The sequence below is a fragment of the Hemicordylus capensis genome, chromosome 2 (genome assembly GCF_027244095.1).
Source record: "Hemicordylus capensis ecotype Gifberg chromosome 2, rHemCap1.1.pri, whole genome shotgun sequence".
Taxonomy (NCBI): Eukaryota; Metazoa; Chordata; class Lepidosauria; order Squamata; family Cordylidae; genus Hemicordylus; species Hemicordylus capensis.
The window spans coordinates 230,089,135-230,200,591 of NC_069658.1; the positions used below are offsets into that span (position 1 = coordinate 230,089,135).

Sequence of the window (111,457 nt, forward strand, 5' to 3'; positions counted from 1 at the left end):
GACTGGTCACTGACCGTAATAAATTATTACTAGATCTACATTTCTGTATTTTTACTGAATGTGTTTTGCTTATATGACCTAGTTGTAAAACTCACTTAGATTCCCCCCCTTGAAAAAAGCGGGGGTGGGGGGATTAAAATAAGTGATGTGAGCCCTCCCACTGGCACGAGATGACATCACAACTGATCTGCACAGCATCTGACACATAGACAGTAATGTAGCTGCAAATTCAGAAGTGCAGGCTCCCTCCATGGCAGCCCCCACTGGCCACACTCACTAGTGGAGTCACTAGTCAGAAAAGCCAAGAAATACTGGCGCTCCGTCCCTGCATGAGCCCTCCAGAGCGCACTTATTTCCCTTCCTCTCCCTCAAGGGAAATAAATGCACCCAGCCAGCAAACGTTGGCTGGGAATGAACTCCAGTGGGCTCAGGTGGCCTTTCAGAGACTCTCGGTGGGGTTCTTTGAATCCATCCATTCAGTGGTGGCTCTGCCCTGGCAGGTCCCCAGCTGGCAAAGGAAGCACTGACTGGGAGGGAAAGAGGGGCCATGCTAGGCACTCCCAGCCAGCGACCACTTCACCCACCAGCTGGGTGTAGGAAGAGGGTGAGGGGGTGCACTGGGGAAAAGTGAGGGGCACCATGATGGCACCCTCAATCCCAGTGGCCCAGGGACATCTGTCCCCCCTTGTGCAATGGTGGCTACATCACTACCTTAGAACTGTGCATCATGTTGGCCACCGATTTGTATTAAGTACAGGTGAAACTCGGAAAATTAGAATATCGTGCAAAAGTCCATTAATTTCAGTAATGCAAATTAAAAGGTGAAACTGATATATGAGACAGACGCATTACATGCAAAGCGAGATAAGTCAAGCCTTAATTTGTTATAATTGTGATGATCATGGCGTACAGCTCATGAAAAACCCAAATCCACAATCTCAGAAAATTAGAATATTACATGGAACCAAGAAGACAAGGACTGAAGAATAGAACAATATTGGACCTCTGAAAAGTATACAGTGTACTGTGCTTGATTGGCCAGCAAACATGCCTGACCTGACCCCATAGAGAATCTATGGGGCATTGCCAAGAGAAGGATGAGAGACATGAGACCAAACAATGCAGAAGAGCTGAAGGCCGCTAATGAAGCATCCTGGTCTTCCATAATACCTCATCAGTGCCACAGGCTGATAGCATCCATGCCACGCCGCATTGAGGCAGTAATTGCTGCAAAAGGGGCCCAAACCAAGTACTGAATACATATGCATGCTTATACTTTTCAGAGGTCCGATATTGTTCTATTCTACAATCCTTGTCGTCTTGGTTCCATGTAATATTCTAATTTTCTGGGATTGTGGATTTGGGGTTTTCATGAGCTGTATGCCATGATCATCACAATTATAACAAATTAAGGCTTGACTTATCTCGCTTTGCATGTAATGCGTCTGTCTCATATATCAGTTTCACCTTTTAATTTGCATTACTGAAATTAATGGACTTTTGCACGATATTCTAATTTTCCGAGTTTCCCCTGTACATGCTGCAGAGTACTGGCATATGACTCCCTAGAAAACTTATTGTGTGGGGTCAGAACTCTAGAGACGATTTTGATCTCCCTGTTCAGGATGGGGTCACACTTCCCCAAAAGGAACAGGTTCACAGTTTGGGAGTATTTCTGCATTCACACCTCTCCCTGGTTTCTCAGGTTGAGGCGGTAGCCAGGGGTGCTTTTGGTCAGCTTCGGCTGATACGCCAGCTGCGTCTGTTTCTTGAGATGAACCAACTCAAAACAGTGGTACATATGTTGGTAACTTCCAGACTTGACTTCTGTAATGAGCTCTACGTGGGGCTGCCTTTGTACGTAGTCTGGAAGCTTCAGTTGTTTCAGAATGTGGCAGCCAGGTTGGTCTCTGGGTCATCTCGGAGAGACCATGTTACTCCTTTACTGATGGAGTTACACTGGCTGCCAATAGGTTCCCGGACAAAATACAAAAGCCCTAAACGGCTTAGGCCCTGGGTATTTAAGAGAGCGTCTTCTTTGCTAGGTGCCCCACTGCCCATTGAGGTCACTTGAGGAGGTCCGTCTCCAGTTGCCGCCAACTCATTTGGTGGCTACACAGAGACAGGACTTCTCAGCTGCTGCCCCAAGATTGTGGAATGTGCTCCCTACTAAGATACGAGCCGCCCCATCTCTGGCAATTTTAAAGAAACTTCTGAAAACACATCTCTTCAACCCAGTTTTCTCAACTTTTTAAAACTTGTTTTTAAATTGTTTTGGCTATTTAATTGGTGTTTTTTAATGTTTTAATTGTTAATTATTATTTTATGCAGTTTTATAATTTTCTGTTTTAATTGTTAATTGATTTTAATGGTGTTTTAATATAAACTGCCCTGAGCCTTTTGAAAGGGCAGTATAAATTTTTTAATAATAAATAAATAAATAAATAAAAACCAATTTGGAAACAACAATAATAAAGGAAATTTTTAAAAAACCTAATTATTATATTGGGGGGGGAATATAGACCAATAATGGGAAAAGAGAAGACTTTTGCAGATGCCATGGACAGCCAGGGAAACAAACTAACGGATCATGGAACAAATCAATCCAGAATTTTCACTCGAGGCACAAATGACCAGGCCAAACTATTCGGACAAATTATGCGAAGATCTAACTCCCTTGAGAAATTCATAATGCTGAGGAAAGTGGAAGGAAAGACAAGAAGAGGACGACCAGCAGCAAGGTGGATGGACTCCATTACGACAGCAATGAATGCACCACTGAGAGAACTAAAAGGCCAAGCTGAAGACAGATCATCCTGGAGAGAATCTATCCATGTGGTCGCTAAGAGTCGACACTGACTTGATGGCACTTAATCAATCAATCAAATCAATCAATCAATGGGAAAGGGGAGTAATAGGAAATAGGAATAGGAAACATAAGAAAATGAACATTAAATATACAGAGTGCTTAAGTTCCATATTTTATTACAGACAAAATAAGTTCAATAACGATGGCTCTGTGATCTTCTAGGTTTGCCCTTTAAGATGCTGCACATCCTGTTAGGACCCTTATTCCTTGTAGCATTAAGAATAGTGTGGATATTGTTCAGATCTTTCTTTCTCGACAGGATCAAACTTGGAAATCCCAAGAGCTGTTCATAAAATCAGATGTAAGTTCGTCTCTCAATCATCTTGTAATAAAAGCAAGTCTGAATCTATCGCATCCATTTTGGCTGAGAATAGACACTCTCTGTTAGAGCCAAGAATGGAAGCAGCTCTCTGCTTCGCCTCCCTCTCTGCCTTTCCTTCCTTCTCCATTCTTCTCCTTCCTTCTGTTGGTTTCCTGTTCCTCTATTTCTCTCTCTGTGTGTCTCTGTCAGAGTGAGCAGCAGCCTCCTAATGCCACCAACCTCTCCTTTATTCGACTTTTTGTCCGGGCTCCCTGGCTACAATTACACAACCATTTTTTTAGAAGAGGCGGGGGGTGGGTGCACTTTGGAATCAATAACAACTCCATAGCTGGCACATTTGTGGGACTTTCCTACTTGAATCAGATGTTATTTCCCAGGGAAAAAAGAGGAAGGCACATGTTTTTACATGAACATCTGTGAGGGTGTCTGCCTATGCCCCATCCCCGAAGGGGAATATCTTAAAGCACTCACATGGAGTCTCCCATTCAAATGCAAACCAGGGCAGAGCCTGCTTAGCAAAGGGGACAATCCATGCTTGCTACTAACAAGCAGAAGGTTGCTGGTTCGAATCCCCCTGGTACTATATTGGGCAGCAGTGATATAGGAAGATGCTGAAATGCATCATCTCACATTGCGCGGGAGGAGGCAATGGTCAACCCCTCCTGTATTCTACCAAAAGAAAACCACACGGGCTCTGTTGACACCAGGAGTCGAAATCGACTTGACGGTGCACTTTACCTTTTACCACAAGACCAGCTCTCCACTCCCATCAGCCGCAAGTCATGGAGGTATAACTTTGGTTCCTAGGAACAAAGGAACATAGGAAACTGCCATATACTGAGTCTATCTAGCTCAGTATTGTCTTCACAGCCTGGCAGCAGCTTCTCCAAGGTTGCAGGCAGGAATCTCTCTCAGCCCTCTCTTGGAAAAGTCAGGGAGGGAACTTGAAACCTTCTGCTCTTCCCAGAGCGGCTGCTCCATCCCCTGAGGGGAATATCTTGCAGTGCTCACACATCGTCTCCCATTCAGATGCAACCAGGGCAGATTCCCTGCTTACCTATGGGGACAAGTCATGCTTGCTACCACAAGACCAGCTCTCCTCTCTCCTGCCAGTTCTTCCACTCAAGAAGAACAGCAGAGCAGCAATCCCAAGGAAATCTGCACTTCTTGAAAGAGCACGTGCCTTTACAAACATATATTTACAAACATATAGGTCATGAGGCACTGGTGAAGCTAAGTGAGCCCAGTGAAATCTGACTCTGGGGGGTGGAGATCAGAGAGTGCTGGGGGGCGAATGCCAGCGCCTGCTCGCAGCAGATTTACATGCTCCATCCTGCCACCTGTGCCTTGGAACAGAAGAACGGCAGATTACCAATTTCACAACTGGCTGAAATTTAGCCACCATCACAGGAAACCATGGCAGGAGCTCTTCGAAATCAAAGAGGACTCAAGAGATGGGTAGCAGAGAAGCACCAAAGGAAAGAGCAGTCGCTGGAGCTGGGAGAGGCAGTCAAGCTAGAGAGCAAGGTAAAAGTGTGGGATCCAGGGTGAGGGAGGGGGATCTGGGCCTGTGAACCATCAAACTCCTGCCCTAGTCCCAAGAGAAAGTCATGTGCCACTGCTGTGTGGTGGTGCACAACTGGAGTCCGATCCCCACAGCCTCCAGGCTAAGGTGTGACACCAGGTATTTCCAAATGGAGGGAATGTTAATGCTGAGCAATGAATTGCTCGCACGCAAAGTCATCCATCAATGTCTACACCTACCTGTTCTTGCACTAGTTCATCTTACTGTTTTCGGTTCACAGTCGGGCTGGAGCATTGGGGGAGCTGGAGCTGGTCTGGAGCTGCAGGTTCCTGCCTGCAACCCTGGAGACAGTCTGTGTGTAGACCAGGACTGCTCAACTTTGGCCCTCCAGCTGTTTTTGGACTACAGCTCCCACAATCCCCAGCCACAGCAGTCAGTAGAAAGAGGTTATGGGAACTGTAGGCCAACATCTGCAAGAGGGCCAAAGTTGAGCAGCCCTGGTGTAGACGACGACTGTCTTGAGCTAGATGTATAAATGGTATGAGTCTGACTCCGTATATGGCAGCTTCCTATGATCCTAGTGATGGGCAACCTAGACCGACCGAGGTTGCAGATCATGGAAGCGCCTGTTACGGCCCATTGCCAGGAATGGGCTAGGTTGCCAACTTTTGGTGCCAAACTGCCCCTTCGTTATACTCCATCACCCTATTTCCCCCCCTCTTACATAAACCATTTTTAAATAACTGAATGTTCCTTGCACTTAGGACTTATGGGGGGGGTACAGATAAGTCGCCCCCTTTTTCGGGGGCTCCCCCTCAAATACCTTGATCCTAAACCATTTAGGTAAAGCCATCCGCCCAATTCCACTCCGTTTCCGGAAATGGTTCTTTGTAATGATCCAGGTTAACCAGTTCAGCCAACAAACGTCCCCGTTTTACCCCCTTTCCTTCCCGCCCCTGACGCTAGGGCGGAGGAGGCGGCGGAGAGAATGTGCTTTGGGGTTCGGTCCCGAAATCCTCTTCCGAAGTATCCGGTTCTGCCCAACGACTGCCCGACTGCCCGTTCCCCATCGAGAGACGATTTCCCTCTCGGCCAGTTCCAGGGCAGCTGCTGGAGGCGTCTCCTCGCCTCGTTCCCAGCAGCAGAAGCAGCAGGAAGAAGATCGCGGCGCCCAGCCTGCCCTGGAGCTGCCGAAACGGGCTCCTGATGCATCTTGGGAATGTCCGCCTCTTGCCCCTCTGGGCAGCTGCCCTCCTGCTGCTGGGCGGCTGCTCTGGTGAGTATCCCCGGAGGAGGGCTCCGAACTGCTGGCCGCGCGGGGAGGGAGATGCCTCTGGTTGTTGCTCTGGGCATCTCTGCCCTTCTGCCGATCGCTACCTGGGGGGCTGCTTGGGGGGGGAGCAGTCCTTGGCGAAGCTCCCCGCCCGCTCCAAGTGGGCTCCTCCGTGATGGGGAGGGGGAGAGATTTGCAATCTCCTCTGGGGCAGCAATGTGGAAACGGGGATCGAAGTGGGAGAGGAGATTCATGCTGCCCGGAACCTGACCTGGGCTCTGGTTGCCAGCTACATTCCGTGTATGGGGGCTGGGATGAAAGAGTGATGAAAGTGGGTTAGAAACATTTGCACGTCTGCTCCTGCCAGTTCCGTGGCAACTGAAGATGGTGTATTTTACACTGAATGACATTTTGGTTTTTGCACAAATAGAGAGGGTGGAAAGAATTTTTTTAAACTTATTATATTTATTCATTCATTCATTCATTCATTCATTTATTACAATTATATACTGCTCTTCCTCCAAGGAGCTCGTGGTTATTTTCATCCTCACAACAACCCTGTGAGTTAGGTTATATCCCGCACTTCCTCCAAGGAGGTCAGAGCAGTGTACATAGTTATTTTTATCCTCACAACAACTCTGTGAGGTAGGTTAGGCTGAGAGATACATGACTGGCCAAGAGTCACCCAATGAGTTTCATGGCTGAATGGGGATTTGAACTCGGGTCTTCCTGGTCCTAGTCCAACACTTTAACCACTCCAGACACAACATGTGCAGTTCTTAAAAAACTGCTGTTCTTAAAAATAATAAAATAATAGAATTAGTAATCACCACCAGCTAATTACAAAAAGCAATTTTACTGGGAACAGCCTATATTTTGCGACGATACCTATAATAATAACAATATTGATAATAAAATTCAGCCATCCCAGGTCCTTGGGAAGGACTCGATGTCTGGATAAAACAAACCAGTCAATAACACCTGCCTGTGTAAACTAATAATAATAATAATAATAATAATTATTATTATTATTATTTATTTAATAATAATAATAATTAAATAATAACATTTAATAATAATAATTATTACATTATTATTAAACCAAACATCTAAAACATCCAGTAAAATCAACCATCTGCTGTACATGGACGATCTGAAGTTGTATGGAAAGTCCCAGTCAGAAATCGAATCACTGCTAAACACTGTCCGTATATTCAGTAGCGATATAGCAATGGAGTTTGGACTAGACAAGTGTGCTGCATTAATAATGAACAGAGGGAAAATAAGAAAAACAGAAGGAATAGAACTGCCCAATGGAAGCAAGATCAAGAACCTGGAAGAGCAAGAACCTTACAAATACTTGGGCATTCTCCAGGCTGATAACATCGCACACACTGAAGTTAAAAGAAAAATGGGAAGTGAATACATCAGGAGAGTCAGAAAAATCCTCAAGTCCAAACTCAATGGCGGGAACATTATACAAGCCATAAACACCTGGGCTATACCTGTTATTAGATACACTGCAGGAATAATAGACTGGACCCAGGCAGAGCTAGAGACGCTAGATTGTAAGAACAGGAAAATAATGACCATCAATCATGCTCTGCACCCCTGCAGTGATGTAGATAGGCTCTACCTCCCTCGCAGCTCAGGTGGAAGAGGAATGCTGCAAGTCCATCAAACAGTAGAGGAGGAGAAAAGAGGCCTTGAAGAATATATAAGGGACAGTGAAGAAGATGCACTTCAAATGGTCAAGAACGCGAAACTATTCAACACCAATGAAACAAAACAGGCCTACAAGAAAGAACAAGTCAAGAACCGAGCAGAAAAATGAAGAAATAAGCCCCTGCATGGTCAATATTTGCACAATATAAGTGGAAAATCAGACATCACCAAGACCTGGCAATGGCTTAAGAATGGCAACTTGAAGAAAGAAACAGAGGGTTTAATACTGGCTGCACAAGAACAGGCACTAAGAACAAATGCAATAAGAGCAAAAGTAGAAAAATCCACAACAAACAGCAAGTGCCGCCTTTGTAAAGAAGCAGATGAAACAGTGGACCACCTGATCAGCTGTTGTAAGAAGATCGCACAGACTGACTACAAACAAAGGCATGACAAGGTAGCAGGGATGATACACTGGAACATCTGCAAAAAATACAAGCTACCTGTAGCCAAGAATTGGTGGGACCATAAAATTGAAAAAGTTGAAGAAAATGAAGATGTAAAAATATTATGGGACTTCCGAGTACAAACAGACAAACATCTGCCACACAATACACCAGATATCACTGTAGTTGAGAAGAAAGAAAAACAAGTCAAAATAATCGACATAGCAATACCAGGGGATAGCAGAATAGAAGAAAAAGAGATAGAAAAAATCACCAAATACAAAGATCTACAAATTGAAATTGAAAGGCTGTGGCAGAAGAAGACCAAAATAATCCCAGTGGTAATTGGCACCCTGGGTGCAGTTCCAAAAGACCTTGAAGAGCACCTCAACACCATAGGGGCCACAGAAATCTCCATCAGCCAATTTTAAAAAAAAGCAGCTTTAGTGGGAACATCCTATATTCTGCGACGATATATAACCATTGACAATAAAATTCAGCCATCCCAGGTCCTTGGGAAGGACTCGATGTCTGGATAAAACAAACCAGTCAATAACACCTGTCTGACTGTGTAAACAAGAAATAATAAAAAATAATTCATGGCCTGAAATTCATGACCTGAATTTCTGAACTGCATTATTATTTATTTATTATTATTTATTTATTTACACCGTCAGACTGGTGTTATTGATTGGTTTGTTTTATCCAGGCATCAAGTCCTTCTCAGGTTGGGAAGGACTTGATGTCTGGATAAAACAAACCAGTCAATAACACCTGTCTAAATAAATAAATAAAAATAAATAATTAATAATGCAGTTCAGAAATTCAGGCCATGAGAAAGTTGCATTTTAGATGACATAAAAAGTGACTGATGACAATCAGTCACACACCAGTCACAGTCACACACAATCAGTCACAGTCACACACCTCCCTGGTATCTCAGGTTGAGGCAGTGGCCAGAAGTGCTTTCTATCCGCTTCAGCTGATACACCAGCTGCATCCGTTTCTTGAGATGAACAACCTTAGAACGGTGGTACATCTGCTGGTCACCTCCAGACTTGACTTCTGCAATGCGCTCTACGTGTAGCTGCCTTTGTACGTCGTCCGGAAACTGCATTTGGTCCAGAATGCAGCAGCCAGGTTGGTCTCTGGGTCATCTCGCAGAGAGACCACATTACTCCTGTGTTGAAAGTACTACACTGGCTAAGTTTCCGGGCAAAATACAAAGTGCTGGTTATTACCTATAAAGCCCTAGATGGCTTCGGCCCTGGGTATTTAAGAGAACGTCTTCTTCATTATGAGCCCCATTGCCCATTGAGATCATCTGGAGAGGTTCGTCTCCAGTTGCTACTGGTTGCAGGGGCGTAACTATAATAGGGCAAGGGGAGACAGTTGTCTGGGGGCCCACTGCCTTGAGGGGGCCCCCAAAGGCAAGTCACATGACTGACTCCCCCAGCCACGCACCTGCCCAGGCTTCCTTCAGTTGTATTCATCCTCCAAAATTGATGTGAGTGTTAAGACCTGGAGCTACCAGAACAGCATGTCTTTCTCTAGGACCATTACATGACTTGCATCGTCCACAATTTACAAAACCTTTAAAAAATTAATTTAGGATGATGTTCTATTGTGGCACATAGTTTATATATATTTAAAAAAATACTATGCTTTTTCTTACCACTATTCAGCCTCATTTAAGATTTCTTTACTTCATGTGCTGAGCTTCAGTGAGGGGGGCCCCATTTTAAAATCTTGTCTCTGGGCCCACTCCAACCTTGCTACGCCCCTGACTGGTTGCCATCTGGTGGCCACACAGGGACGGGCCTTCTCTGTTGCTGCCCCAAGACTGTGGAATGCGTTCCCTACTGAAATACAAGCCTCCCCATCTCTGACAACTTTTAAAAAGCACTTGAAGACTTACCTCTTCACCCAAGCTTTTAAATCTGACTCTGGTTTTAAATTGTTTTCAGGTTATGATTTCCTGTGTTTTAACCTGTTTTAAGTCGCTGTAAACCACCCAGAGATGAAAGGTTGGGGCGGTGTACAAATCTGACAGATAGATAGAAAAGAAAAGTGGAGTAAGTAGTAGCCCACACTCCTCTAGAATCCAGACCCTGGCCAAAGGTCTCCATTTCTCCTCCCCCTGACAAAGGCACTCCTGGCAGACCCCTGCCATCAAATTCCCAGCTCTGAGGGTTTTCTCCCACTCGATGTCATGGGATGTGACTCTATAGCAGGGGTCCACAACTCAAATGCCTTGGTGGGCCGGAAACAACCATGGTTTGGTGTGCGGGGGCCAAGGTTAATTTCAGCACATTAATTATTAAAGGTAAAGCATGCCATCGAGTCAGGGTCAACTCCTGGCGACCACAGAGCCCTGTGGTTGTCTTTGGTAGAATACAGGAGGGGTTTACCATTGCCTCCTCCCGTGCAGTATGAGGTGATGCCTTCCTATCTTCCTGCTGCCCGATATAGGTACCAGCAGGGATTCGAACCAGCAACCTCATGCTTGCTAGACGAGTCATTTCTCGTTGCGCCATAGGAGGGGTTCGCCATTGCCTCCTCCCATGCAATGTGAGATGATGCCTTTCAGCATCTTCCTATATCGCTGCTGCCCATATAGGTGTTTCCCATAGTCTGGGAAACATTCCAGTTAACTTAATTATTTTAAATATTAATGAAAGGCAGAAGGTTGGCATCAGGGGTAGGAGTGAGGGGAAAGAGGGAAGGTGTTAGTAGTAGATTCCAGCCCAGGGGTGGGGGATATTAGGTCTCAAGTGGCCAACCGCATTGAACCACTGCTGTTGATCAGCATAACAGACCAAGAGCTCTTCATAGCTCTTGCTGTGGCTACAGGACTGAGGCCAGCAAAGAGGTCCCCGTGGGCCAGGTCTGGCACCCGGGCCTTATGTTGTGCAGGCCTGCTCTATAGGTAACAAAATATATGCGCACACATGAGGAAGTGTTAGGGCATTGCCCACTAAAGACACTCACACACCTGTGTGAAGTTGTGGGTTTTCCTTTCAAAAAGCCCTGCAATCCATTTCTGACTTAGTCTCTTGGCTAGTTTTGATTCCCAACTGGACTCTTCCTGTGCCTATAGATGTAACACTTGCTCACGACACTGACACTGAGCAGATGACACTTTCCCCACCACCCTCATGCAATACTAGGACAGATTACTGCCTGTCTGGCAAATATGAAAGGCACTGGAGTCCTGCCAGAAAGAAAGTTGGCAGCCTTTCTTCATCCCCAGGTCTGTGTCGTGGCCATAGGTTGCTTTCACACCTAATCTATCTATCTATCTATCTATCTATCTATCTATCTATCTATCTATCTATCTATCTGATTTGTATACCACCCCAAACTTTCATCTCTGGGTGGTTAACAATAAAGTTAAAAGCACACACAAAACTTAAAACAATTTAAACAATTTCAAAGTCAAAAACAGATTGAAACCTAAAAAATTAAAAAGCTGAAAAGGCTTGGCTGAAGAGGTGGGTTTTCAAGGGTTTTTTAAAAAGTGTCAGAGATGGGGAGGATCGTATTTTGGTAGGGAGCACATTGCCACATTCCACAATCTCAGGGCAGCAACTGAGAAGGCCCGTCCCCGTGTGGCCACCAGCCGAGCTGGTGGCAACTGGAGACAGACCTCTCCAGACGAACTCAATGGGCAGTGGGCTCATAATGAAGAAGACGTTCTCTTAAATACCCAGGGCCCAAGCTGTTTAGACTTGTGATTAGGAGGGCCTTTGCATTCTTGTCGTTAGCCAGAAGCAGAATTGAAGGGGAAGAACCACATAGCACTTTCATGGAATGTTCCTCGGATTATCCAGCAATGCCTGTCTATTAGATTGTGAGCCCTTTGGGGACAGGGATCCATCTTATTTATTTATTATCTCTCTGTGTAAACCGCCCTGAGCCATTTTTGGAAGGGCGGTATAGAAATTGAATAAATAAATACTACTACTACTACTACTACTACTAATAATAATAATAATAATAATATGTGAGCAAGATTCTTCTACATCGCTTATTCCCACATCCTAATCGACAAGGTCCCGATCTGCAAAGTCACAATCCAGCATTAATGGAAAGTACCTTGTTTGTAGCTCCAGACCATGTGGCTGTTTCCCATTAATTGTGGTTGGGGACTAGTGATGAATTGCCCCTTGAACTGCCCCTCTGAATTGCTTCAGTGTCAGATTTGGTTCCCACAGTGGGAGAAGGGAATGCTTTGGTTATTGGTTCCATTCAATTATTGCGTACATTCATTTTATATCAAAATAGTGCTGTTTCATTATTTACAAACAAATAAGTAAAGCCTCCCTGTCCTTGTCTTCCTTCCGAGAGAGGAGAGCTGGTCTTGTGGTAGCAAGCATGACTTGTCCCCATAGGTAAGCAGGGAATCTGCCCTGGTTACATCTGAATGGGAGACTAGAAGTGTGAGCACTGCAAGATATTCCCCTCAGGGGATGGAGCCGCTTTGGGAAGAGCATCTAGGTTCCAAGTTCCCTCCCTGGCTTCTCCAGGATAGGGCTGAGAGAGATACCTGCCTGCAACCTTGGAGAAGCCGCTGCCAGTCTGTGAAGACAATACTGAGCTGGATAGACCAATGGTCTGACTCTGTATATGGCAGTTTCCTATGTTCCTAAGGAGAAGCTGGCAAAGAGAAAATCGAGGTTCAGACTGGTTAAACGGTTCACAAGTTAGCCCACTTGCACCTTAGAACTTTACACTTCTGCCATCTTGAATCGGGGTGGATGAGATCATCACAAACGATGCCATTGAGGTGTCCCCATGTGTCACTCACTGCAGCTGTACCCAACTCAAATGCCCTGCTGGGCCGGAACCAACCATGACTGGGTGTGTGTGGGGGGGGGGGCTGTGGTCAACTATGCTCAGAGACATACATTTGGGGCAGTATCCACATGTGATAAATAAATAATAAATGAAATAAATTTCTAGCACATTAATTATTACATTCAAATTATTATTTAAAATGTTTCAAAAACATTTAATTTTTAATTAATTAAATTAAATTAAATTAAAAATTAAATAATTAAATAAAAAACAGTAAATAATTAAATTAAAACATTTAATTAAAACAGTTTTAATTACTTGTCAACTCTGCCCCCCTTTAAGGGATCCAAAGTTTTTATACAAGGATATTGGTCAGAAAATAGGCCTTATCCCTGCCAATTCAGTGGGGACACCTAGAATGCATGGCAGCCCCAAATAAATGCTCTCTCCTCTCCTCTCCCTAAATTGCTGTTGCTTTAAGGTTGCAATCCTGGGCATGCTTACTAGGAAGCAAGCCTCATTGGGTACACCATGGGATGTTTCCTGAGTAAACATGCAGACTGGATGGCACGGTAAGACAGTTTCCAGCTCCTGTGATACTGCCAGTATCATGTGGGCCAGTAGAAAAGTCCCTGCGGGCTGGATCTGGCTCCTGGGCTTTTTGCTGTGCAGGGCTGCTCTACCCGCTCCACTGGGACACTGGTCAAAAGGGCTGCCCACTATCCCGTCCCCCTCCACGCAATCTGGCAGATGGGTCTTTGTAGAAAGGGAAGGGACAGAGATGGAGGAAATAGGGAGTGAAGATGCTCAGCTCTGTCCCTCCCCATTCAGTGACAGAGGAGGCTAAGGACCTGAAGGGGGAAGTCCTAGCTTGGAACCTGCCCTTTCTCCTGCTTCTTCCAAACAAGCTTAGAGGTGGTGGCAAGCAGCCGGACAATTAGGGCTCGTGTCTCCTGGGCCGAATGCTCATAATGTGGCTGATGAAGGGAAAGAGGATGCTGGGTCATCTGGGTCTTGGCAACTCAGATCTGGAGCGGCAGAGAAGTGTAACTCTAGCCAGAAAAGGAGGAACTTGGATGAGTTACAAACCTAAACCACAATCATCACTTGTCATCATTTGTGAAACCCCAGTGGAAGGAACGTGATTCACTTCCCCAATATGTCTGTCTATCTAAGACAGCAACATCCTGCCTAGGGCTTCTGTTGACTAGGAGGCTGTCCCGTATCCTTCCAGGCATGACACAACTTGGGAAGCTCAAGGGAAGGGCTTTGTTTTTACTCCACAACTAGCAAAGGCCAAGTCCTTGGGAGGAGCTGCTCCTAATTCTTGGAATAGCAGGGAGAGGAGCAGCACCCAGTAGCCTGCCTGTCTCAACTTGCCCCAACATGCAAGATGGAAGAGAGCTGATCTTGTGGTAGTATGCAGGAATTGTCCCCTTTGCTAAGCAGGGTCCTCCCTGGTTTGCATTTGAATGGGAGACTGCACATGAACACGAAGGTGTTCCCCTTGGGAATGGGGCCCTTCTAGGAAGAACGTCTGCAGGCTTGCATGCAGGAGGTTCCATGTTCCCTCTCTGGCAGCATCTCCAAGATAGGGCCGAGAGAGACTCCTGCCCGCAACCTTGGAGAAGCCGCTGCCAGTCTGTGAAGACAATACTGAGCTTGATAGACCAATGGTCGGACTTGGTATAAGGAAGCTTCCTATGTTCTTATGCCCAAACTGTGAAAGGGCAGGCAGAATAGATGAGGAAGGGGTGAGATGGGGCAGAGGAATATGAATGTCAAGCTCTTCTTTTGGCTGCTCCCGTGTCTTCGTGTTCGAACAAGGAGCCACATTCAGCCCAGCTGAGAAAGGAGAACTCTCCCATTTCCCAGCATGAACAAATGGTCAAAGACCCTTCTGCTGCGGTCTGCCAGCAGCAGACACAAAGCAATGGGTGGGAAGGTCTCTAAATCATTGGCTTGGCTTCCATAATTTTTGCACATGGCTTGCTATGTGTGCATCAGGATTTGGGATTTGAGATACCATAGAACTCTTGGATAGAGCTGAATGGAAGTGTCTGTAGATGCTTCTCTGGAATGCTGGAGCCAAGGACATTCTTTCTGCCTTCCTGCAGCGGGGAGGAAGATCATGGACGACAGTGGGAGACAAAATGGCCAATGCAGATCAATGCAAGCAAGTGAGAAGTGATGCATATGGGGGCAGAAAACCCCAGCGTGACATATACACTGATGGGGTTTGAACTGTCAGTGACTGGCCAGGAGAGAGAGCTTGGGGTCATGGTGGACAGCTTATTGAAACAGCAGCTGTGAAAAAGATAAATTCCATGCTAGGGATCATTAGGCAGGGGCTTGGAAATAAGAATGCTAATATTCTTATGCCCGTATACGCATCTATGGTGCAGCATTATTGGAGTACTGGTGCACATTTGGAGTACTGCATACAGTTCTGGTCACCGTATCTTAAGAAGGATATTGTAGAACAGGAAAAGGTGCAGAAGAGGGCAACCAAGATGATCAGGGGTCTAGAGCACCTTCCTTATGAGGCAAGGCTACAGCATCTGGGGCTTTTTAGTTTGGAAAAGAGGCAACTATGGGAAGATGCATCGTGCATCGATAGAGGTATATAAATTATGCATGGAGCAGAGAGAGTGGAGAGATAGAAATTTCTCTCTCTCACACACAACACTAGAACCAGGGATCATCCAATGAAACTGAAGGTTCAGAAATTTAGGCCCAGCAAAAGGAAGTACTTTTCCACATAGTGCATAGTTAATCTATGGAATTCTATGCCACAAGATGTAGTGACAGCCACTAGCCTGAATGGCTTTAAAAGGGGCTTAGACAAATTCATGGAGGACAGATCTATCAGTGGCTACTTGTCTGGTGTCTATGGGCCACCTCAAGCCTCAGAGGCACAATGCATCTGAATAGCAGTTGCAGGGGAGCAACAGCCAGTGATAATAAGGCATGCCTTTGCTTCTCGCCTTGGGCTTCCCAGAGGCATCTGGTTGGCCACTGTGTGAAACAGGATGCTGGACTAGATGGGCCGTGGGCCTGATCCAGCTGGGCTGCTCTTATGTTCATGGTAAGCAAATGGATGCACCTAGATCACTTTGAGGGCCCTGGACAGAAAAGGCCCTAACTCTGCCCATCTCTCTCCCCTTTCAGGTACCTCCTCACACTCTGTGAAGGTTCATATTGCAGTGTGGGATTCTGCTGAAGGGCTACCCCAGTTCATGGGTCTGGGGTACTTCAATGACCAGCTCTTCATTCGCCGTGAGCAGAAGATGAGGCAGTTTGTCCAGGATGATCCTGAGTACTGGCGCTTGTACACCCAGCATTCATCTGGTCTAGAGGAGATGTTGAGCCAACACGTGGCAATGGTCCAAAAATATGGCAACCAGAGTGAAGGTGAGTGGGAGTGGCATTGGTGAGTGAGTGGATGGTGGAACATTAAAAGTGGGATGGGCATTGTGAATGGAGAGTGGGAAGGGAATTGTTTCTCCTATTTTCCTCTCTCCAAGTCTATCAACTAATCCACATAGGGCAACATGTGTTTTGAATAAAATCGATGCTGTGGACCAGAGAGAATGCTGGCCTATCTCTAAGGGGACAGTTTTCTAAGTACAGTCTGGGAGTGTATGATATGGGGTATCCCAAAGCTGAATGTAGGATCTATCAGCATGCAAATGTCAGTTCCATATTTAAGGTGTGAATGTGAAACCGACTTCTCTTCTCTTTTAGGTTTTCTCACTTGGCAGGGAATATGTGGCTGTGAGCTGAGGGAGGACGGTCAGAAAGTGGGGAATACCTGGTTGGGCTACAATGGGAGGAACTTCATCAGCTTCGACAAGGGCACCCTCTCCTGGACTGTAGCAGCCAATGCCACCGCCAAGAAGGACCGATTTTACTAAGGAGAATATGAATCAGTTTACAGAAAGATATTCAAACAGGAATTATAATGTTAATTTGATGCAAAGCGATGAAAAGTTCATTTATTTGGATTCTGGTTTGTCTGTGCATATTTTGAATAATCTGGCTTTCTATACTGAACTGTCTGATATTCCTGAAGAGACTGTTTATTTGGGCAATAATACTACAATTAAAGCCAAGAAGAAAGGAGGAGGAATTTTGTATTGCAAATTGCTGGGTGGATCTGTTAAAACATTTTTTCTTAAAGATGTTTTGTATATCCCTGACCTCTCAAGCTCCTTGATTTCAATATCCAAGCTAGAGAAACAAGGCTGTGAACTGTATATTAAAAAATGGACAATGTGTTGTTACCCAGAATGGAGAAGTTTGCCTTGTAGGCTCTAAATCCAAAGGTCTTTATTGTGTGGAGGAGCAATCTACAGACAGAGAAAGACCAGCCCAGTCCAAACCTGAGGCATACCAAATAAAGTGAACCTTGCTAAGTCATGGCTGCATGAAAACTGCTTGCAACTGTGGCATAGACGGCTGGGACACAGGAGTTTTGAGTCAATCCAGAACATGAAGGAAAAGGGATTAGCTAATGGCATTGATTTTGTACCATGTGACATTGTAACTAACTGTGTTTGTTGTCTTGAGTCCAAAGCAGTTAACAAGCCATTTCCTAAGCAGAGTGAAAGGAAGACCGGAAGACCCCTGGAGCTGATCCACAGCGATATATCTGGACCACTACCAGCAACCATAGGTAATCAAAAATATTTTCTAACTATAACAGATGATTTCTCACAATACACATGTGTATTTCTACTAAAGGAAAAATCAGAGATGCTCGAGAAATTGAAAGAATATGTGGTGATGGCAAGCAACAAATTTGGCTGGAAGCCAAAGATCCTACGCACAGACAATGGAGGAGAATATATGTCCAATGCCACACAGCAGTTCCTGAGAGAACATGGAATCATGCATCAAACCACGGCAGCTTCCAACGCATCACAGAATGAAGTGTCAAAGAATAGAAGTCTACTGGACATGGTAAGATGCATGCTTGCTGACGCACACCTCCCACAGAAATTCTGGGGAGAAGGCATCATGACTGCTACATACATACAAAACAGAATGCACACAAAGCCTATAGGAACAACACCATATGAACTTTGGCATGGTCATAAGCCATCCATGACGCACCTGCGTGTCTTTGGAAGCATGGCTTACTCATACATCCCAAAGGAAAAAAGGACTAAGTTAGAGGCTAGGGCCACAAAAGGGATTTTTGTAGGCTACTCAGCCCAGTCCAAAGGCTACAGAATTCTGGATCCTGACACCAACAGGATAACCATAAACAGAGCGGTGTATTTTGATGAGAATGAAAGAGCTACACCTTCAGAGGGGGCCTACACCAAAGCAAGCAACCAGACCAAGCACCCTGATGACTGGATTATGCTTCCTGATCTCAGAGTAATTGAGGAGGAGGAGGAGGAGACAGCAGATCCAGATCCAACCACAGTTGACACAGAGACCCCCAGCGATCCACCAGATGCACCTGAGGTAATGGAAGGGACCACAGAGGGTGAGGTGAGGCGATCAACGTGCTCAAACAGAGGTGTTCCAGCTCCGAGACTGTCCTACCTCACAAGAACGGCGGAACAACAAGAACCTTCATCATGGGAGGAAATATCCTAGCTACCACAACCAGAAGATTATGATGAAACCTTTGCACCAGTGGTTAAACATACCACAGTAAGGACTCTGTTAAGTACTGCTGCTAGCAAAGGAATGCATGTTGAACACCTAGACATGAAAACTGCATTCTTGCATGGTGAACTGGAAGAGAACATTTACATGCAACAACCACCAGGTTTCTTAGAGAAAGGCAAAGAGGACTATGTATGCAAACTGCAAAAGAGCATTTACGGTTTAAAACAGGCTGCCAGAGCATCCTATGTAATAAAACCCTTGGTGTCTGCGTCCGTGTCTTTTTCGGTTGTTCTGCACATGCGTGGTGCGTGTGCGCAGAACACGCCGAGGGAGACATGGACGCAGGCACTGGCCGCCATGTTGGTGCTGGCGGCGGTGTGGAGGCCGGCGGCGAAGGGCCCGGCCCAGCCGCGGAGGCTGGCGGCGGCGCGAAGGCCAATGGCGAAAGGCCTGGCCCGGCCGTGGAGGCCGGCGACGGCGAGGAGGCCGGCGGCGAAAGGCCCGGCACGGCTGCGGAGGCCAGCGGTGGTGTGGAGGCTGGCGGCAAAAGGCCCGGCCTGACCGCGGAGGCCGGCGGCGGCACGGAGGCCGGCGGCGAAGAGCCTGGCCCGGCCGCGGAGAGCAGCGGGGAAGGGCGCCGACGGAGGCCGGCAACGAAGGGCCCGGCTGCAGAGGCAAAGTGGAGTCCAGCGGAAAAGGGCCCGGCCGTGGAGGCCAGCGGCGGCCCAGCCAGAGACTGGGCAGGGGGGATAGAGGTGGTGGCAGGCCCGGCCCGTCCACGGAGGCCACAGGCGGCAGCGGCCAGCCCGGCCCAGAAAGGGGAGGCCAGCGGTGGTGGGGGCCCTGGCCCGGTCAGGGAGGTCGGCGGCGGCACAGAGGCTGGCGGCGGGGGGAGGGGGAATGGTGGCGGTGGGGCCCGGAGCGCATGACTCTTCTGGGCAGGGGGGAGGAGGAAGGGCAAGGAGGAGTGGGGCAGGGGGAGGGGGAAGGGTGAGAGGGGGGAGGGGAAGGGCAAGAGGGACTGGGGCAGGGGGAGGGGGGAGGGAAGGGCAAGTGGGAGTGGGGAGGGCAGGAGGGACTGGGGCAGGAGGCTGACAGGGAGGGGAGGGTGAGAGAGAGGGCTGGGAGGGGGAAGGAGGGCAAGAGAGTGGGGAGGGAGGGAGGGGAAGAGAGGCAAGAGTGTGGGGCAGAAGGGAGAGTGGGGCAGGAGAGAGAACGGAACAGCCAGCCCCAAAGAACGAGCCCATTAATATAACGGGCTAAAGAGGAGTGGGGCAGGGGGAGGGGGAGGGGCCAGATAGAGTGGGACAGGGGGAGGGGCAAGAGGGAGTGGGGCTGGGGGAGGGGCAAGAGGGAGTGGGGGAAGGGCAAGGGCAAGAGGGAGTGGGGGAGGGGAAAGGGCAAGAGGGAGTGGGTCAGGGGGGAGGGGGAAAGGCAAGAGGGAGTGGGGCAGGGGGGAGGAGGAAGGGCAAGAGGGAGTGGGGTGGGGGAGGGAGAAGGGCAAGAGAGAGTGGGGCAGGGAGGAGGGGTAAGGGCAAGAGGGAGTAGGGCAGGGGGAGGGCGAGAGGGGGAGGGGGAAGGGCAAGAGGGAGTGGGGCAGGGGGAGGGGGAAGGGAAGGGGAAGAGGGAGTGGGGCGGTGGGAGGGCAGGAGGGACTGGGGCAGGACGCTGACAGGGAGGGGAGGGTGAGAGAGAGGGGTGGGAGGGGAGGGAGGGCAAAAGGGAGTGGGGTGGGAGGGAGGGGAAGAGAGGCAAGAGTGTGGGGCAGAAGGGAGGGAGGGAGAGTGGGGCAGTACTCTCGGAAAAGGGCCCCCACTCTCGGCCAGAGGAGGCGGTGGGCCCGGCCGGGTGGAGGAGGACGCGGTGTGGCTGAGGCGGCGGCGGCGGAGCCGCGGCCTCGGCCAGAGGAGGCGGAGTTAACTGGCCCCAAAGGTTTACTAGCGCCCGTTAATTTAACGGGCTTAAAGTTACTAGTGGAACATAAAACTAAATGATATGCTGCTTCAAGCAAACTTCAAAAGAAGCAACGCGGATCCCTGTCTATACACGAGATGCATAGATGGCAAGTGGACTTACATTTTGGCGTATGTTGATGATTTGATTCTTGCCTATGAAAATCCAGATGACAGCAAGGAAATAATGCATCATCTGAACAGAGATGTGGAAGTCAAGCAACTTGGCAACATTGCACACTACTTGGGCATTCAAGTACAAAGAGAGAAAGATGGAAGTTTCCTCATCAACCAAGAACAGAACATTAAAGACTTGATAAACCTGCTCAGACTGGAAAATGCGAATCCTACACCAACTCCAATGGAAGTGAACTACATAAAGCAAGAAGATCAAACTGAGCCACTATCTGACAACCATAGATATCGTGAAGCATTAGGTAAGCTTTTATACATTAGTACACTCACTAGGCCAGATATTAGTACAGCAGTTGGCTTACTTTGTAGAAAGACTGCATCACCAACAGTCAAGGACTGGAATGCGATTAAGAGACTTGTTAGGTACCAAAAAGGTACTGCACACTTTAAGCTCAAGCTACCAGCTAATAGTCAACCAAAACTAGAAGCATACGTAGATGCAGACTGGGGCGGAGATCTAACAGAAAGGAAATCCACCAGTGGTCACATAATTTTCTATGGAGATGGAGCGATAAGCTGGTCAAGCACAAAGCAAGACATAGTAGCATCATCAACCACTGAAGTGGAATATGTATCAGCTGCACAGGGCAGTCACGAGATACAATGGCTGTGTCAACTACTGAAGGACCTAGGTACAGATGTACCACAGCCCATACCAGTGTATGAAGACAACCAAAGCTGCATTCAACTCTCCAAACAAGAAGATGTAATGAGTCGTACCAAACATATTGATGTGAAGTACCATGTAGTGAGAAGTCTGCAGAAGGATGGACTAATCAAGCTGATCTACTGCCCGACAAATGAAATGCTTGCAGACATACTCACTAAGCCACTACCAAGACCCTACTTTGAAAAGCTGAGAGAGAAAATGAATCTTGTGAGCTGAGTCACGAGACATCGAGAGGGGGTGTTGGAAGTTAAAGGACTTTGCGCTGTCTCTTTGCCTCAGACAGTGGAGGACAGACTAGTAAGTCAGAGGGCTAGAGAGTCAAGACATTGGTCATCACTTCTCCACTGCTCTGATGCTATCCCTTTGAAATGTAGATTGCTACTTTTAGGGATTAACTTCCTCTTCCTCTCTCTCTTCCCTACCTGCCCCTCTACCTTGCAACATGGCAAGCCTCTCTCCCTGCACCATATGTGCAGAGAGGATGCAGAATCCATCTGCATCCAGCTAGATAGATAGATTAGAGATCCTAACTCCTCACTTTCCTATCTAGAATGGAGTTCCTTAATAAATGCCTTTTATATTGATTTGAAACTATGAATTGGCTCCAAGTTACTTTACTCTCAGCATACACGCATGCCTAACTAAACTACCGCTGTGTTGTGCCTCTGTGCACTCTGCTATAATGAGAAAGGGATTCTCTCACCACAGAGAATTTCCAACACCCTGGACTGCAGCAGCCAATGCCACCGCTCCAGGGCTCAAGAGGAAATGGTACACTATCTCAGCCCATCCTCAGTATTACAGGGATTTCCTGGAGGAGGAATGCATTGAGTGGCTGCAGAAATACATAAAGTATGCCAAGGAATCTCTGCTGAGGAGAGGTGAGGATGACAAAAACAGGGGCAGAGACAGAAATTTATCTCCATTTGGGCCCTGCACAATCTAGACTGAAAGGCTCATCTTCCTGTTGTGGGGAATGAGCAAAGAAAGGGGTTAGAATGATGAGCTGTATCATTTCAGAACACAGATCTCAGGTCATACACCAGGTCTCCATGCACCAGGGACTATAGAAAACACTGCTGTCCTTAGCATCTTCTACGTCTATGGTCCCCAACCGAAGAGAGACAAGTCAGCATCAAAAACCATTTGCCTTCATTCAACCTCACCGGAGCACTCTAAAACTTCCTTTGGGTTGAGTGAGAATAAGGTGATGATGGGTTTACCTTCTGCAAAGGAAAATCTTGCCTCACTCACCTTTTGGAATTCTTCGAGAAAGGCGATCCAGTTGACATAGTATACCTGGACTTCCAGAAGGCTTTCAACAATGTTCCTCATCAAAGACTCTTGAGAAAACTTAGCAGTCATGGGACAAAGGGATGACCCCTGCTTCTAGTGTTATGTGTAAAAGAAATTTATCTCTATGAACTTTCTCCACACCATGCATGATTGCATGAACATGCATGAACAGCAGGGCTGTTCGTATGGGTGCAAGAAAGTGGTTACTTCCCTGTATTTAACCCATCTTGCAATTCAGCAGTGTCTGGTGAGCAGTGCTCCGGTGGGCAAGGGAGGCGAGAGGTGAGGATGGGGGAAAATAACTTTAAATGGCAGCAACTTCACCTCCACTGTTTCTTTGTATGGTCTACATGGCCATGTTGTCCCACCCAGCATCCTGAGTAGAGGCTGTGTCGCCTTGCTGCTCATTTGGCCTCCGTGCGTGCACAGAGGCCATTTGAGCAGTTAGCATGGCAGATTGGTGCCATTGTAACCCCTCAAATGGCCTCTATACATGCACAGAGGCCAACTGTGCAGTATGGATCGGGCAGCTTCCCTGCAGGATGCTGGGTCGGCCAACACAGCCATGTAGAGCGTACCGGGAACCAGTGGTGGGGATGTTCACTGCCATTTAAGGTTGTATTCTTTCCCCTCACCCCTTTCCCCTGGGGTGGTGCTCATGCCCCTCACTGCTGCAAGCTAGTATGTAAGCAACAAACCCTAATGAATCAACTCACAAGAGAATTCCTCTAGCAATACAGTGAGGCTTTGATGCTTCAAAAGAGAGAACAGGACCTGGATAACATGGGGTATCTTTGTCAATGCCACTCTCTCCATCATCCACATCTTGATCTGGGTCTTAAAGACCAAGGAAAAGTGTGCCTGCATGGAGGGTAAGTTGAAAGCAAGCACAATTTGTGACATCGCACAAGATCATTATTGATCAGATGGCACGTCCATTCAAGCATCAGCCTTAGGGGCCAATTTCTTGGCTTTGTGGAATTTGAGCCAAAATGAGATAGCCTTAACTCTGTTCTTAAACCAGCAGGTTTTCTAACATTGGATTTCCATAGTTTTTGAAAAGGAAATGTATCATTACAATGTTGGCAATCTTCTAATCCCCTCCCCAATATAACGTTTAGTGCTGAATCTAAAGAGACAAGCTGACATGATGCTCAGCATTAAGCAGCTGTAAGGCTGCAGACTTTTAAGGCAATGCTTTTAGGAATGGGCAGCAGCGCAAGCAGCACTTCTTCCGTTTTCCCCATTGTTGTGACTGGGCTGCAGGATTACTGCTCTGTAGCGCTGCACATCATGTCAGCCACTGTGAACTAGACTATACTTTATATATTTATGAATCCGCTGTCGTATATTTTGAAGGTTAGGAGATTCTTTTACAATCATCACTGTGATGTGTGAAAATCATCACTGTGCTATAGTATACTTGAGTGGCTGGGAACAGCTGGTTAAGGGCTCCTCCTTTGAGTGAGGAATCTCAGGGGTCTCAGTCATGGGGGTCCTTCAGAGGATCAAGGTCAGGGAGAGGCAGAGCTTCTGGCTCCACTCACCACAGACACCTCCTCTGAGGAACCTCTGTGTCCCAGTTGGGGTGGTGGTGGTGGTCCCTGACAACAGTGTGCGTGTGTGTCGGTGTGGGTGTGGGTGTGGGTGGGTGTTTTCCTGTGTTTTTGCTTGCATTTTGGTTTGTGAGTTGTGGATTTCCATTTTGGTGTGTGGGTGTGTGTTCTTTTTGTGGGGGTGTATATTTTTGTCTCTCTCTTTGTGCGTTTTCAAAATGGCTGGTCTAACTGCCTTTTTCATCCCCACAGTCTCCTCTCCCAGTATCTCTCCCCCCATCCCACACTTAGCTTAACACTCTTCCCTCGAAACAACTCCCCCTTCCCAGCCAGAAATTGTTTGGGCACAGCTTATTACATGTGAGGAATTCAACAATATTTGATTGATTGATTTGATTTGATTTATATACCACCCTTTCTAAAGTGGCTAAGGGTGGTTTACACTAAAATAAAAAAATACGTACCTGTACCAATTAAAACCAAAAATCATTTACAAGAAAATTAAAATCAATATAAAAACAGAATATCACTTAAAAACTAGGCTAAAAAGATGGGTCTTTAAGGCTCTCCTTAAGGCCTCCAACAGAAGCGTAGCTAGGAGAGAGGGGGCCCATGTTCATCACTCTCTCTGGTGGCCCCCAGAGTGTGGGAGATAATGAGGAAAATAGGGAGGGGTGGACCTGGAGGGCCCTCAGGAGCTGGGGGCCCTGTGTTCTTTGAACCCTTTTGCTCAATTATAGCTATGCCCCTGCCTCCAAGGAAGATAATCCTCTCAGGGATGTCGCTTGAGCTAAGGGGTTCAAAGAATCCAAGCCCCCCAGCTCCTGAAGGCCCCCCAGCTCCACTCCTCCCTATTTTCTTCATTATCTCCCTCACTCCAAGGGGCTGCTGGAGAGAGGAGCGAACACAGGCCCCCTCTCCCCTAGCTTCACCCCTGTATATCCCCTCATAGCCATGGGGAGTGCATTCTACAACCTAGGGGTGCAACTGAGAAGGCCCTATCCCAGGTTGCCAAGAGATGAACCAGTGGAACCCAAAGGTGGACCCTCCTGATGATCTCAGTGAATGGTGGGGATCTCGTAGAGAAAGGCACTCTCTCAGGTAACCCAGAGCTAAGCCATTCAGGGCTTTAAAGATAAAAACCGGCACTTTGTATTTTCCCCAGAAACTTATCGGCAGCTAAAATCCTGGAAGGAACACAATCTCTGGACTGCTACTTGTGGCATCTTGAACTTGAAGACTTGAAGGCAGTATTCCCAAATTTTCACCAGCACATTAAGTGTGCAACAAGGGGGGGGAAATATGCTTGACAAGGTGTATACGAACATTAAATGGGCATATGAGGTTAAGCCCCTGGCACACCTTGGCAGGTCAGATCATGTGTCCCTGCTTTTGACATCAGCATATACAGGTGAAACTTGGAAAATTAGAATATCGTGCAAAAGTCCATTAATTTCAGTAATGCAAATTAAAAGGTGAAACTGATAAATTAGAATATTACATGGAACCAAGAAGACAAGGATTGTAGAATAGAACAATATCGGACCTTTGAAAAGTATAAGCATGCATATGTATTCAGTACTTGGTTTGGGCCCCTTTTGCAGCAATTACTGCCTCAATGCGGCGTGGCATGGATGCTATCAGCCTGTGGCACTGATGAGGTATTATGGGCGTGTTGAGCCCACTTTTGTACACGCTTTACACATATGACTGTGTTCCCAACTACCCCAGCAATAAGATCATTAAGTTTGCAGACGACACAACTGTGATTGGTCTGATTACTGCTGGAGAAGGGGAGTCGGCCTACAGGAAGGAAGTGGAATCTATGGGGCATTGCCAAGAGAAGGATGAGAGACATGAGACCAAACAATGCAGAAGAGCTGAAGGCCGCTAATGAAGCATCCTGGTCTTCCATAATACCACTCTGTCAGCCGCTCCACTTCCTGACAGAGTGGTGTGGGGAGAATAACTTATTCCTCAATTAAAAAAAACCAAAGGAGATCATTGTGGATTTTAGGAAATGTAAATCGGATATTCAGCCACTCATTATTGAAGGGATTTATGTGGAACGGGTTTCGGTGTTCAGATTTCTGGGAATGGAGTTGAGAGATGATCTGACATGGGGAGCAAACACCAAAGATCTGGTGAAGAGAGCACAGCAGAGACTATACTTCTTGAGAATTCTCAGGAGGAATAATCTTTCAAATAATCTACTGTTGATGTTCTACCGCTGTACCATAGAGAGTGTGTTAACCTATGGAATCTATGTGTGGTTTGGGAGTTGCACAGTTAGGGAAAGAGCACTGCTGTCCAAGGTTGTTAAGACTGCGGAGAGAATAATTGGGTGTACTCTTCCCACTTTAGATCAAATTTATGCCACCAGGAGTTTTAACAAAGCAGTAGAGATAGTGCAGGATCCCACGCACCCTGGAAATGATCTCTTTCAGCTTCTGCCTTTGGGAAGGAGGTATGGGGTCATAAAGGCCAGGACTAGCCGCTTGAGAAATAGCTTCTATCCAAAAGCGGTTTTAGCTTTGCATGCAGCAAAATACAGTTTCTGATGGGGTTTTTGTTTTCAGTTTTCAGAGTTCTTTAGTGTTTCTTTTAGAGTTTTTTTAGAGTAATGGGTATATGGGGGGGGGGCATATTGGGATATATTCAGCTATTCTTTGTTAGGTCCTGTAGAGGTTGTTGTAGATTCTCTCAATCTCGTTGTTCTGTACAGGACAATGACAATAAAGATTTATCGTATCGTATCGTATCGTATCTGAGCATTTTCAGTGCTGTAAGATGCTGGGGGAGCCTATTGCATACTGTTCTTTGGACGTTTTAATTGTTTGGGATCCTGCAAATGTATGATCTCCCATGTCGGGGCTGAGGGTGGGACTGGATGCCCACATGGGTCCTCTCCCTGCTGTCAAAGTAGGCCACCCACACTGCTATCCACCGGAAAAATGCTGTATTGAAACTCATTTTTGCAGAGCCCCCAGTGGTGAAGGTGCAGTGAAGGGTGAGTGAACATGGCCTGGAAACTCTTTTCTGCTGGGCCTACGGCTTTTACCCCAGGGAGATCTGTGTGACCTGGAAAAAGGACAGGGAGTTCTTGGAGCAGGAGACTCTCTGTGGGGATGTTGTCCCCAACTCAGATGGGACCTACCACACCTGGATCAACATCAATATTGACTCCAAAGACAGGGCCCGCTACCAGTGCCACGTGGAACATGTTGGTTTCCTAGAGCCTCACCTCTTCGCCTGGAAGGGACCTGGGGAGTGACTGAGAGGGGGAAGAAAGGACTGGCTTTTTTGATATGTTGGGAGGGCAGATTCTGGAAGAAAATATTACATAATGAATAAGTGCATGGATAATATATGCTGTAACTGGGTCAATTGTGGGAGTTCTCCCTTCCAATATTTTGCTCTTTCTTTCCCATTGCAGTCTTATTGGGTGCCAATCTGGGAGGCACTTTGGTGGCTGTGATTGGGGCTGCTGCTGTCCTCCTGGTGGCTGGGATCATCTTCTGCATCAGTAAGTGGATGAATTTCCGGAGGGAGGAGATTAGAGATCATCTAATCCATCTAGATGACTAGATCATCTAGTCCATTAAAAGTAGAGCTGTACACCAGCTGAGAGTAAAGAATCCCCTAATGGTGAAACAACAATATCTAGGTTATTGACTCAGCATCCAAGCGTCATTTAGTGTTATTTAGTGCCAGGCTTAACTGTCCCCCAGATCCAAAAGTATGTACTTGGAGACTGAAGCCCCAGTGACTTCTGTAAGGCCTTCTCCATGGAAATCTTTTTCTTTCTTTCTTTCTTTCTTTCTTTCTTTCTTTCTCTCTCTCTCTCTCTCTCTCTCTCTCTCTCTCTTTCTTTCTTTCTCTTCCCTTGTTAATAAAAGCACGCCTTGAGTGGGTGAGATTGGGGAGTGCCTCTTTCCCATGACCTCCTGTTTTGGACAGTCACATGATGTCCTTGCTGTTCCCCTCCATCCTAGTAGCCTTTTTCAAAGCACTTAAAGATGCTGGAACATCAAGGAGTAAATCTCCTTTGTAGACATTCTTTTTATTGCACATACAAGGAAATAAATCCAACAAAATTCTCTTAAAAGTAAACTTTTAGACATAAAGATGTCATTATCAATGCTCGATGTTTAACCATGTTCAAACTGGCATTCTTATATAGCAAAAGCTGAAAGTCTCCCAGGCACCTGAATATGATCAAAAGCAGGGGGAGAAGAGTACTTTCCTGAGCTCAGCACTAACAAGGAGGGGATGGGGAAAGGAATAAGTTAAACAGTACACCCTTTAGAGGTCAATATATCTCAGAATATACCTCAGAAGGTAAATCTTGCCTCACAAACCTTTTGGAGCTCGCTGAGCGTGTCAACAAGTGTGTGGATCAAGGTCATCCAGTTGACACAGTATGCTTTTGACAAAGTTCCTCACCAAAGACTCCTGACGAAACTTAGCGGTCATGGAATAAGGGGACAAGTATGTTGGAAGTTAAAGGACTTTGTGCTGTCTCTTGTCTCAGACAGTGGAGGACAGACTAGTGAGTCAGAGGGCTAGAGGGTCAAGACATTGGTCACCCCTTCTCCACTGCTCTGACACTATCTCTTTGAAATGTAGATTGCTACTCTTAGGGATTAACTTCCTTCCTTTCTCTTTTCCCTACCTGCCCTTCTACCTTGCAACATGGCAAGCTCCTCTCCCTGCACCATGTGTGCAGAGAAGATGCAGAATCCATCTGCATCCAGCTAGATAGATAGATTAGAGATCCTAACTCCTCACTTTCCTATCTAGAATGGAGTTCCTTAATAAATGCCTTATATATTGATTTAAAACTATGAATTGGCTCCAAGTTACTTTACTCTCAGCATACACGAATGCCTAAGCAAATTCCGCTGTGTTGTGCCTCTGTGCACTCTGCTATAATGAGAAAGGGATTCTCTCACCACAGAGAATTTCCAGCAAAGTACATGTGTGGATTGCTAACTGGTTGAAGGACAGGAAACAGAGGGTAGGTATAAATGGAAAGTTTTCACAACTGAGGGAAGTAAGAATTGGGGTCCCCCAGGGATCTGTACCAGTGCTTTTTAATGTATTCATCAATGATCTAGAAGTAGAGGTAAGCAGTGAGGTGGCCAAATTTGCAGATGATACCAAACTCTTTCAGGTAGTGAAATCCAAAACAGATTGTGAGGAGTTCCAAAAGGCTCTCTCCAAACTGGGTGAATGGGCGACAAAGTGGCAAATGCGGTTCAATGTTGGCAAATGTAAAGTGATGCACATTGGGACAAAGAACCCCAACTTCAAGTATATGCTGATGGATCTGAGCTGTCGGTGACTGACCAGGAGAGGGATCTTGGGGTCATGGTGGACAGCGTGTTGAAAGTATCAACTCGATGTACGGCATATGTGAAAAGGGCCAATTTCATGCTAGGGATCATTAGGAAGTGGATTGAAAATAAAACCGCTAATATTATAATGCCCTTATACAAAACTATGGTGCAACCACACTTGGAGTACTACGTACAATTCTGGTCACCACATTTAAAAAAAGGACATTGTAGAACTGGAAAAGGTGCAGAAGAGGGCAACCAAGATGATCAGGGGCCTAGAGCACCTTTCTTATGAGGCAAGACTACAACACCTGGGGCTTTTTAGTTTAGGAAAAAGATGATCGAGAGGCGACGTGATAGAGGTCTATAAATTCATGCATGGTGTGGAGAAAGTGGATAGAGAGAAGTCCTCCCCCCATAACACTAGAACCAGGGTCATCCCATGAAATTGATTGCCAGGAAATCTAGGACCAACAAGTGGAAGTATTTTTTCACAACACGCATAATCAACTTGTATAATTCTCTGCCACGAGATGTGGTGACAGCCAGCAACATGGATGGCTTTAAGAGGGGTTTGGATCACTTCATGGAGAAGAGGTCTATCATTGGCTACTAGTCAGAGGGCTAAAGGCCACCTCAAAGGCAGGATGCCTCTAAGTACTCGTTGTGGAGGAGTAACAGCAGGAGAGAGGCCATGCCCTCAATTCCTGCCTGGAGGCTTCCAGCGACACCTGGTGGGCCACTGTGCGAAACAGGAGCCTGGACTAGATGGGCCTAGGGCCTGATCCAGCAGGACTGTTCTTGTGTTCTTAGAATTTCTTTAAGTTCCTCTTTGCCATAACCCCTGGTGTCAGAATATCAATGTACAATGCTTCTCTGATGCAACTAGTAGCGGAGGGAGGCTGGTGGCGGCCCAAGTCTGGCCACTGCCGCTGCCCCCTGGCCCTGCCCCCATGTCTGATTTCAGACGCCGGGGGCTGGCTAGCCCCACCCCCTGCTTCTGATATCAGACGGGGGGGCGGTATTTCGGTCTCAAGTGGGGCTGTGCCCCGTTTGGGAGCAAAATAATGCCCTCCCCGCATCTGACATCAGATGCGGGGTTGTGTGTCTGGGGCTGCGAGGTGAGGCAGATTCTTTGAACCCATTCGCTCAGTGGTGGCTTCCCCCTGGATGCAACGTTCTCTCCCCAAGATACATAAGTAGCATTGTTTGTTTTCCCTTCATTATGCTTCTCTCTCATGTGTATTGCCTAAAGTCTTTCTCTATAGATATACTTTCAGTCTGCAAGATGTTCTTTAAACCTAGCCAGCTGAGGCCTTCCGGTTTCTCCCACACAACATTCACCACAATCCGTGCAAGGAATTGTATAGACAACACCTTTCTGTTTGCAGGTGCCTTCCCTATCTTCACACACTAGGCAAGCTTTTGTTTCACACCTTTGCTCATATAGTCTCAATCTCACCAAATGTTGCCTTAAGGGCTTAGCTATTTGACAGACCACATTGGTCTTGACCCCATGCTTCATTAAAATTCTATGAGACAACAAAGAGTATTGTGGAGTCAACTCTTTGTTTGATTTTCTCCTTTGTCTCAACATGTATTATAGGACCACTACTGCCTATGTTCCCCAGAATATCGGAAACTCCTATATCGGGCAGCAGCGATATAGGAAGATGCTGAAAGGCATCATCTCACACTGCGTGGGAGGAGGCAATGGTAAACCCCTTCAGTATTCTACCACGAAAACCACATGGCTTTGTGGTGGCCAGGAATTGACACCGACTCAATGGCATGATCTTTCCTTTTACTGCCTAGAGAGCAGGAGGCTGTTGGTTTGAATCCCCACTGGTGTGTTTCCCAGAATGTGGGAAATTCCTATATCGGGCAGCAGCAATATAGGATGGTGTTGAAAGGCATCATATCATCTCATACTGTGTGGGAGAATGCAATTGTAAACCACTCCTGTATTCGACCAAGAAAACCACATGGCTCTGTGGTCGCCAGCAGTCGACACTGACTCGATGGCACAAACTTTCCTTTCCAACTGCAGACTACATTATGCGTGATTCAGATGATTGGCAGAAATGGGACAGGGGGGTATGGGGTGGAGATACTTAGGGCTTATAGTTAGAAAATGGTACAATGAATTGGTTTTGAAACATCACAGTGTAGATGAGGTGGGTTTGAGGATGATCCATGACTGTTTTTGGACAGGAAGGATGAGAAATGGCTTGCTTACTGGAATTTAGAGTTTCACAAGTGACTCTAGCAATTTGGCAGGGCTTTGTCAGCCAGATTTGTCAATGGCAGACTGGAGATGCAAGTCCCAGGTTTGTCTGCACAAACACATTGAGCAGTGTCATGTGGGCATGTCTGAACAGCCCATTCTGCGGGGCCGTCTAAGGAACCGTCCAGCAGTCTTGCAGAAGAGTGCACGTGGGCAACTACTTAACCAGTGCACCTGTACTTGCAGAGTGCTACTACATTGTTTCCAGTGTAGCTGGTAATGATGTCATCCACCCCAATCCAAGATGGCGGGCATGTGGACATTTGAGGCAAATGAGGGCTAACTTGTGGACTGTCTAACCAATTTGGACCAAATCTAGTACAGTTGGAGTGAGGGACACCTCAAAGGCATGATTTGTAATGATGTCATCTACCCTGATTCAAGATGGTGGACGCATAAACATTTCAGGCGTAATTGGGCTAACTTGTGAACCACTTAAATGATCTGAACCCAATTTATTACAGGTGTAGGGACACATGGGGACATCTCAAGATGCCGGGGTGGTGGTGATCTGGCTCCCAAATTGGACCGTGCAATTGCGTTCGGGAGTTAGAGCCAGACCAGTGCTGCCATTTAACTCCAGAACGGGGCCGCACAGCCTTGTTTGGAAGCTAAACCAGCCCCCGCTGCATCTGACCTCAGATGAGCGAGCATGTAGGGGCCACGAGGCACGGCCCCTGAAGGGCAGCGGCCCGGGTTCTTTGAACCCTGTTGCCCAGTGGTGGCTATGCCCCTAGTGTCCTCCCAAGGACTTCCTGGTGGCTGTGAGCTGCTGTTTAGTACCAGTGGCAGCCCACCATGGACCCTTTTCACCTCCGCAGAGTCCTCCATCTCTGCCATCCACTTACTGCCATCTCTTGTCCAGAGGCTTGAGGGCTTAGGCGGGGTCATGTGTTTCCTCTTTTCTGAACCCCACTTCCACAAGATTTGACACTTGTGCAAAAATCCTTGCATTGTGCTGCTCCTGGTGTGGATGGTACGGTGAGTGTGCAACATCACACTGCCTCCTTAATGTGGAGGGTGCAACAAGTTGTTATTCTTAACGTTGTTAAAAAGAGGCTGGAGGAGCATCTGCAGGTGGCGGGATGGGTAACTTCCTGGGGCAACTTTGAACTCTGACTCTCTGATTCTCTCTCTGCAGAGAAACAGCAGGGAGGCTATGAAGCAGTGACCGTCCTCCATCTTCAACACAGTGGAATGGCAGGAGATGCCAGCGGAACTCGGCAGAATGGCTAAGGAGTCTCTTTCTGAAGAGACATTGGATGGACCCTGAAGCTGCAGAAGAGCTGCTGCCTGCAACCTTGACCTGACCCCAGTTTGGGAGAGGTGGCTACAGAGGGCCAGTCTGCTCCTCCCATCCATAGAATAAATGGTTTCCTCTCTAGCAGGGGTTCTCACACTTGGGTCCCCAGATGTTGTTGGACTTCAACTCCCATAATCCCCAGCCACCACCGCTTTTGACTCCTGAGCCTAAGGATTATGGGCATTGGTCCAACAACATCTGGGAACTCGAGTATGAGAACCCCTGCTCTACAGGGTGAACAACAGCTTTAAGAGGTATGTGTATGTGTGTGTGAGAGAGGGGGGGAGTCAGCTGTCATGAGGGACAAGACCTTCTTGGTGGTGGCTCCACACCTGTGGAATGACCTGCCTGAGGAGATCTGACGGGCTCCCTCTCTTCCCACTTCTAGTAGGGCTATGACCTTTTTTTAGAAACAGACTAACAAGTAGAATGTAATTTTTTCTGCTGTTTGTAACTGCCATTTTAATGCTGTTATGTTTTAATTTTGCTAAAAAGTCCAGAATTTTTTTGGCTGTGTTTCATAATGATTTCTAACGTCTATATTTATGCTTGTGTCCTGCTTGGAGTTCATTTTACATAGAAAAGCACTGTAGAAAAGAAGTAAATGAATGAAATCCAAAGGCACTAATCTCCTCCTTTCTCTCTTTTACAAGAAGTGACAAAAATGTCAATGGAGCAATTACCCCTGCAAAAGGGTCAGTCGCCCAGGCTAAATAGGCAGAAGAACCTCTTCAAGAGGTGTCAACATGAACGCTGATTCTTAGAGGCAATTTTGTGGGGCCTCCAGATGACATTCTCCACGTCCCATCAATCCCATCACTCCGTTGCACAATCTGTGTGACAATCCACGAAACACCCATGTGTTGTTTTCATGCCACCTTTATCCTCATGTGATCACTGTGGTGATTGGCTAGTAAACACTGTCAATCAAGAGGAATTTAAACTTAGGAACCTCCTCTGGAGAGAATTCCTAGGGGAGGGGCTTTGGAATGGAGTGAAGAGGTGGCTCTAAAATCCAGTTGGAGTGAACTAACAGGTTCCGAGTCAGGGCTTGGATGAGTCAGAGATAGGGATGGTTAAGGCTAGAGAGAGGATCTCTGATAAGAGTCTCTAGAGCAGGACTGAGGGTGGGATTGGGAGGGTGGTGGGTAGTTTTGCACACCAGGTGTGACCTCTGTAGAGCGAGCTTCACTATCAAATGTCCATGGTTGGTGTGTATGGTTGATTAGACAGGGTATCTAGCCAGGAGGGTTGTATCTCAGTACAGGTGTTGAAAGTCTCCTAAAGAGTCAGCTCAGTAACTGGAAGGTAAAGCCTGTCTTGATGTACTGTACTGTGACACAATCTTATATAAGTTCCTGAATTTGAATACCAGTTTGAGATATAAGGAGGTGGTATCCAGTCTTTCCAGTTCTAAGGTGGTTTAATTTGTCTCAAAAACCATAAGGCATTTGACCCTACATTGTAGGGAATAACTAAGAAACCACTGAAGCTACTGTACAAGAGTAAAGTTCTCAGCAAGAGAAACAGAAGACGCTTTGCTCCATGTGTTGACATAGAGGGAGACTTGATCGTCATGCACGCAGGACAGGGCCTTCTCTGTTGTTGCCCCCAGCCTCTGGAATACTCTCCCAGTGGGTTCTGTTCTCTGGCATCTCTGACTGCTTTTAAAAAACAATTTAAAACTCTTTCATTTGTTCAGGCCTTTATCCCTTAGAGGTTGCCAATCTCTCTGCTTTCTGGCTGTTCTTCATTGTTTTATGGCTGCTGCGTTTTGGTGTTTTTATTTATTTGTGCTCTTAATTGATTTTAATATTTTAATGTGATTTTAATTGAATTTTATTGTATTAACTTTTGTAAATTGCCTTGGGATGAGTTTTATGAAAGGCAGCATTTGAATTGAACAATGAATGAATGAATGAAATCCCCACTCTGTCAATGCCCAAAATTCTGACATAGATCTGACCAAATAGAGAATTAATTCCAACATTTCCAGCAGAATATAACCCTATGGAAGTTGTTTGTAGCAGTAATTCTGACAGTTCCAACAATGGCACTATCAGATCTGAGTATCCTAGTATATACATATTCTTGACAACAAGTAGTTGTTGAGAAGTACTCAACAAGAAGTAGTGAACCCAATAAAAACTGACTGTGGGTGGAGATCAGGGACCACATGAAGGCGAATGCAAACCTGCAGCTGTTTGCCCGAACTGCCTTGCCACCTGCACCTTGGAACCGAAGTGTTGCAGAATGTAAATTTCACAGCAACACACTGTCAAGTTTTGATCACAGGAAACCACTGCAGGAGCTATTTGAAAATGAAAAGGATTCAAGAAAGACATGGGGAGCCTGTGATGAGCAACCAGGAAGAGATGCTGCTGGGAGAGGTTTCCAGGCTGCTTCAGCAACAGCATCTTTTTCCTCCCCAGAGAGAGCTGGGGAAAGTGAGACGTGGAGGTAGTTCTGGAATTCAACTGGGGGATGAGAGGAATCTGTGAAACAGCAACCCACGCCCCCCTCACTAATCCCAAGAGAAAGCCATATGCATTTCTCAGCGGCATTACCATATTTGTGCAGGCACATTGAAGGAACATGAGCTGCGTGCCCCCAAGGACCCCTCCCTTGTTGCTCCCAAGATCCCCCAAGATCCCCCTGCTCTGCCAACTCTGCTGTTCACCACTGTTACCATGAGGGGTCTGGTGCCAGCCTGTCTGTGTGCCCACTGCCTTGCCACCTTCTCAGTTTCCTGCTCCTGTCTGCCCTCATTTCATCACAGACTCTTGCCACACAGGCAGAGAGGAAACCAACAGCTCATCCACTCAGCCTGCAGGCAATGCAAAAGTCGGCTGCATTTTGAACTAGCTGACGTTTCCAGACTATGTACGAAGGCAGCCCTATGTAGAGTGCATTGCAGTAGTCACACCTGGAGGTTATATCAGCGGGTGCACCACTGTTTTAAGGTCATCAAGGAATGGATGGAACTTTGAATCAACTGAAGCAGATGAAAAGCACTCTTAGCCATATCCCCCATCTGGGAGACTAGGGTGAGGCCAGAATCCAAGAGCACTCCCAAATTGTGTACTTTCTGGGGGGAGTGTAACCTCATCCAAAACAGGAAGTTCTATACCATCCCTCAAGTTCTGGTCCTTCAAAATGAGTACCTCCGTCTTGTTTGGATTCAGCTTCAATTTATTCCTCATCCAGCCCATTACTGCCTTTAGGCAGACATTTAGGGAATGAAATACATTTCCTGAAATGATGCGGAGCAGAAATAGATTTGGGTGTTATCAGCATACCAACAACACTCCAGATGACCTTGCCCAGTGGTTTCATGTAGATTTTAAAAAGCATTGGTGACAAAATGGAATCCTGAGAGTCACCATACAATACTCCTGTTTTAGAGAACAGCTATCACCAAGTGCCATCATCGGGAATCTACCTGAGAGATAAGAGCAGAACCACTGCATAGCCATGCCTAAAATCTCTCAGGCGATCCAGAAGAATCCCATAGTCAGTGGTACTGCAAGCTGCTGAGAGATCCAAATAAACCAGAACAGAGCCACATTCCCTCTGTCGATTCCTTGGCAGAGGTTATCTGTCAGGCTAACCAAGGCTGTCACAGACTGATAGCCAGCTCTAAAGCCAGTTTGAAATAATCTAGATAGTCCCTTTTCTCTCATCTAGTGGTGGTAGCAATTGTCACCTGTGCTAAGCAGGGTCTGCCCTGGTTTGTATTTGAATGGGAGACTACGTGTGGGCAATGTAAGATCTTCTCCTCAGGGGATGGGGCCGCTCTGGGAAGAGCACCTGCATGCTTGCATGCAGAAGGTTCCAAGTTCCCTCCCTGGCATCTCCAAGATAGGGCTGAGAGAGATTACTGCCTGCAACCTTGGAGAAGCCGCTGCCAGACTGAGTAGAAAATATTGAGCGAGATGGACCAATGGTTGGCCTTGGTATAAGGCAGCTTCCTATGTTCTGGGGTGGGGGGAGGGGAACTTCCTATGTTCCTATCTCCCTTGTAAACCAGAGTATCTAGCCACCCCAGAGGTTTCCCCCCTCCCTGGCCAGGAGAATTCCCCGTCTTGCTAGTTCAAACTGAGGAAAAGCTTCCAGACAGGTGACCATAAAACTCGCTTTCTACAGCCCTTTCCCCTTAATTCTTCTCTCTGTCTTTTACCAGTAACAACAGGAGCTCTTGTTTCCTCTGAGACCCTCTTTTTTGTTTATTTGTACTGTCCCAAGCATTGATGGTTGGGGGGGGGGACCTACACATGTGTTCAACAACTGGAAGTGTAGAACAGTAATTCTTTACTTTCAGACCTTGTGCCCTAACTCTTCTGGCTAACCACCTAAGCTATAGAGGAGTTGGAAGTCAAGCCTTCTAGCAATCCTCCCACATCAAGATCTAGCCGTCGACTCCCTTTTCTTTCTGCATGAAGCTACCTGCAATTAAAGTAGGGTTGTGCGTTTTGTTCCCCGCTCCTGTTTTGTTTTTGGCCCGAATCTGAAACACCCCCATTTTGTTCTTTGTTCAGAATGAGCCTATCCGAAACACCCCAATTCTGTTCTTTGTTCAAAATTGCAAAATCTGAATCCAAAATGTTTTGTATTTTTTAAAAAATGGCCCCAGGGCAAAACTAGTGGGTGGGGGCGGTAGTGCCCAATGGGTGGAAGCTATCACCCAAATTTCAGAGGAATTAGGCAAAAGGCTGATTTTTGGTGAATTTTTGAAGTTTAAGAATTTTCCCATAGGAAATAATGGAGGTTTCAGCAAAAGTATAGTTTCACATTGGGCGGAAAGGGGTGGCCCAGAGCAGAGTAGAGTGGGTGGTAGTGCCCAGTGGGGGCAAGGAAGCTGCCAGAATTAGGGGCAAGGAAGCTGCCCCAAAGACATGTAAACTTCATACATTCTTTAAAAATAAACCCTTTTCCCAATTCCTTTGGAATTTGGGTGGCAGCAGGCATATATTGGGGCACTACCATCTGACACACTCTTCTGCCCCCAAAGCCTCCTTTCTGCCCTGAATCCACCCCAAATAACATCAACATCACACATCAACAACAGAGCTTTGCAAATATTTCCAAAGGCACCCCAGAAATGCAATTGATCTACACACCACAGTGTGAAACAACAACAATGAAATGCATACTGCCCCACGCACTGTGCACACTGCCCCACTGGCCAATGAGGGTAAATTTTACCCTTAAATTTCCTTAAAAGGAATAAGGAGGCAATTGCCAGCAGATCAGCCCATGCTTTGGCTGGCCAATCTGAAGACTGGGAGGTCTGGAAATTCAAACAGATGTCAAAACTCAAAATGGAGACTGAAGGAGAAAGACTTTTCGCGATTGCAAAATGGAGTTCCAAAACAGCCGAAACATCAAAATGTTTTGTATCTGAAACAGGGACTTTTTTTTTCGGCTACAAAATTTTCTGTTTTGAGCATTGGGTGTTTTGTTTTGGCTACAAAACAGCCAAAATGGCCTGTTTTAGGCACAAAATGTTTTCTATCCAAAATGAAACGCACACCCCTAAATTTAAGCCACCTGATCTACCTGAAACTCAGCTGCACTACATTACTCTAATTGGCCTATTCCCACTGCTTCTACACTATCCTTGGTTTCTATTTCCTATCGTCCCATCAATTTACCCTTTCTTTGTACTAAGATCACCCCCACCTCTCATAATGGCCAATTTAACAAGGAGACTCTCTAGGAGTCATGATTCCAGGCAAATCTATGGTTCCCATTCCTTTCAATAAATGTTCCCAAAGCAGTATACATACATATAAATAAGTAAATAAAATGGCTGCCTGTCTCCAAAGGGCTCAGAATCTAAACAAGTTAGACACCAGCAACAGCAACACTGGAAGGATGCTCTGCTGGGGATGGATAGGGCCAGTTGCTCTCCCCCGCCTAAATAAAGAGAACCACCAAATGTCTTTTTGCTCAGTGAGCAGGCAATTCTACCAAGCCAGGTTGTGCTATGGCCTGTCCACACCTTTTCCTCCTCACACTAGTTTTTCTTATTGTGTGATCAAGTGCCAATTTGGTAAAGAGGCACCTTTTAACGCGGTGATTCTCTTTATTTAGCAGGGGAAGAGTAACTGGCCCTATCTACCCCCAGCACAGTTCCTCCAGTGACTGGTGTCTATCTTATGTTTCTTTTAGATTGTGAGCCCTTTGGGGACAGGGAGCCATTTTATTTATTTATTATTTCTCTGTGTAAACCGCCCCGAGCCATTTTTGGAAGGGCGGTATAGAAATCAAATAAATAAATAAATAAATAAAATAATAATAGAAGAAAAAGAAATAGAAAAAATCACCAAATACAAAGATCTACAAATTGAAATTGAAAGGCTGTGGCAGAAAAAACCAAAATAATCCCAGTGGTAATTGGTGCCCTGGGTGCAGTTCCAAAAGACCTTGAAGAGCACCTCAACACCATAGGGGCCACAGAAATCACCATCAGCTAATTAAAAAAAAGCAGCTTTACTGGGAGCAGCCTATATTCTGCGACGATAGCTATAACAACAGCAACAACATTGACAATAAAATTCAGCCATCCCAGGTCCTTGGGAAGGACTCGATGTCTGGATTAAACAAACCAGTCAATAACACCTGTCTGTGTAAACAAGAAATAATAATAATAAAGGTAATATGAAAACACACAAGCGTTCCATGGATTGTCATACAGATTATGTAGTTGAATTATGGGATGTGGAGAGTGATGTTTCAGACTCCATCTCTAAGAATCAGTGCTCATACTGGGATAAACCACCTTATGGTAATACTTTAAGAGAATAAGACACTATAACAGCTGAAAACTGTTATAGAGAGCCAGCGTGGTGTAGTGGCTAGAGTGCTGGACTAGGTCCGGGGAGACCCGACTTCAAATCCCCATACAGCCACGATACTAGCTGGGTGACTCTGGGCCGGTCACTTCTCTCTCAGCCTAACCTACTTCACAGGGTTGTTGTGAGGAGAAACCGAAGTATGTAGTACACCGCTCTGGGCTCTTTGGAGGAAGAGCAGGATATAAAATGTAATATATAATAATAATAATAATAATAATAAATTAATTAAAAAAACCACTTTAAGATAACAAGGTGGTATAAGAACAGCCCTGCTTGATCAGGCCCAAGGCCTATCTAGTTCCGCATCCTGTTTCACAGTGGCCCACCAGATGCCTCTGAGAAGCCCACAGGTGAGGGCATGTCCTCTCTCCTGCTGTTGCTCCCCTGCAACTGGTATTTCATGGCATCTTGCCTCGGAGGCTGTAGGTGGCTCACAGCCATCAGACTAGTAGCTGCTGATAGACCTGTCCTCCATGAATTTGTCCAAGACTCTTTTAAAGCCATCCAAGCTAGAGGCCATGACCACATCCCATGACATAGAACTCCATAGATTAATTATGTGCTGTGTGAAAAAGTACTTCCTTTTGTCGGTCCTAGATTTCCTGAGCGTCAGTTTCATGGGATCACCCCTGCTTCTAGTCTTGTGAGAGACGGAGAAAAATTTCTCTCTGTCCACTCTCTCTACTCCAGACATAATTGTATACACCTCAATCATTTCTCATGTAGTTTCCTCTTTTCCAAGCTAAAGAGCCCCAGATGCTGTAGCCTTGCTTCACAAGTAAAATGCTCCTGGCTCCTTATCATCTTGGTTGCCCTCTTCTGCACCTTTTCCAGTTCTACAATGCCCTTCTTGGCATATGGTGACCAGATCTCTCTCCTGGTCAGTCACTGACAGCACAGATCCCATCAGCTTCTATGTGAAGTTGTGGTCTTTTGCCCCATTATGCATCACTTTACACTTGCTTACATTGAATTGCATTGGACATTTTGTTGCACACTTGCCCAATCCTAACAGATTCTTTGGGAGCTCCTCACAATCCGTTTTGGATTTCATTGCCCTCAATAGTTTAGTGTCATCTGCAAGTTTGGCCAATTCACCCCAACTTCTAGATCATTTATGAACAAATAAAAGAGCACTGGTCTGAGTACAGATACTTGAGAGTACCCCACTTCTTACTTCCCTCCAATTAGAGAACTGTCCATTTATTCCAACCCTCTGTTTTCTGTCCTTCCACCAGTTACCAAGCCACACATGAACCTAAGAACCTAAGAACAGCCCTGCTGGATCAGGCCCAAGGCCCATCTAGTCCAGCATCCTGTTTCGCACAGTGGCCCACCAGATGCCAATTGGGAGCCTACAGTCAGGAGCTGAGGGCATGCCCTCTCACCTGCCATTACTCCCCTGCAACTGGTACTCAGAGGCACCCTGCCCTTGAGGCAGGAGGTGGCCTACAGCCCTCTGACTAGTAGCCATTGATAGACCTCTGCTCCATGAAGTCATCCAAACCCCTCTTAAAGCCATCAGGTTGTTGGCTGTCACCACATCCTGTGGCAGAGAGTTCCACAAGTGGATCACGCGTTGTGCGAAAAAGTACTTCCGTTTGTTGGTCCTAGACCTTCTGCCAATCAATTTCATGGAGTGACCCTTGGTTCTAGTGTTGTGTGAGAGGGAAAAAAATCTCTCTCTCTCCACTTTCTCCACACCATGCATGATTTTATAGACCTCTATCATGTCTCCCCGCGGTCGTCTTTTTTCTAAACTAAAAAGCCCCAGGTGTTGTAGTCTGGCCTCATAGGAAAGGTGCTCTAGTCCCCTGATCATCTTGGTTGACCTTTTCTGTACCTTCTCCAGTTCAACAATGTCCTTTTTAAGATGTGGTGACCAGAACTGTACGCAATACTCCAAGTGTGGTCGCACCATAGTTTTGTATAAGGGCATGAAAATGTTTGCCGTTTTATTTTCAATCCCCTTCCTAATGATCCCTAGCATGGAATTTGCCTTTTTCACAGCTGCCGCACATTGAGTCGACACTTTCAACGAGCTGTCCACCACAACCCCAAGATCCCTCTCCTGGTCCGTCACCGACAGCTCGGATCCCATCAGCATATACTTGAAGTTGGGGTTTTTCGTCCCAATGTGCATCACTTTACACTTGCTAACATTGAACTGCATTTGCCATTTTGTCGCCCACTCCCCCAGGTTGGAGAGATCCTTTTGGAGCTGCTCACAATCCATTTGAGATTTCACTACCCGGAAGAGTTTGGTATCATCTGCAAATTTGGCCACCTCGCTGCTTACCCCTGCTTCTAGATAATTTATGAATACATTAAAAAACACCGGTCCCAGCACAGATCCCTGGGGGACCCCACTTCTTACTTCCCTCCATTGTGAAAACTCTGCATTTATACCTACCCTCTGTTTCCTGTCTTTCAACCAGTTAGCAATCCACGCATGTACTTGTCCCTTTATCCCATGACAGCTAAGTTTCCTCAGGAGCCTTTGATGAGGAACTTTGTCAAAAGCTTTTTGGAAGTCCAGGTAGACTATGTCAACTGGATCACCTTGATCCACACACTTGTTGACACTCTCAAAGAAGTCCAAAAGGTTGGTGAGGCAAGATTTACCTTTGCGGAAGCCATGCTGGCTCACTCCCAGCAGGGCCTGTTCTTCTAGGTGCTTTACAATTTTATCCTTGAGGATGCTTTCCATCAATTTGCCTGGAACGGATGTTAGGCTAACTGGCCTGTAATTTCCCGGATCTCCCCTGGATCCCTTTTTGAAAATTGGTGTTACATTTGCCACTCTCCAGTCCTCTGGTACAGAGCCCGATTTCAGGGATAAGTTAAATATTTTAGCAAGAAGGTCGGCAATTTCACATTTGAGTTCTTTGAGGACTCTTGGATGGATGCCATCCGGCCCTGGTGATTTGTTAGCTTTCAGTTTTTCCAGACAGTTTAGAACATCATCCCTTGTCACTTTTATCTGACTCAGCTCTCTAGCCTCCATCCCTAAAAAGCCTGGTTCAGGAACAGGTATATGCTCAGTATCCTCTGCCGTGAAGACAGATGCAAAGAACTCATTCAGTTTCTCTGCAACCTCCATAACCTCCTTAATAATCCCTTTCACTCCCTCATTGTCTGATGGCCCAACCGCCTCCCTGGCAGGTTTCCTGCTTCTGATGTACTTAAAGAAGTTTTTGTTATTCCCCTTGATACTTTTGGCAAAATGTTCCTCAAACTCTCTTTTGCCTCCCTTATTGTCACCTTGCATTTCTTTTGCCAGAGTTTGTGTTCCTTTTTGTTCTCTTTGTTTGGACAGGCCTTCCAATTTCAGAAGGAAGTCTTCTTCCCTTTTATGGCTTCCTTGACGGTACCCGTTAGCCATGCTGGCATCCTCCTGGACTTAGTGGTACCTTTCCTCCTTTTGGGTATACAATCTAACTGGGCTTCTAGTATTGTGGTTTTGAGTAAACTCCATGCACTCTGGAGCGAAGTGACTCTCCTGATTTTCCCCCTCAGCTTTTTTTTCACCATACTCCTCATTTTGGAGAAGTTTCCTCTTCTGAAATTCAAAATGTCCGTGTTAGACATCCTTTGTGATTCTCTCCCCGCATGTATGCTGAATGTGATGGCACTGTGGTCACTGTTCCCTAAAGGGTCGATGACACTGACATCACGCACCAGGTCCTGGGTGTCACTCAGAATTAGATCTAAGGTCGCCTTCTCTCTGGTTGGTTCCATGACCAACTGTTCTAGGGCACATTCATTTAGCTATCTAGAAATTTGACCTCTTTGTCCTGACTTGAATGTGAATTTACCCAGTCTATGTGTGGGTAGTTGAAATCACCCATAATTACAGCCCTGCCTCTCCTTGACGCCTCCCTGATTTCCTCCTGCAACTCCCAGTCACTGTCATCATTTTGATCCGGAGGGCGATAGCACGTCCCCAGTAGCACGTTTCCTTTCCGACCTTGTATAGTCACCCACAGGGTTTCTGTGGAGGACTCCAGTCCACTTAGGTTTTCTAGCTTATTAGATTCTATCCCTTCTTTAACATACAGTGCTACCCCTCCTCCAAGGCGCCCCTCCCTGTCCTTTCTGTAGAGTTTATACCCAGGGATAACAGTGTCCCACTGGTTCTCACTGTTCCACCATGTTTCTGTTATGCCCACTATGTCTATTTCTGCCTTAGCAACCAAGCACTCCAGCTCACCCATCTTGGTTCGGAGGCTTCTGGCATTGGCATACAAGCCCCTATACGCTGAATCTCTCCCCTGATGTATGCTACTCTTTTGACTCTTTGACCTCCTGGCACAGGCTCCCATCTGCTCTTTATGCGGTTTTGCTCCATCCCCTTCTGTTTTGTTTGCATTCTTTGCAGCCTCACACTTTAAAGGATGGCTTTTGCCAAACGGGATACTGCCCAGCTCCCATCGGCTGTCCTCTTTGCCTATGACTGCTATCCTCTTTGCCTATCCTCTTTGCCTATGACTGCTAGGTTTACTCAAGAGCCTTTGGTGGGGAACTTTGTCAAAGGATTTTTGGAAGTCCAAGTATATTATGTCAACTGGATCGCTTTTATCCACATGCTTGTTGACACTCTCCAAGAACTCCAAAAGGTTAGTGAGGCAAGACTTGCCCTGGCAGAAGCCATGCTGGTTCTCCTTCAGCAAGGCTTGTTCATCTATGCAGAGGCATTCTTACCCCCCAAACATGGGGCCACAGCCCTATGCCTCCAAGATCTGGAGACGGACCTCCTGCTGGCATCCTGCACCTTCTGTCCCATGAGGCTGAAACATAGATTGCGTCAGTAATTCTATCCGCCGGAGGAAGGGGGTGAGGCGAGCAGGCCTACCCAGCCATCCCCCGTGGGTGGGGTGGTAGTGGGAAGAGCGGGAGCGGCCGCTGGGCCTGACTGTGTGGCCCAGTGGCGCCTGAGAACTGCGAGGTGCTCCAGCACGCCTGCACAGTTGGAACAGAGCACCACAACTTCCATTTTTTGAAGAAAGTCTTCTTCCCTTTTACAGCTTCCCTGACTCTACTTGTTAGCTGTGCTAGCATCGTCCTGAACTTGGTGGTGCCTTTCCTCCTTCTTGGTACACATGCCAACTGAGCTTCCATTACTGTGGTTTTGAAGAAGTTCCATGTTTATGGAGTGATTTGGCCCTCCTGACTTTCCCTTTCAGCTTTCTTTTTACCAGTCCCCTCATTTTTGAGAAGTCTCCTTCTCAACAGCCATCAAGTATGAAAATACTTTGAGAGCCACCACTTGAAGAGATTCCTCTGTCCATTTAGCCTGGGTGACTGTCCCCTCTGCAGGAGTCATTGCTGCATTGACTTTTGTCACTTGTAGAAAGAGAAATGAGGAGTTCAGTGCCTCTGGATTCCATTCATTTCTTTATTTTATTTCTTTATTTTATCTCTTGCTTTTCTATGAAATACAAGGACACATTTAGACATTAGGAATCATAAAACACAATGAAAAAAATCAGAACATTTTAGCAAAAACAAAAAGGTTAACAGCCTGAAAATGGAAATAACAAATTGTGGGGGTGGGGGGGTGGGGGGCTAGGGGAATCTGTTAGCAGTCCTCCACTAACTGAGGCACCTTTTAAAAGTGGCAATTCTCTTTATTCAGCAAGGGGAGAGCAACTGGCCCTATCCTTCCCCAGTACAGCATCCCTCCAGTGGCTGTTGCTGGTGTCTATCTTATGTTTCTTTTTTAGATTGTGAGCCCTGTGAAGAGAGGGTGCCTTTTTATTTCTCTGTTTATATCTATGTAAACCGCTTTGGGAACTTTTGTTGAAAAACAGTATACAGTATAAATATCTGTCATATTCGCAATTACATCCCAACCTTTAGTCTGGATTTAAAAGGGGGTTAGCCACACACTCCTTTTGAAGCTGCTGTTTACCCTAGAGAGGAAAACATATATTCCACATATATTAGAGGGGAAGACTAGCTATCTCTGGCATTCTGTCCCCAAACCTGCCGGGAGGGGAGGGGAGGGGAGGGGTGAAGAATGCTGGAAACAGCTCTTTTACCCCTTCAGGGCCAATCTAATGTCTCTTCACAAAGACACCCATCAGCAGTGATGTAGTTGCATATTCAGAATACAGGTGCTCTCCATGTCAGCCCCCATAGCCACACCCACCTTGACAGTCATGCCCCATGGCCACGCCCATCCCAGTGGCCACACCCCTTACATAGATAAATGCAATAATTGGGGGGGGGGGCTTCTGTTACAAGAAGTTGAGGATCAGGTCAATTCTAGGGCATGTACTAGAATGAATGACAGGGAATGCCCACTGGAATGCACTGGTTCCTTCCCAATGGCCACGGGAATGCATGGAATAGCACGAGCAGCCCATTATTTCCCTGTAGAAAGCCCTGAATCCCTGCTGAGACCTTGGAGGGGAAAAAGTACCAGGACTGCAACCCTGCTTGCATCACTTTTGGGAATTTCAGGTCAAGAGATGGATGCGCAGATTGATGCAGCTTTTCGTCTAAACTCAGAATTTGCCACAAGAAATAAATTACCCAGGGATTGCCTGGCTCAATTCAATTCAAAATCAATCACTGAGCAGATTTTTCAAGCTCATTTTGCCAAAGCCCTCATTATTGAAACTCAGCAGGTAAAAATTTTGAAAGAAATACCATCTAGGATTTTAAGGAAACATAAGGATTACAAATTTTTGACAGATGCTTTGAATGCAAATGGAATACGTTTCAGATGGGAAATACCTGAAGGGGTCTCCTTCTTTTACAAGGGCAAGAAGAATAGGTTCACAGAACTCCTTAAAGCGCAAGAATTTTGGCAAAAATACAAAAAAAAAATAAAATCTTCAGAGCAACCATCCCCCTCAACACATAATTCTAATTAGACCAAATGGATTACAAGATAGCTTCTTGGAACATTAATGGGTTAAACACTAAAATAAAAAGAAATAAAGTGTTTCATTTTCTTAAGAAACAAAATGTGGACATTGTATGTTTACAGGAGACACATACAGGTGAAACTCGGAAAATTAGAATATCGTGCAAAAGTCCATTAATTTCAGTAATGCAAATCCACAATCTCAGAAAATTAGAATATTACATGGAACCAAGAAGACAAGGATTGAAGAATAGAACAATATCGGACCTCTGAAAAGTAGAAGCATGCATATGTATTCAGTACTTGGTTTGGGCCCCTTTTGCAGCAATTACTGCCTCAATGCGGCGTGGCATGGATGCTATCAGCCTGTGGCACTGATGAGGTGTTATGGAAGACCAGGATGCTTCATTAGTGGCCTTCAGCAATTCTGCATTGTTTGGTCTCATGTCTCTCATCCTTCTCTTGGCAATGCCAAGAGGTCCGATATTGTTCTTTTCTTCAATCCTTGTCTTCTTGGTTCCATGTAATATTCTAATTTTCTGAGATTGTGGATTTGGGGTTTTTCATGAGCTGTACGCCATGATCATCACAATTATAACAAATTAAGGCTTGACTTATCTCACTTTGCATGTAATGCGTCTGTCTCATATATCAGTTTCACCTTTTAATTTGCATTACTGAAATTAATGGACTTTTGCACGATATTCTAATTTTCCGAGTTTCACCTGTATTAGAAAACAAGACAGAAAACTTCTGGTTAATAAGGTTTTAGGACAAGAATTTGTTTCTTCTGATAAGAAAAAAAAAAGGGGGTAGTATTTTATGTCAAACAACAATTTGAACCCAAGTTGATTTTTAAAGATGAAGAAGGCAGGCTGCTAGCCTTGGAAATTTTAATTTCTGGAATTAAAATGGTGATAATTGGAATTTATGCAGCTAATGAAAAGAAAGTTGAATTTTATAATTATTTAGAACAGAAGATAGCCGAGTTATCGAATGTTAATTTGATTATTTGGGGAGATTTTAATGGTGTTGTCTCTACATCTTTGGATAGAAAAACTGATATACTGGAAAGGAACCTACAAGGCAAGCTTCCTAAAGTGTTTTTTGATTTAGCAGAACATATGGATCTTTACGATTTTTGGAGAATTAAAAATTCAAATGCAAAAGAATACACTTACTTCTCTGAAAGATATCAATCTCATTCAAGGATAGATATGGTCTGGACATCAAAATCTATTATGCCATGTATAAAAAGAATGGATACTTTGCCCAGAACTTTTTCAGATCATAACCCAATTTGTTTTACATGGAAGAAGAAAGGAATGGTTTCTTTTCACTGGAGATTGAATGAGTATTTGCTGAAAAAATCAGATGTTGTGGAGAAAGCTAAAGGACTATTTTGAGCTGAATTTAAATCAAGGAATGGACAACAAAGTCTGGGATGCAGGAAAAGTGGTTATGAGAGGTTTCTTTATACAGCAAAATGCATATTTTAGAAAGCAAAGAGGATTGGAAAAAGAGACATTATTGATGCAGATTTCTAAAAAAGAAAGAGAATTACTATGGGCCAAGGATAAGAAGATGATTACGCAAGCTATCAAAATGCTTCAACAACAACTTTCTATGCTAGTAGTAAATGAAGTTGAACGGAACTTAAAATATGTCAAGCAAAGGTCATTCGAATTTGCAAATAAACCAGGCAAGTTGCTGGCTTGGAAAATCAGAACTGTGAAAAAAAAACCTATATATCCAAAATACTTACAAAAAATGGGCTTTCTTATGATGGTAAGGAAAAAAGAGGAGAATTTTTCAGATACTATTCAGAATTATATAAGGGAAATATAGTAGAGGATACAAAAATTGAACAATTTCTTAAAAATAAAAATATCCCAAAACTTTCTAAGGAACATATAGAAATTATGAATGCTCCGATAACAATAATGGAAGTAACAGAAGCAATAAATCAGAGTAAGGCCAACAAGGCCCCAGGACCCAATGGGCTATCAGCTTTGTACTATAAATCATTTAAAGATCAAATTCTACAGCCTTTGCAATGGACTATGAACGACATTTTGCAAAGAGGGATTATGCCGGAGTCTTGGAAGTATGCCAATATTACAGTAATCCCAAAACCGGATCAAGATTTGACGCAAGTCAAAAACTACAGGCCAATCTCACTTTTGAATAATGATTATAAACTCTTCGCTGCCATTTTGGCAAAAAGAATGAAAGCTATACTAAGACTTTTTATTCATGAGGATCAAGCTGGCTTTTTGCCAAAGAGGCAATTAAGAGATAATGTGAGAACAGTTTTGAATGTATTGGAGTATTATGAAAAACACAATGATAAACAGATAGCTATGATCTTTCTGGACGCAGAGAAAGCCTTTGATAACCTTTCCTGGCAGTTCATGTGGAGGTTATTAGATGCAATGGGCGTGGGTAATAATTTTACTAGGGCTATCAAGACAATTTATTCGGAGCAATATGCTAAGATTATTGTAAATGGGGAATTATCAGACAATTGTAAAATACAAAAAGGAACTAGACAAGGATGTCCACTTTCCCCATTACTTTTTATATTAGTACTGGAAGTGCTCTGTAGAAATATTAGAGAAGATGATCAATTACAAGGCCCGAAAATTGGGAAACAAGAGTATAAACTAAGAGCCTTTGAGGACGATATTGTGTTTTTCTTAGAAAATCCGTTGGACAAGATTGGAAGACTTTTGGAAAAAATACAACAATTTGGCCAATTGGCAGGGTTTTATATAAACAAGATTAAAATGAAGGTGTTGACTAAAAATATGGATCAGAAATCTGAGGATAGATTCTTGGAAATAAGTGAGCTGAAAGTGGAGAAGAAAATTAAATATTTGTGTGTTTGGCTGACAAATAATAACTCCTTGTTGTTCTCAAATAATTATATTAAAACATGGAATACAGTAAAAACTGATTTACATAGATGGTCTGATATGAAATTATCTTTAATGGGCAGAATTTCAGTGGTGAAAATGAATCTCTTACCCAAAATGTTGTTTCTCTTCCTGACTATTCCTATAATTAATACTGCTAAGTTGGTGATTCACGAGGAGGTGTGAGCGGGAAGTCAATCTTTGTTTAATGTGATGTAAATGTTAAGATATTATTAAAATCAATAAAAATTTAAATATGAAAAAAAAAGGACTGCAACCCTGTAGCACTCCACCACCACTGCCCCTCAGCCACATCTCTGGTGCTGAAGGGTCACTTCAGAGGGAGGAGGAGGGTCTCTCATCTGATGTTGCTTTGTAGCCTCCCTGCTGCTTCTCTGCAAACACAAAATCAGAGCGTCAGAGTGGAAAGTCACCCTAAAGTCACACACACACATACCTCGTCCCTCCCTCTGCAGCAGTGAGACAGGGCTCTTTAACCCCTCCCAGGCAGACGCTGGTCCAGTCTCTTCATCGCAACGCCAGTGGAGAAAGGCCCACAGGTTTTCTGTGTAATTCTTAGAACCTTTCCTAGTATTAATTCCTAGTAGTAATTCTTAGGTCTTTCCTAGCATTAAGCCACCACCTGCTTGGCTCCAACTTGACCCCATTAGCTTCCCTCTGGAAATCACCCAAGGACCACTTAGCAGAGCATCTGAAGGCTTGAACTGGGAGGGCAGAGGTGACTCTGAGGGTACAGGAAAGTATGGGAGGAGGGCTGGTCTCATGGTGGCAAGCATGACTTGTCCCCTTAGCTAAGCAGGGTCTGCCCTGGTTAGATATGTGTGAGCAGCACTGAAAGTTCTCAGGGGATGGGGCTGCTCTGGGAAGAGCAGAAGGTTCCAAGTTCCCTTCCTGACAGCATCTGAGAGAGATTCCTGCCTGCAACCCTGGAGCAGCTTCCTTTGTTCCTAGTGCTTATCCCTGCTAAGTGGCAATTTTCTTATATTTAGATCTGAGCAAGTGTCCCTCTCCAATCCCAGTGCAGCATCCCTCCCGTAGTCATATTTCTTTTTAGATTGTGAGGACAGGGCACCATTCTATTAATTTATGTTCTATGTTCACCACTTGAACATATTTGTGGAAAAGTGGTATATAAATAGTAGTAGTAATGAAACAACAACAACAACAACAACAACAACAACAGAGAAGCTCCTGAGCATCGGATCGGGTTGAGATAAGACTAGATTCCCAGCCAAAAGACTCCAAATGTTAAAGAGGGGCAGACATGTTAGTCTGCAGCAGCAAAGACAATCAAGAGTTTTGTGGAACCCTAAAACAAAAAATACTACAATAACGCTACTTCATCCGATGCATGCTGGGTAATCCTCAATAGGCAGGAATATACATATCCTCAGTAGGCAGGAACCACCTTAAGTGGCGCATCAGGGAAATGCTTGACTAACAAGCAGAAGGTTGCCGGTTCGAAACCCACTGCTGGTATGTTTCCCAGACTATGGGAAAGACCTATATTGGGTGGCAGCGATATAGGAAGATGCTGAAAGGCATTTCCTCATACTGGGTGGGAGGGGGCAATGGTAAACCCCTCCTGTATTCTACCAAAAGAAAACCACAGGGCTCTGTGGGCACCAGGAGTCGAAATCGACTTAACAGCACACTTTACTTTACAGTAGGCAGGAATGTACCATCTATTCTATCTACTATATTAATTCTCCTGGGTGTGCCTTGGAATGTGTGTCCCAGAGCCCAGCTGATTGGCTAGGTGGCGGACCCGTCTGATTGGCTGAGGCGCACCCAGGAGGATTGGTTGCCGTGGTGGCGGCCCAGCTGTGGAGGCCAGAGGTGGCAGGCCCAGCCAGGCCGCAGAGGCAAGGCCCAGGAGGGGGGAAAGAAAGTGGCGGGGGAGGGGGCAGAAGTGGCAGTGGGGAGGAGAGGTGGCTGGGCCCGGAAGCAGAGACTGGGCAGAAGGGCGGGGGGGGGGGGGAGGTAACCTCCGGCCCCAAAGAGCGCACAGATGCTCTTTGCGGGGTCGGCTAGTCTATATTTAATTCTCTAAGGTGTGGCTAATCCTGTGTGTGACAGATCTCAGGAGGGTACGTGAGCAGAAGCACCATGGTGATTGGACAGTGGGGATTCCACATGCAGATCGGCAGGAGGAGCCTGTGATGGTTAAGGACTTTCGGAATGTAACTGTAACTGGTCGAAAGATGTTCTTGATTGTAGCGGAGAGAAACAAACAAACAAACAAAGGATAGTGGGCAGGGGTCTGCAAAGAGAGGGGTTATGAGGGAGGAAAGGGCCCCTTCAGGAGAAGGAGGCTGCCACTGTGTCAATTAGATGAGGAAACAAGATGAACAAGATCTGTTAACTCAGGAAAGGAGAGAAAGAAGGGAAACAAGAAGGGAGGGGAAGAGCAAGTGGAGGAGGGAGAAAAAGAATGGAGGTGAAGTGAGAAAGAAGGAAGGGCGAGGGATGGGCCCGAGTCTGTCAGTGGCCTGAGGGGAACGAGGAAGGACCCTGTCGACCACTGCTTCTATTGGAGCTACAGAGACCATTGGCGGAGGGAAGGAGGAAGGCAATGGATGGGCCTGGGCCTATCAGCGGCGTGAGGAGAACGAGTGGCCATGGTGGTGGCGGCAGTGAGGAAGGGCCCAGTCAACTGCTGCTGCTGCTGCTGTGAGGAAGAGCAGGACCCGGGCTCGTGTGAGGGTGGGGAGGTCTCTGGGGATAGAGGGTTGCAGCTTGGCCAGTAGGTACCACAATGCTGCAACCGCGACCAAGAGGGGTGAGGGGGATGGAAGAAGCAAGGGGATCGAGGAGGAGGAGGAGGAGGAGCAGGAGTGCGGCTCAGGTGAGGGTGGAGAGATCTCTGAGGTGAGGGGAGCTGTGGCAGGGGGTGAGGGGAATCAAGTACTAGTGCGCAGATGCTCTGCACGGGTTAAGCTAGTTAACAAACATTCCTTTTAGTTTTACATGTTGCGTTAAGGACTGTCTATGTTCACTCATGCTCTAAAATGCTAGGAAATAAGGGCCAGATCCCTAACTGAAGTGTTCCCACTAACACATGCGTGTGTATGCGCACTCAAGCATTTTTTGATGTCCACTCAGTTAATTTTAGATCCCACTCAGGTTGAATCAGGAAGGTCCCACTCTGAATACATGGGCGCACACAATCCCTTGATACTGCCGCCCAGAACAAACTCATTCCACACACAGATGGGAAAAAAATTATACAGCACGCTGCCTAACCAATGTTTTATTTAGGCTATCTGGATATAGGATGGTATTTTATGCTGTGCTTAGCTTCAGCTTCACAACTATCTTGGAGGTGGATGGTTGTCAGTGGCAGACCGGGAGACCTTAAGGCCCAGATTGGTCTGTTCACTGGAAAAGACATGAGGAGTGAATGTCCCGAAGAAGCACTCCCCAGACTCATCCAATTTTATCCACATCCATCCTTTTACTCACCATTTTACAATTATAAAAAGTAAGAAATGTATATTCAAAGGAGAAAGTCCCACTGAAGTCACTGGGACAAGTCAAAGTATGTCCATTTGGAGTTTGGGGGAAAGTTCGGCCTTAGAGTAGGAGTGTGCATGAACCGGGATTTGTGCACAGGTTTGGCGCCAAACCGGTTCAGACAAAGTCCAAACCAGTTCAGTGTCACAGGGAGGGGAGTGGTGAGTGAGAGTTTTGTTTTGTTTTTTAAAGAAAGAGAAGAGCAGGCCCTATGCAACTACCTGTTGGGGTGGCACTCATCCAAAGAACCCACACACCACGCCAGCACACACATGGCATTTGTGCATTCACCCTTGTCATTTGCGTGATCAGCAAAACCACGCTTACCATGCAAATGGCACCCACACATGCACAAATGTCATGTGAATGCTGGCACCACATACAGGTTCTTGGGACGAGCATCACCCCAGCAGAAATCTGCATGGGGTGGAAGAGGGCAGATGAGAACATGTTCTCTTTTCTTAAAGCTCGCGCTCACCCCTCCCCTCTCAGTGATGCTGACATGGTACATGAAGTTTGGTTTGTGAACATCCTTAAATCCCTCCTTACACTTCCCTCCTTACCTGAGGGCTGGACTAGATGGCCATGGGTTGAGAGTCGATAATCTGGATTTTTTCACCACTTTGATTTAGGGTGGAGAAGATGAACTTCAAGCCACTTAGTCCAGGGGCAGATGCTTAGAGGCACTATGAGATTTTATAGGTAATTACTGCCCCCCCCCCCCCCCGCACTCCAAACAGGAAGTCTGTGCTATGCAGCAGTGAGAGTTTCTACCACAGACAAGCATCTCTCCTCCCTCGGCAATTTCATCCACAGTTTCCTTACTCATGTAGAAGATGATCCCAGCCACCAGCAGGACAAGAGCAGCCACAGCCCCCAGGATGCCCCCCACAATGGGGCCCACTGGAGCTGAAATGGAAAACAAGAATACAATAATTGAAGGGAGTGCCCAAACAATGGGGGAGTGATGGGGGGGAACAGAAAAATAGAACCAAATAGTTGGAGTCCCTAAACAATCTTCTCTGTGATGAATATTATTTATCTATTTAGTCATTATTAACCATTCTGCCCCACTTTTTATCAAAGTCTGTGAGATGCCACTGCTTTTAGATGTCTGAAACTAGCAAGACCCTCGAGGTTAGCCAGTCAGACAGGAGCGAAAAAAGCTCCCAAGAGTCTCTGCAGAGCTAGAGTGAGAGGTGGGGGGGTCTCTTGGGCTAAGCCATAAAAAGAATCCCAGCTGTGATAAGCAGGGCCTGCTCTTAGTTGGCCCCCGATAGTCTCCAGTTCCCTCCCCAAGGAGGCTAGCATTGCATCGGCCTGAAAATTGGGGCTAAGGTATTGCAAGTTCAATCAGAGGGATAGGGGTTTTTCCCCCCAGCAAATGACTGTGATGAAAACATCCTTATTGATAAACCATTTGATACAATTCCTCATTATATTGGTATTATTAAGAACATAAGTACAGCCCTGCTTGGTCATGCCCAAGGCCTTTCTAGTCCCGTATTCTGTTTCCCACAGTGGCCCACCAGATCTCTCTGGGAAGCCCACAGGCAAGAGATGAAGGCATGCCCTCTCTCCTGCTGCTGTTTCCCTATTGATACTGCATCCAAGAGTATCGGGGCTGGGGGATTACTTTTAGTGAAGATCTGGCTCCTTTGAAGAAATCAGAGGCTTCAATGACAGCATTTTACATCACCACATTCCTTCCCTGATCTCATCCCATAATGCACCAGGAAGGGAAACAAGCAACCTCATGACATTGCATCCTTTTCCTGATGCATTACAGGGGGAGAAATTACCATGCCCTGTAACTATAGCAAGGAGCCATATTTCCCCCAATAAAAAGAACCAGGAAAAGCATGTTTCTTCCTTTCATGGTGTGGCAGAACCAGCGAAGGAAAGGAGGCAATGTTAAAGACTGATGCTGGAGGCACCCAATTTATTTCTTTGTTTATAGACTGGATTTTATTCAAATAATCTCAAAGTGGTTTACAATATAATTAAAACAGTTAAAACAATGCACAGTTAAAATGCAAATATTAAATATAAATAGATATTAAAAAACAGTACAACACAAAACAGAGAGCTTTGGACTTGCTTTCTTAAAGCTGTGGTGGAGACTGAGGAGCGGATGCCAGCCGCAAGAGCATCCCAAAGGCTGGGGGCAATGTCTGAGAAGAATGTCCTGCCCCACGTTCTCAACAGCCGAGCCTCCCTCACTGTTGGCATGAGGCGCAGAGTCCCCTCTGATGATCCTGTCAAGCAGGCAGAAACTCTTGGGAGCAGGCAGCCCTCTATCTAATTTCTTCAAAGCACCCAGATCTTCAGTCATGTAAGCCCTCGCCACCCCCACTCCAATGCATTAAGATGATACTGAGATAGTCTCTCAGCCTAGAGATTGCCTCCCATCCTCAGAAGCAGACACTGATAGACCTGTCCTCCATGAATTTGTCTAAGCCCCTTATAAAGCCATCAACAATAGTTTAAATATTATAGGTTGTGACACTCTTCTTGGCGTTCATCCCATCCACACGTTTCATATCCCCCACTCAATCTCTCACCAGGTTCCATCCAGGCACAGAGGGGAGGCTCTGAAAAGCCAACGTGGCAGAAATAGTGGGCCCTGTCCTTGGGGTCAATATTGATTGATTGATTGATCCAGGTACAGTAGGTGCCATCTGAGTTAGGGACAACATCCCCATGGTGGGTCTCTTGCTCCAATGACCCTCCCCCTGGGCATTTTGGAGCCCCCTCCCGGTGCTGAGGCCTGGACTTCCACTTGGAAGACCGATCCAAAGAGCACCCCTGATGATGATAATCCCTTCCTCATCTCCCAGGATCTGCCCACCCAAAGTTGCAAAAAAGCCAGTCCTTTCTTCCCCCTGCTCAGTCGCTCACCAGGTTCCTTCCAGGCGAAGAGGTGAGGCTCTGGAAAACCAACATGTTCCACCTGGCACTGGTAGTGGGCCCTGTCCTTGGGGTCAATATTGATGTCAGTCCAGGTGTGGTAGGTCCCATCTGAGTTGGGGACAACATCCCCACAGTGGGTCTCCTGCTCCAACAACTCCCCGTCTTTTTTCCAAGTTGGATGGATCTCTCTGGGGTAGAAGCCGTAAGCACGGCAGATGAGAGTCTCCAGGCCATTGGAGTCCATCTTTCGCAGCACCTTCACCACTGGGGGCTCTGCAAAAATGCAATCATGGGCAATTTCCATACATTTCATATACATTTGATGTATTGATGCATTTCAATATATCATACAGCATTTCTCCAATAGCTGTCATGATAGATGCCGTGCTCTGTGAGTAGGAAGGAACCTAAATGGTCAGCCAGTCCTACCCTCAGTCCTGACATGGGGGACCACAGACCTGCAGCAACACAGAGAAATGAAAGCCTCCGGGTTGCAGCAACCTCCATAAGCATCTTGTAACACAGAACATCCTCAGATATCCCACATCTAGCCCATAATCCTAATCTCTTCCCTTGTTCATTCTCCACAACAGGAAGATCAACTTTTCAGTCTAGATTGCACAGGGGGCAACAAGGCAGAGAAATATCTGTTCTCACCTCTCCTCCACAGAGATTCCTTGGCATACTTTAGGTATTTCTTTAGCCATTCAATGCATTCCCCTTCCAGGAAGTCCTTCCAATAAAGAGGACTGGCTCTGAAAGTGTCCCACTTCCTCTTGAACTCTGGAGCATTGGCTAATACAATCCAGGAGAGGGTGTCCTTGTCGAAGTGGATAAAGTCCCTCCCATTGTAGCCAAAACTGATATTCCCCAATTTCTGACCGTCCTCCCTCAGTTCACAGACACTTATTCCCTGCCAGGTGAGAAAACCTAAACAGGAAGAGGAGACTGAAGTTGGTTCCTCATCAACAGCCTAAACCAGCAACATGCTGATGCCCCCTAAACTGAGCTTCCGGATACCCCATATCACTCCATCCCCATGACTAGAAAACTCTTCCCTTGGAGATGCACCAGCATTCTCTCTGGAACAAAGTGTCGATTGTGTGCAGAATGCATGGTGCCCTGAACCAACACTCGGGCCAAATAACTAGCGGATTTTAAAACCCAATAAGCCTTGCCAGTCTCCAAGAGACATCCCCATTACAGGAAAATGTCAAGCCTCAAAAACAAGAAATTATGCTCTGAACAGGATAATAGATGCATATTTACCCTAAGGCCCACAAAAAGCATACATTAGATTGCACCTAAGTCATTAAAGGGAAGGTTTTCTTCAGAGGAAACTGTTGCTTCATAATAAATCGATTCCTAAAATAGCTTCCTTTCATGGAAGCTGAAATGTACAACTTTACCTAGGATATGAGGAAGCAGCACCTGTTGATATTCCGCCTGTACTTGAGCTGCCTGTCAGCCAGAACTTCAGTGGGTGCAGTTCCAAACTGCAAATGCTGGAGGAAATGCTACTTTCTGAATTTCTGCCTGTCATTGAGCTCTTATGTCTAACCACTGAATGACAGGCATGATGGAAGAAAGTAACGTTTCAGCTATAAAAATGATTGTGCTTCCACCATGCCCAGAGCTTTGTGTCTAACAGCAGAATGACAGGCAGGACCTCACTCGATGGTGTTTTCCCCAGCATTTGGAGACTGGAACAGCACCCGTTGGATTTCTGGCAGTCATGCAGCTGAAGTACAGGTAGCATATCAACAGGTGCTGCTTCCATCCTCATATGCTAGTTCAAGTGGCATCTATTGAATGTCTTCAAGTCAAGTCCTAGTCCCTCTGGCCCTTACAAGAAACTCAGCAGCCCCTGAGAGGGAGGAGGATGGTGGGGGTGGTATCAGTGGCTCTTCCAACATCCACTCACTCTCACTCTGGTTGCCATATCTCTGAACCATCACCACATGTTGCCTCAGAGTCTCATTCAGACGCGCCGTATCCCGAATGTACAAGTTCCAGTGCTCAGGATCGTCCTTCACTAACTTCTTCATCCATGGAACTACAGGCATGGGCTGTCTTATCTTCTTATCATGGTGCATGAAGATCTGGTCATCCAGGTACCCCTGACCGATGAATTGGGGTAGCCCTTCAGCAGAATCCCACATTGCAATATGAAACCTCAGAGAGTGTGACGAGGAGCCTGAAAAGGGAGAGAGATGGACAGAGGTAGGAGGCCTTGCCGTTATCACCTTGCTGTCATACAGTGCTCACGTGGGTCTCCCATTCAAATACACACCAGGGCAGATCTCACATGGGTCTCCCATTCATCTCACTTTGGATCACCCTCCTTGTTCTGCCTGTCCCCCTCCCCCTCTGTGTCTGGGCATGTTGGGGCAGCCGTCTGCTGTATCCCCCCCCTCAACCCCCCCTCCCCCGTCTCTGCTGCAATAAACTACTGTAACATGGAAGGAATGGCGAGGATTATAAAAAGGCCTCCTAAATGTTCAGGGTCTGGGAGTGGTGTACAGAAAACAAAGCGCTTCCCTTGAGCTTGCACAACTCCGCCTGGCCAGGAAGGACACGGGACAGCCTGCTAGTCTGTGCAGAAGCAGAATGGAGGCTGCAATCTTCGACCACATGACGGCAACCACATTACTTGCAGACTCAGTGGGGTTTCAGCTGGCAAAACTGGTTGCGATTAGGAAGGGAGCCAAGAGCCACCTTTTCTGGCTCTGCTGCAGCTCATCCCCAGCCTCGGCCAAGAAGTTCCCATAGGGGAGCCCCAGCATAGCCCTGGACACGTGGGGGGAGATTAGCCCGGAACTCCCCCGCAAAGCGCAGCCGCCCAGGAACGGAAGAAAAGCAAGAGAGGAGCCAGAGAGGGGCACCACACCCACCCCGTGCGGAAAACGAGTTTGCAGGATCCGGAGTCTCTTCCACAACTGGAAAGTGCGGGGAGACGCTTCTTTAGCCCACACTCCACCTCGGAGACTCACCCAAGGAGCCCCCCAGCAAGAAGAGGGCAGCTGCCCCCAGGAGCAAGCGACGGGCATCCCGAAGTGGCATCTGGCTGGAGTCTGTTGTTTCTGGGGCGCGATCTTTCAGCTGCTGTCGAGCGGGGCGTAGGACAGGGGCGACCCTGAGGTGCCTCCGGGCTGGGATTGGCTGAGAAGGGAATAACCCACCAATCAGAAAAATGCATGTGGGCAGTTGCTGGGCGGATGGAAACCAAACCTCACTGAAAATTCTCTCTGCCACCTCGCCCTTCTGCCTGGGATGCACTGACGACACAAACACAAACAACAAACAAACACACTTGAGGCGGCGGCACAGAAGGGGCCAAGAGCTGGTCTATGGGAGGAGAGCTAGTCTTGTGGTAGCAAGCAGGCATAGTCCCCAGAAGATTCAACCCCCCTCCCCCCTGGAGCTTTTCCAGACACCAGCTTTACCCCGGGTTTACTGGGAATTCAAATGTGTCCAAAGAACCCAATGCAAAAAGTGAATTTTTTAACCCCAGACATAAATATTTTACGGTGATGTTTTAACCTTTCAGTTTTAAACGGCCCAGAGATGCAAGTTTGGGTGGATAGAAATATGTTAAATAAATCAAATCAAATCAAATCAAGCTAAGTGCCAAAGGGCAATGAAAAACCCAAATCGTGTGTGGAGTGTTCCTGGGTAGCTCTCAGGGACTTCGACTTCAAGCTGGATGATGTGTGAATGCACACCCTCCTTTCCGAGCTAAAAGTCCCATCTGGAATTGCTCCAGACTAGGGCTGAGTGGGACTCCTGCCTGCAGCTTTGGAGAAGCTGCTGCCAGTCTGGGTAGACAATGCTGAGCTGGATGGACCAAGGGTCTGACTCAGTATGGCAGCTTCCTGTGTTCCATTTGTGGGTGGCAAGCTGTGTCCCATGTATTCAGCTTCTGAAACAGAATGGAGGGGCAGGTGGGGGCAAGCTACTTCGGGGGGGGGGTTCCTGCCCCCTTCTGGAGCTGCCCATGCCAAGGTAGGAAGGGAAGGGGGTACAATGGAGCACTTGGGTGAAGGGGGGGTGTATTAGTCTTGCTGCTTAGTGGGGATCGAATAACCATTTTCTGAGTGGGATCAGGTAGATGATCTCCCCTAAATGAACTCTGTCTCAGGAGGAGACTTTGCAAGGAACTTCTCCTCCTCCCCACCCTTTAATCTGCCCTCCCTATATGATGTGGGATATATACAGGGCCGGAATAAGGGCAACTGATGCCCTAAGCGCAGCCCAACAATGGTGCCCCCCTCCGCCCCCTCCATTGCTTACCTGACAAGACATTAAAACTCAAGCAAATTATTTACTTATACCTTAATATTTATTTAAATTTTAAAGTTTCCTTCTAAATTTTTTAAGGCAAAACAAAACAGTTCCACTGCCTATAATTTCATATAAATAGCTGCAACAGAACAAATGATTGAGAAAAATATTTCATCTTCAAGGTCAGACATCATAACATACGACCATCTTTTACATGAAGTTTTATCAATATTTTGTACTGCTCTTTACAGTAAACTCGCAAATCAGTGGCTTTTTACTTCAGATACATAGTTTAGTCGTTTCTTGAAACTTTAGTTGCTCACTGAGCCAAATAAAACATTTTTTTTAACAATGCAGAGTAAAGTCGAACATGGCAGATAAAAACAATTACAAAAATTTGACTAAAGTTGAGTGTGGCAGTGAAATGCAAGGTGGCAAAAGAAATGCAAGGTCACAATAAGGGAGGCAAAAAGAGAGTTTGAGGAACATTTAGCTAAAAGTATCAAGGGGGATAATAAAAACTTCTTTAAATACATCAGAAACAGGAAACCTGCCAGGGAGGCGGTTGGACCATTAGACAATGAGGGAGTGAAAGGGATTATTAAGGAGGATATGGAGGTTGCAGAGAAGCTCAATGAGTACTTTGCGTCCAACTTCACGGCAGAGGATACAGAGCATATACCTGTTCCTGAACCAGACTTTTCAGGGATGGAGGCTAAAGAACTGAGTCAGATAGAAGTGACAAGGGATGATGTTCTAAACTGTCTGGAAAATCTGAAAACTAACAAATCACCAGGGCCAGACAGACTGCATCCATTCAAGTGTCCTTAAAGAACTCAAATGTGAAATTGCTGACCTCCTTGCCAAAATATCTAACATCTTTGAAATCAGGCTCTGTACCGGACTGGAAAGTAGCAAATGTAACACTAATTTCCAAAAAGGGATCCAGGGGTGATCCAGGAAATTACAGGCTGGTTAACTTAATGTCCATTCCAGGCAAATTGATGGAAAACAACCTGAAGGAAAAAATTGTAAAGCACATAGAAGAACAGGCCCTGCTGGGGGAGAACCTGCATAGCTTCTGCAAAGGGAAATCTTGACTCACAAACCTTTTGGAGTTCGTTGAGAGTGTCAACAAGTGTGTGGATCAAGGAGATTCAGTTCTGGCCTGAATTTCTGAACTGTATTATTTATTATTGTTGTTGTTTGTTTGTTGATAAAGAACAGCAGTTTTTTTAAAGAACTGCACATTTTGTGTCTGGTGTGGTTAGAGTGTTGGACTAGGACCGGGAAGACCCGAGTTTAAATCCCCATTCAGCCATGAAACTCATTGGGTGACTCTGGGCCAGTCATGTATCTCTCAACCTAACCTACCTCACAGAATTGTTGTGAAGATAAAAATAACCATGTACACTGCTCTGACCTCCTTGGAGGAAGTGAGGGATATAAATTTAATAAAGAAAATAATGATCATTGTTGTTGTTACTCTTTCCACCCTCTCTGTTTGTGCAAAAACCAAAATATCATTCACTAGATGGAGTTGTTATTGATTCCAAAGTGCACCCACCCCCCATCTCTTCTAAAAAAATGGTTTTGTAGTGATTGTAGCTAGGGAGCCCGGGCGGAAAGTCGAATAAAGGAGAGGTTGGTGGCATTAAGAGGCTGCTGGTCACTCTGACAGAGCCAGAGAGAGAGAGAAATAGAGGAACAGGAAACCCACAGAAGGAAGGAGAAGAATGGAGAAGGAAGGAAAGGCAGAGAGGGAATCGAAGCAGAGAGCTGCTTCAATTCTTGGCTCTAACAGAGAGCTTCTATTCTCAGCCAAAATGGCTGCGATAGATTCAGACTTGCTTTTATTACACGATGATTGAGAGACGAACTTAGATCTGATTTTATGAACAGCTCTTGGGATTTCCAAGTTTGATCCTGTCGAGAAAGAAAGATCTGAACAATATCCACACTATTCTTAATGCTACAAGGAATAAGGGTCCTAACAGGATGTGCAGCGTCTTAAAGGGCAAACCTAGAAGATCACAGAGCCATCGTTATTGAACTGATTTTGTCTGTAACAAAATATGGAACTTAAGCACTCTGTATATTTAATGTTCATTTTCTTATGTTTCCTATTCCTGTTTCCTATTTCCTATTACTCCCCTTTCCCATTGATTGATTGATTGATTGATTAAGTGCCGTCAAGTCAGTGTCGACTCTTAGCGACCACATGGATAGATTCTCTCCAGGATGATCTGTCTTCAGCTTGGCCTTTTAGTTCTCTCAGTGGTGCATTCATTGCTGTCGTAATGGAGTCCATCCACCTTGCTGCTGGTCGTCCTCTTCTTCTCTTTCCTTCCACTTTCCCCAGCATTATGAATTTCTCAAGGGAGTTAGATCTTCGCATAATGTGTCTGAATAGTTTGGCCTGGTCATTTGTGCCTCGAGTGAAAATTCTGGATTGATTTGTTCCATGATCCGTTCGTTTGTTTCCCTGGCTGTCCATGGCATCTGCAAAAGTCTTCTCTTTCCCCATTATTGGTCTATATTCCCCCCCAATATAATAATTAGGTTTTTTAAAAAAAATTCCTTTATTATTGCTGTTTCCAAATTGTTTTTTATTATTTATTTATTTATTATTAAAAAATTTATACCGCCCTTTCAAAAGGCTCAGTTAAAATATTAAAAGACTCAGTTAAAATATTAAAACACCATTAAAATCAATTAACAATTAAAACAGAAAATTATAAAACTGCATAAAATAATTAACAATTAAAACATCATAAAACACCAATTAAATAGCCAAAACAATTTAAAAACAAGTTTTAAAAAGCTGAGAGAGCTGGGTTGAAGAGATGTGTTTTCAGAAGTTTCTTTAAAATTGCCAGAGATGGGGAGGCTCGTATCTTAGTAGGGAGCACATTCCACAATCTCGGGGCAGCAGCCGAGAAGGTCCGTCTCTGTGTAGCCACCAAATGAGTTGGCGGCAACTGGAGACGGACCTCCTCAAGTGACCTCAACGGCCGGTGGGGCTCATAGCGAAGAAGACGCTCTCTTAAATACCCAGGGCCTAAGCCGTTTAGGGCTTTGTAAGTTATAACTAGCAGTTCGTATTTTGTCCGGGAACCTATTGGCAGCCAGTGTAACTCCATCAGTAAAAGAGTAACATGGTCTCTCCGAGATGACCCAGAGACCAGTCTGGCTGCCGCATTCTGAACCAACGGAAGCTTCCGGACTACGTACAAAGGCAGCCCCACGTAGTGCTCATTACAAAAGTCAAGTCTGGAGGTTACTAACAAATGTACCCTGTTTTGAGGTCACTGATCTCGAGGAATGGACACAGCTGGCATATCAGCCGAAGCTGACCGAAAGCACCCCTGGCCACCGCCTCAACCTGAGAAACCAGGGAGAGGTGTGAATCCAGAAGTACTCCCAAACTGCGAACCTGTTCCTTTTGGGGAAGTGTGACCCCATATAGGACAGATAGATCAAAATCGTCTCTAGAGTTCTGACCCCACACAATAAGTTTCCTAGGGAGTCATATGCTAGTACTCTGCAGCATGTACTTAATACAAAACGGTGGCCAACATGATGCACAGTTCTAAGGTAGTGATGTAGCCACCATTGGACAAGGGGGGACAGATGTCCCTGGGCCACAGTGCACCCCCTCACCCTCTTCCTACACCCAGCTGGTGAGCGAAGTGTTCACTGGCTGAGAGTGTCTGGCACAGCCCCTCTTTCACTCCCAGTCAGTGGTTCATTTGCCAGCTGGGGACCTGCCAAGGCAGAGCCACCATTGAATGGATGGATTCAAATAACCCTGCTGTGAGTCTCTGAAAGGCCACCTGAGCCCACTGGAGTTCATTCCCAGCCAATGTTTGCTGGCTGGGTGCATTTATTTCCCTTGAGGGAGAGGAAGGGAAATAAATGCACTCTGGAGGGCTCATGCAGGGACGGAGCGCCAGTATTTCTTGGCTTTACTGACTAGTGACTCCACTAGTGAGTGTGGCCATGGGGGCTGTCATGGAGGGCGCCTGCACATCTGAATTTGCAGCTACATTACTGTCAATGTGTCAGATGCTGTGCAGATCAGTTGTGATGTCATCTCGTGCCAGTGGGAGGGCTCACATCACTTATTTTAATCCCCCCCCACTTTTTTCGAGGGGGGGAATCTAAGTGAGTTTTACAACTAGGTCAAATAAGCAAAACACATTCAGTAAAAATACAGAAATGTAGATCTAGTAATAATTTATTACGGTCAGTGACCAGTCAACATACATACCAAAATACAAATCAGCATAAAACAAAGTAAAATCAAAGCAGTGAGACGAAGTAACAAAACATCAGGTTATACAGAAATCTCAGTTACAACGAATCAATTGCTCCCGTCTCAATTTACAGGCTGCCACACAGAATCTTGCTGTTGCCACTGTAACAACTGCTTGTTGATCCGCCAGTAGATAGGAGATGTAATACTCTTCTGATTGACCAGGCCTATTTTTAAAGAATGGCTTTATCCAGATAGTACGAATGTCCCTATAATAGGCACAGTGTAAGAGAGCATGTAAGACAGACACAGTGTCACCCGAACCACATGGGGCATAACCGGTCCCTTAGCGGTATCCCCTTAAATCTGCCATCCAAAACGGCAGAAGGTAAAGCATTAAACCACACCAGCGAGAAAGCTCTCCTCTGATTTAAGGTGGTCAAGTGTGTGAGGTATGCAGCTGGCTGGAAGAAGTTTGAAAATCCACCTAAAGTACTACTGGTGATAACCAGACGTAAATCCAATTGCTTTTCCATATCCACCACACGCTGTTTAATAATTTCTTGGCAGCATCATGACCCAATGTTAATAAATATTGCAGCGAGAAGCCATATCTGCCCAAACGACTGTCAGATGCTGTGCAGATTAGTTGTGATGTCATCATCTCATGCCAGTGGGAGGGCTCACATCACTTATTTTAATTTAACCTCCCCTTGCTTTTTTGGCGGGGGGGGGGCGGGGAGTCCAAGTGGGTTTTACAACTAGGTCATAAAAGCAAAACGCATTCAGTAAAAATACAGAAATGCAGTTGATCGAAAGAATCAGAGCAATAAACTGTATACCAGTGTTTATTGACAAGGCAGAAATTAAAACCTTTCTTTGTTCCACCTTGTACTTAATTTTCACCATAATACATACAAGGAAGGAGTCAAAAGAACATCAGGAGGGAGAGAATTCTGGGCTGTGGGGGCCACTATAGAGAAGGCCCTTTTTAGGCATGCAAGAGAGTGCCACTGAACCCACTTACAAATGGGCAGGGAGGAGGTCCCACCCTGGCAGGTCACTCACCCAAGTGCAGTAACTGTGCTGGCAGGAGAGCTGGTCTTGTGGTAGCAAGTATGAATGGTCTCATTTGCTAAGCAGGGTCCACCCTGGTTGGCATTTAAATGGGAGACTAAATGTGAGCACTGTCAGATATTCCACTCATGGGATAGGGCCACTCTGGGAAGAGCATCGAGGTTCCAAGTTCCCTCCCTGGCAGCATCTCCAAGATAGAGCTGAGAGAGGTTCCTGCCTGCAACCCTGGAGAAGCTGCTGCCGGTCTGTGTGTAGACCCGGACTGCTCAACGTTGGCCCTCCAGCTGATTTTGGACTACAGCTCCCATAATCCCCAGCCACAGCAGGCAGTAGAAAGAGGTTATGGGAACTGTAGGCCAACATCTGCAAGAGGGCCAAAGTTGAGTAGCCCTGGTGTAGACGACGACTGTCTTGAGCTAGATGTATAAATGGTATGAGTCTGACTCCGTATATGGCAGCTTCCTATGATCCTAGTGATGGGCAACCTAGACCGACCGAGGTTGCAGATCATGGAAGTTCCTGTTATGGCCCATTGCCAGGAATGGGCTAGGTTGCCAACTTTTGGTGCCAAACTGCCCCTTCATTTTACTCCACCCCTTATTCCCCCCACTTACATAAACCATTTTAAAATAACTGAATGTTCCTTGCACTTAGGACTTATGGGGGGGGGGTACAGATAAGTCGCCCCCTTTTTCGGGGGCTCCCCCTCAAATACCTTGATCCTAAACCATTTAGGTAAAGCCATCCGCCCAATACCACTCCGTTTCCGGAAATGGTTCTTTGTAATGATCCAGGTTAACCAGTTCAGCCAACAAACGTCCCCGTTTTACCCCCTTTCCTTCCCGCCCCTGACGCTAGGGCGGAGGAGGCGGCGGAGAGAATGTGCTTTGGGGTTCGGTCCCGAAATCCTCTTCCGAAGTATCCGGTTCTGCCCAACGACTGCCCGACTGCCCGTTCCCCATCGAGAGACGATTTCCCTCTCGGCCAGTTCCAGGGCAGCTGCTGGAGGCGTCTCCTCGCCTCGTTCCCAGCAGCAGAAGCAGCAGGAAGAAGATCGCGGCGCCCAGCCTGCCCTGGAGCTGCCGAAACGGGCTCCTGATGCATCTTGGGAATGTCCGCCTCTTGCCCCTCTGGGCAGCTGCCCTCCTGCTGCTGGGCGGCTGCTCTGGTGAGTATCCCCGGAGGAGGGCTCCGAACTGCTGGCCGCTCGGGGAGGGAGATGCCTCTGGTTGTTGCTCTGGGCATCTCTGCCCTTCTGCCGATCGCTACCTGGGGGGCTGCTTGTGGGGGGAGCAGTCCTTGGCGAAGCTCCCCGCCCGCTCCAAGTGGGCTCCTCCGTGATGGGGAGGGGGAGAGATTTGCAATCTCCTCTGGGGCAGCAATGTGGAAACGGGGATCGAAGTGGGAGAGGAGATTCATGCTGCCCGGAACCTGACCTGGGCTCTGGTTGCCAGCTGCATTCCGCGCGTGTGTGTGAGAGAGGGAGGGGCATTAAAGAGTGATGAAAGTGGGTCAGAAACATTTGCACGGGCACTGCTCCTAAGTGCAAAGGATATCACGGAGACCTTTTTTTAAAGCTGATAAATTGGCGATGCTAATGATGCGCCTATTAACTTCCAAACAGTTCTCTCCACCAAGACCTCTTCTGTGGCAACTGAAGATGGTATATTTTACACTGAAACTGTTTTGCCTTTAACCTGTAACATCTAGTGAATGATATTTTGTTTTTTGCACAAACAGAGAGGGTGGAAAGAGTAACAACAACAACAACAACAATTATCATTAATTAATTTATTAAATTTTTATCCCGCACTTCCTCCAAGGAGGTCAGAGCAGTGTACATAGTTATTTTTATCCTCACAACAATTCTGTGAGGTAGGTTAGGCTGAGAGATACATGACTGGCCCAGAGTCACCCAATGAGTTTCATGGCTGAATGGGGATTTGAACTTGGGTCTTCCCGGTCCTAGTCCAACACTCTAACCACACCAGACACAAAATGTGCAGTTCTTTAAAAAACTGCTGTTCTTTACAAACAAACAAACAACAACAATAATAAATAATGCAGTTCAGAAATGCAGGCCATGAGAAATTTGTATTTTAGATAAAGTTGTATTTTAGCTAAAAAGTGACTGACGACAATCAGTCACACCTCTCCCTGGTATCTCAGGTTGTTGGCTAGAGATGCTTTCTATCAGCTTCACCTGATACACCCGCTGCATCCATTTCTTGATATGAACAACCTTAGAACAGTGGTACATCGGATGGTCACCTCCAGACTTGACTTCTGCAATGCGCTCTACATGCAGCTGCCTTTGTACGTAGTCCAGAAACTGCATTTGGTCCAGATTGCAGCAGCCAGGTTGGTCTCTGGGTCATCTCGCGGAGAGACCACATCACTCCTGTGTTGAAAGAACTACACTGGCTACATTTCCAGGCAAAAGACAAAGTGTTGGTTATCCTCTCTAATAAAAGCCTTGGTGTCCGTCCGTGGACGGACACCAAGGCGTGTGTTCGTGCCTCCCTGGCCTGTTCTGCGCCTGCGCGAAGCGCAGGCGCAGAACAGGGCAAGGGAGACACGCTCGCCGGCACCCGGCAGCCATCTTGGGCGGCCAGAAGCAGCCGCCCCAAAGAAGCCGGAAAACTGGCGCCGGGGTAAACTGGGCGAGGCAGCGGCTCCGCCGCTGCCTCGGCCAAAAGAGACGGAGGCCGGGGGCGGAGCGGAGGCCACTTAAATATTTTTTAAAAGGCACCCGCAGCCGACGCCGCCGACCCTCCCTCCCAGCTGACCCCCCCCATTAAGGGCCAAATCGGCCCAGCCACTTGCCTCCGCAGCTTCCGCCGCCGACCAACCGCCCGCCCACCCAGCTGCCGATACCTCCTTGCTCCCGGAACACGTCCTCCGCTTGATCCGCTGCTCGATTAACAGAAGGAGAGAGGTGCTCGCATGCAGAGCTCCACTCTCTTTAAAGTCTCTTCCCGAACTGGCGCTTTGCGTCCTTGCCGCGCAAACCGCCAGTTCGGAAAGAGACTTTAAAGAGAGTGGAGCTCTGCATGCAAGCACCTCTCTCCTTCTGTTAATCGAGCAGCGGATCAAGCGGAGGACGTGTTCCGGGAACAAGGAGGTATCGGCAGCTGGGTGGGCGGGCGGTTGGTCGGCGGCGGAAGCTGCGGAGGCAAGTGGCTGGGCCGATTTGGCCCTTAATGAGGGAGGGAGGGAGGGGGAATGGCAGCGGGGGGACAGGAGAGTCGTTACTAGGGCCCGTTGTTCAACGGGCCAAAATTAACTAGTTACCTATAAAGCCCTAAATGGCTTTGCCCTGGGTATTTAAGAGAACTGTCTTCTTCATTGTGAGCTCCATCGCCCATTGAGATAATCTGGAGAGGTTCATCTCCAGTTGCCATCTGGTGGCCACACAGGGACGGGCCTTCTCTGTTGCTGCCCCAAGACTGTGGAATGTGCTCCCTACTGAAATACAAGCCTCCCCATTTCTGACAACTTTTAAAAAGCACTTGAAGACTTACCTCTTCACCCAAGCTTTTAAATCTGACTCTGGTTTTAAATTGTTTTCAGGTTATGATTTCCTGTGTTTTAACCTGTTTTATGTCGCTGTAAACCACCCAAGAGATGAAAGGCTGGGGCGGTGTACAAATCTGACAGATAGATAGAAAAGAAAAGCGGAGTAAGTAGTAGCCCACACTCCTCTAGAATCCAGACCCTGGCCAAAGGTCTCCATTTCTCCTCCCCCTGACAAAGGCACTCCTAGCAGACCCCACTGCTACTCCCCACAGAGTCTCCCCCAATGAATCCAACATGCATCTGCAGTCAAATTCCCAGCTCTGAGGGTTTCCCCACTCAATGTCATGGAATGTGACTCTATATAGGTAACAAAATATATGTGCACACATGAGGAAGTGCTAGGGCACTGCCTACTGAAGACACTCACATATCTGTGATACACACATATAAAGAAGGGAGGGAGGATCGCAGGTCATATCATCCTCCACCGCAGATGGCTCCGAAATGTCAGAGGAGGTCGGCGACTGATAGGATGTCCGAAGGCCCTGGTTGATAGCAGGTGGCACTATTGAAGGCACATCCAGCAGATTTTCTATAAGATCAGACAGGTCAGGGATAAACGAATCCGAAGTCGGGCCAACTTCCGAAATAGTCAATGGGACGAAATCCTTGGACTCCCCCGGTGGAAGTAAGGCCGGGCCAAAAGATATAGAGGAGACAGACGCAGGGGACCCCAGGAGACTATCATCTGAAGAGCAGACTGGAAGATCAGACATTAAGTGGCACAGCCGGGCTTCTTTATGGATGGGAGAGGATCCCCTTGGGGCATTTGAGCGAGAAGAAGAATCGGTGGGCCTCTGAGAGACCCTGTTCCTACCCTCCCCAGGATTGATGAATTCTGTGAGGGGGGGCATTTTAAAATCTTGTCTCTGGGCCCACTCCAACCTTGCTACGCCCCTGTAGCAAGCATGACTTGTCCCCTTAGCTAAGCAGGGTCTGCCCTGGTTGCATATGAATGAGTGACTTGGTGTGTGAGCAGCACTGTAAGATATTCCTTTCAGGGGACGGAGCCGCTCTGGGAAGAGCATCAGAAGCTTCCAAGTTCCCTCCCCGGCAGCATCTCCTAGATAGGGCTGAGAGAGATTCCTGCCTGCAACCTTGGAGAAGCTGCTGCCAATCGGTGTAGACAATACTGAGCTAGATGGACCACTGGTCTGACTCAGTATATGGCAGCTTCCTATGTTCCTGTGTGGGGGCGAGCCGCCGGACAATGAGGGCTCGTATCTCCTGGGCCGGGTGCTCATAATATTGCTGATGAAGGGAAAGAGGATGCTGAGTCATCTGGATCTTGGCAACTCAGATCTGGAGCTGCAGATAAGTGCAACGCTAGCCAGAAAAGGAGGAACTTGGCTGAGTTACAACTCTAAACTACAATCACCACTTGTCATCATTTTGGAAACCACAGTGGAGGGACGTGATTGACTTCCCCTATACATCTGTCTATGACAGCAACATCCTGCCTAGGGCTTCCGTTGACTAGGAGGCTGTCCCGTGTCCTTGCAGGCAAGACACAACTTGGGAAGCTCAAGGGAAGCGCTTTGTTTTTACTCCACAACTAGCAAAGGCCAAGTCCTTGGGAAGAGCTGCTCCTAATTCTTGGAATAGCAGGGAGAGGAGCACCCAGCAGCCTGCCTGTCCCAACTTGCCCCAACATGCAAGATGGAAAAGAGCTGATCTTGTGGTAGCATGCAGGAATTGTCCCCTTTGCTAAGCAGGGTCCACCCTGGTTTGCATTTGAATGGGAGACTGCACATGAGTACTAAGATGTCCCCCTTAGGGAATGGTGCCCTTCGAGGAAGAACGTCTGCAGGCTTACATGCAGGAGGTTCCATGTTCCCTCTCTGGCAGCATCTCCAAGATAGGGTCGAGAGAGACTCCTGCCCGCAACCTTAAAGAAGCCACTGCCAGCCTGTGTAGACAATACTGAGCTTGATGGTCGGACTCAGGATATGGCAGCTTCCTATGTTCCTCTGCCCAGACTGTGAAGAGGGCAGGCAGAACAGAAGAGGAAGGGGAGAGACGGGGCAGAGGAATATGAACGTCAAGCTCTTCTTTTGGCTGCTCCTTTGTCTTCGTGTTTGATTCAGGAGCCAAATTCAGCCCAGCTGAGAAAGAAGAACTCTCCCATTTCCCAACATGAACAAATGGTCAAAGACCCTTCTGCTGTGGTGTGTGCCAGCAGCAGAAACAAAGCAATGGGTGGGAAGGGCTCTAAATCATAGGCTTGGCTCCCATCATTTTTGCACATGGCTTGCTATGTGCACATCAGGATCCTGGGATTTGGGATTTGAGATACAAGAACATAAGAACAGCCCTGCTGGATCAGGCCCAAGGCCCATTTAGTCCATCATCCTGTTTCGCACAGTGGCCCACCAGATGCCGCCAGAAGCCACAAGCAGGAGTTGAGGGCATGCCCTCTCTCCTGCCATTACTCCCCTGCAACTGGCACTCAGAGCCATCCTGCCTTTGAGGCTGGAGGTGACCCACAGCCTTCCGACTAGTAGCCATTGATAGACCTCTCCTCCATGAAGTTATCCAAACCCCTCTAAAAGCCATCCAGGTTGTTGGCCGTTACCACATCTTGTGGCAGAGAATTCCACAAGTGGATTATCCGTTGTGTGAAAAAGTACTTCCGTTTGTTGGTCCTAGATTTCCCAGCAATCAATTTCATGGGATGACCGCTGGTTCTAGTGTTATGGGAGAGGGAGAATAATTTCTCTCTATCCACTTTGTTCACACCATGCATGATTTTATAGACCTCTGTCATGTCTCCCCGCAGTCGTCTTTTTCCTAAACTAAAGAGCCCCAGGTGTTGTAATCTTGCCTCATAAGAAAGGTGCTCTAGGCCCCTGATAATCTTGGCTGCCCTCTTCTGCACCTTTTCCAGTTCTACAATGTCCTTTTTTAGATGTGGTGACCAGAATTGTATGCAGTGCTCCAAGTGTGGTCGCACCATAGTTTTCTATAAGGGCATTATAATATTAACCGTTTTATTTTCAATCCCCTTCCTAATGATCCCTAGCATGGAATTGGCCTTTTTCACAGCTGCCGCACATTGAGTCCACACATTCAATGAGCTGTGCACTGTGACCCCAAGATCCCTCTCCTGGTAAGTCACCGACAGCTCAGATCCCATCAGCATATACTTGAAGTTGGGGTTTTTTGTCCCAATGTGCATCACTTTACACTTGCCAACATTGAACCGCATTTGCCACTTTGTCGCCCACTCACCCAGTTTGGAGAGATCCCTTTGGAGCTCCTGACAATCAGTTTTGGATTTCACTACCTGAAAGAGTTTGGTATCATCTGCAAATTTGGCCACCTCGCTGCTTACCCCTACCTCTAGATCACTGATGAATAAACTAAAAAGAACTGGTCCCGGTACAGATCCCTGGGGGACCCCACTTCTTACTTCCCTCCATTGTGAAAACTCTCCATTTATACCGACCCTCTGTTTCCTGTCTTTCAACCAGTTAGCAATCCACACACGTACTTGTCCCCTTATCCCATGACAGCTAAGTTTCCTCAGGAGTAATTGATGAGGAACTTTGTCAAAAGCTTTTTGGAAGTCCAGGTATACTATGTCAACGGGATCATCTTGATCCACATACTTGTTGACACTCTCAAAGAAGTCCAAAAGGTTGGTGAGGCAAGATTTACCTTTGCGGAAGCCATGATGGTTCACTCCCAGCAGGGCCTGTTCTTCTAGGTGCTTTACAATTTTATTTTTGAGGATGCTTTCCATCAATTTGTCTGGAACAGATGTTAGGCTAACCAGCCTGTAATTTCCTGGATCGCCCCTGGATTCCTTTTTGAAAATCGGTGTTACATTTGCTACTCTGCAGTCCTTTAGTACAGAGCCCAATTCAGGGATAAGTTAAATATTTTAGCAAGGAGGTTGGGAATTTCACATTTGAGTTCTTGGAGGACTCTTGGATGGATGCCATCTGGTCCTGGCGATTTGCTAGTTTTCAGTTTTTCCAGACAGTTTAGAACATCATCTCTTGTCACTTCTAACTGCCTCATTCTTTAGCCTCCATCCCTAAAAAGCCTGGTGCAGGAACAGGTATATGCTCAGTATCCTCTGCCATGAAGATGGATGCAAAGAACTCATTTAGCTTCTCTGCAACCTCCATATCCTCCTTAATAATCCCTTTCACTCCCTCATTGTCGAATGGTCCAACCGCCTCCCTGGCAGCTTTCCTGTTTCTGATGTATTTAAAGAAGTTTTTGTTATTCCTCTTGATGCTTTTTGCTAAATGTTCCTCAAACTCTCTTTTTGCCTCCCTTATTGTCACCTTGCATTTCTTTTGCCAGACTTTGTGTTCCTTTCTGTTCTCTTCATTTGGACAGGCCTTCCAATTTTGGAAGGAAGTCTTCTTCCCTTTTATGGCTTCCTTGACGGTACCTGTTAGCCAGCCATGCTTGCATCCACCTGGACTTAGTGGTACCTTTCCTCCTTTTGGGTATACAATCTAACTGGGCTTCTAGTATTGTGGTTTTGAGTAAACTCCATGCACTCTGAAGCGACTTTCCTGATTTTCCCTTTCAGCTTCCTTTTCACCATACTCCTCATTTTAGAGAAGTTTCCTCTTCTGAAATTCAAAATCTCTGTGTTAGACTTCCTTGGTGATTCTCTCCCCACATGTATGCTGAATTTGATGGCACTATTGTCACTGTTCCCTAAAGGGTCAATGACATTGACATCACGCACTAGATCCTGGGTGCCACTCAGAATTAAGTGAAGCTCGCCTTCTCTCTGCTTGGTTCCAAGATCAACTGTTCTAGGGCACAGTCATTTAGCGTATCTATAAATCTGACCTCTTTGTCATGACCTGACTGTGAATTTACCCAGTCTATGTGTGGTTTATTGAAGTCACCCATGATTACAGCCCTGCCTCTCCTTGACGCCTCCCCGATTTCCTGCTGCAACTCCCAGTCACTGTCAGTGTTTTGGATAGAGCTGAAAAGAAGCGTCTGTAGATGCTTCTATGAAATGCTGGAGCCAAGGACCTTCTTTCTGCCTTCATGCAGCAGGGAGGAAGATCATGGACGACAGTGGGCGGCAAAATGGCAAATGCAGTTCAATGCAAGCAAGTGAAAAGTGATGCAAATTGTGTCAAGAAAACACAACTTGACATATACACTGATGGGGTCTGAACTGTCAGTGACTGACCAGGAGAGAGAGCTTGGGGTCATGGTAGATAGCTTATTGAAATAGCAGCTGTGGAAAAGGCAAATTCCATGCTAGGGATCATTAGGAAGGGGATTGAAAATAAGAATGCTAATATTCTTATGCCTGTATACGAATCTATGGTGCAGCATTATTGGAGAACTGGTGCACATTTGGAGTACTGCATACAGTTCTGGTCACCGTCTCTTAAGAAGGATATTGTAGAACAGGAAAAGGTGCAGAAGAGGGCAACCAAGATGATCAGGGGTCTTATGTGGCAAGGCTACAGCATCTGGGGCTTTTTAGTTTGGAAAAGAGGCAACTACGGGGTGATATGATAGAGGTATATAAAATTATGCATGGAGCAGAGAGAGTGGAGAGATAGAAATTTCTCTCTCACACACACAACACTAGAACCAGGGGTCATCCCATGAAACTGAAGGTTAAGAAATTTAGGACCAACAAAAGGAAGTACTTTTCCACACAGTGCATAGTTAATCTAAGGAATTCTGTGCCACAAGATGTGGTGACAGCCACTAGCCTGAATGGCTTTAAAAGGGGCTTAGACAAATTCATGGAGGACAGATCTATCAGTGGCTACTTGTCTGGTGTCTATGGGCTACCTCAAGCCTCAGAGGCACGATGCATCTGAATAGCAGTTGCAGGGGAGCAACAGCCAGTGATAATAAGGCATGCCCTTGCCTCTTGCCTTGAGCTTCCCAGAGGCATCTGGTGGGCCACCGTGTCAAACAGGATGCTGGACTAGATTGGCCTTGGGCCTGATCCAGCTGGGCTGCTGGATGCACCTAGGTCACTTTGGGGGCCCTTGACAGCAAAAGCCCTAACTCTGCTGCCCATCTCTCTCCCCTTTCAGGCACCTCCTCACACTCTGTGAAGGTTCATATTGCAGTGTGGGATTCTGCTGAAGAGCTACCCCAGTTCATGGGTCTGGGGTACTTGGATGACCAGCTCTTCGTTCGCCGTGAGCAGAAGATGAGGCAGTTTGTGCCTCTAGTCCTGTGGATGAAGAAGCTGGTCCAGGATGATCCTGAGTACTGGCGCTTGTACACCCAGCATACATCTGGTCTAGAGGAGATGTTGAGCCAACATGCGGCGATGGTCCAAAAATATGGCAACCAGAGTGAGGGTGAGTGGGAGGGGCATTGGTGAGTGAGTGGGATGGAGGGAGGGAACAGTAAAGGTGGGAGGGAGGTTGTGAGTGGAGAGTGGGAAGGAAATTGTTGAGTGAGTGGAGAGTGGGAGGGGCATTGTGAGTGGAGAGTAAGAGGGGAATTGTTTCTCCCATTTTCCTCGCTCCAAGTCTATCAACTTATCCACATAGGGCAACATGTGTTTTGAATAAAATCGATGCTGTGGACGAGAGAGAATGCTGGCTTATCTCTAAGGGGACAGTTTTCTAAGTACAGTCTGGGAGTGTATGATATGGGGTATCCCAAAGCTGAATGTAGGATCTGTCAGCATGCAAATGTCAGTTCCATATTTAAGGTGTGAATGTGGAACCGACTTCTCTTCTCTTTTAGGTTTTCTCACTTGGCAGGGAATATGTGGCTGTGAGCTGAGGGAGGACGGTCAGAAAGTGGGGAATATCCGCTATGGCTACAATGGGAGGAACTTCATCAGCTTCGACAAGGACACCGTCTCCTGGACTGTAGCAGCCAATGCCACCGCTCCAGGGCTCAAGAGGAAGTGGGACACTATCTCAGCCCATCCTCAGTATTACAGGGATTTCCTGGAGGAGGAATGCATTGAGTGGCTGCAGAAATACATAAAGTATGCCAAGGAATCTTTGCTGAGGATAGGTGAGGATGACAAAAACAGGGGCAGAGACAGAAATTTATCTCCATTTTGGACCCTGCACAATCTAGACGGAAAGGTTGATCTTCCTGTTGTGGTGAATGAGCAAGGAAAGGGGTTAGAATGATGAGCTGTATCGTCTCAGAACACAGATCTCAGATCATACACCAGGTCTCCATGCACCAGGGACTATAGAAAACACTGCTGCCCTTAGCATCTTCTAAGACTATGGTCCCCAGCTGAAAAGAGACAAGTCAGCATCAAAAACCATTTGCCTTCATTCAACCTCACCGGAGCACTCTAAAACTTCCTTTGGGTTGAGTCAGAATAAGGTGATGATGGGTTTACCTTCTGCAAAGATAAATCTTGCCTCACTAACCTTTTGGAGTTCTTTGAGAGTAAGGATGTGCAAACCGGTTCGAATTCCAACCAGTTTTAATTCAAACTGGGTCGGTTTGATGGTTCGAATTCGAACCGAACCAGCCATCAGGTTTGAGCTGCTGGTTCGAATTCGAACCAAAATGGGGTTGGTTTGATTCAAACTAGTTTGAACTGGTTTCAACCTCCAAATGTTGGTGCGGTGGTAGCTGGAACCCAGGGGTACCGACCACACAAACCCCAAAGCAACCGGACACTCATATGATTTTTTATGAATTTTTGAAATTTATTTTTATTTTTTCCTCATAGGGTATAATGGGACTCAAAGCAGCCCATTATTCCCTATTGTGGAGCACCCATGGTTGCCAACAGCCATCCATACCCCGAAGTAATCAGACACTCCTATGATTTTTAATGAATATTTGAAATATTTTTAATTATTTTTCTCATAGGGTACAATGGGACTTGAACTAGCCCATTATCCCCTATTATGGAGCACCTAGGGGCACAAAAATGGGGTGGTTGGTAGACACCCGGGGTGCCTACAACCCACAAAACCCCAAGGCAATCGGACACTCCTCCGATTATTGGTGAATTTTAAAAGTATTTTTGAATTCCTCATAGGGAATAATGAGGATTGCAGCAAATGTATAGCTTCACGTGGGGGGGGGAGGGGTGGCCTAGAGTGGAGTGTGGTGGGTGGTAGTTCCCAAGGGGGCAAGGAAACTACCAGACCTATTTGAAAGAAATTGGGGAAAAGGCTGGTTTTTTAGTGATTTTTGAAGTTTACGTGTCTTCAAGGTTTTCTCCATAAAGAAGCATGGAGGTGTCAGCAATGTCGGGGGGGTGGGAGGGGTGGCCCTGAGCAGAGTGTGGTGGTTGGTAGAGCCCAAGGGTGGCAAGGAAGCTACCAGAATTATTTGAAAGGAATTGGGCAAAGGGCTGGTTTTTAAGTGATTTTTGAAGTTTACGCGTCTTTAAGGTTAGCAAATGAGAGTGGATTCATGGTTTGTCATTGAAAATCTCACATGCTACCAGAGAATCTACACTCAGAAACCTCAGAAACAACAAAACCCGGCACCCCATGGGTTAGCAACCCATGGGGGTGGTTGGCGCCCTCTGTGTACTACACCACCTCTCTCTCTGGGCCACCCCACCACCCCTCAGGTGCAGTTATGGGGCTACTGAAACCTCCATTCTTCCCTATGGAGAAAAACCTTAAAGACACTTGGGGGGTGCTGGGAGCGAGTGGTGATGTAGTGTGCAGAGGGTGCCAACCACCCCCATGGGTTGCTAAAGTGTCGACAAAATGTGCGGCAGCTGTGAAAAAGCCAATTCCATGCAAGGGATCATTAGGGAGGGGATTGAAAATAAAACTGCTAATACTATAATGCCCTTATACAAAACTATGGTGCAGCCGCACTTGGAGTACTGCATACAATTCTGATCACCATACCTAAAGTAGGACATTGTAGAACTGGAAAAGGTGCAGAAGAGGGCAACCAAGCAACTTTCTTATGAGGCAAAGCTACAACATCTGGGGCTTTTAGTTTAGAAAAAAGATGCCTGTGGAGAGACATGATAGAGGTCTCTAAAATCATGCATGGTGTGGAGAGAGTAGAGAGAGATAAATTTCTCTCTCACATAACACTAGAAGCAGGGGTCATCCCAGGAAATTGATTGCCAAGAAATTTACGACCACAAAAGGAAGGAAAAGTTGTGCCGTTAAGTCAGTGTCGACTCCTAGTGACCACAGAGCCATGTGGTTTTTCTTGGTAGAATACAGGAGGGGTTTACCATTCCCATTCCCACACTGTATGAGATGATGCCTTTCAGCAACTTCCTATATCGCTGCTGCCTGATACAGGAGTTTCCCATATTCTGGGAAACACACCAGTGGGGATTCAAACCAACAGCCTCCTGCTCTCTAGGCAAGTTACTTCCCCATTAGGTGGCTCAACAAAGGGAAGTACTTTTTCACACAATGCATAATCAACATGTGGAATTCTCTGCCACAAGATGTGATGACAGCCAACAACCTGGAGATGGAGAGCTGGTCTGGAGATGGAGAGCTGGTCTTGTGGTAGCAAGCATAACTTGTCCCCATAGTTAAGCAGGGTCTGCCCTGGTTGCATATGAATGGGAGACTAGAAGTTTGAGCACTACAAGATATTCCCCTTAGGGGATGAAGCCACTCTGGGAAGAGCAGAAGGTTTCAAGTTCCCTCTCTGGCTTCTCCAAGATAAGGCTGAGAGAGATACCTGCCTGCAACCTTGGAGAAGCCACTGCCAGTCTGTGAAGACAATACTGAGCTAGATAGAGCAATGGTCTGACTCAGTATATGGCAGCTTCCTATGTTCCTAACCTGGATGGCTTTAAGAGGGAATTGGATAACTTCAAGGAAGAGAGGTCTATCAACGGCTACTAGTTGGAGGGCTATAGGTCACCTCCAGCCTCAGAGGCAGGATACCTCTGGATACCAGTTGCAGGGGAGTAACAGCAGGAGGGAGGGCATGCCCTCAGCTCTTGCCTGTGGGTTTCCCAGTGGCATCTGGTGGGCCATTGTGTGAAACAGGATGCTGGACTAGATGGGCCTTGGGCCTGATGCAGCAGGGCTGTTCTTATGGGTGCAAGAAAGGGGTTACTTCCCACTGTTTAACCCATCTTGCAATTCAGCAGTGTCTCGTGAGCACTGCTCTGGTGGGCAGGGGAGGCAAGAGGTGAGGATGTGGAAAAATAACTTTAAATGGCAGCAAATTCACCCCCATTGTTTCCTTGTATGGTTTACATGGCCATGTTGTCCCACCCAGCATCCTGTGTAGAGGTTGTGTCGCCTTGCTGCTCATTTGGCCTCTGTGCATGCACAGAGGCCATTTGAGCAGTTAGCATGGCAGATTGGTGCCATTGTAACCCCTCAAATGGCCTCTATACATGCACAGAGGCCAACTGTGCAGTGTGGATGGGGCAGCTTTCCTACAGGATGTTGGGTTGGCCAACACAGCCATGTAGAGCGTACCGGGAACCAGTGGTGGGGATGTTCACTGCCGTTTAAGGTTGTATTCTTTCCCCTCACCCCTTTCCCCTGGGGTGGTGTTCATGCCCGCCACTGCTGCAAGCTAGTATGTAAGCAAAAAACCAGCATGAGTCAACTCACAGGAGAATTCCTCTAGCAATACAGTGAGGCTTTGATGCTTCAAAAGACAGAACAGGACCTGGACAACACGGGGTATCTTTGTCAGTGCTACTCTCTCCATCCTCCCCATGTGGATCTGGGTCTTAAAGACCAAGGAAAAGTGTGCATGCATGGAGGGTAAGTTGTAAGCAAGCACAATTTGTGACATTGCACAAGATCATTATTGATCAGATGGCACGTCCATTCAAGCATCAGCCTTAGGGGCCAATTTCTTGGCTTTGTAGCGTTTGAGCCAAAATGAGATAGCCTTGACCCTGGTCTTAAACCAGCAGGTTTTCTAACATTGGATTTCCATAGTTTTTGAAAAGGAAATGTATCATTACAATGTTGGCAATCTCCTAATCCCCTCCCCAATGTAACGTTTAGTGCTGAATCTAAAGAGACAAGCTGACATGATGCTCAGCATTAAGCAGCTGTAAGGCTGCAGACTTTTAAGGCAATGCTTTTAAGAATGGGCAGAAGCGCAAGCAGCACTTCTTCCATCTCCCTCATTGTTGTGACTGGGCTGCAGGGTTACTGCTCTGTAGCGCTGCACATCATGTCAGCCACTGTGAACTTGACTATACTTTATATATTTATGAATCCACTGTCGTATATTTTGAAGGTTAGGAGATTCTTTTACAATCATCACTGTGATGTGTGAAAATCATCACTGTGCTATAGTATACTTGAGTGGCTGGGAACAGCTGGTTAAGGGCTTCTCCTCTGAGTGAAGAATCTCAGGGGTCTCAGTCATGGGGGTCCTTCAGAGGGTCAAGGTCAGGGAGAGGCCGGACTTCTGGCTCCACTCACCACAGACACCTCCTCTGAGGAACCTCTGTGTCCCAGTTGGGGGAGTGGTGGTGGTCCCTGACGACAGTGTGTGTTTGTGCGCGCGCGCATGTGTGTGTGTGTTCCTGTGTTTTTGCTTGTATTTTGGTTTGTGAGTTGTGGATTTCCATTTTGGTGGTTGGGTGTGTGCTCTTTGTGTATGGGTGTATATTTTTGTCTCTCTCTTTGTGCGTTTTCAAAATGGCTGGTCTAACTGCCTTTTTCATCCCCACAGTCTCCTCTCCCAGTTTCTTCCCCCCATCCTACACTTAGCTTAACACTCTTCTCTCGAAACAACTCCCCCTTCCCAGCCAGAAATGTTTTGGGCACAGTTTATTACATGTGAGGAATTCAAAAACATTTGATTGATTTGATTTATATACCACCCTTTCTAAAGTGGCTAAGGGTGATTTACCCTAAAATTAAAAAAAATACATACCAATTAAAATTAAAAAAAAAATTTACAAGAAGATTAAAATCAATATTAAAACAAAATATCACTAAAAATTAGGCTAAAAAGATGAATCTTTAAGGTTCTTCTCTAGGTCTCCAAGGAAGGTAATCACCACAGGTGTGTCGCCATAATTGAGTGAAGGGGTTCAAAGAACCCAGGTCCCCCAGCTCCTGAGGGCCCCCTAGCTCCTCCCCGCCCTATTTTCTTCATTATCTCCCTCACACCGAGGGGCCGCTGGAGAGAGGCGCGATCTCCCATGTCGGGACTGAGGGTGGGACTGGATGCCCACATGGGTTCCCTCCCTGCTATCAAAGTAGACCACCCACACTGCTATCCACCGGAAAAATGCTTTATTGAAACCCATTTTTGCAGAGCCCCCAGTGGTGAAGGTGCAGCGAAGGGTGAACAACCGTCGCCTGGAAACTCTTTTCTGCCGGGCCTATGGCTTTTACCCCAGGGAGATCCGTGTGACCTGGAAAAAGGACGGGGAGTTCTTGGAGCAGGAGCCCCTCCGTGGGGATGTTGTCCCCAACTCAGATGGGACCTACCACACCTGGATCAACGTCAATATTGACTCCAAGGACAGGGCGCGCTACCAGTGCCAGGTGGAACATGTTGGTTTTCCAGAGCCTCACCTCTTCGCCTGGAAGGAACCTGGTGAGCGACTGAGCAGAGGGAAGAAAGGACTGGCTTTTTTTGCAACTTTGGGAGGGCAGATCCTGGGAGATGAGGAAGGGATTGTTATCATAATGAATAAGTGCATGGATAATATATGCTGTAACTGGGTCTGTCTGGGAGGGCTCCCTTCCAATATTTTGCTCTTTCTTTCCCATTGCAGTCTTATCGGGTGCCATGCTGGGAGGCATTTTGGCGGCTGTGATTGGGGCTGCTGCTATCCTGTTGGTGGCCGGGATCATCTTCTGCATCAGTAAGTGGATGAATTTCCTGGGGGAGGGGAGATGCTCTTTTGTGGTCGAAGACCCCTGCTTGATAGCTCAGACCTCCTGGGCTGCAGCCATGAATTACTCATAAAATCTGGTGGATCTCCAGTCTCCGCACCTGGACTGGGCAGTACTCAGAGATCATCTAGTCCACTCCCAAATTAAAAGTAGAGCTGTACACCAGCTGAGAGTAAAGAATCCCCTAATGATGAAATGGCAAAATCCAGGTTATTGACTGAGCATCCAAGCGTCATTTAGTGCAGCCTCCAGGCTTAACTGTCCCCCAGATCCAAAGGTATGTACCTGATGTATTGGACTGAAGCCCCAGTGACTTCTGTGAGGCCTTTTCCATGGAAATCTCTCTCTCTCTCTCTCTCTCTCTCTCAATCTCAATCTCAATCTCTCAATCTCTCTCTCTCTCTCCTTGTTAATAAAGGCACCCCTTGAACGGGTAAGAATGGGGAGTGCCTCTTTCCCATGACCTCCTGCTTTGGACAGTCACAGATGCCCTTGCTGTTCCCCTCCATTCTAGCAGTCTTTTCAAAGTACTTAAAGATGCTGGAACATCAAAGAGTAGATCTCCTTTGTAGACCTTCTTTTTATTGCATATACAGTAAAAGGAAATAAATCCCACAAAATTCTCTTAAAAGTAAACGTTTAGACATAAAGACATCGTTGTCAATGCGCAATGTTTAACCATGTACAAACTGGCATTCTTATACAGCAAAAGCTGAAATTCTCCCAGGCACCTGAATCTGTACTTTTCTGAGCTCAGCACTAACAAAGAGGGGATGAGGAAAGGAATAAGTTAAACAGCTCACCCTTTAGAGGCCAATATACCTCAGAATTTCTTTAAATTCCTCTTTGCCATTAACCCCTGGTTTCCGAAAATCAATGTACAATGCTTCTCTGATGCTACCAGTAGCAGAGGGAGTCTGGTAGTGACCCATGTTTGGCTGCCCCCTGGCCACACCCCCCGCGTCTGACGTCAGACACGGGAGTGTTATTTCGCTCCCAAACGGGGCCGTAGTGCGCCACTGTTTGGAAGCAAAAAAACACCCCCTGCATCTGACATCAGATGCGGGGGGTGTGTCTGGGGCTGTGAGGTGTGGCCCCTGGAGGCCATGGCCCAGGTTCTTGGAACCCGTTCGCCCAGTGGGGGCTCCACCGCTGGATTCAACATTCTGTCTCCAAGGTACATACTTTAAGTGGCATTGTTTGTTTTTCCTTCATTATGCCTCTCTCTCATGTGTATTGACTAAGGTCTTTCTCTATTGATATACTTTAAGTCTGCCAGATGTTCTTTAAACTTAGCCAGTTGAGGCCTTCCAGTTTCTCCCACACAACATTCGCCACTATCTGTGCAAGGAATCGTATAGACAACACCTTTCTGTTTGCAGGTGCCTTCCCTATCTTCACACACTAGCCAAGCTTTTGTTTCACACCTTTGATCATAGAGTCTCGATCTCACCAAATGTTGCCTGAAGGTCTTAGCTGTTTGACAGACCACATTGGCCTTGACGCCATGCATCATTAAAATTTTATGAGACAACAAAGAGTATTGTGGAGTCAGCTCTTAGTTTGATTTTCTCCTCTCTCTCAACATGTATTATAGGACCGCTACTGCCTATGTTTCCCAGAATATGGGAAACTCCTATATCGGACAGCAGTGATATAGGAAGATGCTGAAAGGCATCATCTCATACTGCGTGGAAGGAGGCAATGGTAAACCCCTCCTGTATTCTACCACGATAACCACATGGCTCAGTGGTGGCCAGGAGTTGACACCAACTTGATGGCACAAGCTTTCCATTCCAACTGCAGACTACATTAAGGGTGATTCAGATGATTGGCAGAAATGGGACAGGGAGGCATGGGGGGGAGATACTATGGCTTATAGTTAGAAAATAGTACAATGAATTGGTTTTGAAACATCACAGTGTAGATGAGGTGGGTTTGAGGATGATCCATGACTGTTTTTGGACAGGAAGGATGAGAAATGGCTTGCTTACTGGAATTTAGAGTCTCACAAGTGACGCTAGCAGTTTAGCAGGGTTTTGTCAGTCAGATTTGTCAACGGCAGACTGGAGATGCAAGTCCCAGGTTTGTCTGCACAAACACATTGAGCAGTGTCATGTGGGCATGTCTGAACAGCCCATTCTATGGCGACCTCTAAGGAACCGTCCAGCAGTCTTGCAGAAGAGTGCACGTGGGCAACTACTTAACCAGTGCACCTGTACTTGCAGAGTGCTACTACATTGTTTCCAGTGTGGTTTGTAATGATGTCGTCCACCCTGATCCAAGATGGCGGGCGCGTGGATATTTGAGGCTCATGAGGGCTAACTTGTGGACTGCCTAACCGATTTGCTCCAAATCTGGTACAGTTGTAGTGAGGGACACATAGGGACACCTCACAGGCATGGTTTGTAATGATGTCTCTTGTCTTAGAAAGAGCTCTAATTGCAAATGCAGAAAATGCATTGTGTAGCATTTATGAAAGCTTTTAAGGTACAGAAACACAAGAGCAGTTACACAGTTCCGCATTACTAAACTAAAGAAGGAACACAGTCTGCAAATCACACAAAATTTAAAACATGAACTTTCTCTTTTCTTTTCCAAACCATTATGTAACCTTGAAATGCAGTCAGTATTCAGAGGCCTTTCATAATGTGAGACCCTGTAGCTTACTTAGCCTGTGCCTAAATCCAGCATGGGGTATGGCCCAATGGGAAATGCCCATGCAACGCTGTGCAGCTTGTGGACCATGAAGTCCATACCACTGAAGCTATTCTGCGACTGGGCCGCTTTTAGAAGTCTGCTGGGTATATGCTGGCTGTAAGCCGTAGTGGCTGGAGTATTGGACTAGGTCCAGGAAGACCAGAGTTCGAATCCCCATTCAACCATAAAACTCACTGGGTGACTCTGGGTCAGTCATGTATCTCTCAGGCTAGCCTACCTCACAGGCTGGTTGTGAGGATAAAAATAACCATGTACACATGGCACACCAACTGGCCCCAAATGTGGCCTAGCTGCAGGTTGCAGAAGGGACAGAGACAGTCCTTTGGAGAAGGTTCTGTGGGCTTTGGGGGAAAGTGGAGTGTCCTGGAATCTGTGGTGAGGGTGGCGTTTCCATTACACACTGATCACCAAACTGTGATCACCCAGCTGTGGTGTGTCCCTGCTGCCAGCTAGCACCCCTGAATGTGGAGGTCATCTGGTGGCCTCCTGACTGACCGCTGGCTCCCCTCCACAGTTCCTGCTCCTTTGTGGATGGAGGAGGATTGCAAGCAGTTCTGCTCGGGAAAACAGGGAGTGAAGAGCCAGACTTGCAGTAGTGAGCAGGAATTGTTCCATTTGCTAAGCAGGGCTTGCCTTGATTGGCATTTGGATGGGTGACCACAAGTGAGCACTCTAAGATATTCGCCTTAGGAGATGGGGCAGGAGCTCAGTGGAAGAACATCTGCTTGTGTGCTGAAGGTCCCAGGTTACATCCCTGGCATCTTTGCCTGAAACCGGGAGATGCCGCTGCCAGTCAGTGTAGACCAGGCGTCCCCAAACTGCGGCCCTCCCAATGTTGCTGAACTGCAACTCCCAGCATCCCTAGACACAATTTTTTTGTGGCTGGGTATGCTGGAAGTTGTAGTTCAGCAATATCTGGAGGGCCGCAGTTTGTGGATGCCTGGTGTAAACAGTACTCGGCTAGATGGTCTGACTCATTTAAGGCATCTTCCTGTGTCCCTATGGTCAATGGAAGACCTGAAGTCCTCTGCTCTCATCTCCCACTTGATGTCCTCCCAAGGACTTCCTGGTGGCTGTGAACTGCGGCTTTGTACCAGTGGCAGCCCACCATGGATCCTTTCCACCCCCCATCTCTGCCATCCACTTGCTGCCATCTCTTGGCCAGAGGCTTGAGGGATTAGGCGGGGTCATGTTTTTCCTCTTTTCTGAACCCCACTTCCACAAGCTCAGGTGTCTCTTGTGCAAGATTTGACACTTGTGCAAAAACCCTTGCATTGTGCTGCTCCTGATGTGGATGGTACAACGAGTGTGCAATATCACACTGCCTCCTTAATGTGGAGGGTGCAACAAGTTGTTATTCCGAATGTTGTTAAAAAGAGGCTGGAGGAGCATCTGCAGGTGGAGGGATGGGTAACTTCCTGGGGCAACTTTGAACTCTGACTCTCTGATTCTCTCTCTGCAGAGAAACAACAGGGAGGCTACAAAGCAGTGACCATCCTCCATCTTCAACACAGTGGAATGGCAGCAGATGCCAGCGGAACTCGGCAGAATGGCTAAGGAGTCTCTTTCTGAAGAGACATTGGATGGACCCTGAAGCTGCAGAAGAGCTGCTGCCTGCAACCTTGACCCGACCCCAAACCCCAAGTTTGGGAGAGGTGGCTACAGAAGGCCAGTCTGCTCCTCCCATCCATAGAAGAAATGTTTTCCTCTCTAGCAGGGGTTCTCACACTTGGGTCCCCAGATGTTGTTGGACTTCCAACTCCCATAATCCCCAGCCACTACCGCTTTTGACTCTTGTGGCTAGGGATTATGGGCATTGGTCCAACAACATCTGGGGACCCGAGTGTGAGGACCCCTGCTCTACAGAGTGAACAGCAGCTTTCAGAGGTTTGTGGAGAGGGGAGGCGTGTCGGCTGGCATGAAGGACAAGACCTTCTTGGTGCTGGCTCCACATCTGTGGAATGACCTGCCTGAGGAGATCTGATGGGCTCCCTCTCTTCCCACTTCTAGAAGGGCTATGAACTTTTTTGGAAACACACTAACAAGTGGGATGTAATTTTTTTTCTCCTGTGGCTTGTAATTCCCATTTTAATGCTGTTATGTTTTAATTTTGCTAAAAAGTCCAGAATTTTTTTGGCTGTGTTTCATAATGATTTCTAATGTCTATATTTATGCTTGTGTGCTGCTCTTAGTTTATTTTACATAGAAAAGCACTGTCAAAAAGAAGTAAATGAATGAAATCCAAAAGGCACTAATCTCCTCCTTTCTCTCTTTTACAGCAAATGACAAAAAGTCAATGGAGCAATTACCCCTGCAAAAGGGTCAGTTGCCCAGGCTAAATAGGCAGAAGAACCTCTTCAAGAGGTGTCAACATGAACACTGATTCTTAGAGGCAATTTTGTGGGGCCTCCAGATGACATTCTCCACATCCCATCAATCCCATCACTCCGTTGCACAATCTGTGTGACAATCCACGAAACACCCATGTGTTGTTTTCATGCCACCTTTATCCTCATGTGATCACTGTGGTGATTGGCTAGTAAACACTGTCAATCAAGAGGAATTTAAACTTAGGAACCTCCTCTGGAGAGAATTCCTAAGGAAGGGGCTTTGGAATGGAGTGAAGAGGTGGCTCTAAAATCCAGTTGGAGTGAACTAACAGGTTCCGAGTCAGGGCTTGGATGAGTCAGAGATAGGGATGGTTAAGGCTAGAGAGAGGATCTCTGATAAGAGTCTCTAGAGCAGGACTGAGGGTGGGATTGGGAGAGTGGTGGGTAGTTTTGCACACCAGGCGTGACCTCTGTAGAGCGAGCTTCACTATCAAATGTCCATGGTTGGTGTGTATGGTTGATTAGACAGGGTATCTAGCCAGGAGGGTTGTATCTCAGTACAGGTGTTGAAAGTCTCCTAAAGAGTCAACTCAGTAACTGGAAGGTAAAGCCTTTCTTGACGTACTGTGACACAATCTTACATACGTTTCTGAATTTGAATACGAGTTTGAAATATAAGGATGTGGTTTCCCTATAGGTACCCCATTCCGATTGCATATTTGTCTCTTTACGTGCTAATGCTTCAATCGGGGATAACCATAATGGAGTTTTAGATTCCAACCACTTTTTATATTTTTTCCACACTCTTATTAGACTCCTTCTTACATAATGATTAAGAAAATCTTTGTGCACTTTACTTTTATCTTACCACAGATATGAATGCCATCCAAACCTTCTATCAAATCCTTCCAGATCAGTTATTCTGGGATTTCTTAATGTTATCCATTCTTTTAACCATGTCAAACAAACAGCATCAAAATACAACCTTAAATCAGGCAGGGTAAGACCACCTCTTTCTTTAGCATCTGTTAAATTTTTAAATTTAATTCTTGGTCTTTTCCTTTGCCAAACAAATTTGGTTATGTCCTTTTGCCATTGCTTGAAACAAGTTAATGTGTTAATTATAGGAATAGACCTTGGGTTAGGGCGGTATAAAAATGTGCTAAATAAATAAATAATAAATAATAAATAATAAATAAAAAGTCTGAAACACAAACAACATTTTAGGTAAAACATTCATCTTCACAACTGAAATTCTTCCCATTAAAGATAAGTTCATTCTAGTCCATCTTTGCAAGTCAGTTTTTACTTTATTCCATATTTTGATATAATTATTTGAAAACAACAGAGAGTTTTTGTTTGTCAACCAGACACCCAAGTATTTAATTTTCTTCTCCACTTTCAGTTTACTTATTTCAAAAAAATCTATCATTAGATTTCTGGTCCATAGTTTTTGTCAACACCTTTGTTTAGTCTTATTTATATAAAACCCGGCCAGTTGGCCAAATTGTTGTATTTTTTGCAAAAGTCTTCCGATCTTCTCTAATGGGTTTTCTAGAAAAAACACCACATCATCCGCAAAGGCTCTAAGTTTATACTCCTGTTTCCCAACTTTCGGGCCTTGTAGTTGATCATCTTTTCTAATATTTCTACAAAGCACTTCCAGTACTAATATAAAAAGTAATGGGGAAAGTGGACAGCCTTGTATAGTTCCTTTTTGTTTTTTACAATTATCTGATAGTTCCCCATTTATAATAATTTTAGCGTATTGCTCCAAGTATATTGTCTTAATAGCCCTAATAAAATTATTACCAACTCCCATTACATCCAGTAGCCTCCACATAAACTGCCAGGAGACATTATCAAATGCTTTCTCTGCATCCAGAAAGATAATAGCTATCTATTTATCACTGAGTTTTTCGTAATACTCCAATGCATTCAGAACTGTTCTCACATTATCTCTTAATTGCTGTTTTGGCAAAAAGCTTGCTTGATCTTCATGAATAAAAAGTCTTAATACAACCTTCATTCTCCTTGCCAAAATGGCATTTAGAGCATCTGTTAAAAATTTGTAATCCTTACGTTTCCTTAAAATCCTGGATGGTATTTCTTTCAGAACTTTTATCTGTTGAGCTTCAATGGTAAGGGCTTTGGCAAAATGTGCTTGCAGTATCTGCTCTGTAATTGATTTGGAGTTGAATTGAACCATGCAATCTCTAGATAATTTGTTTATTGTGGCATATTCAGAATTCACACGAAAAGCTGCATCTATCTGCTGTTCCATCTCTTCACTTGAAATTCCCCAAAATAGTGTGAGTTCCTCCCTAAGCACTTTTTTGAAATCTTGACCAGTTTTTTCTGAGATTCCTCTAAACCTCAGGAAATGCTCTTTTTGCCTCAGTTCCAACAAAGCCATCTGATCTAATAATTTTTCCCTGTCATCTCTTAGTGATCCCACATCTTGCTCCAGGCTTTCCACCCTTCTTTTAAATTCTTTGTTGTCTTCTGCCAGTTTTTTCACTGTCTCCTCAATATTTGATGTTCTCTTATTAAGTGTTTGTATATCCTGACTTATTTGTTGGAGGGTGCCAGTATTAGCTTCTAGTAACTGTTTCATAGCAACTAGTGTCTCATTTAACTCTGAAGACATTTTCCCTTCACCCAGGCCTGGGTTTGGAACAGAAAGTCTCCTAGTTTGTGTTTGGGTCTGTGTTTGGCTCTGCTGCTTTGCCTTTTGCATTATTTACAACTCCTCCAGCAACACAGCTCTTACAGCAAGATTCAGCCTCTTTGTTGTCCAAGAAAGTAGAGGCCTGGAATTATTTTCCAAATAAACTCAGCTCCAGACCGCAACCTTTCTATCTTATCACTGCCAGTTTAATTTTCCCCACAGTTCAATAATCCGCCTTCTTCCTCTAATTGGTGCACTTCATGATAGACATATTCAACAGCAAACAGAAAATCGCTTGTTTGTTGAGTTAAACTCTCTCAGAAGGTACTAAAAAAAAAAATTCCAACTGCTTTGCTTTTTAAAGTTTTTAGAGAAGAACTTATTTCCCCTCTGTTACTCAAATTTCCCGGAAGGTGTGAGCTCTTTTATACATATTACTGCATCGCGGATTCAAGCCCCGGGATTACAACAATTGTAGCTAAATTTTTCTACATTGCCATCAGGTTAAGGTCCCTATTAAGTGCTTAACTGTGAGAGCTGTTTATTGTTTTTAAGTAATTTATTATGAGTGATGGTATTCTGTTTTTTTGTGTTTTAGCATTGTTTATTGATCGTTGTATTGAGTATATTTGTTACTCATATTTCTGTTGGCCAATGGCCGTAATAAAATTGATGATGATGATTTTTTAAGTTTTAAAACTTTTAGCCATCAGTTTAATTCTTAAATTCCAGCATTTAATACACAGATTGAATACCCATCCTTAATTTATATTTGGCAGACTTACAACTTCACAGCATCAGCTTGAGATCTGTCCAATCTTTACAGCAAAAGCAGGTAGAATGCCAGCAATTTATCACTAATCACGCTGAGAGGTGAGCTTCTAGAACTTTAACCATTAATTATAATCCAAACCAAAAGAAACTGGATGCCAGACCGGCTTCTGTCCATTGGATTTCCAATGAAGGAGTGTGGCTTGACTTCCGGTTGGACTGCTAACGAGGCTGCATGCTTCCCGACAGGGGAGACCGAGGAGGAGTTATTTTGGGGTTTTTTGAGGCTTCATAACCCCCACCACCACCACCCTGGATTAAAGGGTCTGGATCAAGATTGACCACTGCATCCCCCAGAGCCTGCTCCTTATGTCAAGGCTGCACTGGAAAGTACAGCTTTGATTTAAGTCGAGCGGTGGGGGCTGGGATTCATCAGGCCTTTACCCCTTAGGGGTTGCCAATCTCTCTGCTTTCTGGCTGCTCTTCATTTTTTTTATGGCTGCTGCTTTTTGGTGTTTTTATTTGTTTGTGGTCTTAATTGATTTTAATATTTCAATGTGATTTTATGGAATGTTATTGCATTAACTTTTGTAAATTGCCTTGGGATGAGTTTTATGAAAGATGGTATTTAAATTGAACAGTGAATGAATGAATGAAATCTCCTCTCTGTCAATGCCAAAAATTCTGATATTGATCTGACCCAACAGAGAATTAATTCCCACATTTCCAGCAGAATAGAACCCTTTGGAAGTTGTTTGTAGCAGTAATTCTGACAGTTCCAACAATGGCACTATCAGATCTGACTATCCTAATATATACATATTCTTGACAACAAGTACTTGTTGAAAAGTACTCAACAAGAAGTAGTGAACCCAATAAAAACTGACTGTGGGTGGAGATCAGGGACCACATGAAGGTGAATGCAAACCTGCAGCTGTTTGCCCGAACTGCCTTGCCACCTGCACCTTGGAACCGAAGTGTTGCAGAATGGAAATTTCACAGCAACACACTGTCGAGTTTTGATCACAGGAAACCACTGCAGGAGCTATTTGAAAATGAAAAGGATTCAAGAAAGACACGGGGAGCCTGTGATGAGCAACCAGGAACAGATGCTGCTGGGAGAGGTTTTCAGGCTGCTTCAGCAACAGCATCTTTTTCCTCCCCAGAGAGAGCTAGGGAAAGTGAAACGTGGAGGTAGTTCTGGAATTCAACTGGGGGATGAGAGGGATCTGTGGAACAGCAAAAAAAAACCCTCACTAATCCCAAGAGAAAGCCATATGCATTTCTCAGCGGCATTACCATATTTGTGCAGGCACATGAAGGAACATGAACTGCGTGCCCCCAAGGACCCCTTCCTTGTTGCTCCCAAGATCACCCCCAGATCTTCCTGCTCTGCCAACTCTGCTGTTCACCACTGTTACCATGAGGGGGTTGGTGCCAGCCTGTCTGTGTGCCCACCGCCTTGCCACCTTCTCAGTCTCCTGCTCCTGTCTGCCCTCATTTCGACACAGACTCTTGCCACACAGGTAGAGAGGAAACCAACAGCTCATCCACTCAGCCAGCAGGCAATGCAAAGGTCGGCTGCAGTTTGAACTAGCTGACGTTTCCAGACTATGTACAAAGGCAGCCCTACGTAGAATGCATTGCAGTAGTCACACCTGGAGGTTATATCAGTGGGTGCACCACTGTTTTAAGGTCATCAAGGAATGGACACAACTTTGAATCAATTCGAAGCAGATAAAAAGCACTCTTAGCCATATCCTCCACCTGGGAGACTAGGGTGAGGCCAGGATCCACTCTCAAATTATGTACTTTCTGGGGGAGTGTAACCCCATCCAAAACAGGAAGCTCTATCCCATCCTTCAAGTTTTGGTCCCCCCAAATGAGTATCTCTGTCTTGTTTGGATTCAGCTTCAATTTATTCCTCATCCAGCCCATTACTACTTTTAGGCGGACATTTAGGGAATGAATTCCATTTCCTGAAATGATGAGGAGCAGAAATAGATTTGGGTGTCATCAGCATACCAACAACACCCTGCACCAAAACTCCAGATGACCTTGCCCAGCGGTTTCATGTAGATATTAAAAAGCATCGGTGACAAAATGGAATCCAGAGGGACTCCATACAATACTCCTGTTTTAAAGAGCAGCTATCACCAAGTGCCACCATTGGGAATCTACCTGAGAGATAAGAGCATAATCACTGCATAGCTGTGTCTAAAATCTCTCAGGCAATCCAGAAGAATCCAATAAGTGGTATTGAAAGCTTCTAAGAGATCCAAATAAACCAAAAGAACAGAACCTGAGGGGTATACTTGTGATTCAAATGGGCCGTAACCCAGAATTTGGCTTAAAAGAAGCCAAATCTGGCAACAGAGAGCCACACTCCCTCTGTCGATTCCTTGGCAGAAGTTATCTGTCAGGCTGACCAAGGCTGTCACAGCCCTATAGCCAGCTCTACAGCCAGTTTGAAATGATCTAGATAGTCCCTTTCCTCTCATCTTGTGGTAGCAATTGTCCCCTGTGCTAAGCAGGGTCTGCCCTGGTTTATATTTGAATGGGAGACTACGTGTGGGCAATGTAAGATCTTCTCCTCAGGGGATGGGGCCGCTCTGGCAAGATCACCTGCATGCTTGCATGCAGGAGGTTCCACGTTCCCTCCCTGGCATCTCCAAGATAGGGCTAAGAGAGACTCCTGCCTGCAACCTTGGAGAAGCCGTGGCCAGTCTGTGTAGAAAATTCTGAGCCAGCTGGACCGATGGTCTGACTCGGTATAAGGCAGCTAACTATGTTCTTATGGGGCGGGGAGGAGACAACTTTCTATGTTCCTATCTCCCTTGCAAACCAGAGTCTCTAGCTACCCCAGAGGTTCCCCCACACACACCAGGAGAATTCCCCGTCTTGCTATTCAATCTCAGGAAAAGCTGCCAGACAGGTGACCATGAAACTCACTTTCTACAATCAGCCCTTTCCCCTTAATTCCTCTCTCTGTCTTTTACCAGTAACAATGGGACCTCACATTTTCCCTGGGAGCCTCTTTTTTGTTCATCTGTACTGCCCCAAGCATTAATGGTTGGTGGGGGGTGGGGAACTACACATGTGTTCAACAAATAGAAGTGTAGAACAGTAACTCTTTATTTTCAGACCTTGTGCCCCAACTCTTCTGGCTAATCACCTAAGCTATAGAGAAGTCGGAAGTCAAGCCTTCTGGCAATCCTCCCACATCAAGATCTAGCCGTAGACTCCCTTTTCTCTCTCCATGCAGCCATCTGCAATTTAAGCCACCTGATCTATCTGAAACTCAGCTGCACTGTATGACTGCAATTTGCCTATTCCTGCTGCTTCTACACTGTTCTTGGTTTCTATTTCCTATTGTTCCGTCAATTTACCCTTCCTTTGTACTAAGATCACCGCCACCTCTCGTAATGGCCAATTTAACAAGGAGACTCTGCAGGAGTCATGATTCCAGTCAAATCTATGGTTTCCATTCCTTTCAACAAATGTCCCCAAAGCAGTTAACATACATGTGAATAAGTAAATAAAAGGGCTCCCTGTCTCCAAAGGGCTCAGAATCTAAACAACAAACATAAGATAGACACCAGCAACAGCCATTGGAAGGATGCTCTGCTGGGGATGGATAGGGCCAGTTGCTCTCCCCTGCCTAAATAAAGAGAACCACCAAATGTCTCTTTCCTAAGTGAGCAGGCAATCCTACCAGTCCTGGTTGTGCTATGGCCTGTCCACACCTTTCTTCCTCACACAGGTTTTTCTTATTGTGTGATCAAGTTAGAATAAAAGTAATATGAAAACACACAAGTGTTTCATGGATTGTCATACAGATTATGCAGTTGAATTATGGGATGTGGAGTGACATTTCAGCCTCCATCTCTAAGAATCAGCGCTCATGCTGGGATAAACCACCTTATGGAAATAGTTTAAGAGAATAAGACAGTATAACAGCTGAAAACACTTTAAGATAATAAGATGTTAAAAGAACGTAAGAACAGACCTGCTTGATCAGGCCCAAGGCCTATCTAATCCAGCATTCTGGCCCACCAGATGCCTCTGCGAAGCCCACAGGTATGGGCATGCCCTCTCTCCTGCTGTTGCTCCCCTGCAACTGGTATTTCATGGCGTCATGCCTCGGAGGCTGTAGGTGGCTCACAACCATCAGACTTGTAGCCATTGACAGACCTGTCCTCCATGAATTTGTCTAACCCCCTTTTATAGCCATCCAAGCTAGAGGCCATCACCACATCCCATGACATAGAACTCCATAGATTAATTATATGCTGTGTGAAAAAGTACTTCCTTTTGTCTGTCCTAGATTTCCTGAGCGTCAGTTTCATGGGATCACCCCTGCTTCTAGTCTTGTGAGAGAGGGAGAAAAATTTATCTGTCCACTCTCTCTACTCCATACATAATTGTATACAACTAAATCATGTATCCCGTAGTTGCCTCTTTTCCAAACTAAAGAGCCCCAGATGCTGTAGCCTTGCTTCACAAGTAAAATGCTCCCGGCTCCTTATCATCTTGGTTGCCCTCTTCTGCACCTTTTCCAGTTCTACAATGCCCTTCTTGAGATATGGTGACCAGAACTGAACACAGTACTCCAAAGGTGGCCACACCATAGACTCGTATAAGGCATTATAATATTAGCAATTTTCTTTTCAACCCCCTTCCTTATGACCCGTAGCATGGAATTGGCCTCTTTCAAAGCTGCCGCACACTTTATTGAAACTTTCAACGAGCTGCCCACCATGGCCCTAAGATCTCTCTACTGGTCAGTCACTGACAGCACACATCCCATCAGCATATATGTGAAATAAGGGTCTCTTGCCTCAATATGCATCATTTTACATTTGCTTAATTTGAACCGCATATGACATTTAGTCTCCGACTCCCTCAGTCTGGACAGATCCTTTTGGAGCTCCTCACAATCTGTTTTGGATTTCATTACCCTAAATAGTTTAGGGTCATCTGCAAATCTGACCACTTTGCTGCTTACCCCAAATTCTAGATCAAGGATTCTCAATGTTGGGTCCTCAGATGTTATTGGACTTCAACTCCCATAATCCCCAACCCAAGTGGCCTTTGGTTGGGGATTATGGGAGTTGAAGTCCAATAACATCTGGGGACCCAACATTGAGAATCCCTGTTCTAGATCATTTATGAACAAGTGAAAGAGCACTAGTCTGAGTACAGATACTTGGGAGGACCCCACTTCTTACTTCCCTCCATTTAGAGAACTGTCCATTTATTCCCACCCTCTGTTTTCTGTCCTTCAACCAGTTCCCAAGACTGGCTATCTCTGGCATTCTGTCCCCAAACCTGCCAAGAGGGGAGGGGAGGGGAGGGGAGGGGTGAAGATTGCTGGAAGCAGCTCTTTTACCCCTTAAGGGCCAATCCAATGTCTCTTCACAAAGACGCCCATCAGCAGTGATGTAGTTGCATATTCAGAATACAGGTGCTCTCCATGTCAGCCCCCATAGCCCCACCCACCCTGACAGTCATGCCCCATGGCCACGCCCATCCCAATGGCCACACCCCTTACATAGATAAATGCAATAATTTGGGAGCAGCGGTTTTGTTACAAGAAGTTAAGGATCAGGTCAATTCCAGGGCATGTACTAGAATGAATGACCGGGAATGCCCACTGGAATGCACTGGTTCCTTCCCAATGGCCACAGGAATGCATGGAATAGCAAGAGCAGCCCATTATTTCCATGTAGAAAGCCCTGCATCCCTGCTGAGACCTTGGAGGGGGGAAAGTACCAGGACCACGTCCCTGCAGCACTCCACCACCACTGCCCCTCAGCCAAATCTCTGAAAGGTCACTTCAGAGGGAGGAGGAGGGTCCCTCAGCTGACGTTGCTTTGTAGCCTCCCTGCTGCTTCTCTGCAAACACAAAATCAGAGCGTCAGAGTGGAAAGTCACCCTAGCAAGTCTCTCTCTCTCTCTCTCTCTCTCTCTCACACACACACACACACCCTGCCCCTCCCTCTGCAGCAGTGAGACAGGGCTCTTTAACCCCTCCCAGGCAAACGCTGCTCCAGTCTCTTCCTCACAACGCCACTGGAGTAAGGCCTGCAGGTGGGAGGGGGCAGAAGTGGCAGTGGGGAGGAGGGGTGGCTGGGCCCGGAAGCAGAGACTGGGGCAGAACAGGGAGGAGAGGTAACCTCCGGCCCCAAAGAGCACACAGATGCTCTGTGCGAGGTCGGCTAGTCTATATTTAATTCTCTAAGGCGTGGCTAATCCTGTGTGTGACAGATCTCACGAGGGTTCGTGAGCAGAAGCACCATGGTGATTGGACAGTGGGGATTCCACATGCAGATTGGCAGGAGGAGCCTGTGATGGTTAAGGACTTTTGGAATGTAACTGTTACTGGTCGAAAGATGTTCTTGTTTGTAGCGGAGAGAAACAAACAAACAAAGGATAGTGGGCAGGGGTCTGCAAAGAGAGGGGTTATGAGGGAGGAAAGGGCCCCTTCAGGAGAAGGAGCCTGCCACTGTGTCAATTAGATGGGGAAACAAGAGGAACAAGATCTGTTAACTCAGGGAGGGAGAGAAAGAAAGGAAAAAAGAAGGGAGGGGAAGAGAGAAAGAAGGAAGGGTGAGAGATGGGCCCGGGTCTGTCAGCGGCCTGAGGGGAATGAGCCGCAATGGCATTGGCAGCAGCAAGGAAGGGCCCAGTCAACCACTGCTGCTGTTTGGGGCTACTGAGGCCATCGGCGGAGGGAAAGAGGCAGGCAAGGGATGGGCCTGGGCCTGGGCTTATCAGTGACGTAAGGAGAATGAGTGGCCATGGTGGCAGCAGCAGTGAGGAAGGGCCCGGTCAACTGGTGCTGCTGCTCCTGCGGGGAGGAGCAGGACCCGGGTTCATGTGAGGGTGGGGAGGTCTCTGGGGATAGGGAGTTGCAGCTTGGCCAATAGGTGCCACAATGCTGCAACCACGACCAAGAGGGGTGAGGGGGATAGAAGAAGCAACGGGATCGAGGAGGAGGAGCAGGAGCGCAGCTCAGCTGAGGGTGGAGAGATCTCTGAGGTGAGGAGGCTGTGGCAGGGGGTGAGGGGAATCAAGTACTAGTGTGCAGATGCTCTGCCCAGGTGAAGCTAGTTAACAAACATTCCGTTTAGTTTTACATGTTGTGTTAAGGACTGTCTGTGTTCACTCATGCTCTCAAATGCTGGGAAATAAGGGCAACATCCCTAACTGAAGTGTTCCCTCTAACACATGTGTGTGTACACACACTCAAGCATTTTTTGATGTCCACTCAGTTAATTTTAGATCCCACTCAGGTTGAATCAGGAAGGCCCCACTCTGAATGCATGGGCGCACACAATCCATTGATACTGCCGCCCAGAACAAACTCATTCCACACACAGATGGGGAAAAAATTATAGAGCACGCTGCCTAACCGATGTGTTATTTAGGCTATCTGTATATAGGATGGTATTTTATGCTGTGCTTAGCTTCAGCTTCACAACTATCTTGGAGGCGGATGGTTGTCAGTGGCAGACCGGGAGAACTTAAGGCCCAGATTGGTCTGTTCACTGGAAAAGACATGAGGAGTGAATGTCCCGAAGAAGCACTCCCCAGACTCATCCAATTTTATCCACATTCGTCCTTTTACTCACCATTTTACAATTATAAAAAGTAAGAAATGTATATTCAAAGGAGAAAGTCCCACTGAAGTCACTGGGACAAGTCAAAGTATGTCCATTTGGAGTCTGGGGGAAAGTTAGGCCCAAGAGTAGGGATGTGAATGAACTGAGATTTATGCACAGGTTTGGCGCCAAACCGGTTCAGACAAAGTCCAAACCAGTTCGGAGTCACAGGGAGGGGAGTGGTGAGTGGGAGTTTTTTTTAAAAGAGAAGAGCAGGCCGTATGCAACTACCTTTTGGGGTGGCGCTCAACCAAAGAACCAGCACACCATGCCAGAACACACATGGCATTTGTGCATGCACCCCTGCCATTTGCGTGATCAGCAACACCATGCTGACCATGCAAATGGCACCCGCATGTGCACAAATGCCATGTGCATGCTGGCACCACATACAGGTTCTTGGGATGAGCGTCACCCCAGCAGAAATCTGCATGGGGTGGCAGAGAGCAGGTGAGGACCTGTTCTCTTTTCTTAAAGCTTGTGCTCACCCCTCCCCTCTCAGTGATGCTGACATGGTACATGAAGTTTGGTTTGTGAACATCCTTAAATCCCTCCTTACACTTCCCTCCTGACCTGAGGGCTGGACTAGATGGCCATGGGTTCTGAGTCGATAATCTGGATTTTGTCACTACTTTAATTTAGGGTGGAGAAGATGATCTTCAAGCCACTTAATCCGGGGGCAGATGCTTAGAGGCACTATGAGATTTTATGGGTAATTACTGGCTGCCCCCCAACAGGAAGTCTGTGCTATGCAGCAGTGAGAGTTTCTACCACAGACAAGCATCTCCCCTCCGTCGGCAAATTCATCCACAGTTTCCTTACTCATGTAGAAGATGATCCCAGCCACCAGCAGGACAACAGCAGCCACAGCCCCCAGGATGCCCCCCACAATGGGGCCCACTGGAGCTGAAATGGAAAACAAGAATACAATAATTGAAGGGAGTCCCCAAAGAATTGCGGAGGGAGTGATGGGGGGGAATATAAAAATAGAACTAAATAGTTGGAGTCCCTAAACAATCTCCTTTGTGATGAATATTATTTATGTATTTAGTCATTATTAACCATTCTGAACCACTTTTTATCAAAGTCTGTGAGATGCCACTGCTTTTAGATGTGTGGAACTAGCAAGACCCTCGAGGTTAGCCAGTCAGACAGGAGCGAAAAAGCTCCCAAGAGTCTCTGTAGAGCTAGTGTGAGAGGTGAGGGGGACTGTTGGGGTAAGGCATAAAAAGAATCCCAGTTGGGATAAGCAGGGCCTGCTTTTAGGTGGCCCCCGATATTCTGCAATTCCTTCGTCAAGGAAGCTAGCATTGCATCGGCCTAAAAATTGGGGCTAAGGTATTGCAAGTCCTATCAGAGGGGTAGTTTTTTGGCAGCAAATGACTGCGATGAAAAACATCATTATTGATAAACCATTTGATACAATTCCTCATTATATTGGTATTGTTAAGAACATAAGAACAGCCCTGCTTGATCATGCCCAAGGGCTATCTAGTCCAGTATTCTGTTTCCCACAGTGGCCCACCAGATGTCTCTGGGAAGCCCACAGGCAAGAGATGAAGGCATGCCCTCTCTCCTGCTAATGCTCCCCTATTGATATTGCATCCAAGAGTACTGGGGCTGGGGGCTTACTTTTAGTGAAGATCTGGCTCCTTTGAAGAAATCAGAGGCTGCAATGAAAGCATTTTACATCACCACCTTCCTTCCCTGATCTCACCCCGTAATGCAGCAGGAAGGCATACAAGCAACCTCATGACATGGCTTTCTTTTCCTGGTGTGTTACTGGGGGAGAAATTACCATGCCCTGTAACTATAGCATGGAGCCACATTTCCCCCAAAAAGAAGAACCAGGAAAAGGATGTTTCTTCCTTTCATGGTGTGGCAAAACCAGGGAAAGAGAGGAGGCAATGTTAAAGACTGATGCTGTAGGTGCCCAATTTATTTCTTTGTTTCTAGACTGGATTTCATTCAAATAATCTCAAAGTGGTTTACAATATAATTAAAACAGTTAACACAATGCACAAAATGCAAATATTAAATATAAATAGATATTAAAAAACAGTACAGCACAAAACACAGAGCAGCAGCAAAAACCAGCTCTCTCACCTGAAAGCCTGAGTGAAGAGTCTCCTTTTGACTTGCTTTCTTAGAACGGCGGTGGAGACTGAGGCAGAGGCGTAACGACGCTTGGGCAGGCAGGGCACATGCCCTGGGCACCACTTGGGGAGGGGGCACCCAAAAGTGCCATGACCCCCGCCCCCACTAAATTTATTTTTCAGTCAGCCGTGCCAACGTGGCTCCCCTCCCCCATGAGCTTTTGACTCCAGCTGGCCTGGGCGCCTCACTGCCCACGAGTTCACCCCACCCCCACCCAATTCATTTTTCAGGCAGACGCGCCGGCGCGGAAACCCCACCTTGGCTCCGGCTGGCCTGGGCTGGGCGCTCCTCACTTCCTGCAGCACTGTTGGCCGCATGATGAACTCCTCCCGAGTCCTGGTACTACTCCCCGCCCCCCACTCACAGGCATGCGCGAGTTAATCTGAGAGAGCGAGGAGGAGTGCTGTGTAGCTTGCTGCTGCTGGCTGTGGCTCCCGAGCCCCGCCGCCGCATGTGATGATCTGCTACTTTGCACAACATCACCACCACCACCATCATCAATAAAGTGTTCACAGAGGAGGATCAGGTAGGTGTGTGTGTGTGTGTGTGTGTGTGTGTGTGTGCTTTTAAATTATTATTATTACAATTAATGTATTCTTTAAAATACAGGAGCGTGGTGGGCTTGCTTTGAGGTTCGCTGGGCTGGCTTCTTCTTTGCTGGGGCCGGGGGTGTCTCGGGGTGGCGGCTGGCGGGGGGTCCGGGGGGTGGGGGGCGGCAGCAGCTGGGCTGGAGTGGAGGGTGGGTGGCAGGTGTGGGCAAAATCCCACTGCACCACAGCAGCAGTGGCGGCGGGTGGTGCGGTGGATCCCAGAGCGATGCCGAGGGGCCTGCCGTCTGGCCCGGCATCGCTTCCCAACTGTGATGGCTGTGGGGCGGCCAGGGGATGGTGAGCAAGGTCCTTCCACCCCAGCGGCGCCGGGCGGCCCGGCGGCGCTGCTCTATGATGGCTGTGGGGCGCGGGGGTGGGAGAGAGGGGCAGGGCAGAGAAACTGCGCGGGGGGGGAGAGGGGCAGGGCAGAGCAGCTTCTCCGAGCAGCAGGGCGGCGGCGGGCCTGGCAGTGACCTCCCCCCACATGCTGCACTCCTATAGGAAAAGCCTCTAGCCCTCTCCAGCTGTTGGTCGGGGCGGGGGGGGGGCTTTTAGAGGTGCGCACGGCAGGCGCAGCAGAAGAGAGAGGATCCTTCTCTCTTGCTTCAGTGCCCCGCCCCTCTCCTGCTCGGAGAAGCTGTTCGTTGTTTCTCTGTCTCCCTGAGACAGAGAAACAACGAGCAGCGGGGCGGTGGCGGGCCCGGCGATGACCTCCCCCGACATGCTGCACGCCTACAGGGAAAACCTCTTGTCCTCTCCAGCTGTTGGTCGGGGGGGCTTCTAGAGGCGCGTGCAGAGGGCGCAGCAGGAGGAAAGAGAGAGGATCTTCTCCTCTCGGCTGCAGGCTCATGTGCTGCTGCAGAGCCAGAGAGCCGAAGCCTGTGTTTCATCATTGTGGAAGCAGGGGAGGGATCGCACTTCATCTTCTGGGTCTCTCGCTGGCTTCTGGGTGAACTTTGCTTCAGAAAACCTGCTTGGATTAAGTGTGGCCCTTTTCTTTCCCTCTTTGAACCCATTCCAGTTCTCCTCCTGAGGTGTGGCCTTGGTGTATGCAATCAAAGCAACACGCTTCCCTTGCTTTGAAATGCCTTGCCATCTCGAAAGGGTGTCAGGCAGCCGTTTTGTTGGGGTTTTTCCTTTTTCTTTTTCCAAATAGAATTGAGAAGAATATGCAGGCACAGAATTATTGCAGAGCCACCATTCTTGTGATAAAGAATTTTGTGGTAATATTCTTCGTAAGTAAAGATTGTAGTAAATCATTAGGTAAATAATTGTGGTTAATTATTAAGTAAACCTAAGGTCTGTTCTGTAACTTTAAAAAATAAATGGCTGCAGGGAATTGGCATGCAGCCCTTGTGTAGACTGACTAATTTACCTAATAATTTACCACAATCTTTACTTAAGAAGAATTTTGCCACAAAATTCTTTATCACAAGAATAAAGACTTCACTGTGCATGTTAGCAGGGTTGTTTGTGGGGGTTTTTTGTAGGAGAGAAGATCTCAAGTATTGCTATAATAAGGCTTATTTTCCCTTCTGTGGGCTGTACATCATGTTTCATCATCCTAAGTAATGCAGCACCAGTGATGATTTTTTTTTTTAAAAGCATGTTCCTCACATTCTGTATCAGGCATAATTTAATTCTGTTTCTTTTGGGAAATATATGCTGCCTGTTGGGTTCTTTGAAAGCTTGATATGAAGTGTATTAGAACAATTATGAACACAAACCAAATATCATTGATTTGCATGTATGGTTACTAGCAATGTGCTGTGGAAAATATGTGAGAAATACTACTCGAAAGTACATATTAATATTAGCTAATGTTCCATATTTTTTATTCTATCTTATTTTTTTAAACATTTATATCCTGCTCTTCCAAGGAGCCGATCATGATTGACTCTTCATGTGTGATCTCCCCTTATTTTTGTTTTTATGCTGTTTTCTTTTTAGCTTAACTTAAATAAAGAAGCAAAAAGGAATGCCTTGAGTAATCTTATTAGTATAATTTATATGAAGCATGTCTAATTCTGTATAAGTATGGGCTTTGTTGTTTTTGTTAGAATTTTGAAAAAAATTATCTTCTCCATTGCAAGCTGGAAAATGGATTGATTTGCTTAACTTAAACATCAGAATGTAAATGTAGACTGCAGAAAGGGCTTCTCTCGCTCTTAATAATCTATACCAGTCTAGTTTTAGTGCCCTGTGCCTATGCTGATCAAATAATAATAATATATAGGGGAGTGGTACTAAGCATCAACAATACAAAATCAATACCACTAAATGAACAAGATGTGAACTTGCAAAAAATACTCAGATTGCTATTCTGAAGTCAGTTTCTATCTCATGGCTTAAAGACAGTCACCTGTCTCTAAGCCGTGACAGTCCATTAACATGTATAGGTGCATATTATTATTATTATTAATTTGATTTCTATACCGCCCTTCCAAAAATGGCTCAGGGCGGTTTACAAAGAGAAATAACAAACAAATAAATAAGATGGAACCCTGTCCCCAAAGGGCTCACAATCTAAAGAGAAACACAAGATAGACACCAGCAACAGTCACTGGAGGTACTGTGCTGGGGTTGGATAGGGCCAGTTACTCTCCCCCTGCTAAATAAAGAGAATCACCACGGTAAAAGATGCCTCTTTGCCCAGTTAGCAGGGCATATTAAGGATTCTAATCCCCTTGTCTTGAATAGCTTTCTGAAAGATGCATGTCAGATGTTTGGACGGGGGCAGGGGCAATTTCAGTGCTTGCCCTAGGCACCGTTTTCCCTAGTTACGCCTCTGGACTGAGGAGAGGATGCCAGTCGTGAGAACATTCCAAAGGCTAGGGGCCATGTCCAAAAAGGCCCTGCCCCGCGTGCTCAGCAGCTGAGCCTCCCTCACTGTTGGCATGCAGAGCAGAGTCCCCTCTGATGATCCTGTGAAGCAGGCAGAAATCCTTGGGAGCAGGCAGTCCCCCACCAGCCAGATCTTCAGTCATATTCCACCCTGCTAACTTGGCAAAGAGGCACCTTTTAACGTGGTGATTCTCTTTATTTAGCAGGGGGAGCGTAACTGGCCCTATCCACCCCCAGCACAGAACCTCCAGTGACTGTTGCTGGTGTCTATCTTATGTTTCTTTTTAGATTGTGAGCCCTTTGGGGACAGGGAGCCATTTTATTTTTATTTATTATTTCTCTGTGTAAACCGCCCTGAGCCATTTTTGGAAGGGCAGTATAGAAATTGAATGAATGAATGAATGAATGAATGAATGTAAGCCCTCGCCACCCCCACTCCAATGCATTAAGATGATACTGAGATAGCCTCTGAGCCTAGAGATTGCCTCCCATCCACACAAGCAGACACTGATAGGCCTGTCCTCCATGAATTTATCTAAGCCCCTTATAAAGCCATCTACAATCTTTTAAATATCACAGGTTGTGACACTCTTCTTGGAGTTCATCCCATCCACACAGTTCATATCCCCCACTCAGTCTCTCACCAGGTTCCTTCCAGGCACAGAGGGGAGGCTCTGAAAAGCCAACGTGGCAGGAATAGTGGGCCCTGTCCTTGGGGTCAATATTGATTGGTTGATTGATTGATCCAGGTACAGTAGGTGCCATCTGAGTTAGGGACAACATCCCCATGGTGGGTCCCTTGCTCCAATGACCCTCCCCCTGGGCATTTTGGAGCCCCCTCGCCCGGTGTTGAGGACTGGACTTCCACTTGGAAGACCGATCCAAAGAGCACCCCTGATGATGATAATCCCTTCCTCATCTCCCAGGATCTGCCCTCCCAAAGTTGCAAAAAAAGCCAGTCCTTTCTTCCCTCTGCTCAGTCGCTCACCAGGTTCCTTCCAGGCAAAGAGGTGAGGCTCTGGAAAACCAACATGTTCCACCTGGCACTGGTAGTGGGCCCTGTCCTTGGGGTCAATATTGATGCCAGTCCAGGTGTGGTAGGTCCCATCTGAGTTGGGGACAACATCTCCACGGAGGGGCTCCTGCTCCAAGAATTCACCATCTTTTTTCCAGGTTGCATGGATCTCCCTGGGGTAGAAGCCGTAGGCCCGACAGATGAGAGTCTCCAGGCCATTGGAGTCCATCTTTCGCAGCACCTTCACAACTGGGGGCTCTGCAAAAATGCAATCTTGGGCAATTTCAATACATTTCAGATACATTTGATGTATTGATGCATTTCAATATATCATACAGCATTTCTCCGATAGATGCTGTGCTCTGAGAGTAGGAAGGAACCTAAATGGTCAGCCAGTCCTACCCTCAGTCTCCTGACATGGGGGACCACACACCTGCAGCATCACAGAGAAATGAAAACCTCCAGGTTGCAGCAACCTCCATAAGCATCTTGCAACACAGAACATCTTCAGATATATCCCAACAACTAGCCCATAATTCTAATCTCTTCCCTTGTTCATTCTCCACAACAGGAAGATCAACTTTTCAGTCTAGATTGCACAGGGGGCAACAGGGGGTAGAGAAATATCTGTTCTCACCTCTTCTCTGCAGAGATTCCTTGGCATACTTTATGTATTTCTTTAGCCATTCAATGCAGTCCCCTTCCAAGAAATCCTTGTAATACTGAGGACTGGATGCGAAAGTGTCACACTTCCTCTTGAACTCTGGAGCATTGGCTGTTACAATCCAGGAGAGGGTGTCCTTGTCGAAGCTGAGGAAGTCCCTCCCATTGTAGCCCATACGGACATTCCCCACTTTCTGACCGTCCTCCCTCAGCTCACAGGCAATTATTCCCTGCCAGGTGAGAAAACCTAAACAGGAAGAGGAGACTGAAGTTGGTTCCTCATCGACAGCCTAAACCAGCAACATGCTGATGCACCCCAAACTAAGCTTCCGGATACCCCATATAACTCCATCCACAGGACTAGAAAACTCTTCCCTTGGAGATGCACCAGCTTTCTCTCTGGAACAAAGTGTTGATTGTGTGCAGAATGCATGGTGCCCTGAACCAACACTTGGGCCCAAGGAACGAGGGGATTTGAAATCCCAATAAGCCTTGTGTGTCCGCAAGAAGCACCCCCGTTACAGGAAAATGTCCAGCCTCAAAAACAAGGAAATATGCTCTGATCAGGAGAATAAATGCATATTTACCCTGACTAAGGTCCACATAAAGCATACATTAGATTGCACCCAAGTCATTAAAGGGAAAGTTCTCCTCAGAGGAAACTGTTGATTCATAATAAATCGCTTCCTGAAATAGTTTCCTTTCATGGAAGCTGAAACGTAAAACTTTACCTAGGATATGAAGAAGGTGCACCTGTTGATATTCCGGCTGTACTTGAGCTGCATGTCAGCCAGTACTTCAGTGGGTGCAGTTCCAATCTCCAAATGCTGGAGGAAGTACTACCTTCTGAATTTCTGCCTGTCATGGAGCTCTCATATCTAACCACTGAATGACAGGCATGATGGAAGCAAGTAACGTTTAAGCTATAAAAATGATCATGCTTCCACCATGCCCAGAGCTTTGTGTCTAACAGCTGAATGACAGGCAGGACCTCACTAGATGGTGTTTCCCCAACATTTGGAGACTGGAACGGCACCCACTGGATTTCTGGCAGTCATGCAGCTGAAGTACAGGTAGCATATCAACAGGTGCTGCTTCCATTCTCATATGCATCTATTGGATGTCTTCCTGTCAAGTCCTAGTCCGTCTGGCCCTTACAAAAAACTCAGCAGCCCCTGAGAGGGAGGAGGATAGTAGCAGTGGTATCAGTGGTTCTTCCAAACTCCACTCACTCTCACTCTGGTTGCCATATTTCTGAACCATCATCGCATACTGCTTCAGTCTCTCATCCAGACCAATCATATGCTGAATGTGCAAGTTCCAGTGCTCAGGATCATCCTTCACTAACTTCTTCATCCATGGAACTACAGGCTCGGGCTGCCTTATCTTCTTATCAAAGTGTATGAAGATCTGGTCATCCAGGTACCCCAGACCCATGAATTGGGGTAGCCCTTCAGCAGAATCCCACACTTCATAATGAAACCTCACAGAGTGTGACGAGGAGCCTGAAAAGGGAGAGAGATGGGCAGAGGAAGGGGGCCTTGCCGTTATCACCTTGCTGCCATACAGTGCTCGCATGGGTCTCCCATTCAAATGCAAACCAGGGCAGATCCTGCTTAGCAAAGGAGACATTTCATGCTTGTGCCCACAAGACTAGCTGTCCTCCCATAAACCAGCTCTCCTGGTACATAAGATACCTCTATGCCCCAGATCCCAGCACAGCAGCCTGATGCTCATATGGCAAGCCATTAGGAAACATTTCCACCCATGGCTCTGTGTTTGCTCCTGTCACCAGGCGCGTAACAATGATAGGGCAAGGGGAGACAGTTGTCTGGGGGCCCCACTGCCTGGAGGGGCACCCCAGGGGCACCTCATGTGACTCCCCATTGCCCCCTGCCCAGCCCCATAATCTCTCAGCCACTTGCCCTCTTCGCCGTCTCTCCTGCTTATTCTCCTGGCCCGCAATGGAAGCAGCAGGCAAGCTGCAAAGAGCTCCTTTTCTCCCGCCTCTCAGCTGATCGGCGGGTGGGCGGGGCTTCCACGGAGTAGGCCGCAGTGAAGCCTGAACTCGAGTAGGGCCCAAGCCAGCCAGCCAGGAAGGAGGAGGCAGCCAGAGTGTTCTCTGCAGCAGAAGACCCCTTGCTGCCCTGCTCAACCCAGACCAGCATTTGCCAGGTAGAGTGTGAACTCCTTTTTGTGGTTACCTTTCCCGCCCCCCCCCCCCATATAGGGATCTGCTTGCCATAGGGCTTGGATATGGGGGTGGGGGAGGAGGGACCGAGACATCTCTGAATATTTATTTTGAAACAGCTTGGAAAATTTGCTGACTTAAAAAAAACTATCTAAAAAGTCCTATAAGTGGCTTGTTTCATGGCAGAAAATTGCAAAAACTTCTGGAACAGTATTTTATTAATTTTATTTATTCATTCATTCATTTATAAATGCACTTATGTTCAAGTTGATTTGCAACCCAGAAGGTCTGAGTGAGAACTGTGAAGCATGTGTGGTGCTTTTATTTTATTTTTCTTGTGTGTGAACTGCTCCCCAATAACTTGCAGGGACTTCAGGGTAAATCTGGCCAACATGTGAATGCAGCACCTCCATTCCAGAGGAGATGTGTCTTAAAGGGCTTTAAAAGCCTCCTGTGAAAAACCTCCTGCAATCAAACTTGACTGAATTTGTTCAGAATTCTGGGAAAACAAACATAGGTTCACCCTGCATGGTTGAAAGTCTCCTTTGCTAATCTGCAGCGAGGGGCCCATTTTAATAATTCATCTTTCTAGTGTGTTCTAGGCATTAAAAGTAATACAAATGTATAGTACTCAATGTATATCACTATATATTGTGATGTGTGTGTGTGTATTCAGTGAAATGTATTTGCAGGCAGGATACTTATTTTGAAATATCAGACTTAAATCCTTGGGGGCCTGGGGTGTGCGGAGGCCCTGGACTTTGGGGGGGGGGCATTTTAAAATCTTGTCTCTGGGCCCACTCCAACCTTGCTACGCCCCTGCCTGTCACACACCGCAGAACATTGAGGAGGAGCAGCAGGAGAAAGATCTCTGACCATCTGCTCCTGCCAGGGGAGAGAGAGTTCTTCCTCCGCTAGACTGAATTTGGCTCCTTAGTCAAACACAGGGACCCTCCAGTTTTAGGCTTAGCTCACTAGCGGGCCAGTATTTCCATTAGCCACCCATCCCCTCTCTTCCCTCAGATCCCTTCCTGCCTCACAGACAGAGGGCTTGGGGGAGAAGCAGGTCTCCTTCCATTTGCACTGGGAGGGAGATGATGGAGAGGGAGGGGGCAGTGGGGGCCCTCTCCTACCCCTCAGAGAGGATTCCTCCTGCTCCCTTCTCAGAAAGGGCCCTGGAAAGGAGCCTTCCGGGGAGGAGGTCTCATTTCACCAGGGGAAGATCCACATGGTGCAGCTGGGGGTCCTGCTGGCCAGAGGCTGGGGACACTCCCCACTGATGATCTGGCAAGTGGATCTGTAGATGCCTGTTCCAACAGTGTTCAGGTGCAGGAGCCGAAATAAGCGCCTGAAGTTCTCACACATCTCTGCCCCATTCCTATCAGCTTTGGATCACCCTCCTCGTTCTGCCTGTGCCACCCCCCCCCCGAGTCTGGGCATGTTGGAGCAGCTGTCTGCTGTATCCCCCCTCAACCCCACCCTCCTCTCTGCTGCAATAAATTACTGTAACATGGAAGGAACGGCAAGGATTATAAAAAGGCCTCCTAAATGTTCAGGGTCTGGGAGTGGTGTATACTGAAAACAAAGCGCTTCCCTTGAGCTTGCAAAACTCAGCCTGGCCAGGAAGGACACGGGACAGCCAGCTAGTCTGTGCAGAAGCAGAATGGAGGCTGCAGTCTTCGACCACATGAAGGCAACCACCTTACTTGCAGACTCAGTGGGGTTTCAACTGGCAGAACAGGTTGGGATTAGCAAGGGAGCTAAGAGCCACCTTTTCTGGCTCTGCTGCAACTCATCCCCAGCCCCATTCCTCGGACAAGAAGTTCCCATAGGGCCCTGGCTCAGCCCTGGACACGTGGAGGGAGATTAGCCCGGAACTCCCCCGCAAAGCGCAGCCGCCCAGGAATGGAAGCGAAGCAAGAGAGGAGTCAGAGCGAGGCACCCCCACCCACCCCATGCGGAAAGCGAGTTTGCAGGATCCGGAGTCTCTTCCACAACTGGCAAGTGCGGGGAGGCGTTTCTTGAGCCCCCGCTCCACCCCTGAGACTCACCCGAGCAGCCCCCCAGCAGGAAGAGGGCAGCTGCCTCCAGGAGCAAGCGGTGGGCATCCCGAAGTGGCATCTGGCTGGAGTCCGTTGTTTCTGGGGCGCGATCTTCCCCAGCTGCCGTCGAGCGGGGCGTAGGACAGAGGCGAGCATGAGGTGCCTCCGGGCTGGGATTGGCTGAGAAGGAAATAACCCACCAATCAGAAAAATGCATGCAGGCAGTTGCTGGGCATATGCAAACCAAACTTCACAGAAAATTATCTCTGTCACCTCGCCCTTCTGTCTGGGACGCACTGACGGCACACGCGCACACACACACCCCTTACTTGAGGCGGGTGGGGGTGGGGGCACAGAAGGGGCCAAGATTTGGTCTATGGGAGGAGAGCTAGTCTTGTGGTAGCAAGCAGGCATGGTCCCCTTCGCTAAGCAGGGTCCACCGTGGTTTGCATTTGAATGGGAGACTACATATGAGCACTTTAAGAGATTCCCCTTAGGAGTTTGGGCGGTATAGAAATATGCTAAATAAATAAATCAAATCAAGCTAAGTGCCAATGGGCAATGAAAAACCCAAATTGTGTGTGGAGTGTTCCCGGATAGCTTGCAGGGACTTCGACTTCAAGCTGGATGATGTGTGAATGCACAGCCTCCATTCCGAGCTAAAACTCCCATCTGGAATTGCTGCAGACTAGGGCTGAGAGGGACTCCTGCCTGCAGCCTTGGAGAAGCCGCTGCCAGTCTGGGTAGACAATGCTGAGCTGGATGGACCAAGGGTCAGACTTGATAGAAGGCACCTTCCTGTGCTCTTCTGTGTTCCTTTTGTGGGTGGGCAAGCTGTGTCCCATGCATTAGACTTCTGAAACAGAATGGAGGGGCAGGTGGGGGCAAGCCACTTCGTGTGTGTGTGTGTGTGTGTGTCTGCCTGCCCCTTCCTGGAGCCTCCCCTGCCAAGGTAGGAAGGGAAGGGGGTACAATGGAGGCATTTGAGTGAAGTGGGCGGGGGTTAGCCTTGCTCCTTAGCAGGGATCGAATGACCATTTTCTGAGTGGGATCAGGTAGATGATTTCCCCTAAATGAACTCTGGCTCAGGCGGAGACTTGGCGAGGGACTTCTCCTCCTCCCCACCCTTTAATCTGTCCTCCCTCTATGATATGATATATATAGCCCTGCTTTCTGTTCCGACATTTTCAGAGGTGTGCTTAACAGCCCCAAGAGACAGCAGGGCTTTCTCCATGGTATTGTTTTAACTTTTGTGTGAACCGCCTGGAGATTGTTTTAATGAGAGGCAGTAGAGAAATTTAAGAAAATATTTAACAATACAAATAGAGGTCTCCACATTCTGGAATTCCCTCCCTCCTGATGTGCATCTGGCTCCTTACTTGCATGTGTTGTAGTGGAAATTATTAAACATTTTCTTTGTTACAGCAGGTGGGTTTGTTCCCACCCACCCCCTGTACTTGTCAGTAACATCAGTGTACTATTACTGCTATTTCTACTTCTGGACCTGTGATTGTTTTGATGTTCTGCATGGTTCTATTTCTACCACATTTGTGTGGCTTTGATGGTCTTTTCTTGCAACGC

The 111,457-nt window shown here is 46.6% G+C and overlaps 4 protein-coding genes across 6 annotated transcripts; 2 read left to right on the plus strand and 2 right to left on the minus strand.

Annotated features, from left to right (window-relative positions):
• The first annotated feature begins 4,607 nt into the window (after positions 1 to 4,607).
• LOC128343818 (major histocompatibility complex class I-related gene protein-like) lies at positions 4,608 to 16,817 on the plus strand. Its single transcript, XM_053293253.1, has 4 exons — positions 4,608 to 4,718; positions 5,683 to 5,992; positions 16,072 to 16,314; positions 16,648 to 16,817. Exons 1-4 carry the CDS (start codon positions 4,608 to 4,610, stop codon positions 16,815 to 16,817), a joined length of 834 nt encoding a protein of 277 aa, XP_053149228.1.
• A 33,303-nt stretch (positions 16,818 to 50,120) lies between these two features.
• Positions 50,121 to 59,297, minus strand: LOC128343819 (class I histocompatibility antigen, F10 alpha chain-like). Its single transcript, XM_053293254.1, has 6 exons — positions 59,228 to 59,297; positions 58,159 to 58,431; positions 56,892 to 57,164; positions 56,223 to 56,507; positions 54,147 to 54,230; positions 50,121 to 50,179 (listed from the first exon to the last, which is right to left on the minus strand). Exons 1-6 carry the CDS (start codon positions 59,295 to 59,297, stop codon positions 50,121 to 50,123), a joined length of 1,044 nt encoding a protein of 347 aa, XP_053149229.1.
• A 4,800-nt stretch (positions 59,298 to 64,097) lies between these two features.
• Positions 64,098 to 87,186, plus strand: LOC128343820 (major histocompatibility complex class I-related gene protein-like). The gene is made up of 7 exons (XM_053293256.1): positions 64,098 to 64,115; positions 66,712 to 67,021; positions 75,480 to 75,752; positions 76,147 to 76,425; positions 81,628 to 81,912; positions 82,094 to 82,183; positions 86,398 to 87,186. The coding sequence occupies exons 1-7, from the start codon at positions 64,098 to 64,100 to the stop codon at positions 86,490 to 86,492; spliced, it is 1,350 nt and encodes a 449-aa protein (XP_053149231.1). The 3' UTR covers positions 86,493 to 87,186.
• Positions 87,187 to 98,322: 11,136 nt separating this feature from the next.
• Positions 98,323 to 110,394, minus strand: LOC128345858 (major histocompatibility complex class I-related gene protein-like). Of its 3 annotated transcripts, XM_053298441.1 has the most exons (5): positions 109,886 to 110,394; positions 106,876 to 107,148; positions 105,618 to 105,890; positions 104,954 to 105,253; positions 98,323 to 99,280 (listed from the first exon to the last, which is right to left on the minus strand). In XM_053298441.1, exons 1-5 carry the CDS (start codon positions 110,091 to 110,093, stop codon positions 99,081 to 99,083), a joined length of 1,254 nt encoding a protein of 417 aa, XP_053154416.1. In that variant the 5' UTR covers positions 110,094 to 110,394; the 3' UTR covers positions 98,323 to 99,080. The 3 variants fall into 3 exon arrangements, with proteins under 3 accessions (XP_053154416.1, XP_053154415.1, XP_053154414.1); XM_053298440.1 differs by lacking the exon at positions 98,323 to 99,280 and having other exon boundaries at positions 104,480 to 105,238; XM_053298439.1 differs by lacking the exon at positions 98,323 to 99,280 and having other exon boundaries at positions 104,480 to 105,253.
• Between the last annotated feature and the right edge of the window lie 1,063 nt (positions 110,395 to 111,457).

What these genes read in the sequence shown, in the direction of transcription:
- LOC128343820 (XM_053293256.1), top strand. An exon ending in CTTCGCCTGGAAGGAACCTG is followed by an intron (nt 81,913 to 82,093) that starts GTGAGCGACTGA and finishes TTCCCATTGCAG; the next exon opens with TCTTATCGGGTGCCATGCTG. An exon ending in CGGGATCATCTTCTGCATCA is followed by an intron (nt 82,184 to 86,397) that starts GTAAGTGGATGA and finishes CTCTCTCTGCAG; the next exon opens with AGAAACAACAGGGAGGCTAC.
- LOC128345858 (XM_053298439.1), bottom strand. Translation starts at nt 110,093, where the DNA reads ATGCATTTTTCTGATTGGTGGGTTATTTCCTTCTCAGCCAATCCCAGC. An exon ending in ATATGGCAACCAGAGTGAGA is followed by an intron (nt 105,891 to 106,875) that starts GTGAGTGGAGTT and finishes CTTCCTGTTTAG; the next exon opens with GTTTTCTCACCTGGCAGGGA. An exon ending in GGAATCTCTGCAGAGAAGAG is followed by an intron (nt 105,254 to 105,617) that starts GTGAGAACAGAT and finishes AAATTGCCCAAG; the next exon opens with ATTGCATTTTTGCAGAGCCC.
- LOC128343818 (XM_053293253.1), top strand. Translation starts at nt 4,608, where the DNA reads ATGGCAGGAGCTCTTCGAAATCAAAGAGGACTCAAGAGATGGGTAGCA. An exon ending in CAGTCAAGCTAGAGAGCAAG is followed by an intron (nt 4,719 to 5,682) that starts GTAAAAGTGTGG and finishes CCCTGACGCTAG; the next exon opens with GGCGGAGGAGGCGGCGGAGA. An exon ending in ATATGGCAACCAGAGTGAAG is followed by an intron (nt 16,315 to 16,647) that starts GTGAGTGGGAGT and finishes CTTCTCTTTTAG; the next exon opens with GTTTTCTCACTTGGCAGGGA.
- LOC128343819 (XM_053293254.1), bottom strand. Translation starts at nt 59,297, where the DNA reads ATGCCACTTCGGGATGCCCGTCGCTTGCTCCTGGGGGCAGCTGCCCTC. An exon ending in CTTGCTGGGGGGCTCCTTGG is followed by an intron (nt 58,432 to 59,227) that starts GTGAGTCTCCGA and finishes CTCCCTTTTCAG; the next exon opens with GCTCCTCGTCACACTCTCTG. An exon ending in TGGGATCATCTTCTACATGA is followed by an intron (nt 50,180 to 54,146) that starts GTAAGGAAACTG and finishes TTGTGTTTGCAG; the next exon opens with AGAAGCAGCAGGGAGGCTAC.